Here is a 144,179-nt window from a genome sequence, read left to right as displayed (position 1 = left end):
TCGCCCCTTTGATAGGGAATCTGACCTTTGGTGACCATGATAGCGGTCTCGCTTATGCTTTGGAGGTGAGGAGTTCCCCTGCCCTTCTCGTGGGACTGAAGGGGTTGTCCGATTGGTCTTCTTTGCTTCCTGACGCCTATTCAGGACATCGTCCTCCCACCCTGCATGAGTTTCAACCCTGTCTAGGAGTTCCTCCAAATCGCGGGGTGGTTTTTAGATGAATCTGAATAAGGCGTTGTTTTCATCCAACCCTTGTTTGAAAGCTATAATAGCAGTCTGTTCGTCACAAGACTCTATCTGTATCAAAATTTCCATAAAGTGTTGCATATAGGATCTCAATGCTTCGCCGTCCTTTTTCTTAATGTTGAACAGTGCATCGATCCATTTTGGTTGGTGCTTGTTGCATGAGTATCTGTCAATGAAGATTCTAAACATCTCTGCTGAGGACCTGATCTGCCGCTCTGGTAACCTATAGTACCACTAGACTGTGGATCCAGATAGTGAAGCTTTGAACTCTTGACACATGACGTGGTCTTGCCTTTCGTACTGTCCCATGGTGGCTCTATATCTGAACACATGATCCACTGGATATGACTTGCCACTGAAGATACTAAATTTAGGTTGTTTGTAACCGCGGGGATAGGGCTTTCTGACCACTCTTGATGAGAAAGAAGATTAGCCCGCCCCCATTATAGCGGATTGAACAAGGGAGTCTTGCATTTTTCTTCCTTTACCAGTCATCCTATGCATCTGACGGATTAGGTCGTTCTTCTCAGTCTCCCATGCGCTTTTTTTGCTAGACACTCTTTTGTTCTAAGTTCTTATTTGGTGTCGAGGGTTGATATCACGATCTTGATTTGTTGATTCTGATTCTTCAGCAGAGTTTAAGTGTTCGTCCGAACTACTGTACTCTAATTCTGATGGCTCGCACCGAACTGGATCCCGTCGTCTTGAGTTCCTGATCTGACCGCTCCCTAGGAGGCCATCACCATCGAGATCGATGTGCGGCTCCTTCCCTGTGTCAGATTGATACAACTATCTCAATAGTTGTACTTCTCGCTCAAGGTTTCATCTTTCTTTGTCTTCAGTCCGTACCCTTGGCTTACCCGAAAGCGGACTCACGGAGTGGTAAGAGTAGCATTCTCGCCATTCTGACGTTCTCCTTGAGCATCATTGTCAGTGCTTGCACCCAGGGCGACTAGTCCGTCGGTGCTAGTTATACCGTCCTTGAATGGGGATATCTGCCTCGTAATGTTCGATATTCTCTCCTTCATCAGGTATCTCACGTACCTCTTCTCTGACAGCGATCCTGCGAGTAGTAGACCACCTTTTGTCTTCATAGTTCCTGCCATCACAATGTTAAAAGTGTTTAAACTAAATCGGACGACCAAACGAATGTTACCTGCCACCGTTCTCGACAGACGGCGCCAAAAAATGTAAGGGAATTTCTGAGTATCCTACGATCCTCCTCTATGCCGTGTGATGAAGAACTTTGGGATTAATGAGAGAAATGAAATGAGATGATTGAATGATCAGGGTTGAACCGCTTTGCGGCTGCCTACATATCTTCCTATATGTTTTGAAGAATCAAATCCTATTGCACGTAGTTCCTAAGAGCGAATTCCTATTATTTATGTAGGAGGAGTCTAATTAGGAGTCCTAGGGTTATGGCTAACCCTCTGCTTGTGAGTTTCCTCCCCTCTTTGGACTCTGCTTTCCTATTAGGAATCCTCTTCTCTTGGAATTCTGAATCTGGACCATATCTTATCAGAGGTAGGTTTCATTTTAGATCATAATAACCTATCATGTACGGGAAGATTAGGCCCAAAAGGTAACTCTTAGAGATATGTCATCTTGATTCCTTCCTTATCATCAAGGACCGTTGTCACACCCCGAATTTCGACAGAATTCGGAAAAATATTATTTGTTCCCGACTCTTCGATCTCCGAGGTGTGATGCACTCTCAACTCCCAAAAACCCATAAACAGTTTAAATAATGCGGATAATTAAAAACCAATAAAAATTTCAACTTAAACAAAAGTCATCTCCATTACAAAAATTTACAAATGAAAATGCAAATAACCTTATCTCAACTGAAAATCTATATCACCTCAAAGGAAAACAAGGCCTATCTTGAAATGCGACGCTAACGCAAACCACAAGCAGCAACCAATCTTCTTCAACACTAAACCTGTCAATACTTATCAACTATGTTCATTTAATGAACACACCCGATAAGCAAACATGCAAATCGGGCCAGCATTATAAAAATGCTGGTGTGAGTAACTCTAAAATACAACATATAATGATACATATATATACACAAACCATACGGCAGTTAGTTCCTCCATCGAGGCGCCTTAACTTTCAACGACTAATACACTACACCAGAATTGTGGAATTAGGATGACCTATTGAGACAAGTATTCCTGTCTTAATTTTAAGACGGGCTTTTGAGTCCCAAACATGAGGAAACCCGTCATGCGTCCTTAGCCCAAAAAATAGACGACAACTTCTTTTGTCCTTAATCAAGGACGGGCAAAAGTGTATTTAATTTTCTTTGAAGCCGTCGCCACTCAATTGAACCCTAGTTGCCTCAAAACTAAATTTTTGCCTTCTTCGTCCGTCCAGCCTCCAGAAACCCTCTTGCTAATTTTTTTTCCTGAAACTTCTTCGACCCATCAATGATTTATCCATCGACAAAAGTATTCAATCCACACCAGTCGTAGTCTTCCTCCTTATCTATTCCTCTCTTGGATCAGTGTACTTAATCTCCTTCCTATAAGGCTTCAAGGTACGATTTTTCTTTCCTTTTGATTGGAGACTCTCTATTTACTAGTTAATAGCATTTGGATTGATTTTTCCTTTTTAATTTTTGTTTGTTTGTGGGTTAAGGTTCAAAAAATTGGTTGACCAGGGCTGAGAAATTGATTTTCGTGTTGGGGCTGACCTGAAAATCCTTGAATGTGTTGGCGATTTAAAAAATTTCTTTTCCTCCGTTCCATTTAAGTCTGCATTGTTTAAGATTAAAATGAACACAGCGAAGATGACAGAGACACCGAAAGTGTTGTATATAATAGTGATTGATGTTGACAATGAAGAAAATAAGAATGACTCCTTTCGGTATACCAGGTCTGTCTTGCATAGTAGTTTGCAACTCATGGGTTGCAAAGCCCGTCACACTTTCAAGGTATTATTACATTACTCCTTCCCCCATTTCTTCGTTTATATATATATATATATGGTAAATCATATTCTCTTCTTTACATATTAGTCAGAGAGTCTTTGACGTCTTGAGAAGAGATCATTCGCATTTTTATAAAGAAAAACTTGACAAATCTTCCGTAAGATAACAAGATAACTTTTGAGTTGTACAAAAAGACGACAACTGTTGTTGTTAGAAGAGAGCTCTTTTTGGATGTTGTTTGCGACGCTCTCTCTGGATATAAGTATGTTAGTCCCAGTCAGAGGGCTGATTTGGTTTTGGCATGCAGGTATATCATTAACTTTATGCAGAAAATTCCAAGGTTAGCTAAACCCTCATTTTGTGTTTTGGTCTGTTACAAGTTTTAAGAATTCAAATACTTATTAAGTAATAGGATGTGATTCAATTGATGAAATTATGCGATTTGTGCTGGATTTCTCAAGGTCTCTTTTTTAATAATTCTCATTTCATTCCATTTAGGGGTGAACAGTTTGATATTTGTGCGCATCTTGGAAAGTATGTATAATTAACTTTACAAGCATGGGGGGATGATTAAGATATATGTGGCTACTGCTAGTGTTTAAAAGATGGAATAATGACTAATCCATGTCTAGATTGTTGAATTGTGCTACTTCTATATTCGTACTTCAACTGCCGTGTGCTTGGTTGTATATCTCTAGAATCTTTTACCTGTACATGCTGATCTGTGTTACTTAGTTTCACACAGCAGGGAATTTCATTTCATTAATTAGTACTTTGTATGTTGGCCGGCTTTTGCTTGGTCTTGGCGTTGGATTCTCAAATAAGGTGTTGGATTGTTTCTTAGATATTTGTATGTTGTTGTGTTTTATTCTCGGCCTTAAATTTTATTGTTTCATTTCATTTGGGATCTTGATATTTGTAGAATTTTTTTAGGTGCTGGTTTTTTGTTTGTTTGTTTCCATTTCCCATTAGTGTAATACTCTTCATTATTACTTTATTTAATTTTGTTCTTTTGTCCTTTCTTTTAATTTTCAGTTTTACATCAGGGTTTCCAATGCTAAAATAAGTTTACAAAATATTACATCTTAATACTAAGGATACATCTTAATTTTAAGTTTAAAATCGGTTCATTGATACCAAGGATTTGCTTAATAAGACGTTGTACAACATGATATGCTCCTAGAAGTACCTTTTTTTTTATTATATTTTATTTTACTATACTTTTTCGGTTGAGTATCCCGAGATCATACGTCTCAAATTATTGTAATAGTTAGTGGGTGAGAGTTCAGATTGGGCTCATACTCGGAGAAGTTGATATTGATACTCATGTCCATTGACCTTGTCAGCTTACCAACGTATGCACGTAAATGGTGTTGCCCTGGTACATCTTATAACACTTTAAAGAGCGCATCCTTTCGAACCCCAACACATACTTTATGGAGTTGTTTGTTTTTCACTCTGCACTAGTGATAGATTATCGTTTAGTTAGATTGTTTTCATTTTTATATTCTTAGTCCGGTGTTTTAAGGAATATGAAGAGGATTATATCTGTGTCCTACTAGAGGGTAAGTTTACCACCTCGGCCTCTCCATGCACACCGCTTCAAGTACCCATTATTGCCTAGGAAGAATAACTAGAGATATTAAGAAGTGATGGCACTATCAATTTTTCTCTTTTTTTCTCTATGTCAAAACAGACTTTCAAAGCTAGGCTGCGTTTGTCCGATCTGTTAGGCCAAATTACAAAATCGGATAGTAATGAACATCTTCTATAAAACATAGAAAACATAGAAAGTTTTATTTTGCATTTCAGAAACAAAGTTCTTGAGATTATAAAGTAATATTTGTGCCCACGATTTACCTTTTTTGTCCTTACTCAGTTTTGGTTTGTTTTCAAAGAAATATTGTAGAAACTACCAGTTGTTAATATTGCATGGCGTATATGATATATCTGGCTGCTTGGTTAATATTGACCAGGGGTTCTTATTTCCAAGAAGGGGCCGAAGTGAAGATGGAAATGAGTGTAGAGAGAGCTTACAGAGGACAATTGAAACCTTGGGTGGACTGGATCGGAAGGGAAGTAAATACAAGCAAGACCCGTGTCTTCTATCGCATACATATTCTCCTCGTTCATTTCAGGTCTGTTGTTAAATAGCTTATCTCGTACAATCGTGATCCACCCTCTTGATGATTCTCATTCACATTTGGTTTTTCTGTCTCTTCGTTGCATATTACCAAAACTCCATGTTTTGAACGATCTAATAAGTCCTAATGATCTAATAATATGCACCGAGGTGGTGATTGGAATATTGGAGGGACACATCACTTGGAGACACCGCCAGAGTTAGAGTTAAAGTCCGTTCCATCGGGTACATGGACGATCGTGAAATTAGTTAGTGATTCACTATCGAGCACTTAAGTAAGATACACATGACGGAAATGGATGTTTTGAATGTGGATGAGAGATGACAATGTGGAGGAAAGATGGCCATGCATCATTGTATTATCGTGGTCCTAAGATTGGCTCTACGCCTCTTTCACAGCAGGATTGTATTATCATTATCATTACTGTTCTAGCATGTCTTATCATTTCTGAATTCCTTCAAAACAAAGTTTTCTCTGTTATGAGTAAAAAACCATTAGTTATTTTACGAGGTAAAGAAGTTATAAACAAACTATTTACCATCTTGTTAGTAACTGTTGTATGTGATTACTACAGTTATCCACTGTGGGAGGTAGGCTTGTCATTTCAAGTGATGGTGTTTGGGATGCTTTATCGTCAGAGGCGGCTATGAACTGCTGCCGAGGGATGTCACCCGCTGTTGCAACTTCTCAAATTGTCCATGTACGCTATAATCCCAATTGAAATTTCTATTTTGCTGATGATAATGCAGTTTTTGATGGGTATATATATGTGTGTCTATATATATTACTTTTAAAATTTTATTTGACACCCCACTTCTTACATCTCCAGGAGGTTGTACAATTCGAAGGACTTCGAGATGACACAACTTGCATTGTCATCGATATATTACCCCCAAAGGAGCTAACACCTCTGGTGCCACCGCTAAAGAAGCATGGAAAGGGTGTGTTCAAGAATATGTTCCGCAAAAAGCCATCTAAACTGTCGCTTGTGGATAAGGATTACTCTGAGCCGGACGTGGTGGAGGAAATATATGAGGAATCTGCTATCTTTGTGAAGCAAAGAAAGAAGCCATGGAGGGGAAAAGACCATCACGTGGTAATGATACTTTTTTCCCCTCTTTTACTCTATCGGGTTCAAAACTGTGATAACAATGCCCCTATCATTCTGAATAATTGGTTTATTTTTTCATTTTCATATGGTATTTGGTTATCTAATGGGCAAAATCCCTAGTAAGAGGGTGGTAATTTGTTCCACATTTGGTATTTCTCCTATCTACCTTGATTTTCCGGCAATCCATTTCCAAAAGGTGAGCATGACTAGTGAGGCATAGTACTGTCTGTTGTGCCATATATGATATTTTAGTTTGAAAGCTTTATTAGGTTATAAAAGTAGAAACAAAAGTAGTTGGTATGAGGTGATTACTTTGTTCCATAGTCTGGATATCTCTGAAGAAGAGGTCTTGTTTTCTGGCTTTTGATTGTTTTTTAGCATCACAGGTCCATATGGTCACTGATAAATTGACAAATAAGCCAAGAGGATATGCTTTCATCGAGTACGCGCATACATGGGATATGAAATGTGTGTAAACAATATGCTTTTAAACCTTCCGTTTTGTTTTCCTATCACTGACGCTAGAGTCAATTTAAGTGAAATCGTATTGATTTGATTATAGTTATGTGAGGATATTTGTGACATTGATTAGGTACTTTTTTGTACACATCTCGCTCTGTTTATAGAAAATGAAGGTTCGAGTTTTAATTATCCAAGCAATATCTAAGGTAATGTTTCTAATTTTTTTTGAATTGGGGTTTAGTTAATTTGTGCTTATCTTGTTTCTGTGCATGTTAGAATTTCAGCATATGATTGTTTGATTTTAGTTATTTGTGAAATAAGACTTGTTTGAATGTTATGATTTTGATGTTTAAAGACCGTTATCTAGACTATGAGTAAACAATAATTAGGGAAATTAATATGGAAGGCAAGCACATAAATTAATAAGGGACTGATTGTTCTAACCGATCAAATTAAAGTCATTTTTCGTATCTCGGTATATTCGAATTTAGATTTATCAAGGGGCTAGTTTATTTATTATTTTATAAGGTTATGATGCACGTTAAGGTGTACGAAGAAGACCATTTTACTTCATGCTTAGAATTGTCTAAGAATATGTATTCTAGCTTTTCGTTGCTTCAAATGTGATGAACTCGGCAGGTGCCCTTAGATAACATTTTTTGTTCATTAAATATATCATATTTTTAGATCCTTGAATCAAGTTATATCTTATTAAAAGAACTTTTGTCGTTGCAGGTTCTTTATATGCTACACAAGGGCTTATTGAGAATATGGTGCAAGTAATGGAAAGCTAAAGACTAGTTTGTTATGAAGTTTAGTTAACAACTTTTTGAGTTTTTTTTTTATATTTGTTTATTTAAATTGTTGATTGAATAAGCCACTTAGCAAGTAATGCTATTTATAAAATGGAGTTAAACTATGTTTTTTAAATTTGGTATGTGACCAATTCCCTAGTTTGTATGTGAACTATTGTGAAATGAGGGTGGGGATCTCCTACGAATCAACTAGTGTAGCAGTTGCAGGTCATTTGGCCTGCACGCATTTTTTTTTTAAATACTTTTTCTGAAATACGACGGTTTTGTTTGTCTTTGACCTTGCGACGACCTTGCGACGGTTACATAAGTCGTTTTCTAATTCCATTTACGACGGTCCTTACCTGTCGCAAATATTAACGACAGGGCGATTAGCGACGGGACCTGGGACACTAAAAACCGTCGCAAATCACAAATTCTGGTGTAGTGATACAACATCCTTAAGTACAATAATTAAGGCAGGTAGTTCCTCCACTGAGGCGCCTTAACTTCCCACTAACTACACAACAAACCATACGCATAATAAAAAGGCATTTAGTTCCTCCACGAGGCTTTTAGGTTCTAACTAAACTATAACCAGCCAAGCATATACAATCATCTATCTAAAGATATATCATTAACCAACATATTACCATAATTATATTAATTAAGGCTTTCTTTGTGTGTCCCTAAAATTCACGTCGTATCTATCTCTTACCTAGTTTCCCTAGCTACCATAATCACTTCTCAACGCCAAACATGTACATCCACATGCCTCCCCTCAAATAATGAACCACTCCGTGCGTAACTACCCTGAGCGGGATGCCGCACACTAGGTAACCCTCTCACGGAAGCCATTATGCAAGTACTGCCACTATTCGGCATAAAATATCGCGCGTCTCGTTCCAATATTTGCGAACGGAATAATCAAGCCACTATTCGGCTACGATTGCCCAACACATGGGTCAATCAACATCTTATATATACACCCTACACAAGGGCCAATCATATCACACACGCCCACACAGGGCAAATCACATGAGTTGTGGTAGTCAGGTTCTAGGATTTTCGTTACGTAATTTATTCCGGTGTCATACATTTATGACTCATAATCATTCCACTATATCACGTGCAGGTCAATTACCTTATTGCACTAAGCCACAATATTTAGAAATATCTCAATTATATCTCATAACCACTTTCATTCTTTCACGTGCCAATATATTATTGCACTACGCCACAATCCCGTGGGAAATAACCACAAATACTCTACTAGCATCTCACAAATAAAATAATGGAGTGTCTATACATTTATTTCTCCAAAACTATTGCATTTAATATATATATACCAACATATGATATAATGTCATAATATCAACGTCAAATCTTAATTAGATAATGACCACCAAATTTATACAAGCTTCCACAGCATTTTAGCATTTGATTTGTCCATACAATTTACAACATAAAATGTAGCACAATTAAACAGTCCACAGTCCACAATCAAAGCCTAATATATATATATGTTTTACACACTACTCACGTCAAATCTTAATTAGATAATGACAAACAACGTTATATAATTTTCGATAATATTTTATTACTATATTTGTCCATATTCTTAAATATGAGAAAAACTGGAAAAAGCCAACATTCAACGGTCAATGGTCAAAGTCAAAGTCAACAATTAATGGTCAAAGTCAAACAGTCAACGGTCAAAGTCAAAGTCAATGGTCAATGGTCAAATGGTCAAAGTCAACCTATCGTTTCCATGTTCGACAGGTTCAGGGTCATAGCCATGCATGGTTCATGGATAAAGGCAATGTGCATGGCTCATGGGCTCATGACCAAGGTAATGGTTCGAACCCAACTGGCCAAACCCAAACCTTAGAACCCAAAAGTCTAAAAGTTGAAAAACTCACTTAGATCTCTACTAAGTCCTATGGACTGGCCCCAAACAATATTAGAAATTTGGCCCTAAACACTTAAACTGAACTGGCCCAAAACACAATTGGATTCGGCCCAACAAATTGAACTGAAACCGGCCCAACCAACTTAAACTAAACCAAATAAAATCGGGCCCAACAACTAAAATAGAATCGGGCCTAAACCAAAACCGACCCACTTGGTCCCGACCCAAGCCCAAGCCCAAGTCGTCATCTCCTTCCTCCAGCAGCTCCACCAGCCACCAAAATTTTCCGACCACCAACTCTCACTTCATCAAACCGATTTTACTCCTTATCAAAAACCAAACACTTTTAATTAATACACCACACCCTTTTATCAACTGTCGAGATCTATCCCCAAATCTAGATCTCGACCACCATTAACGTCTGTCAAAGCTTCCCCTGCACCACTCGACAGCCCTCACGCACTCAAACACCCAAAACCAAACATCAACCCAATCATCCACAATCAAAAACGAAAAACCAACAATAACAGTTACATAAACTATTGCTGGCGATTTCTTGGTGCCGCCATTAACAGAGCTTCGACAGCTCGTCCAATCACCAACAACCAACCTCCAGCACTCACTGAAACCCCACTCATCCATTCTCACCCAACCAAGATAACTACCAATCCCACAATCAAAAAGCAAAACCCAACATACAACATCAATATCCAACTAATACATTTCCAAATCATAGACTAGCGATTTTATTTGGGCCGCCATTAACGACCTCGTTAGAGCTCCAACAGTTCAATACATTTTAGTAATTAAGAACAAACAATCTATAACAGACAGGTTTTAACAATACTCTAAGTTTTCTTTACCATACGACAGACAAAACGCAGAATAACAACAGTGGAATGAGCACAAAACGGACGGCAACATTGTAATACAGTAAAGTTAAAGTTATTCCCGGGTATCGACTAAAAATGAAAACTAAACTACTCACTATAACAGTTTATATGGACAGTAAATTCGTAAATTCTAAACAGACGAAAATCATAGTTCTAGTAGTGGTGAGAGTTAACTCTACTCACTTGTCTTAACAGCTCCACGAATCCCTCGTAGTCTGAACCGTTGGTTCCCACTCTCTAGCAAACCAGCTTCTCTCTCTGCCTCTATTTTTATTAATTTTTTATTCTCCCCCGAACCCTATTCTCTAGAACAATGTGAATATATACTTGGGTTTGAAACCCAAGCCCAATATAGACTCGGGCCCAAAAACCAGGCATCCGATCCAATTTTAAATAAATAAATAAATAATTAATTAATTAATAAATATGTATTTTAAATACGGGCGTTACAACCGTCCTCCTCAATTTCCTTCTATTCAGGAACTGTCTATATCAGTTCCTAATGACTAGAAAAACTGTTATCTCTAGAGGCGTCTGTCACGTGACTAACACATGTTTATAAAACACTCATGATAAATATGAGATTACTTATTTCCAGAACTAATCCAATGGTTCTCATTTCAATCTGGGTATTTATAGTTCCAGGTCATTTCCCGTCCACTTGTCATTTAGTTATTGACGGAAATCCCCCTTACACTCTTCATTGTCATTATTTTTGTATTATGAACCTGCACTTGTTGAGTCATATGTTCAATAATTACCAGATGGAACACACACTTTGGTCACCCATATTGGGACTGTTCACTACTCTCCATCACTTATCTTTGAAAATGTTTATTTTGTGCCTCACTTCAAATTTAACCTTTTATCTGTGAGCCAACTTACAAAATCTATTCATTATTGTGTAACCTTCTTTCGTGGCCATTGTATTTTCCAAGACATGCTAACGAAGAGGAAGATTGGACTGGGTAATTATCATGAAGGTCTCTATTTACTTCAAGGGAATACAACTTTGTTCTCTACAAACTCCTCTAGTTTTGATTTATGGCATTGCCGTCTTGGGCATCTCTCATCTTCTCACCTTCAGTTTCTAGCTAAACAAAATAGTTCTATTTTTTGTTCAAAAAATAATGTTTGTGAAATTTGTCCACAAGCAAAATAGATTCGTTTATCTTTTCCATTGAGTTCTATTTCTAGTGTTCAACCTTTTCAGTTAATTCATTGCGATATTTGGGGTGCTTTTTCTCAATCTTCTTTGAGTGGTGCAAGATATTTTATAACTATTGTTGATGATTCTACTCGTTGCACTTGGATATAGCTTATGTAGGCCAAATCGGAAACTAAAAAGTTTGTACAATATTTTTTTGCTATGGTTATGCAACAATTTAATTCAAAAGTTAAATTTATTTCATCCAGAGATGGTGATATCCCAAATTCAAAAAGTTCGATCCGATAATGGAATCGAGTTTCTCTCAAAGGATATGCAATTGTTTTTAGTCAACATGGTGCCATTCATGAACGAAGTTGCGTTGCCACACCCCAACAAAATGGAGTTGTGGAATGGAAACATCGACATCTTCTTGAAGTCGCACGAGCTTTGTGATTCCAAACTAATTTACCTCTAATTTTTTGGGGAGAATGTGTCCTTGCAGCTACTTATCTCATTGATATCCACACTTTGCGGTATAAAGATTTGAATTTCTCTAGTCCGTTTGGTGTAGACTCAAGTCTTTACTCACGTATTTTCATGCGTTTAGCTCAAGTAAGAATTCGAACCAACCTAAAGTCTAGGACAGCTCACAACTTTATTATGCTCTTTAGGAAACTAGTGAGTAAGTTTTTATTGTGAATTTGCTAGCTAAGGTTGTTGTGTTTTAAATCAACTTTGGATACTAAAAATGTGAGACACATAAAAAAAAATGGAAAAACTAAGTCTAAGGTTTTTAACTTGTACTTTATAGAGAAAGGAAGGTAGAGAATCATGCTACTCATGCAAGGACTCATTATAATCCCTAAAAATCATATTACTACCATCTCTAAACCGTTTTGGGTTCGTTATCAAACCCGAAGCTGATAGAACGTCGATCCCTAGCGAGATGAACTTATCTCTAAGTCCATTTTCCTAGCATAAGGAGTTGAACTGGTATTTCATCTATGAAATACCATCTCAACTCCTGGACTCACGCAACATATTCCTGTCAAATATGGAAACAAGAGGTTAAACAAGACCGGCGTCTTGGCCGCTATCCGTGCATAAAAAGGAGATGACGAAGTCCTTCCTAACTTCCAGGCCTCAAGTTTGGCCGGACACCACCATTTTGGGGTAGTGTGCTACATGTGTCCTTAATTATAAGCAGTGAATCCTATTTCTAAGAACATATACGAATCCTCACATGAGCATCATTAACCCTCCACCTTGGAGGGTTTTAGCTCATGATCCTTGGATTGTTTGAAAGCTACAAGGTATATTTGTTAATGAGAGAGAGAAAGAAAAAGGAATGCATAAAAAACTGATTATCTAAAGAAAATGATGAACTTTTATTTATGAACTACTAATGTTCTCCATTAACACTATTACAAGTTTTTTTTATAAAAACTAAAACTAACAACTAAAACAAGACAAGGAATGGAAAAGGGGAATCCAACAAAGAGAGGAGTTAATGCTCCAAAATCAACCCCCTAATACATAAGAGAGCTTTTTCTGTTCTCCCACATGAAACATCCCCCTCATTCACTCCATTCTTATCCAAACACTAAACCCCCTTTTGACACCTTGCATTCTTTACATAATTATCACCTAAATCCAACTAACTTCATTAATTGCATGCAAGGTGTCAATTTTGTGCCAATAATTTGCACATTTGTCTTGACTTGCATGATGACTCATCAAATCTTGCAGGTCCGCATAGTGGGTCCATGTGCAGTGTCCAGTGGCGGTCCGGTCTTTTGGCATTTTTACAACTTCATGCCTATGCGTAGAGTTCGTCGCATTGATCGTCTGAGCAGCTCACTTGTTGCATTCAGAATCCTGGTTCAAGAGATATGAGCTTCGGAAGTTTGATGTTTCTGTGCACCTAATCTTGTTTTTGACTTGATTATGTACTATTTGAGTCTTTGGCCTTTAGTCCGGATTTGTTGGGATTCACATGGGCTTAATTGGAAAGCTTATATATACTCCCTATTCCGTGCTTAAATACTGGCTTTATCATCATTTTTACGTTGGTTGCTCCAACCTGCAAAAACACGAGAATACGATTATTTTATGATTATTAAGCACAAAATTAACCGAAATGTTACGTCTCTACAGGGGTTTTATAATACAGTTTTGGGTGCTTATCACTCATTAACAAAATCCCCACTCCGCTTTTGTCAAACAAATCCCCTCATGAAATGTTGTTCAATTCCAAGCCCAATTATTCCCATTTACGTGTTTTTGGATGTCTTTGCTTTGCACACAATCCATACATTCAACATAAATTTGATTGTCGAGCTAAACCTGGTATATTTGTGGGTTATCCTCATGGTCAAAAGGGTTATCTTATTTATGATATGAAAACCAAAAAAATATATACATCTCGTGATGTTGTTTTTCATGAAAATATTTTTTCTTTTCTTGATTTGTCTCGATTGGCCGATTCAACAGTTGTTACTGTTAGTCCTATTGAGGATAATCCCACTTTTCCTTCTCATTTTGATAAACCTATGCAAAATGATGTCAATGATCACTCTGATGTACAAACTATTATTGTTTCAAACACTGATTTAGTGCCAGATTCTAATGTTCATGTTGACGTTCCTCCTGATCCCATTCCAAAAGATCATGTTCCTCTTCAACAAGAACCAACTAGATAGTCTACCAGAGATTATCAACGTTCAGTTTTACTCAAGGATTTTGTTTGTTCTGCTGCTGCTCATGATAAATTACCCACTTCAATTGACTCTATGAAGACAGGTACAACGACTTTTCCATTATCTAACTATATCTCTTATTTTAAATATTTAGATTCACATAAATCATTTCTTTCTAGCATCTCATCAACCAATGAACCTACTTCTTTATCTCAAGCCATGAAATCACCTCATTGGCATGATGCAATGCCTAAGGAAATTAAAGCTCTTGAGCAGAATAATATGTGGAATGTTGTATGTTTACCACCAAATAAGAAACATATTGATTGCAAATGGGTTTACAAAATCAAATTTCATTCTGATGGCACTATTGAGCGCTATAAAGCATGTTTAGTTGCAAAAGGGTATAATCAAATTGAAGGTCTTGATTATCATGACACTTTTGCTCTAGTTGCAAAGTTTGTTACTATTTGAGCCTTACTTTCAGTAGCAGCAGTTAAAGGATGGGATCTTTTTCAAATGGATGGATGTGAATAATGTCTTTTTGCAGGGAGATCTTAATGAAGAAGTTTATATGACACTTCCTCCTGGATTTTCTAGAAAGGGGGAGCAACGGGTGTGTAGATTGAACAAGTCATTATATGGCTTAAAACAGGTTTTTCGACAATGGTTTGCCAAATTTTTCCACCACTCTTATCCGGAAATGATTCTCTCAATCTTGTGCAAATTATTCACTATTTTCCTGTATTACAGAAAAGTCATCACTTTTTGTTCTTGTCTATGTCGACAACATTATCATTACAGACAGTAATAAGTTAATAATAATGTCATTCACCAGTGCAAAGAGTTTTTTAGAGGAAGCATTTTTGTCAAAGATCTTGATAGATTGAAGTATTTTCTCAGAATTGAAGTTGCGCGTTCAAAGAAGGGTTTATTTCTCTCTCAACGAAAATATACTCTTGACATTTTGAAAGACGTAGGTGTTACTGGTGGTAGAATATCTGTTTTTCCCATGGAACAAAATTTGAGATTATCTCCTATAGATGGCACTCTTCTTCCATATCCTTCTTTATATCTACATCTTATTGGGCGTCTTATTTATCTCACTATAACCAGACCTGATATCACATACTCGGTGCACCATCTTAGTTAGTCCATGCAAGCACCTCGTTCTTCTCATATGGATGCAGCTCAATATATTCTTCTTTATCTAAAGTGTTCAGTTGGCAAGGGTATTTTTCTTTCTTCATCCAACAATTTGCATTTAAATGGCTTTTGTGATTTAGATTGGGCAAGATGTCCTACTACTAGGCATTCTATGACAGGTTATTGTACCTTATTAGGTAGTAATCCTATTTTTTGGAGAACAAAAAAAAGCTACTGTTTCACGATCTTCCGCCGAGGCCGAATATCGCGCATGTGCTACTCTTACATGTGAATTGCAATGGTTAAAATTCTTGCTTAGAGATCTTGGTGTCCCTCATTATTCTCCAATATCAGTTTACTGTGATAATCAAGCTGCTATTCACATTGCTGAAAATCCTGTCTTTCATGAGCAAACAAAACATATTGACCTAGATTGTCATTTTGTTCGGGAGAAAATTCAGTCCAAGCTCATTGCCCCCCATTATACTTCTTCAGAGCAAATTGCAGATATGTTTACCAAGCCACTTGGTGCTGATCGCTTCCATCGTTTGATTCGCAAGGTGGGCGTTATTGACATCCACGTTCCACATTGAGGGGGAGTATTAGAATATCTATGTATATTTAGTTTCTAAGTTCATGTGTATTTCCTTTTGTATAGTTTCAATTACTAGGTTCTTGGTGAGGAAGTCTTTCCATGTTGTTGGTAATTCTGCTTAGTGAGCAAGTCTTGTATCGTATGTATAGAATGAAGTTTCAGTATCTCTTCAATTAGAGGAAGACAAACAATCGTATTCTTCTTTATTTTTATACATATTGTAGCTGGATTATAATTCTGACTAGGAGTTCTGAAAGGTGTAGAAAGTCCATTCAGCGATGACTAGTGGCCTAGTGCTGTGATTTACCGCTTATCATTGAGCAAACACAAGTTAGTAATGCCACTTCGCTCAATCAACTCCACCTCAACACGACGCTCAGAGTCAAGTCAGCTGATCAGCTCCACATCACCGTAACAGATCATATTCACACAGCTAAGCACACCTGTTAATGACTGTTGTAAGTTGCAACAGAACTAACAAGAATTAGTAATTGTATTGACTCTCCTAACAGAGAATTAGGACTACCAATAATTTTTCGAATTCCATGTGGATTTAAATAAACTCAGTTTCATTTCAAGTAATGAGAATTGAATTCATTAGTCTCTGGTTTTCGTTTCACTTTAGCACGCATTCAATGGTATTGCTTACACATGTTCAGCTTCAAAATTTGTATCGCGGCGCAAGCTTCTGGTTAATGCCAATCACAGCTTCAATGACTAAAAGATTATATTGCTTTCTGAATTCGTTGATAAACCTGTGTCGGATAAAGCTAAATTGTTATGTTGGTTTCCTCAAAAGTTGATAGATCATCACACCACATTACATCTTCCATAATAGAATAACATGTATCTTGCAGTCGTGAAAGCTGGAAGACTCATTTCATAGTCTAGCTAACTTAATAAGATGCCACTTTACGTAATATGATGGAATTTGTCTAACGTGGTTTAAGAAATGGAGAATGAGACGATGACACATTAACGACTTGGTGTACAAGTTCAAAGAATCAACGAAGTTGATCAGATTTTATTTCCTTCATGCAGCCTGCTGACTTTGGAGGAGGTTATGTACTAGGAGAGGAGTAGAGGACCACATTAATCAAAATTTGCTCTGCGTTGCGACTTTGTTGTAGCATATTGAGCAGACCTTCTCGACACTAGAAAATTATAATCAAACAGAGAGAGAATTAAAATACAGTTAGTTGAAGAAAATCCTGCTAGTCAATCTATCTAATAAGATAGAGGTTTTTTTTAACACTAAAAGACAAAATTATAATAAAGGATGGTCGGGATTATTTTGAGCAAGATCTAACGGAGTGGGTTCGAGCCCAAAAAACATTAGTTTCGGTTTTTTAACCAAAAAAATATCTTCTCACCTCATCATCGCTGGGGTTTATACCAGTTCTCTCGCTTGGGTTTTATTCCATTTCTCTCCTCATCGTCGGGCATTCGAACTCCCTTTATTCCAAAATCCCCAAATCCCAAAAAGTGAATCATCATGTCTTCTTGATTGAGTAGCCATTGAAAAAGGAACAGCAGCTACAATTGGAAAAGCAGATCAAGGTTGTTCTCATTTCTCTTCTGACTTGAACAATACCGACTTCCAAGTCCTGAACTCAAGTGAAGGTGACCTGCTTAACTTAGTGTATGTGAAAATTAACTTAGTGTATGTGATAACAGGAGTCCGATGGTTGGAGGCAGAGTATATTAGGATATTAGTCATTCTATTGGAGTAAGTAGGCATATTAGAGTAGGCAATTTGACCTATGTTTTTCTTCCCCTTAATGTCATGTGGGGAATTAGGAATCCGTTTGTTCCAAATGAGTTGCGTCTGTTAGTTAACATATTATTTCGTATCTTACAGTGTATCTTATGCACTAATGCATGTTTCTTTTCACACTATAGGTTTTTCACTTTTTTTAACTTTGTGCATCTTATGCACTGATGCAGGTTTTCTCAATTTTTATTTGTTTTTGTGTTAGTATCTTTTTATGTTTAATGTTTTCTACATCCACCGGTCGATCTATTTCATCATAGTTTAAGACACGGGGCATATCCTGTGGTGAGGATGATGATACGATTGATAATGTAGACTTGAGTTAAGTGAATGGTGGGAAGTTATGTATGTGATTCCTATAGAATGAACAGCCCTAATATAGAATGAACAACCCTAATAATAAGCTTGTGTTATACTGCCAAGTGCCAACTATCTCAGTTTCTTTTCATTCATGTCCTTAGCAACAACGAAAAAATCCTTCCTCGACTTGCTTGCAAAACTTGCAAGCACAAGTTCCATTCAGTGGTTCTCAACTTCTCACAAATCAACGTGTCCCCTGTGCCAAAGTCCATTTTAGTAGCACCATGGTACAAGTTCCATTCAGCTTGCCTCATAGTAGATTTCAACTTTTCAATTCACAAACAGCGTGCCCCCTATGTCGTTAGAGGCCTTTTTTATCATTCAGTAGCAGTGAATCCCATATTAGGGGTTGAAGTATCTTTCTCCCAATTACATTGGGTGCAAATTCTAAAAATGTTGTATCATGTAACTTTGAATATAAATATACCATAAAATTGATTCCGCCGTGAAAAATCGGTTCATTGTTAAAATGTTGTTTGAATGGTATTTTATGATACAAGCATTTATTGTTAAAATCTACATTAGTTAAAGCAACAACGAAACAATATTGTTAGAGTTTCGTGTTGTATCATGGGCTATGAATGAACATGGGTCATGGGGAGCAATTTGGATTGCTTTCGAGTTTTTATGTCTTTCTTAACTTCTTCATACCATTCTATTTACGTCGAATTTAATCTTTCGAATAATTTGCATTTAATTATATAACTGTATCTCGATGCTTTTTAATTAGGTATCCAACAATTTACTACTTTGACTCTTCGCCGTGCTCTTTGATTAGATCTCCGTTTTGATTATTTAACTTTGCATGTTTCCAAATATTTGCGAATTGATACTTCCTAGGCAATCATGGTTAAAGAGCGTATGGAAGAGAGAGGAAGAGATTCGTCAGTTCACCCAGTCAATTCCATAGCACGTCATCCTATTGAACCTCCCAATCTGGTATATGTGCCTCCACATCGAATAAATGTTGTGCCTCCTAATCTATATGTGCATCCTAATCGAAGATCAACTGCGACTCCCAATATTTTATTTGTTGTGCCTCCTAATTGAATATCTAATGCGGCTCATTCTGATATGTATTGAATTAATGAATGTGTAAGAGTATGTGTAATGAGTTGGTTTGTGAGAAATAAAATGCATAGAATTGCAATAATTAAGCTCACTTGAGTATGAGAATGAAATGATTATGAAGTATAAAACTGTTGAAAATTGTTATATCATCGATTCTATCCTACCATAGAGATGATCCCTTGGGGTGTTGTTCAAAAATAATGCGTCTAGAGTGCCAACTGGCACGGGCATTCACTAGTGTAAGATACGATACGATCAAAGGTGGAATTATGACTTATGGATAATTAATCTGAGCCTCTGAGGGAGACGAGGACAATGACTATGCAGACTTCCAAGCAACATAGCTGGGAGTCTAGGACCAAAAGATTCCCTGCTTAGATAGTTAGATACCATTTAGAAGTTCCAAATATATATGGTCGTCAATGAATATTCTTGGTCTTGGACAAATATTTGACTAGTAGTTGGTTCATCCAGCTTGCATTTACTAAAGTAAAGTGATCAGGCAACTGAACTAACACAAATAAATATCCCTTAAAGATTTTATTTTTTCAGTTTTCTATCTTGAATTACACGCGTTTACTAAGTTGAAATGGCCAATTAAGTTTATGAAAATATTCTTAAGAGGACAAGTAAGCGCTTCATCAGACTTTGAAAATTAAACTGTTCGTAGCTTAAATAAATACACGCATTCAGTCTCATTTCCATTGAGAAAGCGTAGTCTTCATTTCATCCATATACCTTCCAACCAAAATCCTAGTCACGCCGTCTGATATCTCCAGAAATATTGGATCGAGTGTTCATGGTTGAGTGCATGGCTACGTACAAGCAAATCTTCCCGACTGTTTTGTTTCTCTGTATATGTGTAGGATTATCCACATATGCAGAAAATCTAACATTACCTGATTGCGCATCCAGATGTGGTAACTTAAGCATTCCTTACCCTTTCGGCATAGGGAAAGGATGTTATAGGGACAAAGGATTTGAAGTTCTATGTAGGAGCAATGATAGTATTCTTGTTCCATATTTAGGCGTCACTGGTTCTCTGATTTTAGAACTATCAATGGATCGAGTGCGTGTCCAAGGATGGTCAGTAACCAATTGTTTCGATAGGTCAGGTAATGGGGATAGGAAGACTGTCATGTTAAATCCAAGTTCAAGTCCATTTACATTCTCCAATACTCAAAACATACTATCAGCATTTGGGTGTGATATTTTTGCTTACATAACTGATCCCGACGACATTCAGATGACGTACTTGACTGGGTGTGTCTCTCTTTGCAACAGTAGAACCATCAATTTGAATGTGCCAAATGGGACTTGTGCCGGAATTGGCTGCTGCCAAATCGAAATTCCATCGGGTCTCAAAGCATTTAAGTTGAAAGTAGACAGCATCAACATACAGAATAGATTGCGGGCTTCTGATTTCAATGGTTGCAGCTTTGCAGCAGTAGATGATGGCCAGTTTTCAAACACAGCTAAACTGGCAACTAGTTACATGACTGGTTCACTTAATTATACTGGAAGTTCAAGTGCTGTGCTGGATTGGGCCATCGGAGAAGAAACATGCGAAGAAGCTAAAAGGAATGCTTCAAATTTTGCTTGCAAAGACAATAGCAAATGTATTGACTCGAGTAATGGCCAAGGATATCAATGTCGTTGCTTGGAAGGTTTTCGAGGAAATCCATATCTCCTCCGTGGATGTCGAGGTAAATAAACTTAATTATTTTCTATACAACGTGTTGGCCTGTCGGGTGCCTACCCAACACCCTAGAGGGTATATTGAAAAGCATCCGAACTCCAAAACAGATGCATAACCGTACCAAAAAACTGTTAAAACTTCGTGTTCAGTCATGTCTGCTGAATACGCACAATGCCACAAAGGCATGTCTTCTCCAAAACAACAGCCTATGTGCGCATATAGTTGCATAACCAACCATCCATTTCTTCGGCAATTTTTGACATTATTATTTATTCCTCTGGTTTCACATTTTTGCTTGGATAATACAAAATAGATTGTAAGCTTACCATGGTTGACAAGATCTAAACATATGACATTCTTATGTATTAAATTTATTTGGCTATAGGCTATAATAAACAATCAGATATTGATGAATGCCAAGGTCCAAATCAATGCAAAGAAGGAGCTGTATGTGTTAACAAAGCTGGGTCATATTACTGTGATTGTCCTACTGGGTACAAAGGCGATGGCAGAAAAATTGGACTGGGTTGTATACGGTCAGGAGCACAAGATCGTACGGTCACAAGGAAGGCACTAATAATCGTAATTGGTAAGGCAATCACTTTTGTATGCATATGACATCGAATTACAAATAAGTCATCATTCTATCAGTAGCTTGAATGTAATCTCACCAAGACTATTACAAGTGGTACATAACGTTTTTCGTATTATATCCTTTTCTAGTAAAACTCGTTATAAATTTTAAGTTACAATAGTCTATTGTTGCTACTGATTTAAAATAGCCATAGAAAATTACCTAATATCACTAGCACAACTGGTAATGAACTTGAATTAAAAATTAACCATGACAGTATGACACTAAAATTCTTTTCTGAAACACGCAGGTCTCGGCATAGGTTCAGGCTTACTTGTTTTGCCGGCAGTTGGTTTTTGGTTATATAGAGTAATAAGGGAAAACAAGCAAATCAAACAGAAACAAAAATTCTTCAAGAGAAACGGTGGTTTACTGCTCGAACAACAAATCTCTTCAAGAGAAGGCAATGTTGACCAAACAAAAATCTTTGTTACTGAAGAGCTAAACAGAGCAACTGACGACTTCAATGAGAGTCGAATTCTTGGTACGGGAGCTTCCGGCACAGTGTACAAAGGAATGCTAACGGACGGTAGAATAGTGGCCATTAAGAAATCGAAAATAATGGACGAAAGCCAGATTGGACAGTTTATCAATGAGTTGGTTATACTATCTCAAATCAATCATAGAAATGTGGTGAAACTTTTGGGATGTTGTCTGGAGACAAAAGTTCCATTACTGGTATATGAATATATCTCTAACGGGACACTCTCCCACTACATTCATGATGATTTACTCAAGTTATCCATCTCGTGGAAATGTCGCTTACAAATCTGCAAAGAAATTGCTGGAGCACTATCCTATCTACATTCCTCAGCGTCTACGCCAATTTTTCATAGAGATATAAAGTCCAATAACATACTCTTGGATGAAAACTACAGAGCTAAAGTATGTGACTTTGGAATTTCAAGATCAGTGCCCTTTGATCAAACTCATCTAACCACAATGGTTCAAGGGACATTTGGTTATTTGGATCCTGAGTACTTTCAATCAGGTCAGTTTACGGAAAAGAGTGATGTTTATAGCTTTGGAATAGTCCTTGTGGAGCTTTTAACCGGACAAAAGCCAATTTCCTTTACAAGATCAGAGAACGAGAAGAACCTTGCTATGCATTTCATATTATCACTCAAACAAGATCGTTTGTATCAAATTCTAGAGGCTCTGGTGTTGGAAAATGCAAGCAGAGAAGAAGTCTTGATTGTTGCTAAACTTGCAAAGAGGTGCCTTAAATTAGTTGGGAAAAAGAGGCCTACTATGAATGAAGTCATGACTGAGCTAGAAGGGTTGAAAAAGTTTCAAGAGCAAATGTAAGTGACTCAGATTCAAGTTAATTTTTTCTGTTAATTATTCGTTTTTCTTACTTTTCGCATTGTTAAATGCTTTTATCTTTGATTTCATTGCTTCAACCTCCATGAGGTACTTACAAACATGTAAATCGTAGATCAAAAAAGGGAATTTCACAATACTTCAACATTCTGTACTATGGTTTGAACAAGGATCTCTTCTGACTTATTGTGTATGTTGCCCGTAAAGCACAATTGTTGAACATTCACAATCTCTACTCTCTAATTCTTGACCTGGCATAAAATAAAATAATTCACAACTCCCTTGATTTTCCAAAGCTTCTGCAAACTCTCTTTTAGCAGAAGATAAGGTAGTCTCTTCTCAACAAACAAACCCGCCACATGCAAAGAGATACAGGACGGCTGAGGAAAAGGAAAAAGAGGAGGATGTGTTTGAGAAACAAGGGATCGATCGGCTTGAGAATAGCACACGGGCAAGGGGGGAGAAGTTATTTTCAGTTATTGGGAGAAGATGGCTGTGACGACAACGTGGAGCAGAGGAAAAATCAAAGAAGGGGAGGGGAGTATCAGTGTCGGACACAGATACTTTACCTCTGGACAAGTATCCATGCTTCATAGCTAAGAGTTGTCTCAGCAATTCCATCTACTCGGTGCTAAACTTTCTTAAGCTTGTATGCCTGAGCTTGTGTCTGAACCCTTAAAAACTAAACTCCAAGAAGCTACGTACCTCGAGTCATTTCTGCTTGGCTCGGCCACAACTTAGTTCTCCATAGAAGTGTTAGAAGTTGAAGGATGGCTCAGAGAAGATGCCCCCATCGTAGTATGACAAAGAAACAGTGACAATCTACCTTTGTCCTCAATGGAGAATGAAGAAAAACTTCCCAGAAATAGATACTTTTATCATGGAAGAAGAAGATATTAAGATCAACGTACCAATCTTTTTTATCAATAAAAACTAGCAAGAAAGTGGTAAACAGGATCAGAAAGGCAACTTCCCTTGGCTTTTGAAATTCATCTCATAAGAAATTCACATGCGGGGTGTTAACTTAAAAGGCCTTGGGGGGTTGGGGTGTAACCCAAAGCACACCACGGCAAGGTTTATTCATCTGAATGATACTAAGATCCATGTCACTGAGAGGCTACAGGGCATACCAACTTAACTTCTTATTAACCTGTGATCGTTTCCACAACACTTTGGTAAAGGCGTACACAAGTAAATAGTCTGGCAGTCAGATAAATGCTTTACCAAACCAAGAAAGAAAATTCAAATCAAATCAGAGGGTTAGTTATTTAGTCTGCTTAAATTCTCATACTCAAGTTATGATTCTTATTAAGAGTACGGCATTCATTCTCATATCATTAATATAGAATAAAATTTGTTCTTATAAAGATTCTTTCTAGTTTTGGGCAATGAAGAGGCATTATTCAAGGATAATATATCAAGAAGCTGTAAGCTACACTATCACGACAAGAATTATTACAAACAACTGTTATTGTAATTGACAGACCTCTATAAGGATGAAATTCATTATTCTATACTACTTGTGACTACAAAAACATATACAGCCTGAATGAGCACACAGAAGGAATACATTTAGAAAGAAAAAAAACCAACAACAAGGCATCAGAAATACCATTTGGGTCTTAAATCTTCTTCCTTCTCTGTCAAATCCCGATACTCATACCATTCTCCCCCACGCTTACCAACAGGAATGGGAGGGCGGACAAAAATCTCAACCGGCTTCGGCACGTGAACCACTAAGTGCAATTCTCCTGTGAATTCTTCAGGACTTTCTGTTACGAAGTTCTCAACAGGTTCAGTCAGGGGGTCCACAGTTATCCAACCGAGACCAGATATAGCAACATCGCAAGAAGGCCTACCCAATGAAATGAGAGGAAATACATGAAACCATGTTAAAACTAGTCCATACAGATCACTAAAAGATAAAGAAATCTAATTTCAACCTTAGGTTTCAGTCCCAGAAGATAAAAATATGTTTGGATTAAAAGCAGTAAATAGGAATATATCAAACTCATGGTACTTATGAATTTCTTACGGACAACAATTGTTTCTCTTATGTCTTTTGTTCTCTAAAACTTGAACGACTAGTAGTGCAGGGAGAAAAATAACTGGACCCAGGAGCAGAAATCGCAAATCATGCCTGGCATACAATTTCTCCAAACAAAAAGGGAAGCAGAAAAATTGTAGCAAACCAGTTTACATAGCTAAACTTAATTGTATTTTATGTATTCAGTGAAGTACCGAAAACATTGATGGACAATCAAATAATCTCAAAAGGGGATCAAATTACCTATTCACATTTTCAGCTTTTAGTTGCAAGTGGCGTACTGTTTGAAGTCCTGCCCAGTCATCTGCACTTTGTTTCCCAGTCGGAGGTGTCAACAGAATTCCAACTTGTTTCTGCCACAATTGATTGCAAGAGTATACAAGATAAAACTCATAAAAGATGACTAACATAACCATTGCGTTGAAAATAAAAAAGCACGTAAACATTCAAGTAGCCATACATGGAATAACTAACATACTACAAAAATGTTTGTACTAGTAAAGCAAGACTAATACTTCTTCTGACGCTGCCTGTCTTCGCAGCAGAGAAGTACATGTTTTACTTCTTACAGAAAGCTGGAAAAGTTTTTTAAGTTGGGTTTAAAAAAAAGGAAAAACGAGACGGTGAAAAAGATCTTCTCAGAAAGCTGAGAACACTTGGTTTTCTACTTTCTGAAAGCAAGAATTGTAGGAATAAGATGAGAACATGTGGTTTTATATTTTCAGAAAGTTAAAAATGTAGGAGTCTCATCTTGTCTATCCATCTTTACTTTTGTGATTATTAAACAGATTTAGGGCATCACCAATGCAGGCCCTCAAAATAGAGGGCCACATCAGCAGTTTAAAGGTTTGGTTGAAGGAGAAGCATCAAATGAAGGACCTCTAAACTAGAGGATCTGCAGCACAACCTAGAAAAACAACTTTAAAATTCTGAGAAACTCAAGCAATCAAGCTGACATCGGCCTGGTGGCAAAGTTCGGGCCTTGTATAAGCGTGGGAGTTGAGTAGGTTGCAAGTTCGAGTCTCAGGGCGAGCAAATTTTAATTTGTGTTTCAGTTTGTTTTACAAAATAAAAGGTCAGATGCGAATGGGCTTGGGCGGCTCCTGCTCCTCTAAAAACATCAACAGATATGAAGATAGATATCCAGGATGGTAAAAATGGAGGCCTGTTTAGGGGCTGAGTTGGAGGGCTGTTTTCTGGATTGGTCCTTCAAATTTGAAGATAAAGTCCCGTATCCAGGCCCCATTGATGATGCGCTTACTTTACTATCTTTCCAAATAGTCACTTCCAACTTTTACTCTGTTTCAACACCAACTACACTACATCATTATATCTTTACAATGCACGCAGCCAAGAATAGAGTCACCATTCTCAAAACAATTATAATAACAAAGTTACTGACTTGCTCAATTTGTCCATTTGTTTATATCATTCTTCCTGTATCAACAAAAAAGCTTAACCTTACTCTTCCAAATGAGTGCATCTAGATTCTTAGCACAAAAACTCACCTAGCAGATTTGATTCCATATGCATATATGAATGAAATATTGAAACATCACTCGGGGAGAACACAGAGCAAAGAAGTTGATATGATATGGAAAGCTAGTCCAAGAAAGACAAGAAGACCCTGAGTGGGACACATTCTATCGGTAAATGGACAAAGAACATAGGATTTCCATAGCAGCTAAGCTATGAAGGCCTTTATATAAGCATGAAAGCTGGGATCATAATACTTTCTACCCATGGAAGATACAAAAAACAGAAAAAGGAACTCAGATTTACAAGTCAAAAGGTATTACTTGGTAAAATTCATCAGCCTCAGCAGTGGGAACCATATGAACTTGTATTGCCTTGGGTCCGTAGAATGTTAAACGCGTCGAAGGAAAAACCTGCACCCATGAAAATAAGAATAAACATATGCAGTAATCAAGGAACCAGTCTGACTGAAAAAACTATTAGGCAGAAGTACCGGACCTTTAGGACATCAATTCTGACAAGACCGCCCCAAAATATTGAAAGGCCATTCAAGTCATTGGCTTCAATTTTGTTCCTTGTTCTGTCAGCAGAATCTACCTGAATGACAAAAGTATACAAGAAATGTAATTAAAAGTTAATAAAAGAAGGATACTCAGCATCTTTAAGAGACTGGTTGCTGAAAGAGAACATACAGGGAATGATCGACCCCGTAGGCGACTTTGAGGAGCAAGGGATGGTAGATCTTCTGAATGAATAACCGCTGCTTGTCTATGGTGGAGATGAACACCAGGTGTGTCAAACAATTTCTGTTATGCAGTACAAAATCAAGTTGGAGGGTTTTAGTCTTGGTAGGTGCATCCAGACCTACAGATTAATTGAAAATTGCTGCGATACCAATCCTGCACCCACACACCCCGGGTGTATTACTCTCTCAACTCTTTATGCACGAAGTTAAACTTTTGGACATACATGGATTAGGTTTTAACCAATATTGACAGGTGAAGAACATTGTCTAGTAATCTAGTCTCAAGTAGCTAGGTGAAATCTGCTTCCCTACATATTATTTTCCGTGACCCCCCTTCTCCCCATGATGTCATATTGAGGAACCCTCCCCTGCAAAAAAAAAATAGGGTCTTCCTCCATCCTCTATTTATAGATCTTATACAGATTGTAATGATCTATCACTTACTAGTGTAGAGGCCTTTTAAGGAGTAACCGTTACACCCATGATCTACCACTTACCACGTGTTGAGGCCCTTTGAGGAGAAAACCTGATGCAGTACAGACTCTAGCAAATGGCTTCATGGACGCTCGTGATCGTGCGTCAAAGGTCTAGTGGTTTTGTTACGTGTTTTTTTCCTTCATTCATTCGTTTGGGCCTTTTGTTTGGGCTTTAGTTTCGTGTCTGTTTTTGGTTGCCTATATTAGGCTAATTGTAGGGTTTTAGAAAACACTTCTTGATTATTAAACTTTGTTCAATCAACTCTTGGTCAGAGAGTGATTAATTAATATCTTTTCTTGGTTAAAGGAGAGGTATTTGGATTGTTTGCGAGCTAACATTCTTAGTCATACATTAGTTGGTATCAGAATCAGTAACGAACTGGACATGCCTCGTCTAGCAGGAAGAGGGCATGGTAGAGGACAGAGACAAGCTGCTCTACAAGATGTGTATGGCCGTGAGCGAATGGTCGAACTTTCTAGGCAGGTTGCAGCGCTAACCCACCCATTCGAAACCCTAAAACGGTAGGCCGATCTCCAACACGATCATGAGCCACCATTAGGGGAGGACGGTTTGGAGGCAAAGGATGCTAATCCTTTTGCCGCCTGGAGGATGAGGATGATCTACCGCCCAGAGACAACAGGCGTTGGGAATCTGGTCAAAAATTTATTTGCCCGAGTTTCATGGTAACTTGCAACTGGATGATTTGATTGATTGGATCAGTACTGTGGATGAGGTTATGGAGTTCAAAGACGTGCCAGACAACAAATAGGTGGCGCTTGTGGCAACTCGTTTTCGTGGTCGTGTTATGGCTTGGTGGCAACAGTTGAAGGCGACTCGTCACAAAAGAGGTAAATCTAAAATCGTGGCTTGGGAGAAACTTAAAAAACATCTCCATGCAGATTTCTTACCATTCAATTATACGCGTGAACTATATCAACGCTTTTAGAACTTGCGTCAAGGTTCCAAATCTATGGATGACTATACCAAGGAATTTTATCAGTTTTCTCTACAGGATGGGTTTTTGTTTAAGGGTAAGTGTCTCTGTGTTCCTGCATGTAGCCTTCGTCTCCGTCTCCTTACTGAATTGCATAATGAGGGTCACTTTGGGCGTGATAAGACACTACGGCTCTTATTTGAGTCTTATTTTTGGCCGGGTCTTAGCACGGATGTTCACAAGTTTGTTGCTCGTTGTCAGATTTCCCAAGTCTCGAAGGGCCATGCTACTAATGTAGGGTTATATATGCCTTTACCTGTTCCGAGTCGTCCATGGTGTGATATCAGTATGGACTTTGTTCTTGGTCTTCCTCGTACTCAATGAGGTTTCGACTCTATTTTTGTGGTGGTGGATCGGTTCTCTAAGATGGCGCATTTCATTGCTTGCAAGAAAACTACCGATGCTGTCAATGTTGCACAATTGTTCTTTCGAGATGTTTACCGGTTACATGGTTTACCTGCGTCTATTGTTTCTGATCGGGATACTCATTTTCTTAGTCATTTTTGGTGTTGTTTATGGAAGATGATGCATACTGAGTTGAAATTTAGTAGTGTCTATTATCCTCAGATTGATGACTAGACAAAGGTTATTAACCAGTCCTTGGGTAATCTGTTATGTTCTTTGGTGGGTACTAAGGTCAAGCAGTGGGATTCTCATCTTGCCCAAGCAAAGTTTGCATTTAACCGTTCGGTTAATCGGAATTGTGGGTAGTCCCTTCCAGGTTCTCTATGGGTTTAATCCTCACGTTGCGGCTGATCTTGCTCCTATTCCTGGTTTACAGCCTATTCATTCTACTACTTCTGAGATTGCTCAGTGCCTTTAGGAAACTCATGTTATTGTTCGTAAGAACTTATTAGAGTCGAATGCGAAGTACAAGGCTACTGTTGATCGCCATCGTCGTGATGTTCATTTTGAGGTGGGTGATTTTGTCTTAGCTGTGCTTACTAAAAACCGTTTTTCCGTTGGTGACTATAATAAATTGAAACATCGCAAGATTGGTCCTGTTGAAGTGGTTGAAAAGATTAACTCTAATGCCTATTGCCTTCGTTTACCCAGCCATATCCGGACTTCGGATGTTTTCAACGTCAAACATCTCCTTCCATTCTTTGGTGACTCTTCTGACGATGAGGATGGCTCAAATTCGAGGACAAATTTCTTTTATCCAGAGGGGAATGATGCAGTACAGACTCTAGCAAATGGCTTCATGGACGCTCGTGATCATGCGTCAAAGGTCTAGTGGTTTTGTTACGTATTTTTTTCCTTCATTCGTTTGGGCCTTTTGTTTGGGCTTTAGTTTCGTGTCTGTTCTTGGTTGCCTATATTAGGCTAATTGTAGGGTTTTAGAAGACACTTTTTGATTATTAAACTTTGTTCAATCAACTCAACTCTTGGTCAGAGAGTGATTAATTAATATCTTTTCTTGGTTAAATGAGAGGTATTTGGATTGTTTGCGAGCTAATGTTCTTAGTCATACATTAAAACCTCACACCTATTAGCCATCAGGGCTTTGGGCCTTGGGTACCTAAGTGGGGAGAATATGGAAACAAGGCATGAGTGGGTCGTTGATAGAATTATACAATATCTTGATAATATATATATATAAAGGGAAATAGCTGTCACAAGAAAATTTACAGATTCGTTGATAGGCAGAAGTTCGACCATCATTAATTGGTGCTATATGTAAACCAACGTTTTCACTTTTTTGCAGCTGCCAACTAGCTTAGTTCGTAAAACCTTTGGGTGATGACACCAGAGGGTACTTATCTCATTAAAAACAGGCTTGCCAGTCAAAAAAAAAAGTTTTCACTTGCCATCCCCTTTAAGGTCATTCCTTTGACCATCAAACAATGGTTAGAAGGTTCTACATTCACCAGTCACCGCTAGGCAATAATGGTCAATTAAATTCCATGGCTGGACCAAAATAGGGTTCAGTCTTTCCCAATAAAAGTAGTAAGTAATTTGAAGAACTGCAGGGGAAAAAAAAGTAGAAGAATAGAGCTATTGTCATTTGCTTTTATAATCCACCTACACCCTGTCCAATCTAGGTCACTGGTTGAAGACAATAAAAGTCGATGAAGATTTAACTACCAAGGACGCTTATATATATATTTCACTAAGGAAAAACAGTATAAAATTTATATTTCAGAACTACCACCACCAACAAAAGAACATACCAGAGAAAAAAATTGAGAATAACTTAAAACATTGATATGATAATGACGAACATACCCCATCTCCAAGAAAAGCATCAATTCTGATTGGGCCTAAGGTAGTTCCAGGAACAGCAGATTGGATTGGTTTGTATTTTCGTGCTGCCGCAGCAACTAGATCCTTTTGGGACATCAACTCTGATGTTCCCGAAAAGAATAAAGGAAAAGTTGATCAATAATAAGACATTTTTCAAAACCAATGGGTAAGAAGTAAGAACTAAGAAGTCATCAAAAGCGTTTCAAATGTGTAATTCAGAAATTTCATGTATGAAAGTGCCATATCGTTTATCAGTATAACAAGATTAAAGTACTTCAGGAACAGTCGTCTAGATTAGATTTGCATCCTCAAAAGACGGCATACGATCACATAATAAAAAGAGAAACAAGCAAGAAAGAGCTACTCGCAATCTCCAGTTATCATAACTTCATAAGATATGTATGAAGCAACTGATAACAACAAGAAACAAAACGTTCAAAGTGAAAGAAAAAAAATAGGTAAAGAGAGATGACAACAGTAGAACAGAATCCAATTAAAAGAAAAACAAAAGAAGAAGAAAGGAAGAAGGGAAGAAGGGAAGAAGGGAAATAAAAGCCAGTGAATAACTGCACCACTGAATTCAGTCGAAATGACAGCAAGGCTTGTCCACTAACAGAAAGATACCAGAGAATATAGAAAAAAAATTGTTGTTTAGTACCATGAACTTTGCTCCTTTATCACTTTGGGCCGTCAACTTTTATTTCAATCGATTTGGTACATGACCTTCTTAAAACGTTTCGCTTTGGACCACTGTTAGATTCCCGTTATAGATATGCATATGTGGCGTAACAGAAGTCTACATCTCCCACCGGAAGCCTAGCCTATGTGGCATGTTGTAATGCACCAACTTGACAATGATGTGACACCTAACATCACATGATGTGGCACCCTTATATCACCCTTATGTCACTAATCCAAAGTCGGAAGTAAAGCAAACAAACAGTGAGGGAAAAAAAAAAACAAACCTTCGTAGCCAGTGGAGCATAAACAAAGTATTAGTAAAATGACCAACAAAGCCAGAATATATTAAATTTCGCAGAGATACAGAGAGAAACTTTTCTGTAACTTACTCAGTAGAGCATTGATAAAAGCTGATTTTCCAACATTAGCTGCACCCTACATTATTTCAAAACTTTCATTCATAAATGCCACTCACTGTAAAAACCAAAAGTACAAAAAATCAAATCAAATCAAACCAACCAAACAGGAAAAGACATACAAGCAGAGAATTACAATATACAGTTGATATATAAGCCTAGAGTACCCTAGACTGAGTAGCTAATAAGTCGAGTTAGGAAGAGGATAACCACAAGAAAAAGTTGGGTATAGGGCACTCTGGGCCAAATAGTACAGCATAACAGAATTGAATTCTTATACATATCTGGTAGATTGTAAATCAATAAAGGTGGTAATTGGCTGTTACATGAATAAGAGTATAATTAAGACAAACTAATGAAGCATCTGGCAACTATCTGCAAATGGTTTTCCGTGTAAATCAAAAACGCATTAGGGGGAGATACAAAATCACATGATGTATCATGACAGATAATTAATACAGTTTGCTCTTTCGTTAGGCAAACCCATTTACAGGGAGCTTAATATTTCTTTTTTTTTAATAAAAAAAAATATAAATATATTATTGAATATCCAAAACAAAAAATCATACAAAGGTAGTAGAGAACAAGTGTGCTACAAGTTGCACAGCTAGCCCTTTCTGAACAACAAATCACTTCTTAGAACCAGCTGTCATTACATTGCTAATACACTTTGTAAAATTCATAGAAAGACAATAAATATTACAATGTTCAAGAACCAAAGTAGCAAGGAGATGCTTGACCAAACTCAACCTCCGCAATTATAAAAGCTTGCTCATCTCACTAGCGCATCTCAATTACACATGAAATAACACCACAAAGAATGGAGTAGCACGTGCCTAACCTCCTTTACTTTCCCTTCCAACTTATGCATCTCCTTTGCCTTTTGTTCAAAAATCCTCATGTTCCTTTCTTTCCACAGTGTCCATACAATAGTATTAGGTAGATGAGCCACTAACAATTTGTCTTTGTTAGAGATTGGATCCACAATGATACTCTTGCCCAAGGCCTCTTTGATATTTGATGGTGGCACTCAAGCAATTATTGACAAATGCATAGATTAATACCCACATTCTAAAAGCGATGGGACATTTGAGGATAAGGCGGTCCACATCTTCCTCCAACACACTACAATACGCACACACATTAGGAAAATTAATACCTCTCTCAATGGTTTGAATCCTACCTAAATAAGCACCCCAACAAAAGAAACCAACTTTATGTGGGATACAGTTCTTCCAAATCCACTTTTATGGAAAATTAGTGATCCTTTCATTCTCCTCAAACAGCACTGAGGAATAACTCAGCCAACACGGTTAGTAAAATGATTTCACAGTAAAGGCACCCTTCATATCTTTATATCTTCCAATCATTAAGTGGCATTCTAAGTGTCACGTTCCATTCCATGTCATTAACAACTTCTCTCCACGTAGTCCGGAGTAAGTGATAGATTCTCCGATACTGGGAAAAGACTAGTCTCTTTAGCAAAAGTACCCCACCCACTAATGATACTTCTCCAAAGAGTGATTCCAAACGGATTTCTAGGCACCTTAATCAACCACTTCCTCTCCCTCTTTGCACTTGTCCACCACCACTTTTCTCCACAAATAATCCTCCTACTTGCTCAACAAAGCTAGACTTGTAAGCAAAACATGATTACAACCAAGACCACCCTCTTATTTAAAAGGGAACTTGACAAAGTGAATCTTCAACTTATCACCTTCAATACCTCATAAGAATCTTCCAAATAACATTTTTAAGTGTTTCACGACTTCCAAAGGAGATAAGTAAAGTGAAAGATAATAGTTCGAAATATTAGAAAGAATAGACTTAATTAAAGTCAACCGCCCCCTTTAGAAAAACACTTATCTCTCTCCCCGGCAAACAAAAAGCAACTTTCTCTATCACCACCTTGCTCCAAATACCTCTCAATTTTCTTTTAGCTCCCAAGGGCAAGCCCAAGTACGTAATATAGAAAGATTCAACACCACATCCTGACACATTAGCAATCTCTACCAAGTTCTCCACCACACCCACACCAAATGTTAAGACTTGGACAAGTTGATTTGAGGTCGGAAATCATCTCCAACAAGCAAATAGGTAAGTTAGCACATGAACATTCTCCATCGTGGCACTAGTGAAAAACATTATATTGTTTGAAAATTGCAAGTGTAATATAGATATACCTCCTTCCCAATTAGATGCTCTAAAGCCATCAAGCACACATTCATCTACTAAAGAAGTAGCCATCCTACAAAGATTTTTGGTGACCAAGATAAACCAAAAAGCTGAAAGAGGATTCGCCTTTTCCTAATCCCCTAGAACTCCGAACGCAACCATGTGACATCCCATTAAATAGATTTAAGAATCGAGCCATTAAGATGTAAACTCTAATCAATCGCCTCCAAACACAATCAAACCCTTATTCTCCATAACAAATTCGAGAAAATATCACGATTACATTATCGAAAACTTTCATAATGTCTATTTTGAGAATTATGCCACCACCACCACCCATTTTCATCTCCGAATCAATCAACTCATAGAAAATCAAGCAACATTCAAGGATTTGCCTCTTTTTGACAAATAGTTAGAGACGACACCTCCCAAGACCGTCTTCAATCTCATAGCAAGAACCATGGTGATGATTTTATAAACCAACCCAAGGAGACTAAATTGGTCTATAATCTTTGAGTTCCTCTGCTCTATTTTTTGTATCAAAGTGACAAAAGTAGTATTAAGCCTCCAATCGAGAAAACCATTTTCATAGAATTCTTGCGAATTCTTGCACTACTTGCATCACATCAGATTTCAAAAAGTGCCAACATTTTTTGTAGTCAAATTTGTCGGGTCTAGTGCTTCATCTCCCCCAAGTTCATCAACGACCTCTTTCACCTCTTCTTCTAGCAAAGGAGTTCCCAACCATAAACTAACTTGCGAAGAAATTCTATTAAATTTAATCCCTTCCAAGATTGGTCGCCATCTATTCGGTTCTTTGTATAGAGTTTCATAGAATCTCACCAGAGGATTAGCTAGCCTCCTTACCTTCAACTAGCACACCTCCAATACAAAGTTTTGGAAGATCAATGATTCTTTCCCTAGCCTTTGCCATCGTGTGAAAGTATTTGTATTTTTTCTCTCCTTCCTTAACCTTTGTTGCCCTTGATTTTTGTAACCATTAAGTCTCCTCCATGAGAACTAAATTTAGAACCTTCTTAATATCGCTTCTTTGCACGACCTCCTCATTTGTTAACATATTGTCCTCCTCCTTGCAATCTAAAAATGCCAACTTTTCCAACTTCATCCTGATGCCAACTTTTCCAAATTCATCCTGATCCCCTAGTGTCAATGCTTCCCAACACCTATTTGTTCCACAACTTGAGCTTTCCTTTGAAACTAATCAACTTTCTCCAAAGGACATAACTGGCAGTACCATTAAAATCAAACAATTCCCACCACTCCTTCATCAAAAGAATAAGGCTATCCCCTTGAAGCCACATCATCTCAAATTTAAATGGCCTAGGACCTCCTTCCTTCTTCTCACATTATAGCAAAATTGGGCAATGATTGGAAAATTGTCCCAGAACCGGATGTAATGTCTATCTAGGATACAACTACTCCCACTCCAATGCCACTAAAAATCTGTCAAGGCGGCTCATAGATGGGTTTACAACACCTCTTGACCAATTGGTTTTGGGCCCACCCATAGAAATGTCAACAAGGCAATTCCTAATAACAAAAGAAGAAAACTCTTACATGAATCTTATTTCCTCCGAACTACCCCTCCTTTCCCAAGCAAATCTCCTTGCATTGCATTGAAGTCACCCCCAAGACAACACACATACCCATTCCAACCCCTCACATAATCCAACTCCAACCAAAAGCCCTCCTTCAAACTATAGTCTACCAAACCATAGATGTTGGAAAAGCATACAGAAAAGTTGACTCTCACCCCATCTATAACAAATTGTCCAAGAAAAAACTCCCTTAAGAACTTCCCCTACTCCACCTTCTCTTTATCCCAAATGGTAATGCTACCCTAGACCCACCGAAAGATGGAACAAAAGCTTAATCTTATGCTAAGAGCAAAATTTCCATAAGAAAGTGCCCATATTCAGGTTATGTTACTCAGGATGGTTGATACACTGAGTTGGAATTTTTTTTCATCAAGCTTCTCAAGTATCATAAGGTTTTAGGGCTTTCTTTCTACGCTTGCATCATCTATAAGTAGTAGTTCATTGGTTGACAAAAAACATGCAATTCGTTTAACAGAAGTTTGATGAGATCTATGAGACAGATAGAGGGATGGAACTCATACTTCACATGGTTATTACGGGCTGTGGAAACTAGAGGTTGTCAACTCCCACACTCCACTAAACATAAGAGGTTACTTAAATGATTGAACTGGGGGAAAAAAACACCTAATATGGTAACACCTAGACGAAATTTATAGCCAAAAGTCCAAAACACGTTTGCAGAGAAAATAATTGGAACTTTTTAAACAACATAATTATAGTTAACTTCCAAAAGAAGCTTAATAGATGGCATGGCCTTCGTGGGCATGCTTAAGGTGCCAAGGCATGAGCAGCAAAAGGAACATGTCCGCCAATATAAAATAATATATAAAACCTATAACAATGCAATCATATGAAAATGACTTTCTTCACAAGTTTCCATCTTTTGTGTCAAGGCCAATCAATATGAGAATTTTCTTTGCCCAAACAAATGACATTTTAATAGGAGGCACTAAACTAGCAAACAATCTTATCTTTGCCCAAAGAAGAAACGACAGACCCTACTTTACAACATGACTTCAAGCTTTAGAATGCAGAGATTACGAACCAGAATGTACACATCCCGCCCCTGCAGATTTAAGTTTTCAATATCAGTAGTCTTCACTATAAAGAGTAGTAACATGTAAAGCAGTAGGAGAAGAAACTATGGCAAGCTACCATTGGGAATTACACCTTAAGTTGTATGTTAGCTCACTTGGAAGTTACATAAATGACTGCATCTTTAGAGACAAGATACCCGACCTCAACAAGCTGGTTAAAGTCATTAATGGATGTCTTTGGCTCTGGACTGCAGACTTCAGTGAAAGAAGAGGACTTTATTTTCAAGATCTAATGTTCAACTGGGTAACTGTTATAAAGGGTATCGGGTAATAGAGTGTGGTATACTAAAGGAAGTTATGCTTTGCTTCAGTTTTCATTTTGCATGTACAGTGGTGTACTGTGTGTCCTCATTATATGTGAATGAGGCCCTCAGTCATTTTGACATGTCAGATAGGAGCTGTTCATAAACATGTAATTCCCTATACCTCTTTCAACCTGATCTCAATAAATAATTATTTTGCTGATCCATGAAAATTTTAGAAAAATAAAAAAATCACACTTCCTTGATGGCATTGTGATGTATGACCAGTATAATTCATCAAAACTAGAGAAGTCAAATGTGAAAAAAAGTACAGAGGGGAAATCTGAATGTACTGAGAATATAATTATCTTAAGCATTATAACTTAAATAAATGAGTGAGTGACGAAGACCATACAGACTATAGAAGTATTCTACTCCCTAACTAGTCCTTATGCTATCTCGTTTGTATTTTTCCTTTTTCTTTTTTCTCTCCATTATGTTTAATCTGAAACCAAAACAGGATAAGACAGACATAATTGATGAGGGGGTATTATTGATGAGCAAGGATTCCCAGCATAGAGGATCAATATGTTACTATATAAGTACATATCAATGACAAATATTACATTTTGTACACTTATTTTTTCGGTAATCAAAGTAGAAAGTAGAAAGTAGGTGTTGGTGAATGGTCGATATTACAATTTGACCTTTAACTAAACCCCATATATGAGTGAGGGTAATCATATGTCAAAGATGGTAAGTAGATAAGTTACGAACCTTCTTCTCCTTCTGAATCTCTGATATAACTCCAGTGATTCCGACCAATGACTTAGAGCTTGTCAAGTGAACACTAATAACACTGCAAAGGTTAAAATAGTGTTTAGATCTCAATCCTTGTAGCATTTCAGAAAAATAACATCATAATGCCTTTCAAGTATACATTAAGAGAACAAACTATACAGAGTGCAATTAGTGAAAAAACAACACAATTGATCAATGTAAAACTTGTAAAATGGATAAGCACAGTAAAAATGAAGTTCCATTTTGTGACAAGCAAAACTCAAAATTACCATAGCACCAAAATCATATATCAAATATCCAGATCAAGTTATTGTCTTCACTCCAACTTATTGGGTTTTGGATCTGAATCCCTATCCAAGAGTTTGTATTGGTGAACGGTGAAGAGAGTTAAACGCCAACAGATGAAATATTCTGTAGGCATCAGAGTATTATAGCCTGATAGAGTTTTAAAGCGCTTGAACACTCAAATGGCTAGGCAAGAAATCACTTACTTAAGCTTTTTCTTTGTAGTAGCCTCCACAACCCAATCACCAACGCAGTTAAAATCAGTTCCTTTCGGGAGGAGATCAACCTTGATGAAAGAAGAGAACAATGTTGTACATCAAAAACCAAACCACTCTGAGCATAAGAAAAGACTAAGGAGAAAGGACCATACGTAACTGGAGATTACCTTAGTTACAACTAATATAATTGGATTTGAACCAGCAAGATCACGTATGTGTGCCAAAAAACTTCCATTGAAATCAACAATATCAACCTGCATATAGTAGCAACACCATAAGTACCATTTGGGGTGTGTGCATGCGTGTGTGTGTGTGTGTGGGGGGGGGAATGAAATGAAATGTGTGATCAACTCTAAATGCCTACTAAACACTACAACAAAAATTATTGGTGCAGTTTTAAAGATCTCGACAAGAACTTTTCAACAGGACAAATTTAGCCGAATTTCAACTTGCAGGTTAAGACTTATAGAAATTCTAAGTTCTGAAAAATATATTCATAATATCAAAAAAAAATACATAAGCTAACAAGTAATTTCCTTTGCGACCATGTGTGCAACTTTTATTTGGGTCTCACTTGAATGCAACATTCTCCATTTCTCCCAGTGACCCAGTCCATTGTTAACACTTATCACATTTATGCCATCTCGAAAGCGTGGGACTGCCCACCTGAAGACTAGTTCTAGTCTAAAAGATATAAAACTCTCAACATAGAAAGGGTGAGATTGGATCTCAGTCATTCTTTGCCTTTTACTAGGATATACTTACGTCCCATATAACATAGATGTGGAAATTAAAACCCAGCTCTCATATTCCAACTTTATTTAGGAGTTTGTTGTGAACTAAGTCACATTGACACTGATATAGAGTGTCTACCACGGGGCCTATATGAAGTAGGACACGGGGACATGGCTAACTAAAAAGAAAACAATTACTATCTTTTAGTTACACAAATAATTCTTGGGCTCAAAACCTTACAAAGTGCCTCCGTACAATTAAATAAGTACGGAAGTGGCATATCATCGAGTTGTGACTATATTAATAGATTTTCTAAGTCTTTTAGCCTTTTTAGGAAATAGAAGAAACACTAGTTTGAAAATGTATGTGCAACGTGTCTGTGTGTCCGACAAAAGTCTCTGTGTGTCTGTGTGTCCGACACAGATTTAGTGTCCATGTAACTTAGGTTGTAAAACTTCTAAACTTCATAGGTAGATAAGTTCCAAACGTTGGTATAATTGGTCATCTTTAATAGTGGTACCACTAATAAGAACTCGCTCCTCCTAAATTGTAAGTGACATGTAGGTAGAGAGGGAAACTAAGGATATGAGATGCACAGAGCATGCGAAAGGCTTGAGGAATCATTGAAGTTTCATATTTAAGTTGGCACATATTGAAGGTGCACAATACGCATTTCAAAAGCAACTTGACATGATTCTTAGTTTTGACCACGCATGATTCAGTAAGGTTAATGTCACAGTAAATCATTACTTCGCGTTTGTTTGTATGTTCGTGTGTGTCAACTGTCAACATAATTTAATTTATACCATACTATAAAGGATCCCGGAATTAAAAAGGAATTTAATTTAGACAAGAATTTACACGTATGCAAGCAAACTCAGTCTGCAATAAGCAACTACTGAATTAACAATACGTAAGTACTAACTGAAACCTATATGCAAGTAAAATTTAGCGTACCAATTTAACAATCAATGCTTTCTCATGACGCAAGTGGGACAGCTTTTGTCGCAGCTCCTCTGCAGTAATGAACTGTTTCCCTCCAGAATATCCTCCATTTCCACCAACAGCAGTTATCATATGGCCGTGAGCCAAGAGTTTACACCTTCCACAAAGCACCGTCTTAAGCTGTCGATGCTTCTTCTTCTGCAGTCAACACATACATTAACAACTCAAACTTGTTCAAATTTTACCTCCAACTCTACTCTACAATTCTCTTAAAAATATATTTACCATAATTCACAGTTATCAAAACAAAACACACCCTTAAATAGTAGCACAAAACCAAACAGTAGCAAAGTAGCATGCCTAACCAATTCATAAGTCTGCAGGTCAACAAAACCAGGTGCATCAACTTCAGCAGTCTGTAAAGGTGCACCACAACCATAACAAACAGTTACACTTGTATCAACTTTAACTGCTTTCTTCAACTTGTTTTCTTTCTTCTTCGTTTTAAGAACAACAGAAGTAGCAGCAATAGACAAGAAAACATCTCCACGTGTAGGTGCAGCAGCACCTACCCCATCAGAAGTATTATTAGTCGTAAATTTTTCTTGTTGGTTTGGGGAGTTGCAAAAAATGAGAGTGGGTTTGCTGGGAATGGAGTATTTGAGGTTGGGTTTGTTTGGGTTTTGGAGTTTTAAGGGGAGAGAAAATGGGAGGAGAGAAGTGGAGAGGGAGAAGAGAGACTTGGGCGCCATTGAGAACTGCTAGTGAACAAGACTCTGAGAGATAAGTGGAACAGAGTATGTGTCAAATGGGCCGGGCCTTTTTCCAGTTTTGGGCCCAATTGCTCGTACTGAGGTGAGACCGTGAGACTGAGCGTTTCACGGGATCCATATATAATTCATTCGTTATTTAGAAATTGGTCTAAAAAGTTAGGTATTCGTTACTGCTTCGACACCTCCCAAACCAACGTGAATTTGACTTGTTGCAACCTTTTCAGCCCTTCTCTTCTATTCTTTTCTCTTTCACCATTAAAAACCTTAAACCCTAAAGAAAACTATATCCTAACACTAAACACTAATGGAAGAGCCCAACCCCATTTTAGAACATGAAGATGAAGAAGAAAACTTTAAACCCTTAAACCCTAAAGAAAACTATATCCTAACACTAATGCTAAACACTAATGGAACTCCCATTTTAGAACATGAAGATGAAGAAGAAAATGTAATGCATCATGACCCCACTCAAGAAGAAAATGTAAAACAAGTTCTAAATGACCTCATTCAAGAAGAAAATATAGAACAAATTCCAAGTGAAGAAAATAGATGAATGGATGATGCTGCATTTAATAAGAATAAGGTAAATCTAAATTAAACGTAATTATGCATGTGTACAATGATATATAGGGCTGAAAGAGAAAATTCGAACACCCTAGGCTTAAACAACTCGGCTAGGTCGTTCGTTTTGCACACCAAACGGTCTGGTCACACCGTCTGGACTGAGTCCAAAATGATGTGGCCATATCGTTTGGGATTTGGACTTAGAAAAAAAAAACGGTGTGGTCACACCATTTGGAGTAAGTCCCCAACGATATGGCTATACCATTTGAACTAAGTCCCAAACGGTGTTGTCATATCGTTTGGGATTTGAACTTGGAAAAAACATAAAGTTCTATTTTTTTGCCTCTTTACCGGTGTAGCCACACCATTTGGGACTTAGTCCACACGACGTGGCCATATCGTTTGGGATTTGAACTTGGAAAAACATAGAGTTCTGTTTTTTGGCCTCTTTACCGGTGTGTGGGACTTATTCCAAACGGTGTGGCCATGTCGTTTTAGGATTTGAACATAGAAAAACACAAACAGTGGTAAACGGTGTGTTTGTGGCATTTGGTACTTAAGCCAACAATCGGAATGTACACCAAATTCCAAGTCTTCTCATAAAACACCCACACCATCGAAATACGCTACTCCAAACCCACCTGCAGAGAAATTTTCTCCGAAACCACCTTTGCCACAAAAAAAAACCAGACCACGGAAGAAATCTTCTCAAAAATCACCTTTACCACCTAAAACAACTATACCACCGAATAACTTTTCTCAAAAATCACATTTACCACCTAAAACAACCACACCACGGAATAACTCTTCTCAAAAATCACCTTTACCACTTAAAACAACCACACCACATAATAACTCTTCTCAAAAATCACATTTACCACCTAAAACAACCACACCACAGAATAACTCTTCTCAAAAATTATCTCAAAAGTTAGACATTGGCATCCTAAGGGGGGCCGAAACATTACGGTTTGGATATTCCAGAAGAACTGCACAAATATATTGTTAAAGTGGATGACCCTGCGGGTGATGACAATTGCGGGTATAGAGCAATGTGCATTGCACTGGGAAAAGTCACGAAGAGTGGCCGTGGATGAGAAATGAGTTGTTACAAGAACTTAATGTCTCCCCCTATACTGTACATTGTACACTCATAGTGAGATTAGTTTTGTGAAACCTACAATTTCTCATGCATGTGGTTGGGCACCTTATAATAAGTAGATGGTCATGCCCTTTGTTGGATATCTATTTGCTTCGAGATTTAATATTGTCCTCGTATATTTAGAAAGTACGTACTGCCATCTTATCTTGCCACTGAGAACCCAAACAAATCCTGAGAGAGTAAAGAAAGTGTTGGGTACCGCTTACGTACAGGGATGTCATTTTATCCATGTTGAACTTATTGATGATTGTCCGGTTCCAAAACCGATGTGAAGATGGCGTAGAGCTCAACACTTAATTGCAGATAGTTGGGATACTGCATTACAAGCAAGACAAGCGTAATTTACGACATTGAACATCCCCAATTTAGTATTGGAAGACGAGCACACTAATGATGGGTCTGAAATACCAATAATAAATGTTGACTAGGAATAAGTCCATGTAATTAATGTTCATGTGGTTGGAATTGTAATTTGGTTTTTGATACAATTTTCTTAAATTTAATGGTATTCTTTGGTCGAATTTGATGTATGGATGTATGTTTGTTTGATTTGGATGGTTTGGATGTTCAATGGTGTGGCCATGTCTTTTGGGATTTGAACTTGGAAAATACATAAAGTTCTGTTTTTTGGCCTCTTAACCAGTGTGGCCAAGTCGTTTGGGATTTGAACCTAGAAAAACCATAAAGTTCAGTTTTTTGGCCTCTTGACCGGTGTGGCCACACCGGTCAAGAGGTTAGAAAAACATAACTTTGTGTTTTTCAAAGTTCAAATCCCAAACGACATCGCCACACCGTTTGGACTAAGTCCCAAACGATGTGGCCAAGTCGTTTGGGATTGAAATTTAGCGAACCTCGATTTCTTTTTTTCTTAACTTCCATATTCCAACAATTCTAACACTTCCAAATTCAAAACCAAACACATAAAAAACAGATAATCACATAACATCAAATAATATTTTGAAATAACATACCACAAAATCAAGTATTCATAAAGTTGGGTACAGATATCACAACGTCACTCTTTACAACAAAAGCAATATAAATTGCCCTATACTACTAGAACTCCAAGAGTTGAGATCAATGCTAAAGAATAGGTTGTTTCTTCACCTATGCTTCTTCACGATATCGTCCGCCAATGAACTTGCACCGGGTCAAATTGTATGCCTCCATGAACTCGTTCCGTGCATCATCTGGAATCGCAGTCCCACCCAATTGCAAGCCTCGATCGAGCAAGCGACAAATTTCATCGATGATGGGGTGCTGTCAAAATTAAAATGAAAAACTAAATTAGTATATACATTTATAAAATACCAAAACAAAACAAAACAAAACAAAAAAAAATAACAAAAACTAACGTTGTAAGGTATTAACTCACCAGATTATGATATGGAAAACTCTATAGGGAGTAGTGATTAGGATGATCACGGTTTATCATTCGAATATGACTATTGTTTTCGTACCAACTCATGTATCTACTCACACACTCCCATGGATAAGACACAATGGGTCATCGATATTCAAGTTGTATCAAGTTCTGTCATTTACTCCAGTAGGAAGACGCAATATTAAATTTTACATCGTACCCGCGTCCGGAAGTAGTTCGAGTTCGAGGTCTTTGGTCTTGAGGGATCTGAGGGTACAAACTGCATATGACCCAATTGACGCACAACCCTCGAAACATTGTATTGCTCGATATCATCAAGAAAGCATATAAATCCCTCGAAAAATGCTATTTCATCCACCGGGCGTGTAGCTCGGACTTCAGCATAGGAATACCATTCAACCTGTCAAATAATATATGATCGAGGAAATTAATCATTAACCACATACTAATAATATCAATTAATAAATAAAACTATTTACAAACAAAAATGCTTACATCGGTATAAGTCATATTATCAATCACCGCTCGGGTATGCTTAAATGCAGCTGTTGTGCTAGCATAAAAAGACTAGATAACTGAGTACATATGAGCTAAACAGTTAAAATCGGTTTTCGAAACTAATCGGTCAAGGAGCGATGTAACGTCCATATTTAAAATACGAATTTATTTATTAATTAATTAATTTAATTATTTATTTAAAATTCGCTGGATTGGATTTGGGATATGTGGGCCTGATTTATGGGCCCGAGTCTGTGTTGGGCTTAGGTTTCAAACCCATGTATATATACATATTTTTCTAGAGAATAGGGTTTTGAGATAAAAATAAAATAAAAATGGAGGTGGAGATAAAAGATCGTTGGCTAGAGCGTTAGAGCGCGACGATTCGGACGAGGAGAAATTTGTCGAGCTATTAATTAATGTGAGTAGACTAGTTTTATATTTCACGGTCTAATTAATTAAGGTTTCCGCTCATGATTTCTATGCATTCTTTTGTCGTTATTATTATTGTTAATGTCGTGGTTAAAACTTGTTAAATGGTAGCATTACTAAAACTCTGGAGGTTGATTTGTTGAAACTGTTCGAACTCTGGAGGTTGTTAATGGCGGCACTAAGACATCGCCAGTAAAAATTTATGTGTGAACTGTTATTGTTGTTTTTTTTGTTGATTGAAGATTGGTGGTAGTAAGGGGATGAATGTCAGGTTTAGAATCGTTGATGGGTGCTATTGGAAGCTTGAAGCTTTGACAAGCGTTAATGGCGTCTTCGCGGTTTGTTGGTATGGGTGATGTCGGGGTGTATGGGTGAAGTGCATTGTTTGAATTATCGGTGGAGGAACTAATTGCCTTATGGATTGTGTATGTATATATATAAGTATATGTTGTATTTTATAGCTACTCACACCAGCATTTTTATAATGCTGACCCGATTTGCATGTTTGCTTATCGGGTGTGTTCATTAAATGAACATAGTTGATAAGTCTTGATAGGTTTAGTGTTGAAGAAAGTTGGTTGCTGCTTATGGTTTGCGTTAGCGTCGCATTTCAAGATAGGTTTTGTTTTCCCTTGAGGTGAAATAGATTTTCAGTTGAGACAATGTTATTTGTATTTTCATTTGTAATTTTAAATAAAGAGTTATTGAAAAGAGATTTGTAACCTAATCTTATTTGTGAATTTTTGTAATGAAGATGACTTTTGTTTAATTTAAAAATTTTATTGGATTTTAATTATCCGCATATTTAAACTGTTTATGGATTTTTGGAAGTTGAAAGTGCATCACACCTCGAAAATCGAAGAGTCGGGAACAAATACTGTTTTTTCCGAATTCTGTCGAAATTCGGGGTGTGACAAGCGATATGCGATTAATCGGTGATTTAATCGGTTATATCGGATGTATATATTTGATGTTTTCAAAATATATATTAGTATAATCATACCAAATATTTCTAAACAGTAATCCAAGATACAACAAAAAATATCAAATTCTCATAATCACATCTAACTAGCTCAATTTTGGAGTACTTCAGATATGTCAAACACAAAAATTACGTTAAATATTTAAAGGAATAAGAGGATTGAGAAGCGATAATATTTATTAGAGATATAATTCAATAATTTGTATATTTAACTTTCGTTAAGGAGGGGAAAATAAGTAAACTCTTAGCTTTGTGTATTGATTGGGTTCTATTATTATTAATACAGTTTAATAATCTAATTCGTTAATTTTACGTATTTTTTTGGATAGGAAACCGATATTTTCAATAATTTTTTTTTCTCGGTTTAGCGAGAAATCGGTCATCTCGGCCGATTAATCGGTCAATTCAGTGATTAAATCAGTTCGGCGAGAAAAAGTAAAAAAATCGGTAAAAACTAATCGGTTTACGAGCGATACGCAATTAATCGGCCGATTAATCCGATATTGATAGCATAGCCTATGAGCACGTGACATGCTCAACTGATAGTCCAAGTTTGAGAATGACCTGAACACCGGGAAGTACTCATAAATCCATGCCTAAATTAATATAGACACCCAGTTAATATTGTAATAAATAGATAAAATTGACATTGAAAAGAAAAACAAAAAAACTAATACCTGTAGGAGAGTGAAATAGCCTAAAACACCCTTCACCTTGGCACTTGTGGCAGTCCCAAGACCCCTGTACAAGTAAGCCAGTAAGGCTGCACCCCACGCGTAGTCTCTGATCTCGGTAAATTTCGAAAGCAGTCTCAGATAACAAACGGGAACTGCAGTTCCAGACGTGTCGGTGAAGGCGGTACATCTAAAGAAAAATAACAGATAAGCTCCCACAGCAAACTGCAACTCTTTTTGGGTTGACGCCTTCTTCACAACAACCCCATTTCCATCACGTAAATCTTCATCCGTTACCTTCCCAACAAACTGCTTCATCAAGAAATCCATCCTAACTTTGGAAGTGAACTTATTGGCTTTCATCTCTGCATCTATCTTGTCCATAGGTATACCAAGACCTTTGTGGAGGAGTCTTTTTGTCTGTTTCAGGGTCAAATCAGTGTCCCCAATCACTATTTTGCCTCTGATCGGAACTCCTAAGAGTTGGGAAATATTATCCAACATGATTGTCATCTCGCCCCACGGCATGTTGGTCTCTAGATGCCACCTCTCCACAAACGCAGAGACCAACAAAGGATCATGATGCCTGTATACACCTAAGACCAGAGCACATAAGCCGGTCCTTTGAAGCTCCACGTGAAAATTAAAACAGTCTGAACACTCTCCGACGATATCCCATTGTACCAACTTGTTTAGGTGCCCATGGCACTTTAACACCCCTTGCTCCGCCTAAAACAACAAAAACTCAGTATTAATGTATGCACAAGGTTTCGTAATAAAAAATTTAAATACTAATAGACACTATATGATAATATTACATGCCCCTCCCAAACATCGCGAGCCACGTGCATCGCATAGTCATACAACAGATGTGGCACACGAGGGCCACCTCCATAAACACCTCTCTAGAACTCCAAGTGATTGTTGGACTTTCTCACAATATTCACTGGAGGTACAGGTACATGGACTTCAGGGACTTTCTCGTCATCCTCCTCCTCCTCCTCATCCTCCCATCCTCCTCCTCCTCGTCATTCTCCTCTTCTACATCATCAACACCCTCTTCGTCATCTTCTTCACTATCATCTTCTTCACCATCACCATGACTTACAACTACACTCTTCCCACGATCCATATTTATGTCATCTACATCTACATCTACATCTACATCTACATCTAAATCTAAATCTACATCTACATTTACATCACTCGGAACTGTCCCCTTTCTTCTCTTTTGATTTCCTAACTCTACACCATTTATAAATACATTATTGGGATCATCCGCTTTCCGATCCCCTCTACGGACTGATGCCGAGGTGGTTGTTCCCCTTCCTCTCTTTTTCTTAAAGGGTCACCGCGGACCGAACTACTACTCCCCACCTAACAACTTCTTAGCACCCCGGAAAACACTTTTTGCTACATTCTTCACATTCTTTGTTCGAGGCATTGCTACAAAATATAACTAACACAAACACAGAAGAATAAGTTTGCCAAGAAACACAAACACAAACACATAAGAAGTGCATAATAGTAGAAGCAATTCCCGTATAAGTAAATCAATCCTGTTTGTTTCTGTGAACCAACAGTTTCACAATATCCTCCTCAAATATGCTTGTCTATTTCCTATCGTTGGGTCACTCTATCAAATGTAGCAATTTGTAACAAATATGCTTGTCTATTTTAATCAAAGACTTTCCTATTAAGGAGGTAGAACAGGTTCGGGAAGGAATGGATGCTCTTGATAAAAGTGAAATGTATAGTTTACCTACGAAATGAACGATGAATTCAAAACGTAAGTAAACTAAAACTATCTTGTTGCTTATTTATCAAAGATTTATTCTACTCTCAATCCTATAAGATATAGTGGAGTAGAGTGATTCGTTCCACTCTTAGTCCTTCCGTATGCTTGTTTTCTAGTCTCAATACTCTACTTAAAGTCAATGAGAGATTTATGAATTACAAACTAGACTACGATGCAACTACCAACCTAAATGCAACTAGTCGATTATCAGACAACTAAGGGAATGCTACGTTGATTCGATGATAAGGAGTTAGAGGGGGATTGATTCCACCTTAACTAAACTTAATCCACTAGCGACGAGTCGTCGTAATCCGAATTGAACTGCTACACAGAACAATCGGTTCTTCCTAATCCCTAATTACACATGGCATTTCTACCAATTTATAACTAGCATGTGAACAATTAAACCCATTCTCATGGTGAACTAATTATTTCTGGTGTGGAATAAAAATTACGACGACTCTACGATAAACGGAATCAAGCTTTCATCAAGGCTTCTCAACCCCCTCTAATGGAGTTTAGCCTTGAATCATTCCGCAATCATTCCCATTTAGATTAAAACTAAACATAATATAAAGCATTGAAATTTACTTAATTAAACAATAGTGAAATCTAAATTAATGACTAAAATGAATTAAGAACAAGAATTGAAATTAGATCTAGAAATGGAAATGACAAAAATCGAAATTGATAAAAAAAAATACTACTTTATTGATCTAATCAAATGAAGAACAAGATTCAAAGGTTTAATCTAATAAAGGATTTGAAACTAATTAAATAAAACAATTAAATCTAGATCTAGAAGCTATTTTAATGGCTACTTTCTATTCTAACCTATCTACCTAACCTAACTGCCCTTGACTGCCATTAACACTGAGTCAAGCTTTTGTTTTTATACATCCAGATCCAAAAATCGTGCATGGGCATGGAGCCATGTTTTGGGCCAGAGAATCAGGCCCAAAACCCAGTCTTCAAATCCAAAAGGCCTCTTCAGCTGCAGTTGGCTTCCACAGACTTTTCGTCCACTTCTGCTCCTCTGATTGGGTCAAGGCTTGGACCATTGCGAAGCTCTTTCGAGCCGGTCGTTTTGACATAAGGTAGGCCTCAATCCGAGGTCCGAGTCCAAAGATATGGCATTCGAAGTTCGTGACTTTTGCTCCTTTATCTCGCTAAAGTGGCACATTTCGCACATAATGGACTTTGAAGCCCGAAATGCATAAAACACGTAATCAGATTAACTCTTACTTATTATTCACATAATTGGTCTAACAAGATGATTATTAAGGGGTTAAAACTACGGTTTTGGGCTCTTATCAAACCACCCAAACAACATTTTGCTTGTCCTCAAGCAAAGATGAGAAATTAGAATAAGTGACCAAAAATGGAGTTCTAACTAACTACTCGTTTATTTGAGTGCGATTGCATTGACCATATGCAACAAGGCCTTAAACCACTAGGAATTCCCCTAGTGGACGAAGTTATAGCCTCGTGAGAGTTTTCGGTGAAGGTACTTTCACAAACTTCATCTATACTACAACGACTAAGAAAATAAAACTATTGTTTCTTTATTCATGCTCAACTATCTATACATCTCTCTAGCAATTGAATAAGAATAACCAAGTCGAAAACCTAAGTAAATATATGCATAATAATCTATCATCTACAATAACATATACACAAATGAGTAGTACTTATAAAATGTTTAGCGAGGTTTGTTTTCGGAACTTCGGAATAAGCGTCCTTAAGTAGGTTCTCACAATAATAGTCAAGAAACAACACTCGATTTTTCCACTCAAGTTTAAGCTACTCCAAATTAATACGGTGGGCACACTTTACCTTACAATCTCAATGACACACAGAAGTTCGGAGTCGATCAAACACATCGCCACTTACTATCACACTAACCTATTCCTAATGAGCTAGAGGTCTTTATTAGGTGTTACGGGGATTAGGAGATGGTTTAAGAAGGAAGGAAATGGATATTCAAAAGGACAAGTCCGAGATAATAGAGTCTTCATATTATGTAACTAGAGAAACCTTGTTATTTACTTTTTGCTTCTACACTTTGTTTCCATCCTTAGCCATATTTTTCTTTTTTTTTTCTTTGGCTTTTGACTCCCCTTTATTCTATTTTTGGAGTTTTGATTTATTTCTATTTTTTTTTTCTTTTTCTTTGGATGGAAACTTCTTTTCTTTATTTCTGAAGCAACTAACTAATTTTTTTTTGTTTACGGGTTTTTCTCTTCTTCTTTCTTCATCATTCTATTCTCGGACTTATTCTAAATTGGGTAGGTTGATTTATTTATTTTTTTATTTTGTTTTGTTTTTTGTAACAGGGGTAAAGGAATTGTGGTTTATGGAAGGGCTAATGAAAGGCTCAGAGGGGCTTACTAGCGGAAAATAATTCATAGGTTTGAATTTTCGGCTATATCGATCCAAAGAGGGCCTAAATTCTCAGCTTAGGATATGGCATAGTGATCAAGCAAGTGGACGTGTGATTTCTCTATCCGGATTTTACTTCTCCCTTGTGTCATTTCTCAAATGTTTTAGCTCATATAAGGCTTTAGGCTATATTCTCACAGGATTTGTAGAATAAGTACTCTAGCCTAGATTTCAGAAACTTCATCGCTAACAATCATAGATACTCATGTAATATATTTATAGATAGATGTAAAGATTATTACCTATATATTAACCTAAGTTTCTAACAATTATTCCGACGCGAACAGCTACATTGAGGACTTCTCTAGATTGTTAAGAGCATGGAGAAAGAAACAATACCAATATTCCTAAGTGTATAGCATAACTTATTTATTTATATTTTTAAATTTTTGAAATTTTAACTAGAAAACAAATGCATATTATACATATTTATATCCTAATAGATGTCTTAATTACACGTGTTTCTATGCCCCCTAAACAAGAAGCATGCTTTGTCCTCAAAGCATTTAAATAAAGAGGGTAGTAAAAATACCATTGAAACGCATGAAATTCGTGAACATCTGCAAAACAAAGTTAGAACGCACTAATATAGGAAATAAAACTGACTCAACTCTATAATGAAGTTCTACCCATTATGGGGTTAAAAGAATGAAATTGCTTGGGACATAAGCGGACACTAATGTAAACTAAAACTTACCTCCACTCCCGGCCGTTATTTCATCATATTCGTCATCCTCTACTTCTATAAAGAAGTGAGGCTCCTTCAAGGCCTCTGCCATGCTATGATAATTTGCCGGGCTTCACGCCATTTATCATCTATGGTTGCTAACCTATTAAGTGCCACTTGGTCCGATGGGGTGTAGGGTGCAACCTGGTGAGGTTGTATCCGCCACCCTTGCCAAGTCATTGCACGTAAAGATCGAATAATACTATTGGTGGGTCGATCGCGGTGTCTACCCTAATCCAATCCGTGAAACGCGGTAAAAAAACAGGAAATAAACATAGCATAATACGCGTGAAATTAGAACAGGCATAAGAAGGTACTTATGCCTCATGGTATGGGCTCGTGCTAAACTAGACATCAAAGTTCTACGGGAAGGTCATAGAACCGGCCCCCGCGGGCTAAAGCAAGGAAAAACGCCGCAAGTGGCGCCATTCACGTAAGAAAAACGCCATTCCCTAAAATGTTTAGCATAATCCAAAACATAACAGTTCCTATGTTCATGGACGCGGGCTACCAAGGGCAACGTTATAGTCCCCTTGGTCCTCAATCTGGAAAATGCCCGCCCCATAAGCCTCGTGCAAAGACTCATAAGTGTAGACATGCATATTATCGAACCCAATAGCACCATGGGTCTTGTATCTCATGGCATAGCAAGTCCAAGAACAAATGCTAGCAAGAACACGGTAATTTCCATTGGTTCATTTTCAATGTTGATGGAGAACACTTGTTCTCCGTCCGGTCTCTCAAAGAAAATGCGTTATTATAAAAATAAGATGCAAGTCTTTGGAGAATAAAGTTCACCGGTCTTACCATAAGAGGTTCCTACCAACGATGTGATCACCTCATGAAACCAAGCACCGTAAGTAGTGCTTTGGAATAAATCTTCAAAGACTGTTCCGTATTATTATAGGAGATGTCATCTCAAAACTACGCCTGGAACAGCTGCAAAACAACCGGTACTACGCCGAAAAACTGGAAAATTTCTGGTCCACGGAAGTCAGCATGGCGCTCAAAAGGCCAATTAGCGCTTTGTATTTTGGAATTCCAGTGTTTTAGCCGAAATTTGCGGGCGCTGGCCTCGAGTAAAATTTTTCAATGAAGTGTAGGGCGGCGCCCTCCTGGCGCGGGCCCGAAGTTGCAAATTTGCAAAATGGAGACTAAACGGGAATCGCGGGTGTGAAAGGTGCGTGATGGAGTTTAGGTGTAGTGTGAGTTGTGAGGATAGATTGTATCAAGTTTATATAGGTTTTAAGTTGCTAAAATGGGTCGGAAAGTTGCCAAAACTAATTACGGCGATTTCCTCGAAATCCTAAAATTTCCAAACCCAAAAACGGAAACAACTCATTTTCTTGATTCTAATTCAAACCCAAGATCTTTTAGGTTGATTATATGATTGAATGTACCTATTTAATCTAGATTTCATCCTACAATGATACTTAATCATATTCTGCCTAAACAACCATATTTTCACCTTGACTCCAAGAATACATTCTAACACTAGGGTTATATAAAAATAAAGCTTGAATTGATAAAACCACCCCAAACAAGTTGGGAAGGTGGGATCAATATGAAACAACTACACATACTTGAAAATAACCCCTTATATTAAAATTTCATTCGAGTACCTTTCACTACAAAATTCAAAATACGAAAATAAAAGTTACATTACAATAAAACAACAAAAATAAATAAAACAACAACCACTATCAATCCTCGGACTCTCTAAACACCTCGCCACGGTGGCGAGGGCACACTCTCTAGTGGTGGCTCCGGGCTCCGAAGGTGGGTCCAAAGAGTCGCCCTTCGCCGACGACGCCATGCCTCGAAAATGTTGTCCTCGGCGAGAGTCAGATGAGGTGGGAAGCGTGGCAAGCATATCCACTCTAAACCGGCCGGGCCTCCATCTCACCCTCTCACCGTTCCATCTCTCATCCTCTCTGGGGGCGCGGATCTCGAAGTTGTGATGAATAGTCGCCCGCCGAGTCCGGAGGTCTCAGACAGATAGTGTTTAGTGAACGATGCCCCTATGAAGCATAGCCATGCGTTCCGCGATCGAACCAACACCCTCGGAAGGCATCCAGATCAAAGCAGTCAAGTCTTCCTCATCCCTGAGGCATCCCGATGTCCCCAAGCCTCCTCTTCATTCTCGGCTCCACCATCCTCTTCTTCTTCTTCTATCCTCAGCCCTCCTCCAAACTTGTTGGACACACTCCTATAGATACGGCGTGTTACGGTGCGAGGGGGTAATGTAAATCCTATCGACGCTGGAGTCGCTTTCATCTTCAAAGATGATCTTGGTGATTAACACGGGGAAGAGGTGCCAAAGACTTTCCGACCCCCTAATCATACTTCAAGAAAAACTCCGGATACGTAAATCGCATTTACGCTCCCGGAGTACCCATAAGACGTGGGAGCAGGTCGGACCGATGTCATCGACCTTGTCCTTCCCTAGGACATTCCGACCAATCCACCGGGTCAGCCAATTTGGTTGGTCCTAAGTGATGCTCGCTTAACACAATGGGAGTTTGTATTGTAGCTCCCATTGATGACCGATCCACGCCCATCGAGGCTCTACCCACATTTGGGGCTCCTGTAAAGTGGCCTCAGATGGATTCTAGGCGGAATGCCTAGAATCTCGACCAACGATCGATGAGTCAACTCCCTCCTCTTCTTCCTTACCATTACAAAAATCCTACTCCCCTCCAACTCCCTGGTGTTGTAGAACTGTCGGACCAAGTCTTCGTGGTAGAAGGCTTCGGTCGAGTACCAGAGACTATTCCATCTCTACTAGCCATTTCGTCACCGTGAAAGCGGCGAAGTGGTCGGGCGATGAAAACTTGCTGTTCTTTATAATTCGGCGTTGTTGAGCCATTTGAAGTTTGAATACGGTTTGGGGTTTGTAGAGGGTGTAGGAATAATGAGGAAAGACCTTAGTGATAAAACCGATGGTGGTGGTGATGTGGTGGCGTGGCAGCACCAATTTTGATTTTTCGGGTGGTTTTGTTGGGTTAAATTGGTGGAGGTGGTGTGGTTTTAGTTTTAGAGGAGATTTGAATTGGATCTTTGATGGTTGGCGTGAGTTATTTTGGTTTTCTTTTAATTTTTATTTTTGTTAGGGTTTTGAAGCTTTGTTAATGGCGGTGGAAGAAAAAAAACGATGAACTGTTGCTGAGAAATGGGCGCTGGCCGGTGGCCGTATGAGGTTGGGCCCAAGCCCAAAATCGAAATTTTGATTTTTTTTTTTTTTTTTTTTTTCGATTTTTTCATTTTTTGAACTTCAATTCAAAATTCCCCGTTACGGGTCCGATTTTTGCGAATGAGATATGGAAATGATCAGGAGAGAATTTCCTATCCAATGATCTATAAAACACTCTATTCCGACTTCAGGTGACATACGAGATAGTGGAAAACGCCTCGAAGTCGTGCATGACGTAAGTTATCTTAAGCGAATGAACTCTAAATTAATAGATTATTTCATCCCAATCGTAATACAATAAAACGGCCTAAGCAACTCTAATGGGACATAAAACATTTTAGTATGCGAAATATTTAACACTTCACCCCCAAACAAATTTTTTTACAACGAAGCTTAGAAAATTTGTTTTAGCAAATGGTCTTTTAAAGTCGATTCGAGACTTCCTAGATTACTATGTTTATTTTATTTTATTTTATTTATTTATTTATTTTATTTTATATATATAAATATTTTTTTTTAGATTCCGAGATATATATATATATATATATATATATATTTTTTAGAAGGAAAAACAATAAGCAATAAATACATAATTCACACCATAGAGAAACATGACTCAAAAATCCGAGAAAAACATGCAAGAGTGGAAAACGTGAACTATGTGAACCGTGGACTTAGGATCCGTACTTACAGCCACACACTCCATAGGGAGGGGCCGGTTACCTTAATGGTGCACTCACCAATATATTAAAGTGAAAGGAAGTGCACCAAACACGTAAATTGAGTCGTTTATAGTCGATACTTTCGAGACTTTATCTAAAATATATGTATGAACATGCAGTTGATCATATATCAACAACCGAAATAGTTGTGGATCATTCCATAAATAAATATCACGAAAAACATATCCAAACACAATCAAGCACCAAGATTTCCTACGACGCAGACCTAGTGGAATGAAAACTAAATCGGATAACCCTATTGTGTAACCTATCATGCACCTTCGCGTTTTAATTTTTGAATCGTGGGTGTTTTAGTAAATAAGTGTGGAAAAGTGAATGGTTGTGGAGAATATGGTGGATATGGATAAGTTGTAGAAAGACACTGCATTAACAATGAGGATGTGGTTTTAGCACCGAACTCATTCATTGTGTGTGTAGTGGAGGGGCTCAATTCGGTCAAAATGAAGGTGTCAAATAGTTTGTCCTACAAGTATCCGCTTTTCTAGGAGGATTTAAAAATTATGAAGCATGGGGGAGAAACAAAAGGATCGAAAGTGCAAACTTCGAGATTCCTTTGAAAGGGTGGAAGGAGGGGAATCGAGGTGGATGTTGTGCAAGTTAGTTCTTGATAGGGTGAATTGTCACCTACTCGAAAAAACTCATCAATTCCTCATCTAGATTGGTCATATCCACATTACTATGGTAGTCCTCTACATCTTTGAGAAAATCATCTATCCCGGCCCTCATCAATAATATGTGTATCGACTAGTGTAGGGATGAAAATGTTGGAGTCCGACTTTCCAAAGGAAAGAATTTTGGGCATATGACTATCGGGGAACGTGTTGTTGAAATAATCTCAAACAACGCTTTCGATCATGCTAACCTCTCCATCCATAGGCTAATCGGGTAATTGTGTCCTTGTTTTAAAACATTGACTTCAATGCGACAAGATGGCCAAAAGACATGGACATTGAACCATCACGCAATTAATGAGCGCATTGGCGGTTGCCGAGGAAAGGGCTTCCTAAAATGATCGGGAGAGTCGTTAGCGACTTCAGATCGAGGACTACAAAATCAGCCGGATAGTAGAAATCTCGAACTTTTACCAAAGACATTTTTCGACTACACCCTTAGGATACTTAATAGACCCGATCGACTAATTGCAACGTCATTTTAGTGGGTTGCATCTTGTCTAGACCTATTTGTCTATACAAATAAAATGAGAGTAAGTTAACACTAGCCCCGGTGTCTAATAAAGCGATGTCGTCGATAGGAATCTCCTAAGGTGCATTGTACAAAGAGGATCGACCGGGGTCCTTGTACTTAACAATTCCATTATGTTAGGATAAGGTTGGGAATTGTTCTATTAAAAGGCGTCTTTTGGAATATTTGTCTTACGCCTAGTAGTACACAATTCCTTAAGAAACTTAGCATGATGTGGTAGCTTTTAATAGCTTCTAGGAAGGGAAGGTTTATAGTTAGATTCTTGAAAACGCCCCTAATCTCCTCGTAATTTGTATCCCTAGTTAACATGGCTAATTTTTGTGGAAACGGTGGTTTCGCTCTATATTTAGCAATGGTATCACCTGGATGTTTAACCGTGGCTTTCTGTTTCTTAGGTTGTGTTTTAGAATCGGTACCTCTACAGTGGTAGGCTCTTCAGTTTCTATTTCGTATCTAGTAAAATAGTAGGTGTAGGGTTATTGGTGGGGTAACTATAGGCATAGTTACCTTGTTATCAACCACTTAACGGAGAGTGGTGATGGCATTTATCTCACCTACATTTTCATATTCATTACTAGTATTATCGGTTACCTCAAAGGTCGTGTTTGTTGTTTTAGGATTAGGTATTTGCGTGACACGGCAACACACCTTTGGTTTGGGCTTTATCTTGAGCCAACTGTTGGGTTAAATTATTAACGGATTGTAGAAGCTGTTGGTTAGATTGAGCCATGGTTTGGAAAAGTTTTGGCTCACTTGTATGAAGGTGTCAAAGGCGATCCGGTTGTGTGGGTGTAGTAGTCACGAGGTGGTGTGATGGAACTATTTCACGTGAATTATTTATTGGTGGATTCGATAATTATTATTTATCTAACGATACCTCTATTAGCATTATAATTATTATAATTACCTTGACCTTGTGCTTGACCTTGTCGAGGTTGCACTTGGTTGTTATAATTATTAAAATTACCCCGACCCGTCATTGTCGTGAGTGGAGCTTGGTAAAAACCGTCGTTGGCCTAACATATTGATTATTGTACCCTTGAGGTGTGACTTGTTGGTTATTTCTCCAACCGAGTTGGGATTTTGTCTCCGCGGGCGTTAGGTTCACTATTAATGGAACAAGCCTGTTCATAGGTTATAGACGCTGGGAGTCGGGATGCTCGGGACTCCAAATGAAACTACATGGGTTTGAATTTACATTCATGGCCGGGGATAGGCTTTTGTTGTACTTAAATGGCCTCTACCTTTTTAGTGAAAGTGATTCGATTAGAGTTTTAAGCTCGAATCGTGTTTAATTTCAAACATACCGCGCCTTAATCATTGAAGAAGAACTAGCGGAATGAGTATGTCGCACTACCCCAATTATTATTTCGCTTTTAGTTTGGTCTTCTAAAATTTATAAGCCTCCGAGGCTCCTTTGCTTAAGAAACTACCCCCATTCATTATGTCAAGGACTTCTTTATGGTGGTGTAGAAGTCCTTTTGAAAAAGGCACGAACTAACGTGTCTTTTCGCTAAGTTATGGTGTGGACACTCTATAAGCAGAATCGGTGAACGATTCCAAGCCTCGAAAATGATTCATGAGGATTTTGTCGAAAAGAAATGAATCTTGGAAAGTATCTCATCCGTCTTTAGGGGTGGGTAAAAATGTTCCATAAACAATTGAACAAGTTTAGCCCACGAGTCCATTGTAAATTAGGCTTGGGCGTTAACCAAGATGCCGCTTTATCGGCTAAGGTGAAAGGGAATACCCTTAATTTAATTTGTTCCGTACCAACCGTAGGATGGTGGAATGTTGTTAGGACTTGTTCAATCCTACGATGTAGCCGATAAGGTTTTTCATGGTCTAAACCATGAAAAAGCGGGTAACAAATTAAAAATATTTGGAGGGATTCGAAATCCTCATTGGTCTGCTGTAGAACAATGCAAGATTTGGGGCTATCGCTCAAGGCTTTGTAGAAGTCCGAGAGAGGAGTCTCTCTTTCTTCCCCATTATATCGGTGGTGTGTGAAATAGTAGTTAGAGGTGTAGTGGGTGGTATACTAGATAGATTTGATTGTTGATGTTGTTTGTGTATTTACGTTCGGTGTTTTTGTTCGGCGGGACCTTAATCTCATGCAAGACTAAGTCAAACTTAACTAAACATGCAACACTCCAAACAATTTCGATATACTAGTATAAACCTCTAAATGAGATGCGAGGTGTGGAAGAAAGGAATACGACAAGTCCTTGCTTTCGCTTTTATGAATAGCGTCTTGTTTACGCTTTGTTCAGGTGTATATAGCAAAGTTAGAACACCGAAAAATATGAAAGAGCAAAGTTCGAATCAAACCGCCGAAATCCGAAAAATTTAACACAAGGCGCCGCAGATAGCTTCAGCCCCGAAAGTAATTTTCGATTCATGTTGTTTTAGTATGGAATCAAAACGGGCGGTCGCTTCAGTGTGAAGTCGAAGTTCGTTGTTTGAGCTGGTCGCTTTGGTATGGCCGTGGTAATTTAAATTCCAAGAACTTAGCGGGTCGCTCTCTCCTTGAAGGCGGGCACGCCCGGTATTTTTTCGAATTTGTCAACTCTGAAATGGACAAACTACAGATGAATCAAACAAGGGTGGGTGGGTGAAATGGGACTAAAAAAACAAGACTAACACTACTTTAAAACAATACGAAAAGTGAAACTAAGATGGCGTATGCCATTTGATAAAAGTGAAATGTATAGTTTACCTACGAAATGAACGATGAATTCACAACGTAAGTAAACTAAAACTATCTTGTTGCTTGTTTATCAAAGATTTATTCTACTCTCAATCCTATGAGATATAGTGGAGTAGAGTGATTCGTTCCACTCTTAGTCCTTCCGTATGCTTGTTTTCTAGTCTCAATACTCTACTTAAAGTCAATGAGAGATTTATGAATTACAAACTAGACTACGATGCAACTACCCACCGAAATGCAACTAGTCGATTATCGACAACTAAGGGAATGCTACGTTGATTCGATGATAAGGAGTTAGAGGGGGATTGTTCCACCTTAACTAAACTTAATCCACTAGCGACGAAGTCGTCAGAATCCGAATTGAATCGCTACACGTAACAATCGGTTCTTCCTAATCCCTAATTACACATGGCATTTCTACCAATTTATAACTAGCATGTGAACAATTAAACCCATTCTCATGGTGAACTAATTATTTAAGGCGTGGAATAAAATTACGACGACTCTAACGATAAACGGAATCAAGCTTTCATCAAGGCTTCTCAACCCCTCTAATGGAGTTTAGCCTTGAATCATTCATAATCATTCCCATTTAGATTAAAACTAAACATAATATAAAGCATTGAAATTTACTTAATTAAACAATAGTGAAATCTAAATTAATGACTAAAATGAATTAAGAACAAGAATTGAAATTAGATCTAGAAATGGAAATGACAAAAATCGAAATTGATAAAAAATACTACTTTATTGATCTAATCAAATGAAGAACAAGATTCAAAGGTTTAATCTAATAAAGGATTTGAAACTAATTAAATAAAACAATTAAATCTAGATCTAAAAGCTATTTTAATGGCTACTTTCTATTCTAACCTATCTACCTAACCTAACTGCCCTTTGACTGCCATTAACACCGAGTCAAGCTTTTGTTTTATACATCCAGATCCAAAAAAATCGTGCATGGGCATGGAGCCATGTTTTGGGCCGAGAATCGTGCCCAAAACCCAATTCTTTCAAATCCAAAAGGCCTCTTCAGCTGCAGTTGGCTTCCACAGACTTTTCGTCCACTTCTGCTCCTCTGATTGGGTCAAGGCTTGGACCATTGTGAAGCTCTTTCCGAGCCGGTCGTTTTGACATAAGGTAGGCCTCAATCCGAGGTCTGAGTCCAAAGATATGGCATTCGGAAGTTCTGCTAACTTTTGCTCCTTTATCTCGCTAAAGTGGCACATTTTCGCACATAATGGACTTTGAAAGCTTTGAAATGCATAAAAACACGTAATCAGTATTAACTCTTACTTATTATTCACATAATTGGTCTAACAGTATGATTATTAAGGGGTTAAAACTACAGTTTTGGGCTCTTATCAGCTCTCAAAGCCAAGACAATAACTTTTTCAGTATTGCAGTAGAGCCATCCAATCCTGAGCTTACTTAGTTTAGGGATTGAGATCACAACATCGCAACGCAATCTTTGCATTATTAGAAGGAACTAAAAAGGGGTGAATCCACAACTAATGCAGAGTACAAGCATAGAAATGAACAATATGGGCGATAGGTACGAAACTAAATGTAAACAAACTCAAAAAGAAACAGACTCTGAGTATCAACCAAGCAACTAAGTAACCAAATTCAACTAATGATTATGAGTAAATAAAAATTCAACAAAATGGGTATCCCTAAGTCAATGGAACAAATCAAATTTCTAAACTTAATTCTAATATTGCTCTACCCTACCAAAACTGATCCAAAGAAGCAAGTAAAATACGTCTTGGACAAATTATTATTAGAAATCAATATCAAAGGTCGTGTTAACCTTTTAATTATACAGTTCAATATCTAGATGCTAAAATCTTAATGACAACAAACTGAAACCACAATTAAGAAAATCTTAATGACAACACAGTTATGTCTCCTTATAAAAGTAATTAGGAGGAGTATTTACGCCTTACAAGAAACAAAACAAACATTATTGTTTATCATCACAAACATATTGATTGAAACCAGCAAAGACATAAAATAAATAAATAAAGACCCTAACTAAATAAAGTTAACAAATAATTGAATCATACCCGGTCCGGTTATTTCGTTAATCGATTAAAATAGACAGGGCATATTTTAACAAACGTAACAAATGAATCGATTACATATCTAATAACCAATGTAGCAAATTTGTAACGAAAATAACATTAAAGATCAAGAACAATAGAATGAAAACTTACAAATCTGATCTAGAGCACAAATATGATCAAGAGCAGAAATCGATCGAGCAATATTGATGGACCCGAAAGGTTGTTTTTTATGGAGACGAAGCTGGTTTTTTATGGAAATGGTATTTGCCAGTTACACAGTTTATGAGTATTTTGGTTGGGGGGTGTATGGAGTCAAGTTGTGCCCAACACAATATGGGGTCTGGCAGTAACAAGACTCAAAAGTTATTACAGACTTCTAGTTCAGTAGGAAACTCCCTATGTCATGCCCATTTTGCAAGTTTATGAGCAAAAATATTACAAGTTCTAGGAGTAAATCTAAACAAAAGATAATTGAAACTACTTGAAACAGAAGAAATATATAGCAGAGCTTGGTTCCAGGTCCAGGAGGATGCTTCCGCTATGTCTCCACAAGCTTGGATTACAGTTTTGGCATCACCTTCCAAAATGGCTTCCTTCCATTGCTTCTGCATTGCAAACTTTACTGTTAACTCTGCTGCAAGAACTTCTGCTTCACCAGGAGAAGTGGCTTTGACTTTGTTGACTATTCCTCCCAAAAGAAAACCTTCACTATTCCTGCCAACCACAGCTAAACAGGCATGAGACCTCTCTCTATTAAAGCTAGCATCAAAATTTAGTTTCACCCAGGGGGTGGCTTTATCCAGCTCAAATCAGAAGTCGTAGGATTAGTATCATCATCTTTCTTCAGAGAAAGCTCGATTCCAATCCTGATAAGAAGAATAAGCTTGATGCAAAACTGACTGTTGACTAGGCATAGCTCCTTTAAATCTCTTCTTGTTTTTGGCTTGCCATATAGCATCCAAGATGGCACAGAAAAGCATAGAAGGATTAAGGAAACCTATATCAGTGGGTTCCTTTAAATTCATGCAGAAGGATAACCAGTTTATCTCATCAAAATCTTCCACTTCAGTTCTAAGACCAAAGCTAGATAAAAACCATATTCCTCTAGACCATGAACACAAAAAGAAAAGGTGGTATAGATCCTCTGAAGTATTGTTACAAAAACAACACATGGGGTCAATGTTTAAGTGGTGAGCCACAAGGACTTCACCCGTAGGAAGGATGTTATGAGAAGTCTTCCATATAAAATTCTGAACTCTCAGAGGGACTTTGAGCTTCCAAATCTGAGAATATATCTTGGGATTGAAACCACTGGAAGAGGCGTTTGATGTCTTATTCCTGATGGTGATGGCTGCCTGATAGGCTGACTTCACTGTAAAATTGCCCTTCTTAGTAAATTGCCATATTAGGTTATCGGGGAGACTTGGTCTTGCTTTAATAGATATGATAGCACTTTTTATAGGTGGAGGCAGACTTTCAAGAAGAGCTATATTCCAATCTCCATCAGGGAGAAGCATCCCAAACAATCACAATTGAATAATTAATGCTCTATACCCAATGCTTCAGAGGCTTATACTCTCCCAAAAAGAGCACCCATGGATCATTCCAAAAACTTATAGTGCTTCCATTGCCAACTTGTCATGCCATACCTGTGGCCACTATTTCCTTAGCCTTAGAGATGTTGTTGAACATGAAATAATAATTAGAAGGTCTAGAAGTATCATCTGACATGGGCTTAAGAAATTTCTCATATTTGGCTAAAGTATAGAATTAAGCTTTTGTCCACAAAAACAATCCTCTCAAATATTTAATTCTTAATACCTTCCAATACAACTTAGCCAAAAGTGCTAAATTGACTTCCTTGAAAAATCTCAACCCTAGCCCTCCTTCTTCTTTCCTTTGACAAATCTTATCCCATTTACAAGTGTGAATGACCTTGGAGTTTAGGGATCCCTTCCACCAGAAATCTCTACAAATCTTATCTAATATCTCAGAAACTGTAATGGAAATAACAAAGGTGGACATGGTATAAATGGGAATAGCTTGGGCAACAGATTTGATCAAGGTTGTTCTGCCAGTTTGGGAAAGAAGGCTAGCTTGCCAACCATCTATAGTTTTAGAAACTTTGTTTGCTAGGAAAGATAAATCTTGAACTTTGGATTTTGAGAAAGATAATGGAGAACCCAAATATAAATCCTTCAAACCAGCAGAGTTAATACAGAGAATGGATTTAATGATTTTTTGTTGGTGAACATGAGTATTTGGGCTAAAAAAAACACTTAGACTTGTCATAATTCTCTAGTTGCCCAAATGCTTCACAATACTCATCTATAAAAGTTTTAACAAAAATTCCAATACCAAAATGAACAGGTAGGGTAATAGGGGATCTTCTTGTCTGATGCCACAAGAGGAAAAATGGTCTTTAAAGGAATCCCATTAACAATAATGTTATATTACAGTGGAGGCAAAAGTTAATGAATTTAATCCATTTGGTAGAAAAACCTAGGCTGTGAAAGATTTGGGCAATAAAAATCCACTCAACCCTGCCATAGGCCTTGGCCATATCCAGTTTGATGGCACACCAGCCTTTTTTTTGTTTTCTCATAGTCAATCATCCATATTGAACTTAACCTGACCAAAGATCTTTGCATATGTTACAAGTCTAACAAGTAATAAAGGAGAGGATATTACACGAAAAAAAACATGTAGACAGGAACTGAAGCTAAAGATATTAATCAGTACTTTACGGATTCGGTATTTCAGTAGAATCACAAAGCTATTCAAACCTACAGTGCCAATCAAAATTTCAAAACCAATATTGTCTTCCTCAAAAAGCGCATGTTAATAAAAGTCAAACAAACAGAGAGTAACAAACATAGCAGTAACATTTGCTGCCCAAAACCAAATACTTGTAGCATTTCACAGTAAAGATGGCAAAACTTCATTTAACAGCAAGGACGGCAAAACTTCACAGACCACCCCTGAGTCCCTGCAACAGGTGCCTCTTTGATGGACTCCAGTACCCAGTACACGAAGAAGGAAATGTTAACTAAAGATTTGGATTCATCTGATTTTGGGCTACTCTTCACCTTGTTCATCCTTAACAAGCTTAATCATGTCATCAATTCGAAGAATGGTAATTGCAGCTTCTGTTGCAAACTAGTAAAGAGGAAAATAAAAGGAAATTACTGAGACAGTTACCGAAAAAACAAAAAATCATTTCAGTCTAAAGCTAAAATTATCTCATTACCTGTATTATCTTCACTTTGCTCATAGCAGGTTCAATAACACCAGCCTCCAAATTGTTGCGAATGGTTCCATTTGAAAGGTCCAAACCCATACTGTAATGCCAAAAAGACGTTAAAATTAAAAAATAAGTACAAAATGAAGGATACTTTTGATTGGTATGAACAAAAGAAAATCTTTTGAAATCTGTCTTCTAAATTGGACTTGTATTACTGAATAGTACTAGTAAATGCTTCAAGGTACAGCTTGCTTCTTTAGAGGGAACATGAATAGAAACACTAACAGATGGGTTTAGCTAATGATTCTAAGTGACATGATCCCCTTGTGAATCAAAAAGCAGATTGATCAGGGGGAAAATATGCTTCTGGGCGAGTTCAATCTGAGGGTAAGACTTTGGAGAGAGTAAGAGTTGGTAATAAGGGAGGCAGTGGTGAAATGTATTATTGGGCTGGCGACCACGTTTGTTAGCTGATGATTTTGTACAAAAAATGTCCCAACCTTTGAATACAATAGCTGATGATTTTGTTTCTTTTACCAAATAAAAAAGGCTTGTTTAATAAAACACCTCTTTTGGGAACTATACTACTATCTACAAGTCTTCAATCATACTGTGCTTCACTGGGAAAAAAGCATTTTGCAATACACATATAGCTAGTTAATGTAACAACTAACAATGTAAATTAACTGACAGATAAAAAAGGTAAAACTTACCTTGAGAGATGACGCTTGTCAGCTGAGTCTTGTGCTGTATGATGGTAAGCACGAAGTTTGGAAACCAACTCAGTTGCATCTTTTGCAGCATTGACAGCAAGAATCTGTAGCCAGTTATATGCGTAAATAAGTTCTATTGCCTTTTCTGAGATAAAAAAAAAAAGAGCCATCTCTAAACCAAGTCCCCATATACATATACCTTGGGAATTACTAGAAGTGATTCAGCAAACTCCCCAACTGCCAACTGCTCTCTTGATCCAAAACTTAATGCGAGTCTCTCCAAATATACACACAAAGCAGACTCCACAGCACCCCCGCCAGCAACCACCTGCATTCAACAACTTGCATCGTTGAGAATTCACACTTCCAATTAATATGAACACCATAAAAATCAATATACAAGAATATTCATTTCAACCTTTCTGCAAAGAAAATGTTTTTAATTGCTGACCATAATAAGTTCAAGCCAAATATGGATTCCAACATGAATACCAACATGGAGAATATGTTCAATCTTATGAGGGAAATGTTTAAGAACTTTTGCAGCTCAAATTGCAATAACACATCAAAATTCAAAAGCCAGTAAAATATTTTAAAAATAAAATAAAAAATGAAGTAACACTCAAATTGAGAAACAGGAGGGTAGGGGAGAATATTTGGAAACAATAAAAAGGAACTATAGATAAGGAGTCAAGGGTTAACGTTTACCTTATTGGACTCCAAGGTCCTCTTGACAATGCATAAAGCATCATGCAATGATCTTTCCATCTCATCCAGCATATAGTCGTTTGCACCTCTAAGGATTAGTGAAACCTGAAAGGCACAACCAACAAAAATAGACCACATAAAAGAATTTCCTAAATGACTAAAATATTGCAATAAATAATCATTAAGGAGCTCGCACTAATTTCTGAACGTTAACACTTTCTTGCCCTTTAAATGGATGCTAGTACTCAATATACCTCTTATTCTGTTGAGCATCCACTTCAAAACCAATTGGCAATGAGTGGAGCTTCCCCAAGAACACAACTGACTGTTTAATTCTTTTTTCTGGTCCATGCAGGTAATTCAAAGTCCTAAAAAATACCACTTAGTTTCCTATTCTGAATTGTAATTAAAATCTTTTAATTTCAAAAAACCACTGACATTGTTCTAAAGCTGTTTAGTGTTTACCTTCTATGTACAGTAGACTATATATTCAGGACCATACAGCTGTCACCATGATTGATTGAGGCAACTAAAGCAGAGGGTCCAAGACTTTTAGAAAGAACATAAAAACTAGAAATCACTTACTTAACTATGATTGACATGAGCACCTCAAGGTGATTAGATAGATACAGCACTCGTGGAGACAACAAAATAAACTAAACCAAATGAATTCACGCACCGCACTTGAATTTTTGGTCCCCTTAATCATAATCACGTCGTCATCAGCAATTCGCTCCTCTACGACCTCATCAGCATTCCCGAGAAAGGATGAATCAAATGTTTCATCACCTTCCATGTCAGCAAAAGTTGAAACCTGTGGAGGATAAACAAATGCATATATGCTACAGGTCAATAGACATATTTTGATTGCAAATAACAACCCAACTTAGGGAAAAGTTACTATAAACAATGACACCAATAATTGCAAATACAGCACGAGTAAGTTGATGCCAACCAATAATAAATAGCATACAAAATTTTCTGCTATTAAAACATGACACCCAAGGCGGAAACATGGATAGTATTGTCCTATAATAGAAGAATTGTCCTACAATAGAAGAAGTAGCACACACTTAAGTGTATCAAAAGTGAGCAAGAAAACAAAACAATTGCATAGCACGAGAATGGCAAGGTACATATAACATATCAAACCAAAAGCGCCAGTTACGCCAAACTTTTACCGAGTCAAAGGCATAGCGCGGCGCCAGTTGGGAACGCCTCACTTACCCCTAACAACATAGCATATATCTAGATCGTTAATCCTTAGAGGTGCAAACGACAATAAGGTAGTCAAGCAGACCATTGCTTTTGCTATGGACCTACATGAATCTTTGAACAAGATAATAGCATAGGTATACCAAGAAACTGATAAGTTGGTTTTGGATTCATGTTAAGTGAGGCACTAGGAAACTTTATCAAGAAAACAGATTAAAATACAAAGGTAGCAAGAACAGACTACCTTGGAAGAATTTAAACCTAGGAAACCTACCTCCCCCCCTCTCAGGGTCCTAGGAATTATACCTGCCTTTAAATGTGTAAATCAATATGGCACTGTTTGGTTCAAAGAATTTTGATTCTCAAAGAAAGTGAAAATCCAAAAATTAATCTGCCAGAATCCAATTATGAAGAATGTGTTTTCTAGATGTTTGGGTCACAATTCAAAAAACTGGTCCACTGGATCAAACGCCACCTAAAACTTTTAACTCCAAACACGAGTGACTTCTCGAAGGTTATTTTGAGCGACAACGACAGAACTGCGGCCGAAAGAGAAAAGGAAAGCAACTTCTTTCTGTTTAAAAATGATGTTGTTTTCCTCAAAATTGATGCTAAATGGAAAAGGTTCTCTGTTAATCACTTTCCATGGTCAACCAAACACCCAAGAGAATTTAGAATCCAGGAAAATACTTTCTTCTCTCCCATTTTCCGTGAACCAAACATTGCCTATGAGTATATCTTATTTAGCAACATAACTTACTAATGAACAGATCCCAGTTCCAGTCTGAGAGACCACCTTCACCCTGATTTAGTAATATTTAATGTTTTTCGCTTTGTAAAAGGTAAGCATAGCTATAGAATAATTTCATAAAGAGCTTCAACATTAATCCCGATAGCAGAAACTAGAATTTCAGTTTCCCCCAAATGTCTCAATTTTACACACATCAATCCTTTAAATGAGCAAAAAGATATCATACTAAACAGCATAATCCACAAATGAACAGGTCACGGTTCCAGTCTGAGACCCCCAAACTCCCTTATTTTACTGGAACTTTGTAACAGGTCAGCAAAGCTATGGAATATGCTGATAAAATAGCTTCCAGAGTAATCAAAAAGGTAGAAACTAGTATCTTAACTTCCTCCAAATTTCTCTTTATTTAGGTGTTGACCACCATATATGTGCAAATCATCTCTACAACCTCACAGTCAGTAGAAAAACTAATCTGTTACACAGAGTACTGCCGCAACAAAATGTTCATCCTAATACATGTGCAACCATTTCCAAAGAGGTACACTATTCATCAGTCATCACCATTTATCTTGTCATCTGAGTAAGACCATTATATGCAGACCGTCATCACTCTATAGCTTATGATTAATAATGAGAATGGTAAAGAGAACCACTTTCTGAACCATAGTTTCACAATTTCAGTGTTTGAACAACCAATATTTTACCTCAATAACCTCTACATTCTTTATCCTGTTTCTAGTATACTCAAACTTGGGTTTTCGCGCCTTAAATTTTCAATTTAAAAAAAAAAAAAAAAAAACTGGTATGTTCATTTATCGAGTGAGCAGAGCGAACGGCATTTTTGGGCCGGGGGTGTCAATTGGTTGGTGCTCGCCCACATCACTTTTCTCCTTCGCCCAAACTCTTTTTCCTTCTCCTCAATAACCAATAACTCTTCTCTCTCACTCTCACTCCCCACTGCATTGTAGTATACTAGTCTACATTAAGGATAGCTGAATTTCTACTGAAGACTATATGTTAAATAGAGAAGAATGACATTAAGGAACAACATATAGCTTCCTTAAAAATGATGGGGTATCCATTTGAGCCATTTATGTGATATGTTATTACAACTGCTCCAGGATAAGGAAGGATCTTTCCACTAATTGAGCAAATCGCCCCTGGATAAGAAGTAAGATAATATAAAAATTAAATAACCTTACATGCATTTATCCTATCACACTAGAGCATCTCTTAACCAATACATTCAATATATGCATGACTACCTACCTAATTCAGAGGTCATATTGGGTCTGCACTCTGTATAGAGGATGACCAAGCTGATTGACAATATAAGTAACAATAAAAAGCAGTACAAAAGTATAAGGATTCATCAAGAGTTTAGGTTGGCGACCGACTCCTAGATCTTATGAAGTTTATGAGTTGCAAAAGGCATTAGCTCTCCTAAGATTAACTTGTTAAGATTTAAAAAAATTAAAATGGAGATTTGTCGAAAAGTTGCAAACAAGATGACAGGGTATTCACAGCTGAATTATCCTCTGATATTAGATACAAGTTTGATTCGAAAAGGTTTACATAGCATTTTAGCTAACCTACAAAGAAATAGTTTTGCATGTGACAAAATGAGACTGGCTGTGATACTTAAAATACGGACTCATTTAAGAAGTCAGGAGACAAACCGCAGTAGCACCAGTAGCTTTGGCAACATGACGCAAATCCTCTTTACGTACGCGTCTTACAGCAATTGCTCCAGCCTCAACAAAGTACTGAAATAAGATTCAGGAAAGTATTATTTGTCAATACAAAAGTATAGAAATATATAGAATATTTGCATACTGCATAGAGATGGCATAGTTTAGATGAGATGTTAAAAACAGTAGGAATCTATCACTACTGTATGACATGTCTGAGCATTTTAGACTAACAGTTACAAAACTTACAATTTCAGGGGAAATGCTCAAGTCCCACGAAATCTTCAACAGGGGGAAAATGTTCTCACCTCTACTTCCATCAAATTTCTTTATGCAATTTCAGAGGATAATTCATTTACCCAGAGAAAAAGTGCAAGGCAAACAACATATGCATGATTAAACTGTGCAAGTACATCAGGAAACAGTAGTAATAAGACAAACTTCAGTTGTCCAACCCATGGTATAAGACAAAAATGTGCTGAGGCTCGCCTTGAACCTTTTAAAATAACAGCATATTGAGGGATAAGCCTCAATTGCAGAGTAATTCCAAATCCTAAAAACTTCGTTTTTGTACAATTTATTTACAATTCTCCACACAGCCCTCAATCTTTGTTCGAAGTACAAAGAACCTTACTTAAATGAAAAATATGAAAAATTGGTCAATTTCAAAAAACAAAACGAAAAAAGATGCTTAAGCCTCACAAAGACAGCGCCTTGAGGCTATAATGCATTTTTTACTTTTTTTCTAAACCTCGAGTATAGTAGTTCACAAAGAATTGCAAGTTGAAAAATAAATCTGCAACACATGCCTTAAGTGCCATGTCATCTATTCCTTTTGTTGTCAAAACAACATTGGCTCCAGCTTTCAAGAGCTTTTCAATGCGCTCCTTCGTCATATCAGCTTCTCTGCAAAGACAGAAACTTATTTAGTCCTGCACAATACAGAATCTACCAACAGAATAGCAAGAAACACATGACAGATTGTGACAAAAATCACAGAGGAGACCTTTGTTGTTTGATAATAAGATTTTTAATCTATTATACTGATAATTTGGGGTTATACCACAGTGCAGAAAATTTGACAGTTCTAGATTTATAAAATCGTAAACAATACAGATAATTTGATAAGCAAGGAAAAGCACGTAGGATATAGCATCAATTGTGATCAACTGTATCAAGAGCAAACACGGATACTGTAACAAATATGCCTGAAAGGAACTAAACAGAGTATATGATATCCGAAATATGGGAGGAAGGAAAGGAATATTTCTGTAATATATCTTAGGGAATATACGATATCTGAAAAACAATGTTTTACATTACACACAGAGTAATAAAACTATGGGCTTACAAATATCACATGAGATGACTTATGAAATGCTACGTCAATAGCCATGAGCACTAAAGATAGAAATCACCTTTGACGAATTTTCTCAAGTTCCCTGGGATCAGAAACTAGTACTTGGACACCCATCTGCATTTTTGTCTTCTGAAGATTAAAATCAAGGCAAGCAATCCTTGCAGGGCTTACTCGAAGAGGCATCCCTTGGGCAGCTCGGCCAGTATTTAGTGCATACCCATTCAGCAAGTAACTATCTTTTGCACTCTTTCCATGAGCTTTTAAAATGTTTATCCCCTAAATCACAAGTGACATATTATAAATAATGGAAAAAGTAACTTTCTGCACGCAAGAACACAACTAAAGGAGAGAAACATGTAATAATATATATAGCTGAGAACAAGAATGGTTATAGGATCTAAATCTACCAGGACTCATGAGACTTTAACTTTCCAATCTGCACAAGTATTCACTAAATTGCATTAAAAAATAAGATGTAACAGAGTGAAGTTTAAAAGATAGGTCATTTAATCAATTTTAAATATAATGTAAAGATGAAATATACTTAGGGCTGGTCATCAGACTCAGTGCTCGTGAGCAACTCCGTGTTCAGCTCGTTTTGGGCTTGCCTAGAGCTCACTCCTTTAATAATTAGAGAAAGGGTTTGAGCACAATTTAAAGTTCGAACTGAGTAAAGTAACATGTGAGCTACTCAAAACTACTAAATTTTTTCATGATTACGTTAAAACTTAGGATATTTGTTATAAAAGTGCGTTTGATTGTAATTGCTTATCACATATTGATTGTATAGCTTGTTCACCTTATAATACTTGTTAAATAGTTGTTCATTTCGGTTTTAGAGAGATGCAATTACAGTTTTGTAGTTCGTGAGATTGTCTTTGCATTTTATTTTGGTCTTTAGTAAGAATTCTATATCTATCTTATGCTGAATTATCTCTCAATTGTGTTTAAATTCAAAATAACAAACAAAAACAAGTCGAATCAAGCTTGGAAACCTGTGATTAAGTTTGAACATATAGCTCTTAACAATCTGGATCCAAGCTCCATGAGCCTGATTTGAGAGCTTGAATAGAGAGATTTTGAGCTCGACTCGAAAGACACGAGCTTGACTCGACTCGCTCAACGACCAGCCCTAAATATACGCAATTGAAAAAGACATGGAATTTACAGAACTAACCTTGATTGGATATTTTATTTCGCCTCGCGCATTGGTTGTCTTGACTGCCTGAACTGCATCTACAACCTGAAAGGTCAAACTGAATGATTAATTTTTCTATAAACAAAAGAAATTAGCAAACATCTAAATCAAGAGAGGCATAATTAGCACCACAGAAAACAAAATTATTAACTGATAAACTTGTGTAAAAGAGAAGACGTGATATTATAAGTAGGTTTTCCAACACTTAACCTGCAGAACAACATAGGGAACTGTTTGACAACATAAATAGAAAATTATTTTCTTGAACATGAAACATAATATTGTCACTGAAAATGCAGACAACAACGTGGATGCGACTATTTTTGGTAATAGAAAAGACATTATGTTATGAGTAGGTTTTCTAAAGCTTCAACTGTACAAGAAAATAAAAAAGTGTTTGACAATACAAATAGGAAATCCCTTTCTTGAGTATAAACATACTGTTTCGGGTCAAAATGTCAAGGATAATGTGGTTATGTGGATGTGATTCTTTTCTGGATTAAGATGAGTGTCGCTACATAATAATGAGTTAAGACCTCAGTATAGATGGTGGGAATGTAGAATGATGAACCAAAATTTTCCTTTAATCCAAATTAGCATATTCAATAGCTCACTAATTGCAGTGGTGAACTGAAGATCGAATCAAGCATACCTAAATAAATCAGTAGCACAGGTCTTAGGAATATACCGAAATACACATAATTATCTTGATTGTTTGAATTCCCAAGTAACATAATAACAGCCAGAGAAAACGGAGCCATTTGCAGATACTTTTTACTCGTTATAAGGATAAACTGATGAAGAAACAAGCATAGTACATACAATCTAATTGATGAAAAAAAAAAACTCGCCAGAACAAATGGAAATAACGGAATGTGCCAAAAACGTTTCTCATAAACACTTGTCTCATCAACTCAGCTTCAAAACGGCATGAGGTCTCATCCGGAAATCAAAAGTAAATAGGCAGGAAAAATTCCAAACAATTTGATTACTTGTTAGCTTACCAGATTTGCAAAAAAATTACTGTCATCCGCAATCAGCTTTGATGACATGCTTGTCTTGGCACAGTTGACAAGGGAATCCTTTCCAAGTTTCTCAACCTGGACATGCACATATACATCTCTTTAGCCAGAGAGCAAGACAAATAATTCAACTGGTCTAATTTTGAGCCACACCATTCCGAATGCAAAGATATACTTAAAAAACACAGAGACACAAAGACATTGCAGATTATCTGTTAATTGGCATCAAATTGCGGATACATAGGCTGTGCTTGGTTCAAAGATTCCTCTTTCAACAGGAAAATGCATTCCTGGATTTTACTTGCCCTGAATATGTTTTTGATGAAATTTGTTTGGTTAGGGAAGGAAAACACTTTCTTCTTTTCTGTTTCGTTAAACTCTTGTGCAGAGCTCCGGTTTGTAACTCGTGTGACCCTGTATCAAATCCCCAAACCCAATTTTTCCTTATAAACCTCACCCACAAAGCATTGGATCAAGCCTTGCATGCCAGTATATCAAAACCCACAAAACCCTCTTCTTTTCTCTTCTCTTTTAACTTGTTAACAACATTAGCACCGGGTGATAGATCGGGAGGTAAAGAAGGAAAGAAAACAACATCCTTTTTATTTTAGAGGAAGTTGCTTTCTCCACTTTCATATTACTTATGGGAATCTGCTTTCCACCATTTCTCTTTTACTTGTTCAACTAGACACTTCAACGATTTCAAATTCAAGGAAACCTCTTAATTTTCCTTGAACGAAACACACCCAGTAGTTAATCAAGAAAACCTTCTATTAAATACTATCTGCAGAATTATTTGTAACCTTAGTGGGAATATCTGAAGCTTGAGACCACAGAAGTGTCTGTGTAGTTCTTTGGCTTGCATTTAGAATGACAAATAACGTGTAAAGTGAAAATCTACAGTTACATACGTCGTCACCAGTTGCATTAGGTACTAGAAATGAGGAAGACAAATTCTCAAACTAAAATGCTCATTGATTGCAACTCTTAACAGGGAGAACTTAGGATCGTAAAGACTCCTTCAAGGGACTTGAACCAGAGTTGATTTACTATAAGGGAAGGGTGGTTAAAAGACTTTGGGGACATAGCCTTAAGGTTAGAAATACAAATAGTAGGCGTTTCGAGGATCAATCCATTAAGTACAGAGGGTCAGAGAATAAGAGCAAGTGATGCTTCTCTAGAATCCTTAACTTGAACAAATTATCTTATCAGTGGCATGCAAATGGGGAAATTATATTTCTCAAGTTGGAAGCTGATTGCAGAGCAGCTCATTCCTTGGTTTAACAACTGATGATGCTCCTGGACGTTAAACCTTTTGATTTTTCTTGATAAAAAAATATTTACTTTAGCCACAAGGAGACAACATCCAGATATTCACAAGATGGTAAAGAAAGGATTGGTCGTATAACTCAGAATATGGAAATGACTTAATTGCCGGGAGATAAACTACAGCTGAACTAATCCTTCATCTAAGTTGGTAATTTCCCAATTTATCTTTGCCGTAAGTTAGTCTAAGACTCTAAGGGTACATCTTCATCTAGCAATTAATATTGGAACTCGCTTTTTCTGCGTTCTAATTTGACCAGGATATTATTGGAATATTTCTTCTAGCAGACCAATCCTATTGAACCATATCAAGTGTGGACTGGGCACTGGGCATATCATGTGTATTTTTTTTCTAAATGCACATCACATGTGTACATCAGAGTCCTTGACCTAGTTTTTAAAATGGTGTACAAACACCAATTGCAGATTACACTCTAGTGTAAATTACTAAAACAATTGAAGATGCACATAAGGACATAACTTCCACAGAATGTTTCTGGTAACACACTCATGTGTCCAGTGAATCTATGGCAGTGCCAGGGTTTAAGCCTCAAGGTCGTAGATTCAATTCTACTCACTTTAGGGTGCTTTGAGTGGGTGGGATATTAGGGATTTACATAAAAAAGATAGATTATTTCAGAGAATGGATACCTTGACTGCCAAATTATCATCAACATATTTGCATGCTTCCCTCATAGCGAGCTGTCAAAAAAGAATATGAATGTTATTTTCCTAGATAATTATTAGTGACAGAGCACAAAGAACATGGATTTATAATTGGAGACTTTTTTAGAAAAGTAACATATGTGAAAGAGAGAGAATCAGTTTGCACTGACCCCAAAAGAAAATAATCTCCTTGTTTTAAATAAACAATATCAAGAGGTAAACATCTGTCTCCTTGGCCATGTCCATAACGAATATAGTGAGCACTTTGTGTGTAGATGGGAAGATATTTTGATTTGAGAACGGTGTTTTCTGTTTTTTGTGTACATTTGATGTTGTTCTTTCTTTTAGTTGGTTTTCAATGTAAGGATACCTCATCCTACTATTTCTATGTTTTTATATTTTTATATCAATGAAATATCTATTTACCGATCAAAAAAAAAAAAAAAATCTTACCCTGTATCCACTGATTATAGATGTTGGGTGAATCTTATTCCGCACAAGATCATTGGCTCTCTGAAGAAAACAATGGGCGTATAAAAAATTAGCACTCCTATGAAACACAACCACAGTAGCAAAATTCCATTACAAGCTATAAAATAGCATTTTCAGGTTATGCAGCATCATACCTTCAGCAGCTCTGCAGCAACAATTACCACAGAAGTTGTCCCATCTCCAACTTCTCGATCTTGTAGCTCAGCCAACTCCACAAGTACCTATCGTTTCTCAGATAGAGGACAATAAGTTTAAAAGAATGGGAGAATGGGGCAATGAAGATGAAAAGGAAGTGAAAACAGACAGAATATGTTTACCTTGGCAGCTGGATGCTCCACTTCCAACATCTTAAGTATTGTGGCTCCATCGTTGGTTATTGTTACATCACCAATATCATCAACCAGCATCTGAAGTGGGTCAAAATAATACATCAGCATACATAGAAAGGCATTGCATGCATTACAAAGAACTCTCCGAAGTTACAAGGGTCAAGTCGATTTCCAGAAAAGGGGTATGAAAAAGACCTAACAAAAATGATGTGAGATCTTTACTTCCATGTTAGATCTGTAAAATCATTATACCCATGTTTGCATACATCTGGGAGGGATATCCCCGTGCTTATGAAGTATAAACCTCCCATGATGTCTGAAATTCGTCAAAATACTTTAATTGAAGCCTAAAAGTTCACACCACAGAAATGGTACGATAAAAAATGGGACCAAAAACACTCTCAAGTCTCATCCTGAAAACCAATTACCTAAACCCATTTCTTATCAAATTCCAACTTATTCCCAAAATATAAAGATTTGATTTTTTTTCTTAACTGCATTAGTGAGAGAGATTGAATACCTTGTCGAGACCAACAGGACCAAGTGATGATTTCACAATATTCGAGATAGCAGTACAAGCAACAACTGCACATTCAACAAAAACAAATTAATAAATAAATAAATAACATATTTTTAAATTTAATGAACAAACGAACCAACCATTTTGAGTACGAACATCTTGACCGGATTGACGGTCACCTAAAATGTCAATTGCCATTTTTTTTTTAGTTTTTTAACTTTTATGGAAACCCTAGATCGGTGTACTTATATGAGAAGCGAAGTGAAAGAATGAGAGGGAAGAAATGATTCAGTGTGTTGTGTTTTAGGTTAGTTATTAGTGGGCTTTTTTTAAGTAAGCCCAAAAGGCCCATAATGAATTTATAATAATAATAATCCACGTCATTTTGATCTGAGAGACTACACGTGTTACCACCACAGATGGGCATGATCTTGGTAGTAACAATCAACAAAATACATCAAATTTTGACATTGGTTGTGCTTGGTATATCTCCCTGCAAACTTCCAACAAAATTTCAGTTAAAGTCTGAATCTGTAGAGAAAAAAGATTTTTTTTTTCTCTGTCGTTTTTCATAGTTAGCCAATTTTTTGGGTCAAAGAAAAGCAACAGGTTGTCAGGCGCGCACGCGCGAGCTTCGAAGTATGCCTGGCCTAAGGCGCGCCCGCGTTATACCGTATTTCAGCAGAAATTTGATCGTTTCGGAAACAGTACAAAACAAAAAAAAATTCTAAAGAAAAACTTAACCTAACCAAAACCAAAAAAGAAAGAGATTGTAAGAGATAAATTCTTAGTGAGTTGAGTGTTCATTCTTTGTGAGTGAATTGAGAGCTCTTGTAATCTGTTACTCTAGACATCTAGTAAAAGTTGGAATTCGCCAGTGGACGTAGGCACATTGCCGAACCACGTTATATCCGTGTCTTGTAGTTGGTTCTCTTTTGCATTATTATATTTATTCTATATGCTTGTTAATTGTTAATGAGAAGCGTTGGGATAGTACTTTGAGGGTGTTGAAGAATTGTCTAGAGAGAATGATCAATCCTTGTGTAGGGTTGATCTATTTGGAGTGTATAACGTTGTTTTCGCAGTTGATTTTATCCACATTAATTGGTATCAGAGCCAGGTTTACGACTTAGGATTTTAAGTTTTGGTGAAGAATCATAGTGCTCGGAATTTGCGTAGACAAGGTGTTCGATAAAATTCCTGAGTGAGATATTTTTTGGGTTATTGTGTATGACTTGAAAAATGGCTCCTAAAATGTCAAATGTTAGATTTGAAGTAGAGAAATTTAATGGGAATAATAACTTTGGGATTTGGCAAGTCCAAGTAAAGGACATCATCATCCAACAAGGTTTGCACAAGGCTTTAAAGGGGATTAAATCAAAGGCAATGAGTATGAGTGATGATGATTGGGAAGAGTTTGATCTACAAGTTTGTTCATTAATCCGGTTGTGTCTTGCTAATGAGGTCATGTATAATGTGATAGGAGAAAATACCGTTGCCGGTATTTGGCTCAAGCTAAAATCTATGTATATGACCAAGGGTATGACGAACAAGATGTACCTTAAGAAGTGTATTTATCGGTACATGATGGTGGATGGTTTAATTATGCAAGAGCACATTAGTGAGTTCCGTCGACGCCTAGCGGATTATTTGAATGTTAGTATGAAGATGGATGATGAGGATCAAGCAGCATTTTAATATTCTCTTTGCCTGAAAACTATGAGTATCTAATGACTACATTTATGAACAGAGAAGATGTTGATCTTGACGAAGTTCAAAGTGTACTTTTTTTTTATGAGTTGATGAAGAAGACACGAGTTGAGAATATCATTGATGCAGGACAAGGACTAGTGGCAAGAAGAAGGTTATATGAAAAGACTTCTACAAGCAATGAGAAGTCTAGGTCCAAGTCAAAGAAACCTTTGACGACACATGTGAAGTGCTACAATTGCGATGAAAAGGGACATAACGCAAGTAATTGTCCTCACCTGAAGAAAGATAATAAGAACAATGGTAAGAAAAAAGGTAAGGCTAAAGTTGAGGCAAGTTTTGCTTCCAGCTTTGAAGGGGACGATATGAGTCTTTGTGTGTCCACACAAGACTATATGGCCGAAAGGTGGATTCTTGATTCGGGATGTTCCTACCATATGTGCCTGAATAGAAAGTGGTTTACTTACTATGAGAGCATTGATGGTGGTTCTGTTTTGATGGATAATGACATTGCCTGTAAGACGGTAGGAATTAGAACTATACGGGTCAAGATGCATGATGGTGTAGTGAGGACTTTAACCGATGTGAGGCATGTTCCTGAGCTAAAGAAAAACCTTATTTCTCTTGGTACCTTGGATTTCAAAGGCCACAAGTTTGTGGGGGAAGGTGGAGTCCTAAAGATTGTTAATTACTCTTTAATTAGTTATTATGAAGGGTCAAAGACATGGAACCTTGTATACTTTGATGGGTAGTATTGTGATAGGCGATGTAGCAGTGGGTGCATATAGTGATTATTTTGAGTGCACTAAGATATGGCATATGCGTCTAAGGCATATGAGTGAAAAGGGTTTGTCTGAGTTGTGCAAGCGAGGGTTCTTGAACGACTTGAAGAAGCCAAATATGGGGTTCTGTGAGCATTGTGTCTATAGGAAGCAGTGCAGAGTCAAGTTCAGTTCAAGCAAGCACACGACAATAGGCATCCTTGATTATGTGCATACGGATGTTTGGGGACCCTCCAGAATGGCTTCAAAATGAGGTAACCGCTATTATGTCTCATTCGTTGATGACCATACTCGCTATGTGTGGATGTATATGATGAAAACGAAAGATGAAATGTTTGAGATATTTAAGAAGTGGAAGGCAAGGGTTGAGAATTGCACAGATAAGAAGGTAAAGACACTAAGGTCTGACAATGGTACTGAGTATATCTATGGGCCTTTCCAAAAATTTTGTCTTGTAATGGAGGAATTGCCCATTAACCGGATCACGGGGGCATGCCGTGAGAATGGAATGGCAGAGATGATGAATAGAACCTTGCTTGAAAGGGCGAGATGTTTGTTGTCTAATGCCAGTCTAGGCAAAGAGTATTGGGCAGATGCAGTGTCCATAGCGTGTTACATATACAATAGGTCACCAGTTCTAGCTATAGATTGCAAGATGTCTTATGAAGTGTGGTTAGGTAAGGGTCTTCAGAAAGAAATAGGTCCTTCCTAAGTCTGACAATATTGGGTACAAGGCAAGAGTGGTAGCAAAGGGTTTCTCACAGAAAGAAAGAGTCGACTACAATGAGTTATTTTCCCCGGTGGTCAAACATACTTCCATTCGTGTGTTATTGAGTTTAGTTGCTCACTTCGACTTGGAGTTAGAGCAACTTGATGTGAAAACTGCTTTCTTGCATGGAGACTTGGAGGAAGAGATCTATATGAGACAACCTGAAGGTTTTGTTGTTGCTAAGAAAGAAAATCATGTGTGCAAGTTGAATCGGTCATTGTATGGTTTAAAGCAATCACCAAGGCAATGGTACAAGCGCTTTGACACGTTCGTGATGCAACATGAGTATACCCGAAGTAATTATGACTGTTGTGTTTACTTTCGTAGGCTTCGTGGTTATGACTTCATCTATCTCCTGCTTTATGTGGATGACATGTTTATTGCTTCCAAAAGCATGGTGGAGATAGACAATGGAAGTTGAATCTCAACTTAGCTATGAGTTTAAGATGAAAGACTTAGGTGGAGCCAAGAAGATATTGGCCATGAAGATTTACAGAGATAGGAAGAAGCGATGGATAATTGTATCTCAGAATAAATACCTTCAGAAAGTAATTTCTCGTTTTGGTATAGAGAATGCAAAGTCAATTTATACTCCTTTGGTTGGGCATTTTAGGCTTTCAGCTAAATTTTCTCCTAGTTCAGTGGAGGAACAAAAACATATGGCTTATGTTCCTTATGCTAGTGTAGTGGGCAGTTTGATGTATGCACACGCCCAGACATTTCACAGGCAGTTAGTGTTGTAAGCAGGTATATGACAAATCCTGGGAAGCAGCATTGAGAGGCAGTGAAATGGGTATTGATGTACTTAAAGGGTACCTTGGATGTAGGATTAGTTTATGGTGGAGGTACTTGTTATGTCAGTGGTTATGTGGATTCAGATTATGCTGGTGATCTAGATAGACGACGATCGACTACTGGTTATGTGTTTATGATGCATGGTGCACCGGTTAGTTGGAGATTTATGCTACAGGCTACTATACAGTTGCTCTATCTACTATAGAGACAGAGTATATGGCATTGGCAGAGGCAGTGAAAGAGGCAATATGGCTTCGAGGTCTTCTGGATGATATGGGTATTGAGCAGCTGAATAGTGTTGCTTTGTATTGTGATAGTCAGAGTGCTATTCATTTGGTGAAGAACCAAGTTCATCATGCTCGGACCAAGTTTATTGATGTTCGTTATCACTTTGTACGGGATGTCGTTGAGGATGGTGATGTAGCACTTGAGAAAGTGGACACCCATGACAACCTTCGTCAGCAACCCTGCTGACATGCTGACGAAGGTTGTCACCGAGGTTAAGTTCCAACACTGTTTTGCCTTGCTCTAAATCTTACATGTTTGATTAGAGCCCTTTATGGGCATGGCCCTTCGGGGCAGTTGACAGCGAGTTCCAAGACTAGTGCTTCTTTTTGAATGTGTTAGGCTTGGTTTTATGTGTTAGAACTTCACCGAGGTGGAGAATGTAGAGAAAAAGGAGATTTTTTTCCCCTCTCTTTGGCGTTTTTCATACTTAGCCAATTTTTTGGGTAAGAGAAAAGCAATAGGTTGTCAGGCGCGCACGCGCTTGAAGTATGCATGGCCTAAGGTGCGCCCGCACTCCACCGTATTTCAACAGAAATTCGATCGCTTTGGAAACAGTACAAAACAAAAGTTTTTTTTAAAGAAAAACTTAACCTAACCAAAACCAATAAAGAGAGAGATTGTAAGAGATAAATATTTAGTGAGTTGAGTGTTCATTCTTTGTGAGTGAATTGAGAGTTCTTGTAATCTGTTACTCTGGACATCTAGTAAAGTGTTGTGAATATACGATTGCGGAAACAACGTTACCCACAACAAACGGATCAATCCAACACAAGGATCGATCCTTCTCAATAGACAAGACTTCAACACCCTCCAAGCAATATCCCAACACTTCTCAATATCAAATAACAAGTATATAAAGTAAAACAATTAATGTAAAAGAAGAACAAACCACAAGGCGAGATATATCGTGGTTCGGACGAATTTGCCTACGCCCACATCGCGAAGTTCCAAGCTTTACTAGATGTTCGAGTAACAGATTACAAGTCTCTCAATTCACTCACAAAGAATGAATACTCAACTCACAAAGAATTGCTCTCTCATAATCTATCACTTTCTTGGTTTTGGAAAAGTTAGGTTTCTACAGAAAAAACCTATTTTTATACTATTTCAGAAAAGCTTCAAACTTGGTGAATTTCGGCTGAAATTGGTTGGAGTGTGGGTCGCCCATCGTGGCGCTGGTAAAAAATTTGGAGGGTCGTGCCATCGGAGGCGCAGTGCGCTCTAGACATGAAAGAGAAAAACGCGACTTTTTTCTCTACATTCTCCACCTCGGTGAGGTTTTAACACATAAAACCAAGTCGAACACATCCAAAGAATAACACATCCAAGAGGAACACATCCAAAAAGGAAGACTCAGAGTCAACCGCCCGGCGGCTATGCCCAATGGGGCTCTTTCAAACATGTAGGATTTGGAGCAAGTCCAAACAAATGTTGGAACTTAACTCCGGTGACAACTTCACAAGATATCGCCAGGATTGTCATGGGTGTCCACTTTTCAAGTGCTACATCACCATCCTCAGCGACATCCCGTATAAAGTGATAACGGACATCAATATGCTTGGTCCGAAGCATGATGAACTTGGTTCTTCGCCAAAATGAATAGCACTCGACTATCACAATACAAAGCAACACCGTTACGCTTTCAATACCCATATCATCTAGAAGACCACCGAAGCCATAGTGTCTTTTTCATCGCCTCGCCATCGCCATATATATACTCGCCTCGGTAGTAGATAGAGCAATCAGACTTTGTAGCATAGACCTCCAACTAACCGTGCACCATGCATCATAAACACATAACCAAGAGTCGATCGCCGTCTATCTAGATCACCGCATAATCGAATCCACAAACCCACCGACATAACAAGTGCCTCCACCATAAGCTAATCCCACATCCAAGGTACCCTTCAAGTATCTTTAGTACCCATTTCATCGCCTCCCAATGTTGCTTCCCGTGTTTTGCCATATACCGCACAACACTAATCGCTGCGGAAATGTCCGGGCGGTGCACACCATAGCATACATCAAACTACCCACGACACTTGCATAAGGAACATTAGCCATATGCTTTTGTTCCTCCACCGAACTAGGAGAGAACTTAGCTAAAAGCCTAAAATGCCCAGCTAAAGGTGCAGAAACCGACTTTGCATTCTCCATACCAAATCGTGAAATTACTTTCTGAAGGTATTTCTTCTGAGATACAACTATTCGTCGCTTCTTCCTATCTCTGTCAATCTCCATGCCCAGTATCTTCTTAGCTCCACCTAAGTCTTTCATCTCAAACTCAGAGCTAAGTTGAGATTTCAACTTGTCTATCTCCACCATACTTTTGGAAGCAATAAGCATGTCATCCACATAAAGGAGGAGATAGATGAAGTCATTACCACGAAGCCTTCTAAAGTAGACACAGCAGTCATACTTACTTTGGGTGTACTCATGTTGCATCATGAATGTGTCAAAGCGCTTGTACCATTGCCTGGGCGATTGCTTTAACCCATACAGTGACCGATTCAATTTGCATACATAATCTTCTTTCAAGAACGACAAACCCTTCGGGTTGTCTCATATAGATCTCTTCTTCTAATTAAGTCCCCATGCAAGAAAGTTTTCACATCAAGTTGCTCTAACTCCAAGTTGAAGGAAAGCAACTAAACTCAATAACACACGAATGAATGATATGTTTGACCACCGGGAAAAATACCTCATCAGTAGTCGACTCCTTCCTTACGTGAAAACCCTTTGCTACCACTCTTGCCTTGTACCCAAGATTGTCCGGACTCGGGGAAGGACCTCTTTCTTTCGGGAACACCCATTTCTTGTCGATAGTCCTTTTGCCGCTTTGACAATAAAACTAGGTCCCATGTGTGATTTTTATCAAGAGATTCCATCTCGCTTGCATAGCTACCAACCAATCTCTGTAATGAGCATCTCTAACAGCTTCCTTTGAAGCTATCCGCTCATCATCTTCGATATTCGGTGCATATGCCACTAAATCCACCGACCATAGTGTTTCACCGGCTTCGTGCCCATACTTGTGCACTTCTTTTAACTTGTCTCTCGGGCCTAGTGGTCACCCACTACAAGTCATGGATGCTCTTGCTCTTCTTCCCGTTGTTGTGTGGTTCCATGATTTGGTACCTCATCATGATCTAACCAGTCATCTGGCGCATCGACAACTCAAGCTCTCGGTTTTTTGAACTTCTATAGACTCGCCCATTCTCGCCCACTCTTAGGCTTACTAAAAGATAACACGGAAGTCTCATCAAAGGTAACATCTCTGGCGACCCGGGGAACTTGTGGTCTTCTAGACACCACAATCTATATCCCTTTACCCCATTTCGAAGCTTCCAAATATGGCATTCTTAGCTCTAGGATCTAGCTTGATGTCCCTCACATGGTAGTAAGTTTGCCGATCCAAACACTCGCGAAATACTATAATCAATTTGGGTACCCGACCACACCTCATAAGGTGTCCCGCAATCTATAGTTGGTAATGGTGACCTATTATGCGGGTAACACGCCATGGACACCGTGATTCGCCCAATACTCTTTGCCTGGGGACCGACATTAAACAATAAACATCTTGCTCTTTCAAGCAAAGTTCTATTCATCCTCTCTGCCATTCCATTCGCGTTGGCGTGCCCTCGACTATCCGATTGTCCGGCAATTCCATTTCATACATTTAACTCTTGGAAAGGTCCATAGGTATACTCGCATTACCATTGTCGACCGTAATGTCTTTACCTTCCTATCTATCATGCGATTCTTAACCCTTGCCTTCCACTTCTTAAATGTCTCAAACACTTTATCTTTCGATTTCATCATATACACCCACACATAATGAGTATGATCATCAATGAATGAGACATAATAGCGGTTACCTCCTTGGAAGCCACCCGGAGGGTCCCCAAACATCCGTATGCACATAGTCAAGGATGCCCGTTGTCGTGTGCTTGCTTGACTTGAACTTGACTCTGACCGCTTCCCATAGGCCTTAATGTTCACGGAACCCCATACTTGGCTTCTTCAAGTTCTTCAAGAACCCTCGCTTGCATAACTCAGACAAACCCTTTTCACTCATATGCCATAAACGCATATGTCATATCTTAGTGCACTCAGACTCATTACTACATGCACCCATCGCTACATCGCTTTATCACCGTACTACCTATCGAGTATACAAGGTTCCATATTTTTGACCCTTCATAACAACTAAAGAGCCATTAACAATATTTAGGACTCCACCTTCGCCCACAAACTTATGGCCTTTGGAGTCCAAGGTACCAAGAGAAATAAGACTTTTCTTTAGCTCAGGAACATGTCTCACATCGATTAAAGTCCTCACTACACCATCATACATCTTGACCCGTATAGTTCCAATTTCTACCGTCTTACAAGCAACGTCATTACCCATTAAAACGGAACCACCATCAATGCTCTCATAAGAAGTAAACCACTTTCTATTCGGGCACATATGATAGGAACATCCGAATCAAGAATCCACCTTTTCGGTCATATATAGTCTTGTGTGGACACCGTAGATCGAACTCATCCTCTTCGGAGACCAAGCATAATTTGCCTCAATTTTTGCCTTACCTTTCTTGACCATCTCTCTTGTTCTCTTTCTTGGTGAGGACCATTACTTGCGTAATGTCCATTTTCATTGCAATTGAAGCCTTTGTACATGTTTTAAAGGCTTCTTTGACTTGGACCTAGAATTCTCATTACTTGAATAATTCGTTCATCACGAATTTCCTCTTGCTACTAGTCCCCGACTGCATCAATGCTATTCTCTACACGTCTTCTTCATCAACTCATAAGAAAGAAGTGCACTCAACTTCGTCAAGATCGACGACTTCTCTCGTTCATGAATGTAGTCATTAGATGCTCATAGCTTCTCGCAACGGAATATTAAACATGCCGCTTTTGATTCTCATCATCCATCTTCATACCAACATTCAAATAATCCGCTAGACGCCGACGGAACTCACTAACGTGCTCTTGCATCGTTGAACCATCGACCATCATCATGTACCGATAAAGACGCTTCTTAAGGTACATCTTGTAAATCATGCTCTTGGTCATATACATAGACTCTAGTTTGAGCCAAATACCGGCGGTATTTTCTCTCATCACACTATACATGACCTCATTAGCAAGACATAACCGGATTGATGAACAAGCCCCGAAGATCGAACTCTTCCCAATCATCATTACTCATACTTTTGCCTTAGATTTAATCTCCTTTAAAAGCCTTGTGCAAACCTTGTTGGATGAGGATGTCCTTTACTTGGACATGCCAAATCCCAAAGTTATTCTTCCCATTAAACTTCTTTACTTCAAACCTTGCGTTTGACATCTTGGGAGCCATCTTTCAAGTTACACACAATAACCCAAAAAAAAAATTTCACCTCGGAATTTAATCGAACACCTTGTCTACACAAATTTCGAGCACTTAACTCAAAATCCTATGTCGTATACCTACGCCTCGATACTAATTATTTGTGAATATACGATCAAGGAAACAACGTTACTACAACAAACGGATCAATCCAACACAAGGATCGATCCTTCTCGATAGACAAGACTTCAACACTCTCCAAGCAATATCCCAACACTTCTCAATATCAAATAACAAGTATATAAAGTAAAACAATTAATGTAAAAGAATAACAAACCACAAGACGAGATATATGGTGGTTCGCAATTTGCCTACGCCCACATTCGCGAAGTTCCAAGCTTTACTAGATGTCGGAGTAACAGATTACAAGTCTCTCAATTCACTCACAAAGAATGAATACTCAACTCACAAAGAATTGCTCTCTTATAATCTCTCACTTTCTTGGTTTTGGAAAAGTTAGGTTTCTACAGAAAAAACCTATTTTTATACTATTTCAGAAAAGCTTCCGAAACAGTGAATATCGAGCTGAAATTGGTTGGGAGGTCGGCTTCATCGTGATGGGTGCGCCCAAAACACTGGAGGGTCGCGCCCATCGGAGACGCAGGTGCGCTCTAGACATGAAAGAGAAAAAACGCCCTTTTTCTCTACATAAAGCTTGGAACTCGCCGGTGGACGTAGGCTCATTGCCGAACCACGTTATATCCGTGTCTTGTGGTTGGTTCTCTTTTGTATTATTATAATTACTTTATATGCTTGTTAATTGTTAATGAGAAGCGTTGGGATAGTACTTGGAGGGTGTTGAAGTCTTGTCTAGATAGAAGGATCAATCCTTGTGTAGGGTTGATATATTTGGAGTGGATAACGTTGTTTCGACAGTTGATTTTATCCACATCAGAATCATATATACCAGATAATTACTAATCAGAATCATATATACCAGCTAATTACTAAGTCTTTGAATCCCCCTGTTATAGTACAAATCACAACCACGGAAAGTTTGGAAGGTGATATCATACAAATTAAGCCTGTAATACAAATTAACTCATACTGGTTACACAGATTTATACAAATTCACATAACTCACAGCCGCTACTACCTTCATTCATAGAGTTGGAAAAAGGGAGTGAATATGGACTTGGTGGTCGCACTGTCCCACTCTAGATTGTTCCACCAGTCAGAATTTCCTATAATTGAATGCAATGAGTTATGCTTGTCACTGTTTGTGTCAAGTGGTAATCTCCTTAGCTCTGGGCAGCTATTCACTTGTATCAGATTCAACAAGGGGAAAGCCAAGGGAGTCTTACATATGGACTGCAAGCACGGCAACTTCCATAACTGTAAGGTTCTGAGTTTTGAGAATGTATTCTCATCACCTCCGTAGTTATCAGATATTATTTCTTCAATTCTCTGGCAGTTGTCTACGACAACTGTTTCAATGTTTGGGACCAAAAGAAGCCATGTAAGGTTCACCATTGCATCACATTTTTGAAGTTCCAATCGATGAAGGCTCCTGAAGCATGCAGGTTGGTTAATGTCCCATGTAATAACTAACCTGGGTAGAGAAAAAAGACTCAAGACCTGCAAGTTTTCAAATAACCCAATCTCCATCTCGTTCTCTTCTGTCCAATTGACAATCAACTCTTTTAGCTCCGAACAATTCACAATCCAAAGCACCCGTAGCCTCTTCATGTATCCGAGACAGAAATATGGTGACAACGATGGCGATATTGTGAGAGAGGTGATCTCTTGGCAACTATCAATATGTAGAGATACTGTGGAACGTACTAACCGCTGCTTAGTGAGAAACCTTCCTAGAAATTTGATATTTGAAATTTCGATTTCCAAAGCACTCAGCTCGACTAAAGAAGCCAATTCTTCAACACTTGCTTGCATTCTCTCGTCAGTAACCCCGAAGTTATGGTCACTCAACTTCAAGATTTGCAGATTCGGAAGATGCATTATCGTTCCACATGGGATTCTATCAAGTTTCTCCGTCTCGTCCAAAAACAAGTACTTCAGTTTTTTCAATTTCATGACCTGACAAGGCAATCTTGTGATATTGGTGTTTGAAAGACCCAGAAATTCCAAGGAAAGCACTTCACCAATACTTGTTGGAAGTCTAGTAATTTTAGTAAATGACAAATCTAGAACTCTAAGAGCAGGCATAAGGAGGAAAAACTGGTCATGTATATGCTTTAGATGAAAGTTATCAGAAAGCAATAAAGTTGAGAGATTATGGCATTTGGGCGTGCAATCTAGCTGGGCGATTCCAGTCTGAATCAATGATATCTTTCTCGCCTTGGTCCATTTCTCAGTCATAGGTGCTTCGACCAATCCATCACCTGTTTTCACCAAAGCTTTATCCTTGTCCTCCCACGTTCCCAAGTTATCCATAAGGCCAAGCCACGAATAACATTGTGCATTTTCACAAAATCAGAGTCTTCCAACAAACAGTTAGCCTTTAAACTTCTAATGATTTCTTGCCCTGTATTAAGAGCTTCTTCATAGTCATCAAATTCATTTATATACCCCTCCCCAATCCATTGTTCTATTAAGCTTTTCTCAGAAATAGAATAATCTTTTGGATAAAGGGAACAAAACAAAAAGCATGATCTAGTAGTATCATCTGGTAAATTGTCATAGCTTGACTTCAACGGTGAAAAAACTTCATCTCCCATACCTGGAAACTGTTGGGGATTACACCAATACCAATCGGTTCCCCACTACACAGATAACTTGTATGAACACACTTCAACTCCGGACAAAATCTAAATATCAACTACAACCTATACTAACATGCCCAACTCACTAAACAACTATCAACAACATATAATAATGTAAAGCAGTTAAACAACAAACCACAACACAAAGATTTACCGTGGTTCGCCAATGATGCCTACTTCCACAAGAGCGGTTCTTAATAAAATGGGAAGGAAGATTACAATCTCTCCTTTTGGGTCTCTCACCTTACTAGATCACTCTTATCTCTTTCTGAGGGGTTGTATCTCGTAAAGGTTCTCTCTTTGTTTTAGTGCGGATTCCAATCCTTCCGACTTGTTTGGTTCTCGTTAGGTTAGGTTTTCCAAAACCTTGATTTTGGTTTTATCTCCAAAAACCAAATTAGCGGATCTTGTAGCAAGCCCACGAAAAATAGACTGGGCTGGCTCTCACTCAAGTCGCTGGCTGAAGACTTGAAAGAACTGCCTTGGCTGGCCACTTTGAGCGCTGGTAGCGCCTATGTTTCTTGGAACTCGAACGAAGCGCTTCTATCTATCATCGGTGGCCTTCGACTTGTCGCGATGCGAATTCGCCGTTTACGTCGGCTCGGTTTTCTCTCCTCATGTGAGGGATAACTCGACAATCTCCCCTCGAGCGGTGAGGGGGCTACCTCCATGCAATTGCCAAATCAGCGGGGAGAGTGTGTCGCCATTCCGCAATAGACAACAAACATCAAACTTACCTTTCGGTAAGACTTTGGTCATCATATCCGACCCGTTCTTGTCGGTATGGATCTTCTCGATACACAAATGCTTGTCTTCGAGTACTTCTCTAATCAATGATAGCGCGTGTATGTGCTTGGATCTAGAATGAAAACTTCGGATTCTTGCTTTCAAGTGGATGGCGCCTCGATCATCACGTAGAACTACAAAGCTGTTTTCGCTTTTAGCCCGGCCGTCGAAGAACCTCTTCATCCATAGCAACTCTTTGCAACACTTTCGGTGGCGCAATATACTCGGCTACAGTAGTGGGAGGGCAACACACTTTTGCAACTTAGATTGCCAAGAAACCGCCCCCCGCAAAAGTAACCGGATAACCGGAGGTGGACTTCATCGAAGTCAACATCACCGCCATGTCTGCATCGATTGTAGCCTTCAAGTAAGGGCTTACTTCCACCAAAGCACAAACATGATTTGGAAGTGCCTTTGAGATATCTCAATATCCACTTAACACCTTCCCAATGCTCTTTACCCGGATTTGTGAAATCGCTTACCACCCCAATGGCGAAAGCAATATCCCGGTCTAGTACACACCATGGCATACATCAAACCGCCGGCTGCGGATGCATAAGGAATCTTTTCCATCGACTCGCTCATGCTCACCCTTAGGACACATCTCTTTGGTCATGCGGGCCACCTGGCGGACAACCGACCGGCCGCTTGATCCATGTTGAATCTCTTCAACACCTTACCGATGTAGCTTTCTTGAGAAAGCCACAACTTTCCACTCTTTTTCGTCACGAGTGATCCGTGATCCCAAGTATCTGCTTTGCTTGACCCAAATCCTTCATCTCAAAGGACTTACTCAAGTCTTTCTTCAGCTTGGATATCTTGTTGACGTTTGGGCCAACTATCAACATATCATCCACATCAAAGAATAGCACTATGAAATCCCCATCCGGAAATCTCGAACAAAGCGACAATGATCGGAAGCGGACTTCTTGTATCCTTGCTTCGCCATAAAGGAGTCAAACTTTATGTACCATCGTCTCGGTGCTTGCTTCAACCCATACAAGCTCTTTATCACTTGCGATACTAGGTGCTCCTTGCGCTTTGACCTCAAACCCTCCTCGGGTGGTCCATGTAGACATCTTCTTCAAGGTCTCCATGAAGAAAAGCTGTCTTAACATCTAGTTTGCTCAACCTCTAGGTTCATACTTGCGGCCATACCCAATACCACCCGGATAGAAGTCATCTTCACTACGGAGAGAAAATCTCATCAAAGTCGATCCCTTTCCTTTGACCGAATCCCTTCACAACAAGGCGAGCTTTGTGCCTTGGGTGAGGATTGTTCTCCTCATGCTTGACTTTGTATATCCACTTATTCTTGAGAACTTTTTCTCCTGTGGGTTTCTCAACTAACTTCATAAGTGTGATTCTTATGCAAAGAATCCATCTCGTCATGCATGGCCTTCAACCACTTTTCTTTGTGCGTACGCTTCAAGTGCCTCTTGATAGTACATAGGTTCTCCACCATCCGATAGTAGCGACGCATTATGTGGTGGATACCTGGTTGAAGCTATTCTCCTGTCGGACCTCCTTGCCCCATCTGGCGGTGCCTCGGGAGAATACACTACGCTTGCTCGGTGGTGGTTCATGCATCTCATCGCATCTTCTATACCAATAGGTTCTATCCCATCATGAAAGCAATAGGATTCTCATCATGAGCTTCAAACTCATGGTTCTCTCGCATTCTCAATGCCTTACGCGCGTTCTCGGTAGGAACTTCGGTTCTGAATCAACAAGATCATTGGTGAAAGCTTGTAGCTTCTCACCCTCCTCAAAGTCTGCTATGGTTTGGTCTTCCAGAACCAACATCTCGACCGGATTACCTTCTTGTTAATCGGATCATAGAGTTTGTAACCAAACTTTTCATCTCCATAACCGGAAAAATGCACCGCTTGGCTTTGTCATCAAGCTTGGATCTCTCATCGCCGGAATATGCACAAATGCCCCGCACCCAAATACCCTCAGTATCCATAATCAACATCTCTGCTCGACCATACTCTCCGGATAATCACTATTCGGAGGCTTTCTTTGGTGATGGGTTGATCACATGCACGGCAGACGCATTCTTCTACCCAAGAGTTTCTAGGTAGCTTAGAGTGAGATAGCATGCATCTTATCCTCTCTACAATGGTGCGGTTCATTCTCTCTACTATTCCATTCATTTGCGGTGTCTTGGGGCGGTGCGCTCATGCCGAATCCCATGACTCGCGGCAATACTCTTCAAATGGCCCAATGTACTCACCCCCATTATCGGCGAATACACTTCAACAACTTCCGTCTCTCTTTCCACCATCCGTGGAATTTCTCAAACACGCCAAAGTACTTCATCCTTGGTCTTGGACTATAGACCCATATATTTTTCTTGACGATCATCAATGAATGTCAAAAGTCACGGCTCCCGGTGGGACTTCACTCTCATAGGACCACATAAAAGTCCGTGTGCACTAGTTCAAGGGCGGTGTCCTTTCGTGAGACGGGAATCTTTGGAAAGACACCCGTGTTGCTTTTCTACCAAACAATGAGTACATGTATTTAAATGTGTACCTTTAATGTCCGGCATGGCCTTTTGCTTAGCAAGAACTTCCATCCCTTTTATGCCCATGTGACCACGGTCTCTTGTGCCCCGCGGTTCGGATGAAGCTTCTTCTTTACGCACAAGATTCGCTTACGCTTTACACAAACTAGCCCTGTGTTTTGTAAAGAGAGCAAGTTTTTCTTTCTCGGCCGCTACAATGGAACCTCCGTTCGGTTTCCATACCCGTTACCAAGCGAGTTTACAAAGCCATTGTCATCTAATTTCCCGAAATTAGGCTTAACCGTATGTCGGGGACATGTCTTACATCCTTGAGTGTCAAGGTGTAGCCGACATTGGTTTCTATATGAACATCTCAATGCCTACAATCTTGAGACTCCACATTTACCCATCCTCACTTCACCATATTCACCACAACTGTAGGTAGTGAAGAATCCCCAATGCGATTGTGGCGTGATAGGATGCTCTCGTATCTATCACCCACTCAGTATCGACATGAGGTACTAAGGCGGCCACACCACAACCGACACAATTCCCACTAGGTCGCCGACTAGTGCGGTAGTATCTCTGCCGTGTTTCCGTTCCTCGCACCATGTCTTCATGTACACGGTTATTCTTCTCATCCCTCTTGATTGATTGTTACGACTCATATCTAAAGTGGCCTTTGGTAGCACAATAGTAACATTGCCTCTCGCCTTAGGAGTTCTAGCTTCACCCCTAGATTTATACGTCATCACCTCTAGAGCGAGATGGTTTTCGCCCGACCTCTCCCCGTTTCTCGTGGAAAGGACCTGCGAGTTAGAAGAGCGCTTCTTGCACTCCTTCTAGTCTCCTCATTCAACAAAGGCGTGGTAGCCATCTCCATGGTAACAATTCCATCCTTGGGCTGCTCCATGTAGAAAGCGCTAATGTCTCCCAACTTCGGGTAGAGAGCCTAATAGAAACAAAGCCTCAACCGTCTCCCAAATTGATCTTCATCAAATGCATCGATTGATGATATTTTGTACTTCATTAAGATGCTTTCGGACATTGAAGAACCTTCTTGGTGCCGTGGTGCGCAAACTTCTTAACGACTAGCACTTTGTTTCCACCCGACTTCCTCTCATAAAGGTCTTCGAGTTTCTTCCATGGTGAATTTGTAATCTCTTGGGCCACATGGTGAAAGACACCGTCGCCAATCCATTTGTCGAATGTACCCATAGCTTTTCGTCAAGCTTTTTCCCTTTCAAATTTCATCGATCTTTTACGGTTTTACTCCTCATTCTCAATGGGAAGTGCCAAGTCCTTGCGGTATAGCAAGTCTTCCATCTTGGCTTTCGGATGGTGTAGTTCTTCCTATTCGGACTCATCATACGAGTGTTCGCGGAATGGTCCATCTCTACAAGTTATTTAACCTCAAATCTTCTCTCGGGGAATTTCATTCAAACACCGCCCGACCAAGATTCGGATAACACCCCAGGCTATTCTAACCAAGGCTCGATACCACTTGTTGGGGATTACACCAATACCAATCGGTTCCCCACTACCACGATAACTTGTATGAACACACTTCAACTCGGACAAAATCTAAATATCAACTACAACCTATACTAACATGCCCAACTCACTAAACAACTATCAACAACATATAATAATGTAAAGCGGTTAAACAACAAACCACAACACAAAGATTTACCGTGGTTCGCCAATGATGCCTACTTCCACAAGAGCCGGTTCTTAATAAAATGGGAAGGAAGATTACAATCTCTCCTTTTCGGTCTCTCACCTTACTAGATCACTCTTATCTCTTTCTGGGGTTGTATCTGCGTAAAGGTTCTCTCTTTGTTTTTAGTCCGGATTCCAATCCCGACTTGTTTGGTTGTTAGGTTAGGTTTTCCAAAACCTTGATTTTTTGGTTTTATCTCCAAAACCAAATTAGCGGATCTTGTAGCAAGCCCACAAAAAATAGACTGGCTGGGTCACTCTTCTCTGGCCTTAATTAAACTGAAACTGGAACTGGCTGGCTGGCATTCGCTGGCTGGCGAATTAAGCCTATGTTCTTGGAACTCGAAGCGAAGTCGCGCTTCTCGGCGAGCGAGCGCTCGACTTAATCGCGATGCGAATTAAGCCCGTTTCTGTCGACTCGGTTTCTCTCCTCATGTGAGGGATAACTCAACAATCCCCCCTCGAGCGGTGAGGGGGCTACCTCCATGCAATTGCCAAATCAGCGGGGAGGAGTGTCTTTGCCATTCGGCAATAGCACTGACAAACATCAAACTTACCTTTCGGTAAGACTTTGGTCATCATATCCGACCCGTTCTTGTCGGTATGGATCTTCTCGATACACAAATGCTTGTCTTCGAGTACTTCTCTTAATCCAATGATAGCGCGCGTGTATGTGCTTGGATCTAGAATGAAAACTTCGGATTCTTGCTCAAGTGGATGGGCTCGGTATCACATAGAACTTCTAAGCTGTTTCTGTTTTAGCCCTGGTTCGTCGAAGAACCTCTTCATCCATAGCAACTCTTTGCAACCTTTCGGTGGCTGCAATATGCTCGGCTTACGTAGTGGAGAGGGCAACACACTTTTGCAACTTAGATTGCCAAGAAAGCTGCTCCCCCGCAAAAGTAACCGGATAACCGGAGGTGGACTTCATCGAAGTGACATCACGCCATATGCGCATCGGTGTAGCCTTCAAGTAAGGGCTTACTTCCACCAAAGCACAAACATGATTTGGAAGTGCCTTTGAGATATCTCAATATCCACTTAACACCTTCCCAATGCTCTTTACCCGGATTTTGGAAATCGCTTACCCACCCCAACGGCGAAAAGCAATATCGGTCTAGTACACACCATGGCATACATCAAATCAAACGCCGGCTGCGGATGCATAAGGAATCTTTTCCATCGACTCTGCTCATGCTCACCCTTAGGACACATCTCTTTGGTCATGCGGGCTGGCCACCAAGCGGACAACCGGTAGGCGGCGATCCATGTTGAATCTCTTCAACACCTTACCAATGTAGCTTTCTTGAGAAAGCCACAACTTTCCACTCTTTCGTCACGGTGATCCGCATCCCAAGTATCTGCTTTGCTTGACCCAAATCCTTCATCTCAAAGGACTTACTCAAGTCTTTCTTCGGCTTGGATATCTTGTTGATGTTTGAGCCAACTATCAACATATCATCCACATACATGATAGCCTATGAAATCCCCATCCGGAAATCTCGAACAAACGCCTGATGATCGGGAGCGGACTTCTTGTATCCTTGCCAGCCATAAAGGAGTCAAACTTTATGTACCATCTGTCTCGGTGCTTGCTTCAACCCATACAAGCTCTTTATCGAAACTTGCATACTAGGTGCTCCTTGCCTTTGACCTCAAACCCTGCGGGTGGTCCATGTAGACATCTTCTTCAAGGTCTCCATGAAGAAAAGCTGTCTTAACATCTAATTTGCTCAACCTCTAGGTTCATACTTGCGGCCATACCCAATACCACCCGGATAGAAGTCATCTTCACTACTGGGAGAGAAAATCTCATCAAAGTCGATCCCCTTTCCTTTGGCCGAATCCCCTTCCACAACAAAGGCGAGCTTTGTGCCTTGGGTGAGGATTGTTCTCTCATGCTTGACTTTGTATATCCACTTATTCTTGAGAACTTTTCTCCTGTGGGTTTCTCAACTAACTTCATAAGTGTGATTCTTATGCAAAGAATCCATCTCGTCATGCATGGCCTTCAACCACTTTTCTTTGTGCGTACCTTCAAGTGCCTCTTGATAGTACATAGGTTCTCCACCATCCGATAGTAGCCGCGTCATTATGTGGTGGATACAGTTGAAGCTATTCTCCCTGTCGGACCTCCTTGCCCCATCTGGCGGTGCCTCGGGAGAATACACTTCCGCTGCTCTCGGTGGTGGTTCATGCATCTCATCTGCATCTTCTATACCAATAGGTTCTATCCCATCATGAGCAATAGGATTCTCATCATGAGCTTCAAACTCATGGTTCTCTGCATTCTCAATGCCTTACGCGCGTTCCACGGTAGGAACTTACGGTTACGAATCAACAAGATCATTGGTGAAAGCTTGTAGCTTCTCACCCTCCTCAAAGTCTGCTATGGTTTGGTCTTTCCGGGGAACACAACATCTCGACTTGGATTACCTTCTTGTTAATCGGATCATAGAGTTTGTAACTAAACTTTTCATCTCCATAACCCGGAAAAATGCTTTGCTTGGCTTTGTCATCAAGCTTGGATCTCTCATCGCCGGAATATGCACAAATGCCCCGCACCCAAATACCTCAAGTATCCATAATCAACATCTCTGCTGACCATACTCTCTGCGGATAATCACTATTCGGAGGCTTTCTTTGGTGACGAGGTTGATCACATGCTGCGGTATGCGCGCATTGCTTCTACCCGGTAGCTTCTAGGTAGCTTAGAGTGAGATAGCATGCATCTTATCCTCTCTACAATAGTGCGGTTCATTTCTCTGCTATTCCATTACATTTGCGGTGTCTTGGGAGCGGTGCGCTCATGGCCGAATCCCATGACTCGGCAATACTCTTCAAATGGCCCAATGTACTCACCCCCATTATCCGGCGAATACACTTCAACAACTTCCGGTCTCTCTTTCCACCATCTTTGTGGAATTTCTCAAACACGCCAAGTACTTCATCCTTGGTCTTCGGACTATAGACCCATATCTTTCTTTGACGATCATCAATGAATGTCAAAGTCACGAAACTCCACGGTGGGACTTCACTCTCATAGGACCGTATAAGTGCGTGTGCACTAGTTGAGGGCGGTGTCGCTTTCGTGAGGCGGGAATCTTTGGAAAGACACCGTGTTGCTTTCTACCAAACAATGAGTACATGTATTTAAATGTGTACCTTTAATGTGCGGCATGGCCTTTTGCTTAGCAAGAACTTCCATCCCTTTTATGCCCATGTGACCACGATCTCTTGTACCCACCGATTCGGATGAAGCTTCTTAACTTTACGCGCGTTAAGATTCGCTTTACACAAACTAGCGTGTTTTGTAAAGAGAGCAAGTTTTCTTTCCTCACGGCTGCTTCAATGGAACCTCGGTCGGTTCCATACCCGTTACCAAGCGAGTTTACAAAGCCATTGTCATCTAATTTCCGGGCCGAAATTAGGCTTAACCGTATGTCGGGGACATGTCTTACATCCTTGAGTGTCAAGGTGTAGCCGACATTGGTTTCTATATGAACATCTCAATGCCTATAATCTTGAGACTCCGCTGTTACCCATCCTCACTTCACCATATTCACCACAGCGTAGGTAGTGAAGAATCCCCAATCGCGATTGTGGCGTGATAGGATGCTCTGTATCTATCACCCGCTCGTATCGACATGAGGTACTAAGGCGGACACACCACAATCGACATAATTCCCACTAGGTCGCCGACTAGATGCGGTAGTATCTCTGCTGTGTTTCCGTTCCTCGCACCATGTCTTCATGTACCGCGGTTATTCTTCTCATCCCTTGGGTGATTACGCATACTCATATCTAAAGTGGCCTTTGGTAAGACAATAGTAACATTGCCCTCTGCGCCTTAGGAGTTCTAGCTTCACCCCTAGATTTATACGTCATCACCTCTAGAAGCGAGATGGTTTTTCGCCCGACCTCTCCCCGTTTTCTCGTGAAAAGGACCTGCGAGTTAGAAGAGCGCTTCTTGCACTCCTTCTAGTCTCCTCATTCAACAAAGGCGTGGTAGCCATCTCCATGGTAACAATTCCATCCTTGGCTGCTCCATGTAGAAGCGCTAATGTCTCCCAACTTTCGGGTAGAGAGCCTAATAGAAACAAAGCCTCAACCGTCTCCCAAATTGATCTTCATCAAATGCATCGATTGATGATATTTTGTACTTCATTAAGATGCTCGGACATTGAAGAACCTTCTTGGTACCGTTAATGCGCAAACTTCTTAACGACTAGCACTTTGTTTCCACCGACTTCCTCTCATAAAGGTCTTGAGTTTCTTCCATAGGTGAGAAAGGTGTAGTCTCTTAGGCCACATGGTGAAAGACAACATCGTCAATCCATTGTCGAATGTACCCGATAGCTTTTTACGTCAAGCTTTTTCCTTTCGGCCTCATCGATCTTTTTTTACGGTTTTACTCCCTCATTCTCGATGGGAAGTGCCAAGTCCTTGCGGTATAGCAAGTCTTCCATCTTGGCTTTCGGATGGTGTAGTTCTTCCTATTCGGACTCATCATACAGTGTTCGCGGAATGGTCCATCTCTACAAGTTATTTAACCTCAAATCTTCTCTCGGGGAATTTCGTCAAACACCCCGACCAAGATTCGGATAACACCACAAGGCTATTCTAACCAAGGCTCGATACCACTTGTTGGGGATTACACCAATACCAATCGGTTCCCACTACCACGGATAACTTGTATGAACACACTTCAACTCGGACAAAATCTAAATATCAACTACAACCTATACTAACATGCCCAACTCACTAAACAACTATCAACAACATATAATAATGTAAAGCGGTTAAAACAACAAACCACAACACAAAGATTTTACCGTGGTGGTTCGCCAATGATGCCTACTTCCACAAGAGCCAGTTCTTAATAAAATGGGAAGGAAGATTACAATCTCTCTCCTTTCGGTCTCTCACCTTACTAGATCACTCTTTTATCTCTTTCTGGGGTTGTATCTCGTAAAGGTTCTCTCTTTGTTTTAGTCCGGATTCCAATCCCGACTTGTTTGGTTACGTTAGGTTAGGTTTTCCAAAACCTTGATTTTGGTTTTATCTCCAAAAACCAAATTAGCGGATCTTGTAGCAAGCCCACGAAAAATAGACTGGAAGACTGGTAGGCTTCACTCTGAGCGCCGAAGTCGCTGAAGACTGGAAGCCGAAATTTGGCCACTTTGTTCGCTGGTCGCCATCTATGTTCTTGGAACTCGGCGAAGTCGCGCTTCTATCGAGAGCGCTGGGCGACTTGATCGGCGAATTAAGCCCGTTTGTCGACTCCGGTTTCTCTCTCATGTGAGGGATAACTCAACAATCTCCCCTCCGAGCGGTGGGGGGCTACCTCCATGCAATTGCCAAATCAGCGGAGGAGTGTGCCACGCCATTCCGCAATAAGACAACAAACATCAAACTTACCTTTCGGTAAGACTTTTGGTCATCATATCCGACCCGTTCTTGTCGGTATGGATCTTCTCGATACACAAATGCTTGTCTCGAAGTACTTCTCTAATCAATGATAGCGACGCGTGTATGTGCTTGGATCTAGAATGAAAACTCGATTCTTGCTCAAGTGGATGGCGCCTCGACCGTCATCACATGTAACTACAATTTGTTTCGCTTTTAGCCCCGGTTCGTCGAAGAACCTCTTCATCCATAGCAACTCTTTGCGAAACTTTCGATTGGGCGCAATATACTCAAACCAGAAGTGGAGGGCAACACACTTTGCAACTTAGATTGCCAAGAAACCGCCTCCCCGCAAAGTAACCGGATAACCGGAGGTGGACTTCATCGAGTCAACATCACCGCCATATGCGTCGATGTAGCGCCTTCAAGTAAGGGCTTACTTCCACCAAAGCACAAACATGATTTGGAAGTGCCTTTGAGATATCTCAATATCCACTTAACACCTTCCCAATGCTCTTTACCCGATTTTTGGAAATCGCTTACCACCCCAACGGGCGAAAAGCAATATCGGTCTAGTACACACCATGGCATACATCAAACCGCCCATCTGCGGATGCATAAGGAATCTTTTCCATCCGACTCGCTCATGCTCACCCTTAGGACATCTCTTTGGTCATGTGAATCGGCCACCAAGCGGATTAACCGACCGGCGGCTTGATCCATGTTGAATCTCTTCAACACCTTCTCAATGTAGCTTTCTTGAGAAAGCCACAACTTTCCACTCTTTCTGTCACGAGTGATCCGCATCCCAAGTATGCAGATTTTTGTAAAATTGTCATGGCATGTTTCCACGCCTGTGGCGTCTTTTTGCTAGCCATTGACTGGCCGATGGCAATGAGTGCTACTGGTAGCCCACAACATTCTTTCACGATGCTTTCAGCGAGCTTTGGTATTTCAGGATGAGTACTAAGGACCTCATGTCCTACTTTTTCTTGAAATAGAGTCAATGCTTGGGTCCAGTTCAAGCATTCCACTTTAATCTTCTTGTTTGCACCCATTCGCCCACATACATCTTCAGAACGCGTCGTGAATATTATTTTAGACTTGTTTTCCGAGTGAGGGTAGGGAATCCCTATACTTGACAAATCAATTCGTTGCCAAACATCATCCAACATTAAAACAAACTTCTTGTGTCTTAAGACATTATATATGTCGTGGGCACGCGAATTCTGGTCCTTGCTTTTCGGCCATGACAATCTCAATCTTTCTCCAATGTCTTTCTGAACACGCCTCAAGTTTACTTCCTTAGATATCGATACCATTATGACCAAATCAAAGGCTCGCATTCCTTTGTCGAACTCATTGTTCATTTTTCTCAAGAGGGTTGTCTTACCTACACCGCCCATTCCATACAATCCGATGATGTTAACATCATCTTCTCCAAGCACACTCATAGTTGTCTCAAACATCAAGTCAAAGCCTACAACTGCCGAGTATTGAGGCATGGCTTGAACTCGGGCTGTAGGCGGACTCACAGCCACTAGTTGGAAGTTTCCTCTGCTCATTAGATCTTTCACATGTCTCTGCTTTTTTATCATTTTTTTACCGAACTTGTAACTAGTCCGACAATTGTTGGGACAACAACCATTTTGCCGCCTTCTCTCAAGCTGTTGAGACCCTTGTTCTAAGGCTTCATCTACCTCTTGTTCCAAGACTTGTACTCTCTCCAACCACCCGTTCACTAAATCAGTGCGCGTCTTTAGCTGCTCCTCAGCAGTATCAACCTTTCTCTTCACGTCATTCCTAAGGTTCTTCAAATCGTTAATTTCGGTCCTCAAGTTGTTCATAATTTCTCCGTGATGAAGATAGTTAGCATGCCTTGCACTACAAGTCCACAAACGCGAAACAATATCGATAATGGGGGTAATAAACTCCATGAATCAAGGAGTTTCGACAACAGTCTAAACAAAGAAAAAATGTTTCGAAAAGAGAAGAGAAGCATAGCAATCCAAAGGCACCCTTCTGCTGGTATCCAAGAGGTTGAACTTTTTCCAGAGCGAGAAACTTCTAAGAAGGCCGAGTATGGTGCCCACTTGTCTCTCTCTTTTTCCACATATATGAAGAATTTTTTGTTGCTAGCAGTTGCAATTAAATTCAGTGACTTGATCAATGACTTTTCCACTCACAAATATCATTACAATCATTATATCGCATTATATTAGAAGGTTTCCACTAGTATTTTTCATGTTGAGAAGAAAGTTCCAATTCTACGAGTGCGAAAAATTGACTGGAGCATTTAATATCCTGGTAAAGCTGTAAACAAGTCACTAGCTGAGGCATATGTTCCATCCAAAGGCAGTTCTTACAATTTTCCCTGTCTACCATCGTTCACTTTCTTGTCTATCTTTTATTTTATTTCTGAATTTTCCCATGGTACCTGGGCGGCTCTTTTGCATACAATGATTCAATGGAGTTCTATACTTTCACTAGTCCCCAGTCCATGGACCAGTTTTTAACAACATTTAAGCCAAACTGGGAATTGAAGTTCTTAATTAGTTACAACTAAGGCAACTAAGGCAACTAAGGCTGATATCGACATACACGGGAAAGATCATAGGACAATGTGGGATTAAATATTCATTTATATATATAGTCAAGGCAAGATCATACAATTTCCAGTGGAATATATTACCAGTGGAAAATATTACCGAAATAATGCCATTTGATTTGAGAAACTCCGATCTATATTGCCGGTATTTACCACGTACTCCTATCGGCTATCACCGCATCCAATTTACAATTTATATGTTCATTGAAGGCAAGGTGAAATTGCATATGGTCAATATAGATAATCATTCAGGCGCCATTAACATGTCAATAGTTGAATACATTGCAATTCAGGACCACAGTTTCACTACAATTACTTGCATGATCAGCATTGTTCATTGAATACTCAGCATGCGTGCAAATGGGATAAATATTGTATCGCGGGTTTAATCCCTTGTATGATAGTGTTAGTATGAGTACCTGACTCCCTGGTGCAGTAAACACTCATTTTCCCAACAATTACTTTGACTAGCTGTTTGGCCCGGCATTTGGCCTGGCCTATGGCCGGACTATAGCTAATGACTCAAAAACCTAAAGTTCACTTGAATAAATAATATATGTATATTGATAGCTAATGATTTATTGCATATAAATATTGTATCGCGGGGTTTTGTTTGAAGGGTTTATCATTTTATTATTTTTTTAAGAGATTGCAAACTCTCAAACCTTGATCTAGTAAGTGTAATGTTATTCTTTTTTACATTTTTTGCAAACTCTCCTTGATCTAGTAAGGCTACATTTTGCATGCATATTAGATGCGAAAAGACAAATTGATGTCAATTTCAAATCTAGATGAATATCATGATATAGGTAACAATGAATGTTTGTTTGTACACCATAATGCACAATTTGCAATATTGAAGTATTAAGACAAATAATAGTTATCACAACAAAAATGTAATTTCTTTAGATTCCCAAGTCGATCAATTTGATCATTCAGGTTACTTACTTTGGAGATTGACATTTGTTCCATCAATTCCTTGTACTTAGGACTACTTCAGGAAACTGTTATACATGACAGCTGAATTATATAGTCTTTCGAAGTAGATGAAACTTTAAGAGCTTGTCCTTGAGGCAATTATTTTCGAGACCGGGTTGGGCTAAGATAAGTCACATATATTTGCACCACACAAATGTTTGCCATCTGAATGTAATTGTAGTTGTGATATTATTCTCTAGTCACTTGGAAGGGTATGTTGTTGTGAATACCGTCTCATTTATCTGTGGGCGTGTTAGAAAATTAGAGTTAGAGGCCGTTTGGTTTTTTAGCCTCTGAATGCAATGTGCTTCTCATTTATCTGTGGGCATGTCTGAAATTTAGAGTTAGGGACCAGTTTGGTTTTTTTATCTTCTGAATGCTGAAATATGAATGTGCCCTCTCCTACCTCCGAAAGCCTTTGAATGCAAAGCTCTGAATGTTGTAAACATGTTTGTTTTGTTTATGTCAACTGAACCTCTTAGTAAATGCCTGATACAATGTATGATAACTAAAGAAGTTACACAATCGGATGTAACTAAATGAAAGAAACAAAAACAGATAATAAACCTACAATGTAAAACTATTACAGTCTAAAAATAGAGATGAAGAAACAAAGTGTAAGGTTAAGATAAACAAAGTGCAAAGTTAAAAGAAAGGCACTGGAGCGTTAATAGCGTGAAAATGATATTACCTTGGCGCAGTTGACCCAAATGAAAGATATGTGACTTCAAAGTTCTGCAATTGGCAATGAAATCATATTCACCTAAGTGCCCTAAAATGATGGTACAATCCGTTAAGCGCGTATAAATTTTAAAGGGATTACAGAAAGGTATAATACCTCAAGTGTAATCAATGTCTACCTCAATTACATAACTGAAAGCCAAACAAAAATATTGACCAAATTGGTATAAATCTTAGCACACACGATTATGCAATAATAAATTAAGTTTATTACAGAGTCCAGGGAACAACATGGATTTACGAATTTCTTTTTTAGGAGGGGAAGATATCAAAAGCTAAAAGAGAACAAAGTGATCGACATAGGTAATTGGAGAATATTTCAATTCAACAGGAATGTATATGCAATATTAGTATAATGATACAACTTTGTAACGCCCCAAATCTCATGCAATTACATACTTAAGATACATGACTTTTCTAGTAAAATTTCGAGAGTCTCCTTTGTATATTCGACATTTCATAAATATAAACCTGTCATAACCTAAAAATTTAATAAGAATGCATCCAAACCAAATATAAAATCTCATACCTCAGTCGTAAATTTAACTACTAAAAGATATACTGATTCGTATAACCAACTACTTAACCATCTCGACCAATGACAGTTAAGTCAAGTAATCAATCCTCGAATAAGAAGAAAACTATATATATACAAATATCCCAGAAACCCTAATACACAATTTATACAGTGAAACTAACAAACATACATCTCCACGTTACAGATACATTCAAATCTCACCGAAGTAAGAAAAAAAAAACATCACAGATTATAGATGATGTTGTTGAGTGTACAACCAATACTTGGTGCCATTTCACTTAGAAGATACACCAAATACCCATTTATCTTGCAATGCCAAAAGAAGCTCAATATACCACACCAATTCAAAAGTTTATACAAAAACCTAAGCTATATGCTTATACATATCGATTTTGAGTGTGATATATTACTTGGAATTGCAAAAGTTAAATTTGGTAGTCTGGTGGGTGAATATGATATGTGGGTATAATGTTTCAACTACATTAGAACGTATATAAGTTCTTGGACTACTATGTGATGTCATCAGTACATACAATTTATGAGAATTTTAACATAAATATATACCAAACCAATTCCCTGCTAAAACTCATCTCATATGATGCGGGGCTTTCACAAATCCACGTTTAAAGCAACTTTTAAAATGAATTCATCATAAGCTTAAGGGAAAAGTACTTGCTTACAATTCCTAAGTACTTGGTCTCCATGTATACATGCCCAACTTTAATCGAATTCTCATTTTCACCTTGTTCAAAAAACCTATATGTATAATTGTGTATATCTCAAAAATAAGAACATATCTCTCTCATTACCAATCTAATTCTGGAGACATGAAGTGTGTTAGTAACCATAGTAGGTCCTCTATAAGACAACTTCTTTCTAACTTTTATTAATAAGAATATTTTTGACAGCGCATAAATGTATAGTATCCCATCCACAAATGTCTTGCCTTGGCTAATCAGAAATGTATAGTAAATATCCAATTCTCCTGGAACAGTACGTCTAACTATATATATATCCATAATGCCTCATAAATTTAAAGCAAAACATTATTTCCAAAACAATAAACATGGATTATAAATGAAAAGTAGAGATGTACCGTTTCTTGCTTCCGCAGTGGTCAATGCAGGAGAGTGCGTCTTTATGCTTCTGATGAATTCTCACAATGGCTCATCAATCTTAACATATGCCATATATAACCTTGATAGGATACCAGGAGGAAATGCTACCTTGCTACCTTGAACTGGAAAGAAGAGATCTAGGTCATTTTTATTTTCACATACAATAGAAAATTCACACTTACAATGTAAACTTATTTCGCTTGCCGTTGTTTGTTTAAATTACCTATTGAACAATGGTATGTAAGCCGGGTGTTAGTGTACATGTTACAATATGTTTTTACAGATGAGCTTTTAGTTTTATTGAGAGCACTATTTATTGAAAGACTAAATACGTACAATTTCCGAATAATTCTCCTCAAGCAAAAAAAAAAAAAGAATTATTCACTCCATAAAATCAAGTAGCATATTATGAGTTAAATATACCTACACACAGCAATGAAGATGTATTGTCAAACATAAACTTGTCTCCAAATATTTCAGCACATAAACCAATTATCGTGCATTTTTTTTTATTACAATGGTCGAGCATATGATTGATCAAATTAAAAACTATTCAACACTCTCATGCAAATTCTGCCAAACAATTGAATACAATTTTGAAGGTTTTATATATCGATATCCTTGGGTATATATAATAGGGGAAAAAACTGTTATTGCCAAATAAATTCTAGACCAATGTGATGATTGAAAAATCTCGTATGCTGATATGATTATAATTTGTGCTTTAAGAGAGAGAGGGGGATCAATATTTTTTTTCAAGTTTTGGGTATATGAGAAAAGGTTTTTTGAAGCTAGGTGAAAGAAAAGATATTAAGATCTAGATAATGGAACCTGATATTCATGAATATTGAGACGACGGACTGGGTTTTTATCAAAAAGTATGATGTTCTTGAAGATTAGACCCTTTTTCAAAATTGTGATAAAAAAAACTCATTATCGAAAATTGGGTTACTTCCTTTGTTCAGATGTGGAGGAAGGAAGGGAATTGCCAAACAAAAGATGTGACGGAAGGTGATTAGGATATGCTTTATTTTTTCTTTCTTCTTATTCATGGGCGTTGTATTTCTTGAGTTTTTTATTTTTTTTGTTTTTTATGCATACAAAAGGGCGTGTATTTCATTTATTTTTTCTGCCGAATCATTGTAAAAGCTGAGGTGTCCACCTTACATAAAAAAGGGGAAAAAACATTAATGGCGCAACTCCATTGCATGAAATTTATCTCTTAAGATTAGCAGAGAATCAAGTCAAGAACCAAGCTAGATATGGCCGAAAATTTAGGGGGCAGGAGAAGAGGACGAGCTTAAAACGTGTAGGATTATTCAGCTTGAACAATCATATTTTTTTATGGATAAAACGATTGAGCTAGAGCAACACCAAAGCAAAGATAGGTTAGGTAGCCATTGATCACAGACATGCATAGTCTGAATAGAGATCAATGTCGATACTTGGTAACTAAATTTATAAAAACCAATTGATGATCAAACATTGATAATTAAAAACCAAAATACAATTGTTAAACATTGTGTACCTGAACAGTAGTTGATTGAAGGTGAAACGCAGCTGATTTCAAGGTTGGGAGATCAATGTCGATGCTCAGTAGTCAGTACTATGATGGAAAGGCAACAATCTATCATTTTGTTTTGCTGGAAACAATTTTCTATATTCCATACCTTCCCAGCCCTGTCAAGCAGCTTGAGTGCTCGTTTCACATCAGAATCCATTAATGCAGCATAACTATCTTGCTTTTCTAGTACGACCATATCAGATACACTTAAGATCAGCGACTTGCAAACCATAGTGTTATTTTCTTCCTCTTCACCACTAATTGTTGCACCATAGAATTCAGATGCCAACTCTAGAAATTTAGTACATATTTCATACTTCCCTTCTCTACCAGCTCTTGTCCCAGTGTTCCATGAGTTTACTGCAAACCAATTTCTTTCACATCTCCCGACCTCCCCCTTCCCAAAGAACTGCTCAGGGCTGACCTCAACCATACATGCTCGGGCCTGCTTTGTGAACTTGAGGACTTCACGTTCATTGCCTGGCCCCTGTGAGAGGACTATGACCAGAGTGCGGATTACTACTACTTCTGGTGTAGGCATTGGTTTTCCTAGAAAATATAAGCTTAGCAGATTGGATAGAGAAGCAATGGCAACCGTAAGGGCCTTTGAGGCTATGGATTCATGGGACGACAAAGTGAGGAAGTCTGATGTGAAGTCATGGCAAGAAGTCATAGACTGCAACTGACTAATGACACCTTTTTCGTCATTTTTCTGAAGGTAGATCTTGAACTACAAATGTCCAAAAGAACAATTTAAGAATTAAAAGAGAGAATTGGGTTTTAACACCTTCTACTGCATAGAAAAAAAATATATTAGCAAACTGAGAAGTTAGTGAGAATAGTGAGAAAATATTGGCAATGCAAGAGTAACTCAAGGCGACAATCAAATTAAGAATTTAAAGATTTTTATCCAATAAAAAAAAAAAAAAATTGTGCCAACGTTTGTTACTATTTCTCTGATGACCAAGAGAAATCATATATTCTCACCCTAGATGGCTTACAAATTAATTAACTTTGCAAAATCATATACTTACTGACGATCGCCATAGACGGGAGAGAGGAAGGGGTGTGTGCGGCAAGCTGTTAGCTTAGGTCATGACTCGTGAGAAAAAAAAATTGTTTAAACTTTCAAAAAATGATTAACAAATAAACCAAAGGGATATTAAACAATAATAAATCAACAAAAATAAAATAAAATAAAGAAGAAGAACCTCTCCAATGTTGGGACATTGAGCTTCTTCACAAACAGTATTAAGTTTCAACTTAGACAAAGACTCCTTAACCTCTAAAAACCTCTCCCCTTGAGGTGCTTTCTGCCGTAACCACACCGGCTTCTTCACATTCGGATCCCTTCCTGTATGAACACCCATTCCACCTGGATAATCAACAGCTTCTTCTCTAACAATATTAATTCTCCTTGGACGTGAGTAATAATGAATTAAGGATTTCAGTTTTGAATGTGTTGGAATTGTTATGGGTTTTGTGAGGGAAATCATTTTGGGGCCAGAGAAAATTAAAATTAAAATTAGGTTGAATAATAATTTTAAAGGAAGTTAGTTTTATTTCGGGTCTTAAATTAAGAGATATTGATGAGGAAGAATGGAGGAGAATGAGGAAGAATGGAGGAGAATGAGGAAGAATGGAAGAGAACTTGGAGGTTTTGCTAGAGAGGATATGTTTTCTTTTTTCTTTCCTCTTATTCACTGGGTTTTGTTTTTTTATTTGGGTTACAAACAATTGAAATTGGGAAAAGTGTGCGTAGAATTCCTTTTTTTCTCTCGAATTACTCTAAAAGCTGAGGTGTCCACCTTAGAGAAAAAAAAGGAGCTGACGTGGGTTCCTGGGAGCATTCTCAACTACTCAGTTATCGTCCTTCCTTTGAAATAAATAGAGCATAAAAGGGTATTGAAACAAAAACTCACTGGAAGTCAATGAGTACACATTCAGACGTCAACTATCTATGTCTAGGCACATTTCTTCAACCCTCGGCTTAACTCATTAGCTCAAAAGTAGAATATATTTGTCTGTTGAGTGAGTCACCTCATACTTTTGAGCTAATTGCACACACTTTTCTAAGGTTCTACCACCTTGTATTTCTTAATAGTGCACACTATACCAAAACAGGATATTCTTAACGGCGCAGAACCATTACTAAAAATATTTGTAACGGTTTATTTCCGTAACTGTTTGGGCGTTATTAATATGTTAAGTTATTTACTTACGGTTTTTAACCGTTACAAATTCTTTTTAGTAACGGTTATTTAGCGTTACTAAAATTAATTACTAACGGTTTTCTAAACTCAATCGCATTAAATATTTTCAAAATTAGTAACATTTTTCCTTCAATTTGTAACGGTTTGTACACGTAGCCTAATGAAGATATTAGTAACGGTTATGAGAAATTAGTAACGTTTTTTCGTGTAGTATGTGTTGCTAATTGAATCATTTACTAACGTTTTTTGCACCCATTTCTAACGTTTTTCCTACTTTATAAGTGTTACTTAATGGAGAGCTTAGTAACGCTTTTTTGCCGTTACAAAACAATTTCATATTGAAAAAAAATTAATTTTCTCGTGCCACACGTTTACCACCTTCACCAATCACATGCATAAAATGCCCCCATTTTTTTTTTTTTGAAAATTCCACAAAAGTTACCAATAAACAAAAACCTCACAAATACATCCAATCAAAATGCATTACTTTTTATATTACTACAAATCACAACCAAAAAGTCATAACCATAAAGAACATGCGAATTTGGAAATTTGATGCACAAGGAAATAAACATTTTAGATTTGTCAGGGAACTCATCCTCTTTTTCTTCAACTATCTAGGCCTCGACACTCCATAAATCTTGAGTCCTGAGAATAAGATAAATTAAAATACGTAAGACAGGCAAAATGAAAGAAACATCCATACCTAAATTCAGTGAATGCTAATTTCAAGTCTAATTCCAAATATTACCCAAGTACCTCAAAAACTTTCCAGCCAAATGATTTTTTGCAAGACAAAACCTATATGAGTGCATAATGCCATAATCATACTATTTAGTGTTGAAACAGTACCAAATATTCACTAAAGTGAAAAGTTTATTACAACTAAGAATGTAAAAAAAACATCCCAGCCAGCAAGGTGTTTGAGTACTGACTAGTAGTAGTCCTAGTTAACTAATGTAATAACAACTAAACTTTTCTTATTTAAAGGACCCTAGTAGAACAACAACCAATGCACCCTAAATATAGCATCTTAATACCGTACTAGGCCACAACATACCATTATGTGTAAGCCTGCATAGTACACAATGTTGGCACCTGAACAACATCCCATACGAAAACACTTTAATAAACCACAAACAACTTCCACCCAAGTCTTGCACGTTATTTAACTTTGAAGGAAAAAAGAAATAGAGATGATCCACAAAATGCATAAACATTTGTTCATTGAAACCTAAAAAATGTGTTATTGTTACCCTATCAACAATTTTCTTCACTATATTAATTAGTGGTACCCAAAATTTTCTCTTAACTTTCAAGACCTAAATTAACATCAATAACCATCACTATCTCACAATAATCAACAAAACAAATAACAAGACTTTTACACGCCTTTAGTAGAAGATTCCCAATGTTGAGTGAAAACTGTCCAAGGCACCGCCATCGTCCCTCCTCCTTTATCTAGGCATGGGACTAGCATTTCAAACCAAGTACTGATTATCAGCAACAAAGAAAAAGGCCCTAGTTTGAAGGATCTTTTTTTATCTCAATAATATTGATATAAGCATGACATCCTCAATAAGCTAGATTACATTTTCATGACACCCGTTTATCACAATTTTGAATTTTCCTTTTTGAAGGTAGAAATCCAATTTCCTACCAAGCAAAAGTAGCCTAAAAACCCAAAATCAGCATGCATACCTACGTTACATGGACAAGCTATTTTAAAAGACTCGAGAGCAAACACAATTCAGGAATGGAGATCACACAAATTCAATACCGAATTTCATAATCTGAAGACAGAAATATAATTAAAAAATAAAAAACGAGCACAACTAGAAGCAGAAAATCTGCCCATTTTTCGAAAAGACCACCAAAGTATTGGAATTAATAGAAAAAAACATAAATATAAAAAGAACAAACCGTACCTTTGCTGTGAACCACAGTTATAATATTGAACAAAGAGAAGAATATACATAACCTTCACAGTAATCGAGTAAACGAAAGAAAGAGAGAGGTTAGTTTACTGAAAAAATCACCAAATTTAAACGTCAGTGAAGCCCTATGTAATAAAAGGAAAACAAAAGGAAGATTACACAGTATTTACGCGACAATGAGAGCAGCGGAGAAACATAGTGTACTTGCGGTGGCAATAATACAGCGATATTCTGACAGATTGTAGTTCAAGCTTGCATTATTGCATGAACATAATGTTTCTGGACCACATCAAATAAAACGAAATCAACACTATTAATCAACTCCCTTATTAGACTTGTAAAAGGGAATAAATTTTAGTAGTTAAATTAAAAATAATAACCATCGAAAAAGCAATAAAGAAACCCAGTAAAGCTGAATAAAGGAAAATAAAATCAAGAATTAATCAGCATAGACCATTCAAAACAATGGAGCACACAATAGATGGAAAAGAAATAAGCAAAACTCAATCAAAGAAAAAATTATCTCGAAGCCGAAAAATTCTTACTTGAAATAAGAGTTATCAAATATTAGCGGGTTGACAGTCCAGGGCCCTTCAAAACCAAAGCAATCCTTGTGGCACCTTCCCTATTGGATACGTAACATATGTAAACAAAATTCAGGAAGTAACAAACTAATTGTTACAGTACAGGAAGCACAATTGCTTCAATCACCACAGTAGATAACTAAACAAGCTAGAAAATAAGAAATGGAGATAAAAAGAGTATATTATCGACGAACCAAGGTGTGGCCACCAGAGAGAGCAATAATATCTTGATCACTAAGACCCATTTGTTTAACGAAGACATCCTTCAGATGGTCCGAACCTAAAATGTTAACATATTTCATCAAGGAAACAAACAATTCATCAACTGTAGAAAAATAATATAATAAACAAAACCTAATATGGAAACCAAAAGAAGCCGGGTAACAGAAAGTCCCTACAACCATTTAAAACAGGTTGATGCAAACATTTGGTTTGGGTCACTAACATGCTTTGCTGCAAAACTTTTAACAGTTTCGTTAAAAGTAGCATAAAACAGAAGGATCTGAAAATTGGGGAAACATAAGAGGTGATGATCAGGAACCTTAGTACTATGAATGAATAGTTTAAGATCCAAAATAAGCATCCAAACTAAGCATGTATTGTATTTCAAAGACTCAATAAATGAATTTATACATGCTTGAAGTTTAAATGGGTTAAAAAACCATAAAAGATATAATTATATAACAATGACTATTTACCGGATGTCTTGATATGTATAAGTTGTATACTGTAATCAGAACAAAGAAAACACAACAAATCAACATGATAGAAATATATAGTGAATTTTAATTATGATAAAACAAAAAATGACCTCTCCAAATCCAAATTAAAAATTTTATATGCCTTCAAATTGTTGTATTAGTCCGACTCCGTATGCTTAATACACTAAAGTAAACAAAGGCTGTGAAATAGTTACTCAGCCTACTTTGCCCCAGAATTGGCCTTATAGGTGAAATGAATAAGTAATTCATTTATTCATCAATGTAACACTAACAACTATTCTGGTAATCTCTGGGTGTGAATTGGTAAGCGTGGATAGGTGAGGCCTATCCAACTTAAATTGAAAAACCAATTTCGATGGTTTTATCACTTCATTGCATTTCTTAATAGTATGTGTGTCCCAGAAGAACTCCTAGAGTCCTAGATGCTAATCAATTTACTGCATAAAATCTAGAAGACAGCTCTACCAATACTTTTGAGCACAACAATGTAGGAACAATATGACAGTAACAATAATGCACCTGAATGTTCCTATTGGCTTTTCTAATATCCCTCATGAGTTTCAAGGAATCCTCTTGGAAGCCACTCTACAAAAGGTAGCAATGCACATGAGCATCCATACACAAGAAAAGATAAAGTAGTCAATAAGTAATGATCAATTAAAGACACTTTTAAAAATTATAAAGAGAAACACTACATGAGCGGAAGTGTCTAACCAAATAAAACGCACTTACATCTGCCAGCATGTGATCCGCCTCGACAAAAACCAGTATTTTCAAATCTCTCGGGCTGAGTGTCTTGTAAGAAAACCATTTCCCAATCGTTCCAGGAGTTCCAATAACTACTTGATCCACAACTTGCCCACGCCTCCAGTCCTTAGTAGGCAGAGCAGGGATAGAAGTTATACCGGTATATTTCCCCATCTTTCTCAAAACTTCCAAATTCTGAACCACCAATTCCCTAGTCGGGCAGACACATAGAGCTTGTGGGGATTTCAAATTCGGATCGACACGACTCAACATCCCAAGCACAAAACAAGTAGTTTTACCCAAACCATTATGAGCTTGGGCAATGAGATTCTTGTACGGCGGAGAGAGAATCATAGGCAAACTAACCGACTGAATCTTACTAAAGCGAGTAAATTTCATCTCAACATAAAGCCCTCTTAATAACTCTGATGATAATTTCAAATCCTCAAATGTCGCTGCAGTTGAATACAATGTATCTTCTGACGTAACCTGTAAAACAACAACTCAAATCTCAATATATAAATATTAATAAGGACGGGGCGAGTAATCTTACAGTTGTAATATTAGTATCCTCAGCTTCTTCGAGAAAATCATTCTCTTTTTTAACATCTTCTTCGATCTTTAATTACTCAAGTTCAGGCAGAGGTGTAGTAGAAGATGAGGTTAACTCTTCTTCGACAGGGTGTGCTGCATCTGTATTTGTAGTAGACTTACAAGCGGCGGCATCAAACAACTCAAGAACGAAACAGATTTGAGAGAGATTGAAAGAAATTTGAGAGATTGAAAGATAGTTTGTTTCCATAGTTAAAGAGTTGTGATACACGAAACTTAAATAGAGTGCAAGTTTTTAGCAGTTTCCCTTATTCCTAAATTTCTAATTTTTGTGTGTGTGTGTGTGTGTGTTTTTTTTTAATGTTCACGGTTTTCCAGCGCATAAGTTTCGTAAGAAAATTAAAACAAAACATTAGAAATTAATTCAATTTTAATGGAAAATCATTGTAACAGTTCCTTATAATTACTCACGGTAATAAAGTGAGAGGAACATAGTTACGCCTAAAAAGCGTTAGTAAACAAAAAAAGTGTGCGTTACTGATTTCCTGTTTTGGTGTAGTGGCAACAGGCTAGACATGTTGATAATAATACAATAGTTGAGTAAAAACCTACACGTTTCATCCAAAACACACATAATCAGCTGCACATACTTTTCTAAGGTTCTACCACCTTGTATTTCTTATATGTGTGGTTGGAAAACACACCTAGACCTCTGGGCTATTCTTCATCCTCTGAAGAACTCTCTGAAAAAATGGTCTTCTAGTAGTTTCCCCCAATAGTGCCCAACTTGCTAGCCCTCTTGTAATAACCAAACCTGACCAGAAGAGATGAATGCTTTAAATTTTAGTAAATGCCTGGTTCATCACTTAACTTCCTAGAGTATGGAATTTAAAGGCTAGTGAATCCAACACCAAGTTAACCTAGAATACAGAAATTGGAATCGTGAAGATAGAAGTTAAAATTAGTGAGGTCATTTAGCACTCATTTCTTTCTAATTTATAGGGCCTTTGCTTTCATTAAAACTATAAGAATCAAAATTCTGTGATAACAGGTAGCTTTTCTATATATGTACGGTTCATTACCCTTTCATATGTTCATTTGAAGCAAGAATCACAAATCCAAATGTTTCATCATACTCTAGAATAGACGTTAAAAAGATGTTAGTACTGACCTGGCTTTATGAAATCAGAGAGACCAAAATCTGTGGCCTTCAAAGGTGAGTTCTCTCTTTAGCTGACTTAAAAAGGAAATTCTACAAACAAAAACATCATCCCATAAGGAAAAATAGTTGGTATTTCGCTACATGACACATATAAACTTATCATTTCGATGTCAGCACTCTACTATACCTCGGGTTTCATGTCACAATGTACTAAGCCATGTAGATGACACTCAACTACAACTTTAAGCATCTGTCTCACTATTATGGCTGCATCTTTCTGAGTATAACGACTATCTTTTCTGAAGAAACAAAATCAGCCATGGATTTAGTACAATCAATAGTTGATACTTGATAATAACACTGGAAAAAATTGACATCATTTGTATTCTTATTAGTGTTATGTGGAAAGATAAAATCATGGTGCAGACATGAAACACTACGAATGAAATTAATAGTAAGTACCACAATCTAGAAATACCAATTAGAATTTTTGTTAGAGTGATAAAAAAAAAGTTAAATCCTCTTATCTTCAAAGAGCCGACTTATTTGGACAATATTCGATCTAGGAGTTCACCACCTTCAAACAAACTGTCAACTACTGGAGCAATGACCCTTGTGGTTGAATAATAAGAAGCTCAAAAGATTAAATAGAAAACATACTCCATAACTATATAGACGTAATCGCTATTTTCAAATGCATTATGAAATTGAACAACATCCTCGTGGTCCGTTAGAGCTCTCAATATCTTGGCCTCTCGCTTAACATCTTCGACTGCAATAGGAAGTATCATCTGCCACCAAATATATTATCAGTGATACCAAAACCTAAGATGAAAAGAGCATCAACAACATAAATAACTCATTGACTTGTACAATTACAAAGCCGACCAAATAAACAGTGATAGAAATGAGCATAGAAAGGAAAAAGCATTACGAACTCATGATACCGATCGAATTACTTTCTTGCAACAGAGTATAGACTATAGACTATGACTCTATGGTTGGCTCATACAACGTCAATCTACTTATGGTCCTTCCTTTGAAATAAATAGAGCATAAAAGGGTTTCTTCTATTCTTCTTCTTCAGAGAGATTTTGAGGGAGAAAGATTTGAAATATGTTGATCAACAAATAAGTAACTTAGTTTTATGGAATGTTAAGAAATAACACTGAACAAAGATGAGATGAAGTTTTTGGGGGAAAAATCGGGACTTTTATTTTAGTTTTTTTTTGGTTGGTTTTAATAGGGTGAGAACTGCGAACAATTGAAATTGGGAAAAGAGGGCGTATATTTCTTTTTTTCCTGCCGAATTATTAGAAAAGCTGAGGTGTCCACCACTGAGAAAAAAGGGGGGCTGACGTGGGTCAGTGGGAGCATTCTTAACTACTTGGTATTCATGGTCTTTGATGTCTATAATGGTAGTTGATGGCTTCATTATCACACACTGAAATGTTACACACTTCCGCGCCCCAATCAATCCTTTAGTCCATCACAAGGCGTTCTTGACATTTGTTTGGGTAGTAAAGTAGTATGAAATTTAAGCTGTAGAACCAACTAATGTATCACTTGCTCAATTGCTCCTAGTGTTTTCTTAATAAACAAGGTCGATAGTGCAGAAATACACTTTCGTCTCTAGCTTTCGAAGGTGGTGTGAGGGAGTAATATTCACATCCAATGAATATCGCACACGTGTCCAGCATATGCAGAACTACCAACCAACCTCATACCCTCGTCCTCAGAGCTCATTTCATAGTGACTCGACCCAGGCAACCAACCTATTCAACTCACGCCCAGAGCGATGTCACCACTAACTGATCTCATGTACTCGTCCTGCGAGCTCGCTTCGAAGTGACTCAAGTCGAGTAAACGATCTCACCCACAAGCGACCTCCATAGCGCTCAATCCTCTCGTTCCACAACAGCTAGTAATGTATGTCTTTATTATAGTCATCAAGACCGAAGCTTCAGGCACGCTTCACAATAAATGTCCTTAACTCGCCATCATGGTGTTAGGGATCTATCCCAACCAACACGACGAATTTAATCTAGAAAACTCAGAAAAAAAACAAAGAAGAGGAATACATAGATATACGTGATTAGGCAATTGCCTTAATCTACAAGCGCACCATAATTCACTATTATCAAGAAGTAGTTACAAATACTAATATATCTCTCTCAATCAATCTCACACAAAGCACTCACAAAATAGCTCACCTAATTTGTAATCTATGCTCTCAAGTTTCTCTCTAATGTGTGATAATAAAACTCTAAGGATGGGGTTCTATTTATAGACTCCCATCTAATGCAAGTCTTAAAGCAAAAGGGAAACTAAAATTGATTGAGATAAGAATCATGTGTAGTAGTTGGTTATGATAACCAACTCTACCTATAGAGTCCTAGTACATAACCAACTCCATGAACTAATGGTTATCAAAACCAAAACCGATTTGGATAAGGCTTCAGGTGCTGGTGGTTGCAATCAGACTCTAATAACATAACAATCTCCCACTTTGAGACTGATAAACAAAGTAAATGTACTCCTTGTATAACTGGTGCATCATGGTGTGCTTCAACAACGATCCTCAAGCTAGAAGACCCACTGAAGCTAGACACAGCTTCAGCTTCTTAATAATCATTGTCTTTATCCATTGTGAGTCCCAGCTCACTGCAGTAGCTCCCACTGTCACTACAAGAAAATTGAGCTTTTGCCACAGGTACAACCTTGTTTTAGCCACAGTCATCAGCTGTTGCTAGGGTCAAACGGCCTATAGCCGTGGCCAAGTTTTTAAGTGGCCGTGGTGTATTGTTTAGGTAGTTGAGTTTTAGTTCCCATTTTGGCCACGGCTGTGTCCATTTGTTTTATCCACCGTTGGATCAGACTTGGATTTTGATGTCCGTTAAGATCTCATGAAACCCTCATGAAAATAAAGAGGAACCATGAAACAACTATCAAAAATCAAAGAAGAAGACTCGAGTTATTCGAAAGAAAACTCGATATTAAAGCAACAACAAGATTTGGCTTCCTTCTCTCTCTCCTCTATAAATAGTACTTCTATTTTATTCACTTCTCTCATCTAACAGAACTTTCCTCCTCCCCCTCTCTTTGTCTCTCACCCAGGTTGAAGATGGACGAAAAACATCAATTTTTCCCCCTCACACACTCTCTCTTTCACGCTAGAGTCACGAGGACCAGGTTGGATTGCACTCTTATATCTGTTTTTTTTTTTTTTTACTAATTTTGATGTTAGTTGCTAATTTAGGGTTCTTTGATTTTAATTTTTGTAAGAGAATTTTGTTTTTTTAACACCAATTAACATTACAAAATGTAATTGAGAAAAGTTCACAAGTTCCTTCATATGAAAAGGGTGAATATATAACTGACCGACTCTCTCTCTCTCTCTCTTAAAATCTCCAAAGTACTAAAGATCAGTAATTTCCGACAACTTCATCAAAATTGCTCGATGGGGATACAATCCCACTCCGATCGACTCACGCCATAACTCTAACCATAGGACACATCATTCTTGAGAAGCAACAAAAGACTCATCTTAAGATTGTTCTGAATCTGAAATGACAACCATCTTCTGAATTGAATCAACATCCCCAGCTTCAGAGAGCGTGTGTGTCAGAAGAGTAACTACATCCTCGTCTGTAACTCCAAATATCTCTTTGATGATTAAGGAGCTCTCCCTTGAACAGAATTCTGGCAGCTCAGATAGATAAAATATCTTCCCAAAGAGTGCCTGCACAACAAGTTTTCTCTTAAAACCCTTCTCTGAGTATCCTGAAATATCCATGACAACTGGACCTTTGTCCCTTACAATTTGTCTTGATATCTCGTTTAGAATTTTAGCAACCTGGGCATCATTCAGCATAGAAGCTTTTCTGAGTTGGATCAAGTTTGCCAACATGTCTGGGTTGAAGGGTTTTTCATTCATTGCATGGCGAATGTACTTGCGCAAAATTTCCTCCATGCCAAATCCTATCTGCTGCACAAGTTCTAGTAGAGCTTGATTCTGAACTTGATTTCATCCTTTGAGGAGTAAGTCATCTATGGATTTGCATAAGAAAGCATTTTTGTTTACCAGTTTGTGTCTCTTAGCCTTTGGTGAATTTGACTTTCTGAGGGTCTTGACAAAGGTAATAACGAAAGTGAGTCCAGCATAAGCCATGGGAACAACTAGGATCCAAGGGAGAGAGCTCTGACCCCAGACCTCTACAATTGCTTTGGGATATATTCAGTAATCTTCTTTAATCTTACTATTTTGTTTTCTTGTTATCTGCTTTTGATAGACTAAACCTCATGGCCATGGTGATGTCCATTTGCTTCTTTACTCTAGTGGTCTTTCGTGTTTGGTATCGTTGCCTTTCATAGAACAGTTCGATTTTTCTTTTTTGTTGTTAGAAGTTATTTTTCCTGTTAATAATGTATTAACCTTGTTATGTTGATTGATGATGTTTAGATTTATACTAGTCTTAGGCTCCATTTTTATATGGTATTTTTCCTGAGTTGCCTCTAATATGACTAGTTTCATTACTGTCTTAGGCATGATGCAGGATTGAAGTGGGTTCTCTTTTATTAAGATATGAATGTATTACTCTTCAAGGTTAGATGAATGTGTTGTCATGACATATTTGACTACTTGAAGAATTTTGTTAAATGGTTGATTTTTATCATATGACGTATTTGACTTGAATGATTATCTTATGAGCTTATATGGTTTTTTTAACTTACCACTTCTTTTGAAATTTTAGTGTTGCTTCTTGGTTCCGTTTGAAATACCCCCACATTGCTTTGGGTGCTTGGGCATCTTCTGCTCCTGTTTTATACTACCTGGGTGATACCAAGGTCAATTAAATTTTGAACCTCAACCAATTCCTTGTATGTAATACCATGTAGGAAACAAGCGTTAACTGTTATGAGACCATAAAGAGAAGCTGGGACTTGATCGATGGTATTGGATCCAGCGGCAATGGTTTGAAGGAACTTAGCCAGAAGTTCAAATCTTGCAGGTAATCTTATAAATTACACAAGTATTATGCATCAAATACTGTTCTCATTATTTTGTATCTATTCTACTTCCTATGATAATTGCTTTCAATTTGCTGATTTTATTTCTTTTCTTCCTAGCCTTTTGAAGTCATCCAAAGAGTTGAAAGATTATCTTCAAAGGAAATATCAAGATGCTGCACAGTACGATTCACCGGAGGACACCCCAGTGGAAAAGATATGCAGTGTTATAGATGCAATGTCTACAAATTCTGATGTTCTTAGCAGAATATTTGCAGGTGTTGTGTTTTAGATTTTTAAAGTTAAATATAAATATGTGTTTTCTAAGACAATCACTATATATAAACTGGTTTCTCAACTTATTATTCTTTGTCGTTGCAGCATAAAGTTTGGTTTACACTAACAAGTAACAACTCTCTATGTAGGAATTGAAGCGATTGAAGGAAATGAACCACCTAAATGTTACCCAATATTAATACTTACGACTTATGCGAGCATATATCAATGGACGTGGCAAGTATCTCAAGTATACTATCGTCTCAGGCTCTCAGCCATAACATTTTCAGATGGATTTGCTTACCTTATTGTTTGTTGTGATACTTCAGATAGACACGGAGCTGATAGAACCAAGTACAACGAGCACTAATGACACGATGTTCCAGATTCCCAGTGCAAGTTACAATCAAAAAGAGTATTGTGAAGAACTGTATGGACCTCTCAACTATCCTGCCTTAGTGTTCATTGAAGCCTGAAAATTTATTGAAAAGTTATAGGAGTGATGCCCAGGGACTTGAAGCCTGAAAATTTCTTGCTAGTGAACGGGGTGAGGATTCTCCTCTTTAAGGCCACCGATTTTGGAGTCTCAGTGTTCATTGAAGAAGGTTAGTTTCTATCAAGCTGTGTTTGGCATTGCAAAGTCTAGAATAACTTACGATATGTTAAATGAGATAATTGATGTACATATCTTTTTATGTTGACTATTCGTTTCAAAATGATTGTCCAGGCAAAGTTTATCGTGACATTGTAGGAAGTGCTTATTATGTGGAACCTGAGGTATTGGGTCGGAGCTATGGGAAGGATATAGATGTATGGAGTGCCGGGGTAATTTTATATATTCTCTTGAGCAGTGTTTTTGCTTGAACCAAGCACTGCCTCAGTTTAGTTAGTCTCATGTCTCGGTTGTTGAAATCAATGCTCAAACAATATTCTGATCTGTTTTACTCAGACACTTAAATGAATGAAATGAACGCAGAGACAGAAAAGGGGATATTTGAAGCCATCTTAGAAGGTAAGATTGACATCAGAAGCGCACCTTGGCCTTCTATATCTGACACTGCGAAGGATCTTGTAAAGAAGATGCTAACATGGGACCCTAAGAAACGGATTAATGCTGCCCAAGCCCTTGGTGAGTACCATGGAAAAATGATAGAAGCTCTAATTTATTTACTTTATAGTCAATCCTGTTACATCAGTCTCATTCTATGAAAACTCAGGGTGCTTGTTTCAGTAGTAATAATAACTAATAGAGCTATATAAAGTACAGCTTGAAACTTCACTCATATTGCATTAACAGTGATCTTCATCCCAGACTCACAATGCCCAGTATAATTGCAGATAAAAGAGTTGGGACCCTTTGCCAATCTGATCCGATCAGTCCCACTCTTAAGCACTTTTGCACCCCTTGGAATCCGGCATGTGTTGTAGCTCCTCGGGTCAACGACAACCACGTTATGGAATGAAGGGTTGTACTTGAAAATTACACCATGAACACACGCTTTAGCATGTATGTGAATTTTAATCTAAATGAGTCAAGACACACAAAAGAGCATTTTCCGCATCACGGTTCCGAAGTAAGTTTGATTTCATCTTATTATAATAATAAAATTAAAGTGCTAAAAAACAAAAAACAAAAATGTTTTTATGTGAATATGGTCAATATCGCCTTTTTTTTTTTCTGGGATCAATATTACAACTTGTTGCATTCACCAAGAGCATCTGAATCTTATATTGAAGTTGCTACCGAAGCTATCTGTAATAACTGTTTCATGTGTAGTCTTAGCATGTTTTAAGGATGTAAGTAATGTATACTACTTGGGATCAAACTCATCTGGGTAGATATTGGGTTCATTTGTTGACGATATAATAAGAATAAAGAATATCATTTTTCTTTGTCATTTCTGGAATATGATCGGAAAGAGACAATGATCATTTTGAGTGTAAGCAAGGGACTTGCTGACATTGTCATTTCCATCAAAGACCTGGAAGAATTCAAGGGATTTTACTCTTTATTAAATATGGAAACATGGTTCGGTCAGGCTAATGGGATTTAGGGATCCTTACCCTGGCTTTGTCGTTGTTTTGCTTTTCTTAGTCGGTCTGTTTCATCTACTTATGTAATTATCGTTGGTAATCTATGTTTGAGTTCAACTGTTTTACATCTTCACATTCACCTTCGGTAGTTCTCTGATTTCCAACAATTAAATTCTCATTTCAGACTTCGAGAGAGCATTGAGGAAGTTAATCGATTATTAGAAGCAAAGGAAAATGCTCTTGATGGGTTGCAGCACTCTCTTTTTGAGAAAGAAGGTTTGGACATTCAAACATCTTTTGAAATACTTTAGGGTTCTTGCTTCTCGAGAATTTGTGGGTTCATCTTGTTATACAATTATTATCCCCATCACACTACTTATGTGGGATTGTGTCATCAAAGAGTGCTGATTAATGAAGACGAACAACAAAAGAAATATATTATTAGTTTTTATGACATATTTCACATATTTTGGCAGGGGACAAACATAATGTCGGGTGGTGCTACAAGTTTTGGGAGACTCAGCTGGATCGTTTAGCTACCAAAGATCAAACTTACCAAGTACATCACCATACGAACTTCTTTCCCGTGAAGGCCCTTTTACGGTGTTAAAGGTCCAACCACGAGCATCTCCAACTGTGTAGATTTTTGCATGACCAATTTCACAATGAACCAATGGGACTAGTAGTGTGATCTGCAATGGTCACATCATGATTTGCACTTTGCCTGTTCCCTACACCATCTTAAGAAAAACAACAACTATAAGTGAAAGATGGAGAAACTTGAGGTTTTGTGGTGATGAACTTCAACCGAGGAGATCGGCATGCTCCGCCAGTGCTCTGTTGTTTAACGTTACGTAACTTATTTTCACATTTTGTTCAAGATGAGATGATTGACACGCAGCAGTGTTCTCGCGGATGTTTGGTTTGGCTAGTCGTTTGATTGTTGTCGATTGCCCTAGGACTGCACTGATGTTACTTTTTTCAAAGAATTGGAGGTTCGAGAAATCCTTGGAACGAATTCTATATCGTGGTGAGTTCCTTTACATGATTATATGGGATAAATGTATACTATTATGTAGACCTTTAGGCATTTAAAAGAATACTATTACGATGTAGACTTTGGCAGGGATTAATTAGAACAACATTCCATATGTAATGGTTAGTACTTTCTCCTTCATTTGATATTTGCTATATTAGATGATTTTCATTTCTAATGATTGCTTTTAAATATTGTAGAAATATCTTCAAAGCCTACTCTAAGGCAGGATCATGAAGAGGTACAAATGAGGAATATCGTCTATCGAGTTTAGGCACTATATACGATGATGTTTTCATTTTTCTTAAGAGTCATTCTAAATAGTGTTTAAATTTTTAAAGAGTGTTATATTTGTTCTTTTATGTAAGTTAGGATACCTAATGGGATCTATGTTGTAAAAAAAAACCTTATGCCAAGTACATATTGAGTATGAAATATTGAATTGTGGATAATTAAGATTCTTGTGGGTTTGATTGGAATGATAGAATTTTGTATGAACTGCAGGTGATGCGAATTGTATGAATTTTGTATGGTGTTAGAATCAATTTTTTTTATCCAACAAAAGACATTTGCCACGGCCATAAACTGTGGCGAAATTTTAGATACACTCCACAAAAGACATTTGCCACGGCCTAAACCTGTTGCCAAATTATAGATCCCAATCCACAAAAGACATTGGGCACGGGTCGTGTGAGGAATGGCTACGGTTTAGTGCTGTGGCAAAAGGAGACATTGACCACGACCCTTGTAACGGTTTATATCCGTGGCAAAAATGAAGCTATACCCACGGTCTTTAGATGTGGCCAAAGATTAGCCACAGGTGCATTGGCTACGGTCCTGCAACAGCTATAAGCCGTGGCTAAAGGTCTTTTGCCACAGCTCATGACCGTGGCGAATACTCGATATTCTTGTAGTGTGTAAAGACATAACCAGTAGCGCCTTTCTTGCGATCAACTTCACCTGCAAAGTCTGTATCAATATACCCTTGCAAATATACATCACCCATCACATAACATATGCATTCATCAGTAGTACCTCTTAGATATCGCAATATCCACTTCACTTCTTCCCAGTGCTGCTTGCCACGATTGGTCATCAACTTGCTAACAGCTCCCACTGCATGGGAAATATCTGGATGCGTGCAAACCATGTATCACTGCCTAGGGGATTGTGTCAAACTATACAAGCTCTTTCTTAGCTTGCATATCATATTCTCTCTACCCAATTCAATGAAACACTCACATTGCTGCACATACATCTCTTCCTCTTTGTTACCATGGAGGAAGACAATTTTCACATATAACTGCTTAAGGTGTAAATCTTCTGCTGCAACAATATTCAATAATGACATCGTAGTATTTAGTTTCACAACTAGAGAGAATATCACTGTGTAATCAGAGACGAGGGACTTCATCTCATTCTTCATTGCAAGCTCCCACTCGCTTGCATCATCAACCACCATCAATAAAGAGCAAGTAAGTCACATAAGTGGATGTGGGATACTTTTGACTCGGCACATGTTGCCTAGAAGTCTTCCTAAGATCATTGGTCGGAGCTGGAGTCTGTGATGTAGCAACCTTATTACCACTTTTGTGTTTGACTGTGGAACATCAGTAACATGTTGTTGCACTGTGCCATGACTAACTTCAGTGTCTTCCAAGTCAACAAAGTTAGTCCCACTAACATGTGTGTCATTTCTGTCCTTGTACATTATATTCTCATTGAATACAACATCTCTACTCCATATGATTTTTTGATTATGGTAATCCCAAAATCGATAACCAAACTCATCACCACAATATCCAATGAATACACACTTCAGTGATTTAGGGTCAAGTTTATCCCTAGACTGATTACTGATATGCACATATGACACACATCCAAACACTCGCAAATAAGAGAGACTTACTTGCTTGTCGCCCCAAACCTCCTCAGGTAACATATGATATAATGAAACTTATGGCCCATGGTTAATCAAGTAAGCTGCTATACTAACTGTTTCGGCCCAAAACAGTTTCGGTAACCCTGCCTATATACGCATGCACCGTGCACGCTCTGTCAATGACCTGTTCATTCTCTCAGCCACCTCATTCTGTTGAGGTGTCCCTGGTAGTGTCTTCTCCATCCAAATACCATTTTCAGCACATTACTCCTTGAAACCAGTATCATTGTACTCTCCACCATTATCAGATCTCAAACACTTCAATTTCAACCTTGTCTCATTTTCAACTATAGCTCTCCACTTCTTGAATACATCAAAAACCTCATATTTCTGCTTCAAGAAATAAACCCATACCTTTCTAGTAGAGTCATCAATGAAAGTCACAAAGTATGACTTACCACAAAAAAAGGAGACAGATAAAGGACCCAGACATCTGTGTGAACCAACTCAAGCTTCTGCTGCTTTGGAGTTCTTCCCATTTTCTGAAAGCTAACACGCTTCTGCTTCCCATATATGCAGTTCTCACATAAGTCTATCCCAGTTTACTTCAAACCTGGTAGCTTTCCTTGTGAATGAAGGACTTACATTCCTTTTTCACTCATATGGCCAAGTCTGCGATGCCTTGTGTTTGGATTTTCTTTGTCATCAGCAACATCAACATAACCACAATCACTGGTGGTTAAATAGAGAGTACCATCTTTCTTTCCACGTGCAATAAGCGATGCACCTTTTGCTACTTTCCAACTTTCACCTGTAAAATGGGTAGTGTAACCTTCACTTGCTAGCTACCCTACTGAGATTAGGTTTCTCCTCAAATCCGAAACATGCCTTACATCTTTTAGCTTCCATACAAACCCATCAATCTTGATCTGTACATTGCCTTTACTAGCAATGTTTCAAGGCTTGTTATCACCCAGATAGACTGTACCAAGATTACCTTAAACATAGCTTTCTATCATATCCTTATTTGAGGTCGCATGGAATGAAGCACCCGAGTCCAGCACCCAGGAGTTATCTCTGCTGTCCATAGAAGAAATTAATGCATCATCTAACACCTCAGCCACATTGGCTTTTTGGCGTTTCTTCTTTCCATGTTTCTTACCTTTCTTCTTCTTGGGCAATCGACAATCATAAGAGTAATGTCCTTTCTTGCCACAATTATAGCAATCTATCTCGGATATATCAACTTGAGATTTTCCTTTGGATTTAGATCTGTTCTTATCATAATCCCTGTATGAACTTCTACCCTTATGTTCAAAACTCAATGCAGACTCAGAAGTTGAAGCAACATCCGATTTACTTCGGATCTCCTCGGTCAGTATCATACTAACTACATCATCGAACTTTAACTTAGTTTTACCTGCAGAGCCATTGATGGTAGCAACTGTAGCTTTCCAGCTTGCTGGCATCTGACCAAGAATGGCCAAAGCTCTAACTTCATCACTAAAAGATATTTCAACAGACTCTAACTGATCCCTAGTCTCGTTGAACTTATTAAGATGTTCCTTGAACGAATCTCCTTTAGACATCCTTAAAGTAAAGAGCTTTATAATAAGATGTACCTTATTAGCAGCAGAGGGTTGTTCATACATAGCAGAGAGAGCATTCATGAGATCCACAGTGGTTTTCTCAGTCTTGATATTGAATGCTACTGACTTCCCCAGAGATAACCGAATTGTACCAAGTGCCTTTCTGTCAAGCAAGTTCCAAACATCCATAGCCATTGCTTTAGGTTTGGATCCCATCAATGGAAGATATAAATCTTTCTGATATAGATGATCTTCAATTTGTATCTTCCAAAATCCAAAATTTGTTCTGTCAAACTTTTCGATCTTCAACTTTCCTTCGTCATTCGCCATTGCTCACACAGGAACAATCAATACCTAAGATCCACAGTAAAACCTTACGCTCTGATACTAGTTGTTAGGGATCTACCCCAACCAACACGATGAATTTAGAATCTAGAAAACTCAGAAGAAAGAAACAAAGAAGAGAAACACATAGATATACGTGGTTAGGCAATTGCCTTAATCCACAAGCGCACCACAATTCACTATTATCAAGAAGACAAACACTAATATATCTCTCTCAATCAATCTCACAAAAGCACTCACAAAATAGCTCACCTAATTTGTAATCTATGCTCTCAAGTTTCTCTCTAATATGTGATAATAAAACTCTAAGGATGGGGTTCTATTTATAGACTCCCATCTAATACAAGTCCTAAAGCAAAATGGAAACTAAAACTGATTGAGATAAGGATCATGTATAGTAGTTGGTTATGATAACCAACTCCACTTATAGAGTCCTAGTACATAACCAACTCCATGAACTAAAGGTTATCAAAACCAAAACCGATTTGGATAAGGCTTCAGGTGCTGGTGGTTGCAATCAGACTCTAATAACATAACACATGGCTTACGAGTAACATGAAGACCTGGATCTGACTTGACAAGAGAGAGCAAGAGGCGCGGGCACCTTGCCTATATAAAGAGGATGAGGTGACCTAATTAAAGTCCCCCCCAGAGAGAGAGAGAGAGCTTGATACGTAGGCAGTTCATCCATACGTACTCGATTAATTCAATCCACAAACACCATCTTCCCCCAAACTGCCTACATTCGTAAGGTTAACCAAAAACAACCTTTACATTGGCGCCGTTTGTGGATCGAATTACTTGAAAATTCATCTACGCAAATTTCAATTTCTTCCAATCATCTTCATAAAATCGTCAATTTTCAAGCCCACGAAACATGGAAAGCCTCTAGGACCAAATGGAGAATATGGTTACCTAGATGGGAGCCATGAACGACAGCATCAACATCTTGCGATAGGAAAATGCCACACTAAAAATCCAGGTGGCAACCCAAAACCCAAACGGAGTCACCGCTGAGGACGGTATAAATGAGGTGAACCAACAAATCAATGAGCTATCCCAGTGTATCGAGCAGAGTGCTATGAAGAAGGACGCCACTCAGATTATCCATAAGATGTTGAAAACGTATTGAGTGTCCCCATTCGTAGCAGAGGTACTCAGTAAACCATCCCCTTAGGACTTCATCCAGCCGTGCTTTGTAATGTATGATGGCAGTACATGTCCTGGCCAACACGTAGCTCGATACATCCAGAGCCTCGCACTCTATAGTGCACAGGAGTCCGACCACTTGCAATGCCGCTTGTTCTCTGTAAGCTTGAAGGACAGAGCTCTTGACTAGTTCTATTCATTGGAACCGAACTCCATCGATAGCTTCGAGAAGCTAACCGATCAGTTTGCTAACCATTACGTCACAACAAACGTAAGAAAACTGACCTCAACTCACTCTTCCTACTGTCCCAGAAGAGCGACGAGTCAATCCGCTCCTTCTTAGGACGATTCAAGAACGAGTTGCTATCTATGGATAGCGACCTCAAGGAGTCCTTCTCAACTTTGGCATTCACCAAGGAGATCCAGAAAAACACCTGGTTATACAGGTCGCTAATGAAAGAGCGACCTGAAAAATTGGAAGACCTGTACACTCGCATGTACAAGTATATAAAGCTACAGGAAGCTTTAGAGGGGAAGTCGTAACAATCTCAGACGCTGCCCCATCCTTAAAAAAGCAAAAGGACAAAAGTCTGGTACCAGGATGCACACGAAATGTGAGTTCGCTGTGCTGACAAGATCTCCAAGCTACATACTGGAGAAAATAAAAACAACAACCTATTACCGACCTGAGGTAAAATAGACATAAGACACACCAGGAAAGCCGTATTGCGCTTTCCATAAAGCAAAGTGCCATGAAACCAACGAATGCTGCAGGGTCAAGCACTACCTCCAAGACCTCATTGAGGCATGACATATCAAACACTACACTGATATTGCCGATGGTGACTGATAAGAGCCCAAAACTGTAGTTTTAACCCCTTAATAATATTACATTTAGACTAATTATGTTTATAATAAATAAGAGTTAGTACTGTTTATGTGCTTTTGTGTATTTTAGGTATTGGAGTCAAATATGTGAGGAAATATGTCACTTTTGCAAGAGAAAGGAGCAAAGGTTGGTTGCTAAGAAGTTCTATGTTTAAATCCCAAGTTTCAAGGAGAAAAAGCCTTTTTAAAGCCCAGTCAAAGTTGAAAAGTCAAAGTCAACGCGGCAAGAAATAGAGCAGAAAAGTCAACAGAACTTCCGCAGGCCATATCTTTGGACTCAGACCTTGGAATTGGGCCTACTATATGTCAAAACGACCGGCTCGAAAAGAACTTTCTAATGGTCCAAGCCTTTATCCAATTAGAGGAGTAAAAGTGGACAAAAAAACTTGTTACAATAATTTCCAATAGAGAAACCCTTTTTGGACTTAAGTAATTAGGTTTTGGGCTTAATTTAATAGCCCGAAACATATTTCCAAAGCCCATGCACAAAATTGTAACCTAGCCCTCTCCTATATAAAGAGGACTAAGGCACAATTCTAACTATCTCTCCAATTAGATAATAAATTAGTTTTCTTCTTTAGTTTTAAACCCTAGTTATTATTTTATTAGCCTAGTCACCATTAATTCAATTAAAATTATCTTTAATAAAGTAGTTCTTCATTATGTCTTATTCTTATTTTTTTTTTAATCATGATAGTTTAATGAATTATAGCTAAACCTCCATTAGAGGGGTTTGATTGAAGCTTTGATGAAGACTTGATGTGTTAGTGTAGAATAGTTGTAGTAAAATATTTCACTTTAGAAGGTAGTTAATTCACCATGAGAATGAGTTTCAATTGCCTCACATGCTAATTATTAGTTGGTAGAGATGTCATGAATAATTATGGATAAAAAAACCTAACCTTTATGTGAAAACATAAAGATTAGGGTTGCAACAAATCTACACTAGCATATTAAGAATTAATCAAGGTGAAATCAAATCCCCTTAATCTCTTCTTCTCATTCACATCTTCTCATTAAATTACTATAGTATAATTTAGAATATATTAATTAGTTATTTTCACCATATTAATATAATTAAACCATTGCTCTCATTAATATTATAGAATTGTTTAAATTAGAGAAATTGTTACGTTTAAGCAACTAGGAGTGGAACGAATCTTTACTCCCGTTATTGCATGATATTGAGAGTAGAACTTTGATAACAAATAGACTAAACTATGTTTTTACTTCTTTTTAGCATAATTAGTTAAGATTAGGTAAACGACATATTTTTACAATTATTAGTGACCTATGCCACAAGCTCATGGCTTGCAGGGAGCGAAGCCGAACTCCACAACGCAACACCAACAAAGAAAGCTCCCATGCTCGAGGACGATCACATGAGCGCTCTCGCCATGAGCGCCGCCATCACTCATATGATAGAGATAATAACAGGACTGTTTCGACTAAATATGATCAAAATATTAAGTGGTGAATAAAAAGATGAAGAACTTAGAAAAGTAGTGGAAAAGCGATGGTGATCGAGAAAATGATGAGACTGTACCTTTCGGTTGCCTACGTACCCAAATTATCGATGGGATCAAGTCTCAAGAACGTAGTTCTGTATGAAAAATAGTTTGGCATTTATATAGGTAGAGTAGAGACTTCTTGTAGCTTAAATAATTGTAATTGAACATGACTCTTAATTGATGATTATCTCTTTGATATGAAATAAATTTAGACATAAATTAATGTATGTAAGTGGCAAGCCATGTGGCTAGGGTTCAGCCTTAGACACATGAGTTAATGGGCCTGTACATTGATCTATGATATTACAAATTTAAATTGGGCTTTAGCCCTGTTGATTAAACAAATAAAGTGGAGACTCCTACCAATGGACATTTGCCATGTAGGTGGGGGTCGAAACAAGGACGATCAACATGATCACCTTATAGGATCACGTCCACAAGGAAAAAAAGGAGACGGTTAGGCGCTCTACAAGAAGTTTACCAGTTCTCCTCACAAGCGGCTCCTGCCCCACGCACAACTGGCTGCACCTCTGGAGACATCACTTTCACTGAGGCCGACCTCAACAAGGTGTGCCTCCCACATAATGACGCTCTAGTTGTCCATGTCAAAATCAACGATATTCTGTTATGTCAAACTATCAAGGAGATGAACCTGCCCAAGTCGGTGATGATAGATCCAATAGCCCCCCTCTATAGCTTAAATGGATCTCGAGCTGACCTAATTGGTGACATTATCCTCCCTGTCTCAGTTGGGTCACAAGAGGACAAAGTCAGCATCAACACGCGCTTCAGCGTTCTGGATGTCAACTCGTCCTATACTGCTTTTTTAAGACAACGTTGGATCCACAAGATGCAAGCAGTGCCATTAACACTCCATCAGGTTTTACGCTTCCCTGGCCCCAGAGGCACGATGGAGCTCAGAAGCAACTAGCTCGATGCTCACAATTGCAACTAGATCCTCTTAGTCAACAAGCTTGTTGGGGCTTCACTCAAAAACAATGGAGAGATCGCCAAAACCAAGCTGACAGAAGACTTCATCTCTGAGGTCCAGACCATGACCAAGACCCCTTGAAGCGCTTTGCCAAAGGAAAACACTGGGGGATCGGTCAAAAACGTTCCTCCAGAAGCCAAGAACCCAGAGGTCGCCCCACCCCTTTAGGTCAATGAGGCACCTCAAGAAACCAAGACCCTAGAGGTTGCTCAGCCCACTGATGCGGCTGCTCAACCCGAATTGAAGGAAAATGTCAACCTAGGAACTGAAGATAATCCTAAGTTTGTTCATGTATGAGCTAATCTTGATCCTACTATCAAGCACTACAAGAAAAAAGACTTTATATCATTGTTAAAAACAGTCATAAAAAGTCTTTTGTCACTATTTTTTTTTCCAAAACAGTGACGGAGTGAGAGTCATTTATTTTTTTCCCAAAACCGTCACAAATATTTGTTCGGACTAGCCTCTCTCTATCATAAAAAGCGGTAACAAGCTGCTCAAAACCGTCACAACAAATCATATCATTTGTGACTGTTTTAAATAAACGGTTATGCATTCATCCTTTTTAACGATCATAAAACCATAAAAAAAAACGGTAACAACTGCTCAAAAACCGTCTAAAAAAAACGTATCTTTTGTGACAGTTCTGGCAAAACCATGAAAAATGTTATAATTTTTTTCAAAAAAAAAAAAAACCTGTATATATTTGAAAACAGACATTTCACATTGAATTGGACCTGTCCAACAAATATACACCTAAAATATAATCCATTAAATTCAAATAGCATTCATAAATGCTAATTCCATTGAACATTCCATTAGCAAAAATAGACATAAGACTTGGGTAATCAATAAGTACTTAATAATATACAAATGAATAGATTAAGAAAAATTGTGACCAAATCACATTCACGTCAAACACTCGTGATTAGTCTTCATCATAGTTCGAAAGACGTTCTTAGAGACACTGAACAAACTACGAGCTTTGACATCTATCCGAGGTGGAAGTCTTCTTGCTGCTATACGATATCTTTGGTTGAATTTTATGGGCTTTGTGGACTGACCACAAGGTGCCTGAAACAAAGTTAGTATGAATCGGAATTGCAACCCAAAAATTGCACAGAAATCAGTGTTGTTAGATAACGTTGTGGCAGCCACTAAGTGCCTGAAACATAGTTCATTATGTTGATGAATTGCAAACCAAAAACTGCTCCCAAATCAGTCCTTGCATTTGATTCCTGCTTGCAATCAAACACCAAATCACCAATAAGTATTTTGATCACAAAAGAAACCTCGAGTAACAAGCCCATTAATGTCTACTCATTGATAAAAAAAGACTAAATATGAACAACTGAATGAATAAATTTGAAGTGTATTTTCAGTAGGGAATCTTTAGTTGAACCCAATATAAAAACTTAAGACAGACAGTCAGTTTGGATTATAGTATGCTGTGGGTCACATCAATGAAAGAGACTCCTTGAGCTTTTTAAAGTCAAACCAATAACTTTGCTTTTAAAACAAACAGTCAGACTATCCAATGGAAGAAAATCAAGCAGAATTATATGTTCCTTATTTGTTGAAAACAAAGACGTTTTTCTAATGTTCATCACCAACCATGAAAGATTAAGAAGTGCTAGTGCATAATTTACAACGTAAAAATTGTGAAGTCGTTTTTCTAATGTTTATCTCAAGGAAATTAGGATCAAACTACCTTGTGACAAGGTCCTCTTGAAAAAAAGACCAAGCCATGACGAAGAAACAAAACACCAAGCCCATACTAACAGTAAAAGCTCTGTAATTATATAGGAGAAAGGAAAACAATAGTATCATAGTCATACCTAAACAAAATGAGTAAAAATTGCTTGCCATGACTGTCACGGGCAGTTGAGCTTTCCAAACATCCACGCAAATAATTGCTCACCAAGATAGATGACATGTAAAACTATTACCTCACAAATGCAATAAGAAAGAACTAATTGAGCCGCTTAGGCAGAAATATTCCACAAACACATGCCAATGCAAGTTAATACTTACATAAAGAGACGTTAAAGCTTTAAGTGCCATTTAGAAGAGATTGAACATTTCCTTATTTTTTTCCCTGCATAGGCGTGAAAATTTAAGAAACATGAAACAATGAAAACATCTAAATAACATACGAGATTCTTAGTATTTTTATTGAAACATAATAACAAATGTAACAAAAACTGTAAAATGAAATCTTACCCACACTTGAATCATTTCTTATCTTAATTACATACTAAAGTTGTGAAGTTGATTGTGCAATCCCAAGTCTTTGAGGCATTATTATTTTTGAGCTCAAGATTCACAACTTAGAAACTACAACAAAGATAGACACACAACAAAAAAACCACATTGTTCTGAATGACATGACATGAATCCACAATGAACATCTATGGATCACTCATTTGAATGACATGAATCCACAAAGTCAAAATCCATTAGCAGTAATAAAAAGGATATACACACAACAAAAAACCTTGGGGAAAAAGAATAACTAACATAAACCTACACTAGCAAAACACGGAGAAACTTACGATTGTCTTAATTTTTGGCATTTTTCTCCAATGTATCTAGGGATTGGGCAAGTAATTGAGCGACTTCTTAAAACCCGCACAAAAAGGGAAACTTACTCCTTTATGAGTAAGCGATAGTAAGGCGTACTACACAAGAAGTATATCCACAACTAAACTTACAATTCTTTAGTTTTTTGTCACTCTTGCGGTCGGGAAAATTCATACTCGATACATTCAGGTCGGATATCCTCCTAAAACAAAATGGTTTGATCAAATAACTTCGAGACCACCTTTACGAATTACAGTCGATATCGAGTTAAAAAGATCACGAAAACAATCATATAGTGGCAAAAGGCCTTACAGTTCTTTTAGGTTTCTCAAGAGAGAAATGTTAGAAGGAATAGGACCCTCCATATTTGTTCCTTGCATATCTCTGCATTGGTCCAGGGGCCACATAATTGTTAGTAAATTTTGCAACATTTCTAAAAACAAAAATAAGAGATACAACAGATATTGATAAAGTCGATTCGTTCGGTACTCCGCGAGTTTGAGTCCCGGCCCACTCTCCAATGAAACCGGGTATTCTCCCAGTGATACCAGAGCCACCTATCCTACTGCAATTAGTAACCGAATTTCAGACATTCATCATTTCATCACTTAAAATGGACTGCAACTTAATTTAGTAACAAAATAGAGTTAAATGGATAAAGTCAAAATAGGTGCAAGCTAGAGCAAAGGCAAAACAGAGTTAAATGGAATATATAATTTTGCCAAACAACTGAAAGAAATGGCCGGGTGGAAACATAATGAACTTCAAATTAATAGATAAACATAAAACTCACATTCATCATCTGGTATAACTTGAGCATTAGACTTGAATTCTCCAGTGAAAGTCAGAACAATGAACATCTACATGGAATGTTTCCTTACGTTAACTAATCAAATGTTTCCTTGCATGGGAGTGGAATGACAGAAACCAGAAATAGGCATCTTCTTTTAAAAAAAATCACCAAAAGTAAGTAGCACTTATATTTCTTCAAAAAAATCTCCAAAATGTCAAACATTTAAACACAAATGCCTTAACAAAAATCCAAGGAAACGTACAAGCCTATGAATCCTGCTATCAACCTAAACTTACTGTCTTTATCCTTCCTGTTCCTCTCCAAATGCTTACGAATAGCAACCGCCTTCTTAATCAAATGGTACAGATCTTTAGGGATCTCAGGTGTAAGCCCTATAACCCCGCAATATAAAGCAACCAATTTTAATTATCAGCACTTATAACTCAGATACAATAAATAAATAGACACTAATGAAAGCAATACTGTGTGCCTTGAGAATATGCAAGATCTTGCTACCAGTGACACTTTTAACCTGAAAACATAATGGAAAGGAGAGTGAATCTCAGTATTGATGAAATGGTTAATAAATATTAAATTAGATTTGAGTGGTTGTTTGTTTTTGTTGCTTACATCTTGAGAGCCAAGTTGGAGAACTTCACTTGTATGAAAAAGCCAACGACCCAATGATGGCGTAAACCCACTTCGTGAAATTCAATCTAGAACAATGGTAGCCTCTAGGGTTCTCGGTGGCAGAGATAAGAATTAACAGGGAATGGAGGGAGAGAGAGAAGGTTAGGGTGAGGGTAAAAGTGTTTGAACGTGGGCTACTGGGCTGTGTTTATTTTTTAGTGTTGTGGCGCACGGGACCGAAAACTAAATGGTCATATAAGATGGTGACATAAATCACATCACAAAACACATTTCAAAACAGTCACAAAATTTGTGACCGTTTTGAACAGAACAGTCACAAAATAACATTTTAAAACTATCACAAAAAGCCTTTTTTCTACTAGTGAAGGCACAACCCGTAAGCTTTTATCATTGAATAAAGATGTTTTGCTTGGTCGGTACATCGATGTCCCCGGAATTGATCCTAATGTTGTATGTCATAAGTTAAATATTAACCCAAATGCTAAACTAGTTCGGCCAACGACCTTGAAAGTTATCCCTTAGATTTCAAAAAAGCAATAAATGAAGAGGTCGAAAATCTCAAAAAAAGTTGGCTTCATTAGGAAGGTCAATCAATTCTCGAATGGGTTGCTAACATAGTAGCGGTCCCAAAAAGAATGACACAGTTCACCTTGCGTAGAGACTTTACCAACTTAAATCAAGAAACTCCTAAGGATAGTTTTCCTTACCAAGAATTGACCGACTTGTGGACTAGACCTATGGCCACTAATTCATGTCGTTCATGGATGCCTACAGTGGTTACAACCAAATCCCACTGACAGAAGAAGACCAAGAGAAAATCTCATTTGTAACAGAGCAAGGAATTTACTGTTATAACGTCCTCCCATTCGGCCTTAAGAACACTGGAGCGACCTACCAACGACTTGTCACCGATATGTTCAAAGACATGTTAGGTGACACCATGAAAGTCTACATAGACGACATGGTTGTCAAAAGCAAGAAAGTTTGAGATCACTTAGATCACCTCACACAAGCGTTCTCCAGACTGCGGTGAACTCAGATGAAACTTAACCCCGAGAAATGCCTTTTTGGAGCATTCTCTGGGAAATTTCTGGGGTATCAGGTCTCACAACGTGGGATAGAAGCTAACCTAGATCAAATTCGAGCGTTCTTGGACATGCTCGACCCAAAAACAAAGAAGCAGATACAGAAACTGTCAGGAATGGTGGCAGCTCTAAACCGATTCAATGCATTTAATACAGAAACCTTATCTTTTTCAAACGATCTAATGTCTCTTTTAAAACTGAATCCAATGCATTAAAACGATCTAATGTCTCTTTTTCAAGGCTACTCAAATAGAAAAAGTCTGACACCATCAAGTCTGCACATCTTTGCTTTCTTACTCTTTATCTTATCACTTATTATTTGAACATGATCACCAAATATGTTGGGACAACCCTGCATATATCTATATATGTGGTCTTTAAAAGTATCGAAAGGGAACAAACAAACTAAAAATGTTAAGGTTCTTTGACGCATAATTAGACTCCCATTTGTAACAGATTTCACATGTTAGCTTATCCATTAACCTTATTGACCATTTATCCACGTTCCAAAGATGTGGCTGTAATATTGGTATAAGTGCTTGTTCATTAGCTAGAGGTGGAGTAAGCCTTTACTTTAGTACTTTCTTGCTATCCTTTAAAAGGATTAGCATATCCTCAGAAAGTGTGAAACAAAATAAGGCCTCCAATTCAAGAGTATCAAATAGGATGAAAAATATTGAAATTTAGTAGAATGGTAAAGGAGGAACTCGTTCACCAGTCGCTAAAAAATATCGTACTCTCATTTGTAGTTGCCAAAAAATAACTACCACAATTAACATATACATGGACACATTCAAACAAACAAACAAACAAACTAGTAGAAAAATAATGTGCAAAGTCTATTTATATGTGTCAAACCCGCAGTATTCCTAAGAAAGTGTGATTTACCTTGAGAGTGAAAGATTTGTGACAAGTTTCATTTCCATTATTATTAGCAATAACCTCTGGCAAAGAATAAGGTGTCATCCATGTCCACACGAAATCAACAAATATTTTTTATGAACAGGCTAAATGTAAAATCAACTTGCCACTTCGATTTTCAAAATTGGGTAAGTTGAAGTAAGTATGTACCATCATCAATATTTTGACTACGTCAGTGCTAAAGCCCTCTGAAAGTACTCCCGCTTCTCCGGACGAATTTCACCTCCTCCAGAAGACATACCAACTTCTAATAGACAACCAATTTCATTAACAATAACATTCTGCAAAACATAAATCAAAGTCACTTCAAACCTTAAAATAATCTCAAACAAAAAATAAAATCAAAATTAGTTCAACTACATTTGAACTTACCCAATCATAAGGAGGTGGTTTATATAGGGTAATGTAAGGAGGGGTATCACGAGGGTTAAAGTTCATAAGGTAAGGATGACTGATCGCGTTATACCACTCCAAGTACGTATCCACATAATCTCATGGAGTTTGAGAAAGAGGTACTCTATTCTGCCCTAGTATAATATAATGATCCCTACACTCCCAGTAGTGGTCCACAATTCCCGTATTAATTTTTCCAGTTTTGTTTCTTGAAGATGACAGAGATGGAGACGGTGATGATGGTATACATTGTTGGATTCCAAACTGACGCAACACCATTTCCCCAAAATACACCTCGTTTATGTTAAAAAAGCATATACCCCCACTGTAAAATGTAATATCCTCCAACGGGCAGACGCCTCGAACTTTTCCGTATGGATTCCAAATTACCTATTAAGTTCAAAATTAAAATTAACAAACAAGATTTCAAAAACTATGTGTATTTAAATAAACTAACAAACTATGCTTACATCATGACGTGTCATCTTATCCATCATCAACCTAAAATGCTTCAATGCCCCCAATGGATCGAGATAGGTTGACATGCCATTTGCCCATCGCATGACATGCGACAATGTATTCACATAATTCATGTTCAGGGGAAGGCTAAACATTGGGAAATGCTCATATATCCATGCCTATAGTTATTGCAAAAAAATTATAGTTTCAGTACACACTTGTGAATGCAAAAACAAATAAAAATAATAAAAATAAAATAACTATTAATTACGTGCAGAAAGTCATAAACACTGTACTCTGTCTTTTGTTAGCTTTTGTCGCGACCCCAAGGTTCTTGTATATATATGCCAACATTGCTGCCCCTAAGCAAAATCTTTGATATTCGATCCTTGAACTTCATAAGTGCTTTAAGATACACAACTAGAACGAAAACTCCGGACTGGTCACAGAACATAGTACAACCAAAGAAGAACAAAAGGTATCCTCTAACGGCACGTTCAATCTCTTCCTCACTTGATCCTTCATCTGTTTTTTTCTTCTTCTTCTTCCCTTTTCCCTTTCCTTTCTCATTGTCTTCTTTTCCATCACCTTCTTCTTTTGGGTCTTTCACCTTCTCTGCCAAATGTTTCTTAAGCACTTCTAGTTTTATTTGTGTGGTGGTTCCTGGCATCACTTTATCATTCAATTTTTTTTCTAACCCAAGAACCTCAAGGAGCAGGGTTTTCGCCTCAGCATTTGATATTTTCAACTCACCAGACATTGGTTTTCCATTGATAAGAAGGTTAAAATTTTGTTTGACATCATCCAGGGTGATGGTCATCTCCCCAAATGGAAGATGAAAAGAGTTGGTCTCCGAATGCCATCTTTCAAAAAAGGCACAAGCCAACACCAGATTCACGTGCCTATATACACAGACACCAAACCATGTAACCCGGTTTCTCTCAACTTCTTGTGGAAACATTTACATTCATTTTCCAATTTCCACTGATCCAATTTGGCCAAGTGTTGAATGCACCTTATAACACCACGCTCCTTAAATAAAAACAATGTGAATTACGAACTCATGAAAAGGAAACGACGAACAACATGAATTACAACTATTAGTTAGTGGTTTATAAAGACCAATAAACTTAATTATCAATGCATTTAAATTACCTTTCCAATCCATACATCGCGAGCCACGTGACACTTATAACCATACAAAATGGAGGAGTCCGTAGGACCACCACAAAACTTGCCTTCGTTAGCCTCCAAGTCTTTAGTTTGAGTTTTACCTTTTCTTTTTTATTCGCTCTGACCTCCTCCATTTCCTTAGACTGATCACCATCACTTTCATTTTCGCCATCATTGTCGACATCTTCTTCCATACCCTCACCATCATTATTGTCACCATTACCATCCATAGCCACAAGATGGGAACTATAACCACCATCTACATTCTCAGTCTCATTGACATCCATATGAATTTCACTATTTTCCGCTTCGACCTCGACACAATGGGTTTTTCGAGAATCCATTGCCACTTTCTTGTTCTTCCTTAAGTTTGAAGCGATTCGTGGGGGCTTTCTTTTATTTTTTAAAGGTTCTTCATTACTAACCAATTTTAATTTCCTTTGATCATTATCCCATCTTCTGGTTATCTTTTTCCTTGCCATTGCTACAAAACAATCAACTCAATCATAAATGTGATAATGACACTTCTATATTTCCAAGAATTTTAATTTTCCAACGTTCCAACATCCTATAAATCTCCTTAGCAATTAGAATAGACTAATACAACAAAAATAGTTAAAACAATGCAAAAACGAGATTACGCAAATACAATATGAAACAACAAAACCTCACCCCATAGCTAGTAGCGATGAATATTGCTAGGTAAGTATTCTAAAGAGATGTCATTTTCCCACGAAAAAACTCATTGCACTGAAAAACTTGAACTCAATTATTAAAAAAAAAAAATAGAACACCCATTGCATATCATTAATATTCTTTTTCTTTTCGCTAAATTATACTAGTATTGCCTGTTGTGAGCATTTGACAAAACAAAGTTGTATGGCATTATACTGTATTAATGTATCTCATCCAACTCCGCACACTGCAATGTGAACAAATTGACAGACTTCTCATATTATTTTTTTTGAGAAAAACTAACTTTTTAATTTAATTTGACAGACTTCTCATATAAAATTGTCCAATCATTCATAACTTCCCCTCACACATTTGACTGAAAATCAAACTTTACAAATATTATGACTATAACTAAATTGGGTATTAGTTAAAACTGAACAAAATCATCGGCAGAACAATTGAAGGAAACAATTTACTTCAATGTGTCAACAACCACGTGACCCAAGTAAAACAACATAATTATTACAACCTTCAGTCACTGAATTTGATACACTACAAAATTTCAATTTCCCATTTCACATTAGTACTCAGTGCACAAAAAAAAAACACTATATACTGTTAGGGTTTTAATGGAGAAGAGGAACCTGAAAATTGAGAAGAAGAAAAGAGAGAGATTATGAAGGCGCGATTACAAGTTGGGTTTTTTTGTTTCTTTGAGAATATGATGAGGGGCGTGGGAGGAGGAAAGTGGAGTGGGTTTTTTCTGGTGGAGGAAAGTGCGAAAGGTTTTTTAGTGAACCAGCTGGTTTTTGCTAACCCTTGACCAATATAACAAAAAACCAATATAACCAATCACCCGAGTACATGGAGCCTGCCCCTTTTAATTTTCTTGTGGACCAAACGGTTTTCTCTTAACCCAAACTGGTTCCTGGGTCGGAGAGTGCCCTTTTAGGAACCGGAGCGTGTATTCAGGACCCCATTACCACCCACCAAAAATATCTTACTCACTCCAGCGCAACATTCACAATGCAACCTTGAGACCGAGCGCCGGAGTATTGTGGGAATCTCAAATTTCTATTTATTCATTATATCCTTGTTCACAATTAGTTTACTTTCCTCAATTCAAACAACCCCCTAACCTAACAACCACCCTCAACCCTCTCCACCCATTCTCCACCACCCCAACCCTACTACACATTCTCTGGCAGTCGTAATCTGATCAAGCCAAACTCCCAAGCTTTTTTTTTCTTTTAAATAAATGAAAAATTACTCACTCTCGATCACTAACTTTACAACAATCATTCAATCAATTAAACTACTAATCTGAGAACCCCAACCATGATGTTGGGCATTGCTAGTGGACATTGGTGGGGTGTAAGAGGATGAAGAAAATATGAGAAAAGAAATCTAAAGAAAAGGGAATATAAATAGATAACTGATAAGAGCCCAAAACTGTAGTTTTAACCCTGTAACAGTCATACTTTTAGACCAATTATGTGAGAAATAATTAAGAGTTAACACTGAGTACGTGTTTTTATGCATTTCAGGTTTCAAAGTCCATTATGTGCATAAAGGTGCCACTTTAGCGAGATAAAGGAGCAAAGGTCGGTTACTAAGGAGTTCCGTGATTAAAGGCCAAGATTCAAGAAGACAAAGCCTTTCTAAAGCCCGGTCAAAAGCTGAAAAGTCGACGCGGGCAGAAACAACACACAAGTCAGTAGAACTTTCGAAGGCCGTATCTTTGGACTCAGACCTCGGAATGGGGCCTACCTTATGTCAAAACGACCGGCTCGGAAAGAGCTTTCCAATGGTCTAAGCCTTGATCCAATCAGAGGAGCAGAAGTGGACGAAAAGTCTGTTGAAGGCAACTGCAGATGAAGAGGCCTTTTTGGACTGAAAGAATTGGGTTTTGGGCCTGATTCTCTGGCCCAAAACATGGCTCCAAGCCCATGCACGATTTTTGGATCTGAAAGTATAAAAACCAAAGCTTCACTCTTTGTTAATGGTAGCTAATTAGACCTAAAACTATATAGAATTCTAGATCTAGTTTTCAGTAGAGTAATTAAGTTTAAGTTCCATTTTCAATTCTTGTTTTAGATTAAGTCTTTGAATCATTGTTCTTGATTGATTAGATAAATAAAATAGTTATTTTTATCAATTTCGATTTTTGTCATTTCAATTTATGGATCTAATTTTAATTCTTGTTGATTATCATTTCAGTAGTTGAAGTAGATTGAAACATTGTTAGTTAAATTAGTTAAAGTTTAAGTTAAATTTTAATATGATGTGTAGTTATAATTCAATGGGAAATGATGGTTTGATGACTCAAGGCTAAAACCTCCATTAGAGGGGTTGATGAAACCTTGATGAAAACTTAGTGGTATAGTGTAGAAGCATTGTAGAATCTATTCCACTCTAGAAGGTCGTGATTCGCCATGAGAATGGGTGGATGACCTCACATGCTAGTTAGTATTCGGGTAGAAATACCATGAACACTAGGGATTAGAACTCGAATTTCTTGCCGTAAGAACGTAAGAATCGAGATACAAGAATCTATGCTAGGTTATTAAGTTGGATTCGAGGTGGATTCAATTCCCCTCTAATCCTTTATCTAGATTCAAAAACAATCATATTTCCATAGCATTCGTAGTTAAATTCAACATAATCAATTTCATATTGTATCTGTAGTACAACACCTTTCGTAAAGCTCTCATTAGACTTAAACCCGATTAATTAGATTAGAAAACATTCCATGCTAGAGAACTAGGAGTGGAACGAATTTGTTACTCCACTCTATTTCGATAGAATTGAGAGTAGAAACTTTGATAAATATAGACACGTAACAAATAAGTTTTTAGTTTACTTACGTTTTGAGTTTCATTGTTCATTTCGTAGGTAAACTACCAATTTTATGTTTTATCAATAACCCCAATAATTGAATAAGATGAGAACGGTGGTGCTTGACGGAGGTAGGTGGTGGTGGTGCTTAATAGAACTTGTAGTTGAGGACTGAGTCAAGATGAGTTGAAGTTAAATTAGCTTTAAATCTTCTAAATTTTTTACAAGCAACTAGTCACTTTTTTTTGTTTTTTATCTAGGTAGGATGGTATGATAAGAGCTTAAAACTGTAGTTTTAACCCCTTAATAATATTACATTTAGACCATTTATGTTTATAATAAATAAGAGCTAGTAATGTTTACGTGCTTTTGTGTATTTAAGGTATTGGAGTCAAATATGTGAAAAAATATGTTACTTTTGCAAGAAAAATGAGCAAATATTGGTTGCTAAGAAGTTCTATGTTTAAAGTCCAAGTTTCAAGGAGAAAAATCCTTTTTAAAGCCCAATCAAAGCTGAAAAGTCAAAGTCAACGCGGGTAGAAATAAAGCAGAAAAGTCAACAGAACTTCCGCAGGCCGTATCTTTGGACTCAGACCTCAAAATTAGGTCTACTATATGTCAAAACGACCGGCTTGGAAAGATATTTCTAATGGTCCATGCCTTGATCCAATCAAAAGAGTAAAAGTGAACAAAAAAACTATTGTAGTAATTTCTAATAGAGAAACCCTTTTTAGACTTAAGCAATTAGGTTTTGAGCTTGATTTAATGGCCCAAAACATAGCTCCAAAGCCCATGC

At 38.0% G+C, this 144,179-nt stretch overlaps 8 protein-coding genes, 2 long non-coding RNA genes and 1 pseudogene across 11 annotated transcripts; 4 read left to right on the top strand and 7 right to left on the bottom strand.

Annotated features, from left to right (window-relative positions):
• The first annotated feature begins 5,764 nt into the window (after positions 1-5,764).
• On the top strand, positions 5,765-7,823 carry LOC147494549 (putative protein phosphatase 2C 12). Its single transcript, XM_086568996.1, has 3 exons — positions 5,765-6,031; positions 6,161-6,427; positions 7,640-7,823. Exons 1-3 carry the CDS (start codon positions 5,978-5,980, stop codon positions 7,685-7,687), a joined length of 369 nt encoding a protein of 122 aa, XP_086425122.1. The 5' UTR covers positions 5,765-5,977; the 3' UTR covers positions 7,688-7,823.
• Positions 7,824-19,982: 12,159 nt separating this feature from the next.
• LOC147494548 (wall-associated receptor kinase 5-like) lies at positions 19,983-23,958 on the top strand. 2 transcript variants are annotated; one of them, XM_086568994.1, is made up of 4 exons: positions 19,983-21,001; positions 21,380-21,583; positions 21,879-22,932; positions 23,272-23,958. In XM_086568994.1, exons 1-4 carry the CDS (start codon positions 20,095-20,097, stop codon positions 23,276-23,278), a joined length of 2,172 nt encoding a protein of 723 aa, XP_086425120.1. In that variant the 5' UTR covers positions 19,983-20,094; the 3' UTR covers positions 23,279-23,958. The 2 variants fall into 2 exon arrangements, with proteins under 2 accessions (XP_086425120.1, XP_086425119.1); XM_086568993.1 differs by having other exon boundaries at positions 23,269-23,958.
• Positions 23,959-24,350: 392 nt separating this feature from the next.
• NOA1 (P-loop containing nucleoside triphosphate hydrolases superfamily protein) lies at positions 24,351-40,945 on the bottom strand. The gene is made up of 13 exons (XM_086568995.1): positions 40,517-40,945; positions 40,164-40,349; positions 38,639-38,725; positions 38,460-38,539; positions 37,945-38,026; positions 36,874-36,894; positions 32,008-32,053; positions 30,920-31,038; positions 27,167-27,280; positions 26,973-27,071; positions 26,798-26,887; positions 25,242-25,351; positions 24,351-24,806 (listed from the first exon to the last, which is right to left on the bottom strand). The coding sequence occupies exons 1-13, from the start codon at positions 40,901-40,903 to the stop codon at positions 24,554-24,556; spliced, it is 1,674 nt and encodes a 557-aa protein (XP_086425121.1). The 5' UTR covers positions 40,904-40,945; the 3' UTR covers positions 24,351-24,553.
• A 20,961-nt stretch (positions 40,946-61,906) lies between these two features.
• On the bottom strand, positions 61,907-63,022 carry LOC147494546 (uncharacterized). The gene is made up of 2 exons (XM_086568172.1): positions 62,406-63,022; positions 61,907-62,219 (listed from the first exon to the last, which is right to left on the bottom strand). Exons 1-2 carry the CDS (start codon positions 63,020-63,022, stop codon positions 61,907-61,909), a joined length of 930 nt encoding a protein of 309 aa, XP_086424298.1.
• A 1,191-nt stretch (positions 63,023-64,213) lies between these two features.
• On the bottom strand, positions 64,214-77,040 carry TCP-1 (T-complex protein 1 alpha subunit). The gene is made up of 17 exons (XM_086568992.1): positions 76,881-77,040; positions 76,741-76,805; positions 76,209-76,298; positions 76,026-76,112; positions 75,853-75,912; positions 75,385-75,435; positions 73,390-73,485; positions 72,365-72,430; positions 71,246-71,463; positions 70,637-70,733; positions 69,816-69,902; positions 66,850-66,984; positions 66,171-66,275; positions 65,662-65,790; positions 65,463-65,566; positions 64,756-64,846; positions 64,214-64,664 (listed from the first exon to the last, which is right to left on the bottom strand). The coding sequence occupies exons 1-17, from the start codon at positions 76,936-76,938 to the stop codon at positions 64,584-64,586; spliced, it is 1,620 nt and encodes a 539-aa protein (XP_086425118.1). The 5' UTR covers positions 76,939-77,040; the 3' UTR covers positions 64,214-64,583.
• A 10,543-nt stretch (positions 77,041-87,583) lies between these two features.
• Positions 87,584-88,879, bottom strand: LOC147494544 (disease resistance protein RPS2-like). Its single transcript, XM_086568170.1, has one exon. It carries the CDS (start codon positions 88,877-88,879, stop codon positions 87,584-87,586), a length of 1,296 nt encoding a protein of 431 aa, XP_086424296.1.
• A 67-nt stretch (positions 88,880-88,946) lies between these two features.
• LOC147494543 (disease resistance protein SUMM2-like) lies at positions 88,947-102,088 on the bottom strand. Its single transcript, XM_086568169.1, has 2 exons — positions 100,432-102,088; positions 88,947-88,970 (listed from the first exon to the last, which is right to left on the bottom strand). The coding sequence occupies exons 1-2, from the start codon at positions 101,572-101,574 to the stop codon at positions 88,947-88,949; spliced, it is 1,167 nt and encodes a 388-aa protein (XP_086424295.1). The 5' UTR covers positions 101,575-102,088.
• A 16,530-nt stretch (positions 102,089-118,618) lies between these two features.
• On the bottom strand, positions 118,619-119,587 carry LOC147494542 (uncharacterized; annotated as a pseudogene).
• A 423-nt stretch (positions 119,588-120,010) lies between these two features.
• Positions 120,011-120,624, top strand: LOC147494541 (uncharacterized). The gene is made up of 3 exons (XR_015199889.1): positions 120,011-120,113; positions 120,232-120,389; positions 120,537-120,624. It is a non-coding gene; the product is annotated as an uncharacterized LOC147494541 (long non-coding RNA).
• Positions 120,625-121,122: 498 nt separating this feature from the next.
• LOC147494540 (calcium-dependent protein kinase 19-like) lies at positions 121,123-123,031 on the top strand. Its single transcript, XM_086568168.1, has 3 exons — positions 121,123-121,212; positions 121,364-121,516; positions 122,898-123,031. Exons 1-3 carry the CDS (start codon positions 121,200-121,202, stop codon positions 123,029-123,031), a joined length of 300 nt encoding a protein of 99 aa, XP_086424294.1. The 5' UTR covers positions 121,123-121,199.
• A 9,635-nt stretch (positions 123,032-132,666) lies between these two features.
• On the bottom strand, positions 132,667-134,286 carry LOC147494539 (uncharacterized). The gene is made up of 4 exons (XR_015198995.1): positions 134,036-134,286; positions 133,847-133,910; positions 133,651-133,754; positions 132,667-133,050 (listed from the first exon to the last, which is right to left on the bottom strand). It is a non-coding gene; the product is annotated as an uncharacterized LOC147494539 (long non-coding RNA).
• Positions 134,287-144,179: the final 9,893 nt, after the last annotated feature.

The sequence above is a fragment of the Coptis chinensis genome, chromosome 6 (assembly GCF_015680905.1).
Source record: "Coptis chinensis isolate HL-2020 chromosome 6, ASM1568090v1, whole genome shotgun sequence".
Classification (NCBI taxonomy): domain Eukaryota; kingdom Viridiplantae; phylum Streptophyta; class Magnoliopsida; order Ranunculales; family Ranunculaceae; genus Coptis; species Coptis chinensis.
This window is presented reverse-complemented; position numbering and strand designations above follow the sequence as displayed.

Coding starts and splice junctions, on each gene's coding strand:
- LOC147494549 (XM_086568996.1), top strand. CDS start 5,978: ATGAACTGCTGCCGAGGGATGTCACCCGCTGTTGCAACTTCTCAAATT. Junction 6,032..6,160: donor CAACTTCTCAAATTGTCCAT/GTACGCTATAAT, acceptor TTACATCTCCAG/GAGGTTGTACAATTCGAAGG. Junction 6,428..7,639: donor GGGGAAAAGACCATCACGTG/GTAATGATACTT, acceptor TTGTCGTTGCAG/GTTCTTTATATGCTACACAA.
- LOC147494548 (XM_086568993.1), top strand. CDS start 20,095: ATGGTTGAGTGCATGGCTACGTACAAGCAAATCTTCCCGACTGTTTTG. Junction 21,002..21,379: donor TCTCCTCCGTGGATGTCGAG/GTAAATAAACTT, acceptor ATTTGGCTATAG/GCTATAATAAACAATCAGAT. Junction 21,584..21,878: donor GGCACTAATAATCGTAATTG/GTAAGGCAATCA, acceptor TGAAACACGCAG/GTCTCGGCATAGGTTCAGGC.
- NOA1 (XM_086568995.1), bottom strand. CDS start 40,903: ATGGCGCCCAAGTCTCTCTTCTCCCTCTCCACTTCTCTCCTCCCATTT. Junction 38,726..40,163: donor AAGCATTGATTGTTAAATTG/GTACGCTAAATT, acceptor TACTATATGCAG/GTTGATATTGTTGATTTCAA. Junction 38,540..38,638: donor TTATATTAGTTGTAACTAAG/GTAATCTCCAGT, acceptor TCTTTCATCAAG/GTTGATCTCCTCCCGAAAGG.
- LOC147494546 (XM_086568172.1), bottom strand. CDS start 63,022: ATGCTTCTCCCTGATGGAGATTGGAATATAGCTCTTCTTGAAAGTCTG. Junction 62,220..62,405: donor GGAGCTATGCCTAGTCAACA/GTCAGTTTTGCA, acceptor TGTGGTTGGCAG/GAATAGTGAAGGTTTTCTTT.
- TCP-1 (XM_086568992.1), bottom strand. CDS start 76,938: ATGGCAATTGACATTTTAGGTGACCGTCAATCCGGTCAAGATGTTCGT. Junction 76,299..76,740: donor GTCCTGTTGGTCTCGACAAG/GTATTCAATCTC, acceptor GACCCACTTCAG/ATGCTGGTTGATGATATTGG. Junction 65,567..65,661: donor CACTTCTAGTAATTCCCAAG/GTATATGTATAT, acceptor AACTGGCTACAG/ATTCTTGCTGTCAATGCTGC.
- LOC147494544 (XM_086568170.1), bottom strand. CDS start 88,879: ATGGATAACTTGGGAACGTGGGAGGACAAGGATAAAGCTTTGGTGAAA.
- LOC147494543 (XM_086568169.1), bottom strand. CDS start 101,574: ATGGAGTTTATTACCCCCATTATCGATATTGTTTCGCGTTTGTGGACT. Junction 88,971..100,431: donor ACTTGGGATGCGGATCACTC/GTGACAGAAAGA, acceptor CTCTTAATACAG/GGCAAGAAATCATTAGAAGT.
- LOC147494540 (XM_086568168.1), top strand. Junction 121,517..122,897: donor TAATGCTGCCCAAGCCCTTG/GTGAGTACCATG, acceptor ATATTTTGGCAG/GGGACAAACATAATGTCGGG.